The sequence below is a fragment of the Coffea arabica genome, chromosome 2c (genome assembly GCF_036785885.1).
Source record: "Coffea arabica cultivar ET-39 chromosome 2c, Coffea Arabica ET-39 HiFi, whole genome shotgun sequence".
NCBI classification, from domain to species: Eukaryota; Viridiplantae; Streptophyta; class Magnoliopsida; order Gentianales; family Rubiaceae; genus Coffea; species Coffea arabica.
In genome coordinates this window covers 75,052,701-75,189,197 of record NC_092312.1, presented here as the reverse complement: position 1 = coordinate 75,189,197, position 136,497 = coordinate 75,052,701, and the positions used below count along the sequence as shown (strand labels likewise).

At 36.1% G+C, this 136,497-nt stretch overlaps 17 protein-coding genes, 2 long non-coding RNA genes and 1 other non-coding gene across 41 annotated transcripts in view; 14 read left to right on the top strand and 6 right to left on the bottom strand.

Moving 5' to 3' along the window:
• Positions 1 to 3,429, bottom strand: part of LOC113733180 (pentatricopeptide repeat-containing protein At4g33990) — a 5,214-nt gene extending 1,785 nt beyond the window's left edge. For 4 of the 10 annotated variants that reach the window (XM_072076520.1, XM_072076521.1, XM_072076524.1 and 1 more), the window contains exon 1: positions 124 to 2,299. In XM_072076520.1, the coding sequence (XP_071932621.1) occupies positions 194 to 2,101 (1,908 nt within the window). In that variant the 5' untranslated portion in view covers positions 2,102 to 2,299 and the 3' untranslated portion in view covers positions 124 to 193. Of the gene's footprint in view, positions 1 to 123; positions 2,300 to 2,533; positions 2,696 to 3,374 lie in introns of those variants that run through there. The other 6 variants (XM_072076523.1, XM_072076526.1, XM_072076527.1 and 3 more) reach the window with 3 other exon arrangements.
• A 6,204-nt stretch (positions 3,430 to 9,633) lies between these two features.
• On the top strand, positions 9,634 to 11,256 carry LOC113733179 (gibberellin 20-oxidase-like protein). Its single transcript, XM_027259381.2, has 2 exons — positions 9,634 to 10,125; positions 10,272 to 11,256. The coding sequence occupies exons 1-2, from the start codon at positions 9,767 to 9,769 to the stop codon at positions 10,870 to 10,872; spliced, it is 960 nt and encodes a 319-aa protein (XP_027115182.2). The 5' UTR covers positions 9,634 to 9,766; the 3' UTR covers positions 10,873 to 11,256.
• Positions 11,257 to 15,659: 4,403 nt separating this feature from the next.
• LOC113733178 (beta-amylase 2, chloroplastic) lies at positions 15,660 to 20,162 on the top strand. The gene is made up of 9 exons (XM_027259380.2): positions 15,660 to 16,200; positions 16,469 to 16,546; positions 16,794 to 16,997; positions 17,203 to 17,397; positions 18,050 to 18,214; positions 18,381 to 18,641; positions 18,764 to 18,982; positions 19,432 to 19,651; positions 19,761 to 20,162. The coding sequence occupies exons 1-9, from the start codon at positions 15,892 to 15,894 to the stop codon at positions 19,778 to 19,780; spliced, it is 1,671 nt and encodes a 556-aa protein (XP_027115181.2). The 5' UTR covers positions 15,660 to 15,891; the 3' UTR covers positions 19,781 to 20,162.
• Positions 20,163 to 24,935: 4,773 nt separating this feature from the next.
• LOC113733176 (beta-amylase 7) lies at positions 24,936 to 32,096 on the top strand. Of its 3 annotated transcripts, none has more exons than XM_072076509.1 (10): positions 24,936 to 25,660; positions 26,149 to 26,436; positions 26,813 to 26,863; positions 27,096 to 27,299; positions 28,115 to 28,309; positions 28,841 to 29,005; positions 29,563 to 29,823; positions 30,563 to 30,781; positions 30,959 to 31,178; positions 31,894 to 32,096. In XM_072076509.1, exons 1-10 carry the CDS (start codon positions 25,226 to 25,228, stop codon positions 31,920 to 31,922), a joined length of 2,067 nt encoding a protein of 688 aa, XP_071932610.1. In that variant the 5' UTR covers positions 24,936 to 25,225; the 3' UTR covers positions 31,923 to 32,096. The 3 variants fall into 3 exon arrangements, with proteins under 3 accessions (XP_071932610.1, XP_027115178.2, XP_027115179.2); XM_027259377.2 differs by having other exon boundaries at positions 26,789 to 26,863; XM_027259378.2 differs by lacking the exon at positions 31,894 to 32,096 and having other exon boundaries at positions 26,789 to 26,863; positions 30,881 to 31,005.
• A 499-nt stretch (positions 32,097 to 32,595) lies between these two features.
• LOC113733177 (uncharacterized) lies at positions 32,596 to 38,570 on the bottom strand. 2 transcript variants are annotated; one of them, XM_072076511.1, is made up of 6 exons: positions 38,424 to 38,570; positions 36,427 to 37,166; positions 34,853 to 34,911; positions 34,265 to 34,393; positions 33,913 to 34,048; positions 32,596 to 33,171 (listed from the first exon to the last, which is right to left on the bottom strand). In XM_072076511.1, exons 2-6 carry the CDS (start codon positions 37,129 to 37,131, stop codon positions 32,869 to 32,871), a joined length of 1,332 nt encoding a protein of 443 aa, XP_071932612.1. In that variant the 5' UTR covers positions 37,132 to 37,166; positions 38,424 to 38,570; the 3' UTR covers positions 32,596 to 32,868. The 2 variants fall into 2 exon arrangements, with proteins under 2 accessions (XP_071932612.1, XP_071932611.1); XM_072076510.1 differs by lacking the exon at positions 38,424 to 38,570 and adding an exon at positions 37,961 to 38,342.
• A 1,644-nt stretch (positions 38,571 to 40,214) lies between these two features.
• On the top strand, positions 40,215 to 41,921 carry LOC140035447 (large ribosomal subunit protein eL36y-like). Its single transcript, XM_072076508.1, has 4 exons — positions 40,215 to 40,354; positions 40,975 to 41,079; positions 41,226 to 41,425; positions 41,716 to 41,921. The coding sequence occupies exons 2-4, from the start codon at positions 40,978 to 40,980 to the stop codon at positions 41,744 to 41,746; spliced, it is 333 nt and encodes a 110-aa protein (XP_071932609.1). The 5' UTR covers positions 40,215 to 40,354; positions 40,975 to 40,977; the 3' UTR covers positions 41,747 to 41,921.
• A 4,276-nt stretch (positions 41,922 to 46,197) lies between these two features.
• Positions 46,198 to 54,325, top strand: LOC113728017 (acyl-CoA hydrolase 2). 3 transcript variants are annotated; one of them, XM_072076506.1, is made up of 17 exons: positions 46,198 to 46,426; positions 46,538 to 46,630; positions 47,084 to 47,151; positions 47,231 to 47,312; positions 47,517 to 47,563; positions 47,691 to 47,816; positions 48,473 to 48,550; positions 49,282 to 49,369; positions 49,849 to 49,961; positions 51,008 to 51,070; positions 51,146 to 51,201; positions 51,550 to 51,654; positions 51,798 to 51,854; positions 52,072 to 52,173; positions 53,154 to 53,202; positions 53,322 to 53,390; positions 53,515 to 54,325. In XM_072076506.1, exons 1-17 carry the CDS (start codon positions 46,411 to 46,413, stop codon positions 53,593 to 53,595), a joined length of 1,293 nt encoding a protein of 430 aa, XP_071932607.1. In that variant the 5' UTR covers positions 46,198 to 46,410; the 3' UTR covers positions 53,596 to 54,325. The 3 variants fall into 3 exon arrangements, 2 of the variants coding, with proteins under 2 accessions (XP_071932607.1, XP_071932608.1); XR_011839675.1 differs by having other exon boundaries at positions 46,260 to 46,426; positions 52,072 to 52,224; positions 53,515 to 53,571; XM_072076507.1 differs by lacking the exon at positions 47,691 to 47,816 and having other exon boundaries at positions 46,228 to 46,426; positions 53,515 to 53,936.
• Positions 54,326 to 55,554: 1,229 nt separating this feature from the next.
• On the top strand, positions 55,555 to 58,535 carry LOC113728016 (F-box/kelch-repeat protein SKIP4). The gene is made up of 3 exons (XM_027252474.2): positions 55,555 to 55,777; positions 56,793 to 57,365; positions 57,781 to 58,535. The coding sequence occupies exons 2-3, from the start codon at positions 56,854 to 56,856 to the stop codon at positions 58,376 to 58,378; spliced, it is 1,110 nt and encodes a 369-aa protein (XP_027108275.2). The 5' UTR covers positions 55,555 to 55,777; positions 56,793 to 56,853; the 3' UTR covers positions 58,379 to 58,535.
• Positions 58,536 to 58,874: 339 nt separating this feature from the next.
• On the bottom strand, positions 58,875 to 61,407 carry LOC113728015 (uncharacterized). Its single transcript, XM_027252472.2, has 2 exons — positions 60,974 to 61,407; positions 58,875 to 59,483 (listed from the first exon to the last, which is right to left on the bottom strand). Exons 1-2 carry the CDS (start codon positions 61,263 to 61,265, stop codon positions 59,263 to 59,265), a joined length of 513 nt encoding a protein of 170 aa, XP_027108273.2. The 5' UTR covers positions 61,266 to 61,407; the 3' UTR covers positions 58,875 to 59,262.
• A 1,822-nt stretch (positions 61,408 to 63,229) lies between these two features.
• LOC113728014 (serine/threonine-protein kinase 12-like) lies at positions 63,230 to 69,901 on the top strand. 2 transcript variants are annotated; one of them, XM_027252470.2, is made up of 12 exons: positions 63,230 to 63,781; positions 64,593 to 64,832; positions 65,870 to 65,944; positions 66,807 to 66,887; positions 67,075 to 67,169; positions 67,746 to 67,866; positions 67,938 to 68,017; positions 68,443 to 68,505; positions 68,656 to 68,768; positions 68,851 to 68,936; positions 69,068 to 69,186; positions 69,506 to 69,901. In XM_027252470.2, exons 1-12 carry the CDS (start codon positions 63,761 to 63,763, stop codon positions 69,642 to 69,644), a joined length of 1,233 nt encoding a protein of 410 aa, XP_027108271.1. In that variant the 5' UTR covers positions 63,230 to 63,760; the 3' UTR covers positions 69,645 to 69,901. The 2 variants fall into 2 exon arrangements, with proteins under 2 accessions (XP_027108271.1, XP_071932606.1); XM_072076505.1 differs by having other exon boundaries at positions 67,045 to 67,169.
• Positions 69,902 to 70,847: 946 nt separating this feature from the next.
• Positions 70,848 to 70,921, top strand: TRNAV-CAC (transfer RNA valine (anticodon CAC)). The gene has a single exon. It is a non-coding gene; the product is annotated as a tRNA-Val (tRNA).
• A 908-nt stretch (positions 70,922 to 71,829) lies between these two features.
• LOC113728013 (riboflavin biosynthesis protein PYRD, chloroplastic-like) lies at positions 71,830 to 74,234 on the top strand. The gene is made up of 3 exons (XM_027252468.2): positions 71,830 to 72,582; positions 72,977 to 73,275; positions 73,369 to 74,234. The coding sequence occupies exons 1-3, from the start codon at positions 72,208 to 72,210 to the stop codon at positions 73,964 to 73,966; spliced, it is 1,272 nt and encodes a 423-aa protein (XP_027108269.2). The 5' UTR covers positions 71,830 to 72,207; the 3' UTR covers positions 73,967 to 74,234.
• Positions 74,235 to 75,672: 1,438 nt separating this feature from the next.
• LOC140035446 (voltage-dependent chloride channel 1, chloroplastic-like) lies at positions 75,673 to 79,277 on the bottom strand. 2 transcript variants are annotated; one of them, XM_072076503.1, is made up of 4 exons: positions 78,382 to 79,277; positions 77,400 to 77,567; positions 77,049 to 77,143; positions 75,673 to 76,207 (listed from the first exon to the last, which is right to left on the bottom strand). In XM_072076503.1, exons 1-4 carry the CDS (start codon positions 79,072 to 79,074, stop codon positions 76,090 to 76,092), a joined length of 1,074 nt encoding a protein of 357 aa, XP_071932604.1. In that variant the 5' UTR covers positions 79,075 to 79,277; the 3' UTR covers positions 75,673 to 76,089. The 2 variants fall into 2 exon arrangements, with proteins under 2 accessions (XP_071932604.1, XP_071932603.1); XM_072076502.1 differs by having other exon boundaries at positions 76,937 to 77,143; positions 78,382 to 79,273.
• Positions 79,278 to 80,109: 832 nt separating this feature from the next.
• On the bottom strand, positions 80,110 to 82,056 carry LOC113728060 (uncharacterized). The gene is made up of 2 exons (XM_027252540.2): positions 81,848 to 82,056; positions 80,110 to 80,486 (listed from the first exon to the last, which is right to left on the bottom strand). Exons 1-2 carry the CDS (start codon positions 81,959 to 81,961, stop codon positions 80,364 to 80,366), a joined length of 237 nt encoding a protein of 78 aa, XP_027108341.1. The 5' UTR covers positions 81,962 to 82,056; the 3' UTR covers positions 80,110 to 80,363.
• A 900-nt stretch (positions 82,057 to 82,956) lies between these two features.
• On the top strand, positions 82,957 to 87,168 carry LOC113728059 (uncharacterized). The gene is made up of 3 exons (XM_027252538.2): positions 82,957 to 83,335; positions 85,495 to 85,549; positions 86,481 to 87,168. Exons 1-3 carry the CDS (start codon positions 83,018 to 83,020, stop codon positions 86,813 to 86,815), a joined length of 708 nt encoding a protein of 235 aa, XP_027108339.2. The 5' UTR covers positions 82,957 to 83,017; the 3' UTR covers positions 86,816 to 87,168.
• Positions 87,169 to 88,065: 897 nt separating this feature from the next.
• Positions 88,066 to 96,134, bottom strand: LOC113728058 (protein pleiotropic regulatory locus 1). Its single transcript, XM_072076501.1, has 17 exons — positions 95,861 to 96,134; positions 95,702 to 95,722; positions 95,453 to 95,564; positions 94,609 to 94,690; positions 94,386 to 94,448; positions 93,590 to 93,674; positions 92,549 to 92,641; positions 91,988 to 92,051; positions 91,727 to 91,812; positions 91,545 to 91,646; positions 91,129 to 91,212; positions 90,006 to 90,066; positions 89,855 to 89,921; positions 89,678 to 89,755; positions 89,051 to 89,115; positions 88,584 to 88,661; positions 88,066 to 88,492 (listed from the first exon to the last, which is right to left on the bottom strand). The coding sequence occupies exons 1-17, from the start codon at positions 95,999 to 96,001 to the stop codon at positions 88,320 to 88,322; spliced, it is 1,455 nt and encodes a 484-aa protein (XP_071932602.1). The 5' UTR covers positions 96,002 to 96,134; the 3' UTR covers positions 88,066 to 88,319.
• A 766-nt stretch (positions 96,135 to 96,900) lies between these two features.
• On the top strand, positions 96,901 to 100,792 carry LOC113728056 (uncharacterized). 2 transcript variants are annotated; one of them, XR_011839674.1, is made up of 4 exons: positions 96,901 to 97,087; positions 97,211 to 97,272; positions 97,591 to 97,760; positions 100,503 to 100,792. It is a non-coding gene; the product is annotated as an uncharacterized lncRNA (long non-coding RNA). The 2 variants fall into 2 exon arrangements; XR_011839673.1 differs by lacking the exon at positions 100,503 to 100,792 and having other exon boundaries at positions 97,591 to 97,900.
• Positions 100,793 to 102,544: 1,752 nt separating this feature from the next.
• On the top strand, positions 102,545 to 109,069 carry LOC113728055 (AT-hook motif nuclear-localized protein 11). 4 transcript variants are annotated; one of them, XR_011839672.1, is made up of 6 exons: positions 102,545 to 104,454; positions 106,285 to 106,352; positions 106,550 to 106,681; positions 107,710 to 107,871; positions 108,265 to 108,621; positions 108,725 to 109,069. XR_011839672.1 is itself a non-coding variant. In XM_027252534.2 (6 exons), exons 2-6 carry the CDS (start codon positions 104,040 to 104,042, stop codon positions 108,481 to 108,483), a joined length of 996 nt encoding a protein of 331 aa, XP_027108335.1. In that variant the 5' UTR covers positions 102,545 to 102,954; positions 103,679 to 104,039; the 3' UTR covers positions 108,484 to 109,069. The 4 variants fall into 4 exon arrangements, 2 of the variants coding, with proteins under 2 accessions (XP_027108335.1, XP_027108334.1); XR_003457968.2 differs by having other exon boundaries at positions 108,706 to 109,069; XM_027252534.2 differs by having other exon boundaries at positions 102,545 to 102,954; positions 103,679 to 104,454; positions 108,265 to 109,069.
• A 1,363-nt stretch (positions 109,070 to 110,432) lies between these two features.
• Positions 110,433 to 112,960, top strand: LOC140035788 (kiwellin-1-like). Its single transcript, XM_072077183.1, has 3 exons — positions 110,433 to 110,556; positions 112,216 to 112,495; positions 112,747 to 112,960. Exons 1-3 carry the CDS (start codon positions 110,433 to 110,435, stop codon positions 112,958 to 112,960), a joined length of 618 nt encoding a protein of 205 aa, XP_071933284.1.
• Positions 112,961 to 116,837: 3,877 nt separating this feature from the next.
• Positions 116,838 to 133,466, top strand: LOC140035445 (uncharacterized). 2 transcript variants are annotated; one of them, XR_011839671.1, is made up of 4 exons: positions 116,838 to 117,082; positions 119,053 to 119,170; positions 125,083 to 125,138; positions 130,758 to 133,466. It is a non-coding gene; the product is annotated as an uncharacterized lncRNA (long non-coding RNA). The 2 variants fall into 2 exon arrangements; XR_011839670.1 differs by having other exon boundaries at positions 116,845 to 119,170.
• Positions 133,467 to 136,497: the final 3,031 nt, after the last annotated feature.

The following is a 136,497-nucleotide window of genomic DNA, read 5'->3' as shown; positions in this document are numbered from 1 at the left end:
CGAAATGAATAAACTAAGGGACATTCAAGATTAACTAAGGATAAGATAATTTGTTAAAGATTATTAATGCCAGTTACTAAGGATAAGACGATATGTTAAAAGTTTTTATTGCCAGCTAATAACCTATAATGTATATGTATCCTGTGCAATTCAGAGGTCTGGACTTGATCACCTCCATCAGTATGCATGTGCATTAAATCATACTATGACCGATCTCTTTCTTCAATCCCCTTGAATCCACCAATTCTCTCAACTTTGCTGCCTCTTTCCACCTGCCTTGTTCTGCATATAAGTTCGATAGAAATACATGATAACTGGCATTCTCCGGGTCCAAACTAAAAAGTTGCCTGGCTGCTATTTCTGATACTTCAGAAGATCCACAAGTTTCTCTACAGCCAGCAAGAATTGCTCCCCATATCCGTTTATCAGGATTGATGGGCATCTTCTTCACGAATTCAAAAGCTTCTTCAACGTTCCCTTGACGACTAAGCATATCCACCATGCAGGCATAATGTGCAAGTTTTGGAGTTATGCCAAATTTCTCTCCCATTGCATAAAACCAGCTCCAACCCTCATATTCAAGGCCACAATGGCTACAAGCAGCCAGAAGAGAAATGAAAACCACATCATTGGGTTTTACTCCACAATGCAACATGTTTGAAAAGCAATGAAGAGCCTCCTCTCCCAATCCATTAATCCCATATCCATTGATCATCGAGCTCCAACATACAAGATCTCTGCTATGATTTTCATCAAAAAGAGCCACTCCTTGCCTTGTTCTTCCAACCTTACAATACATGTTGATTAATGCAGATGTCACAAATGCATTCAAGATATATCCAGCCTTTAAGAGATATGCATGTATACTTTCTCCAATTTCCTGAGCTGTCGTGGAGGAGCAAGATTGCAGTAAACTAAGAAAAGTGACCTCATTAGGCTTCTCACCAGCTGATTGCATCTTTCTATACACTTTGAAAGCATCAAAAGGTTGTTCATTTTGGACATAAGCCGCGATCATCGCACTCCAAGCAATAAGATCTTTATTGTCTAGGTAATCAAACAAGGTCTTTGCTGACCCAATTTCCCCAAAGTTAGCATACATTTGAAGAATTGCAGTCATGAGCGATATATCTTCCACGTATCCCATCTTCAGAGCAAGTCCATGTAGTCCAAGTCCAACTTTAATCTCCTCCAACTGTGAAGATGCTACTATTATTACACGAACAGTATTGACATCAACTTCAACACAAGAAGATCGCATCTGCGAGAACAAAATCAAAGTCCTTGCTGGACTTTCATTCGTGATAGATCTGCATATCATACTCCTCCAAGAAACAACATCCTTTGTTTGCATGCTGCTGGAAACTTGCACTGAGTAACTCCAAAGTCTGCACTTTGCGTACATATCGACAAGTGAATTCTGCAGATTAATATGAGAATAGAAGTCTCTTTTAATAGAAAAACCATGAATTTCTTTCCCTAACCACAAAGTACCAAGATTAGCGCATGCGGGAAGCACAGTAACAATGCTCACACGGTTTGGTTGCACACCGCAACTTTGCATTTTTCTAAAAATATTCAAGGCCTCCACATACTCCTCATTCTTTACACACGCCGAAACCATTGCACTCCATAAAATTACATCTTTGTTTGGGGTCAGAGCAAACAGTATCCTAACAGCTCCAATATCCCAACCAGAAGAGTAAGCCCCGAGGAGTCCCGTTACTAAGGGTAGTTCTGAATCACATCCCAATTTTATGGCGAAACCATGAATCATACTAGCCATGTTTTTGGAACCCAATTGACCAATTGCTTGTATAACGCTCAAAACCGTGACAAAATTTGGTTTTTGATCCCTCATAAGCATTGTTTTGAAGAGCCCAATTGCTTGCTCTGGCTGGTTTTCCCTCTCCAAATGGGATATTTGCGCCGTCCACGACACCACATTTTCGTCTTCCACAGAAACATCTAATTCTTGAAGAGAAGAGTGGTTTTGCCATGACAAGTTGTGAAGTAAGGCGCGTGTTGAGGTTCGGAAAAGAGAAATCCTTTTGGGAATTTTCACGAACAGTTCACGTGCATTTCGGAGCGGAGAGCACATATGACACTTCCTTCGGCAACCTTCTCCAGACTAAGAAAGTATCACACGGAGGAGGTCTTTAAAGGTCTAAGCATCGAATTGCCCAGAGAGAGAGATTGCTGTCTGGTGAACGAGAGAGACGCCTGCACAGTGGCGGAGCTAGGAATTAACTTTGGGGGGGCGAGTCTATAGCAATGAAAGTAAAATATATGTACAGAAAAAAATAATTATGTGAACATATATACCACAAGATTAGAAACAACCTTATATAGAATGAAAATTACTTATACGCTTCACATATACAAAAATATTATCATATTTACAAATCTATTTGATTGTGTGGGACATATGAAATTGTGCACGATGAAATATCAAACTCTAATGATTCAAATCTACAAAATTTCTTTGTTTGATGCTTAGGAGAAGAATCACGAAGAGGACAAGGAATTTCACCACTTTCACTTGGTTCTAGACGTCTTTTCTTGAAAAAAGAATCAATTGTCCTGTTGGCCATTACCACTATATTTGCAACAAACAACAACCTGTAATCGAAATAAAATTGATTGAGAAATGCTGATTATGGCCTATAGAGATGTAATAAAAGCAGCAAGAACATTTGCAACCTAAGTAGACATAAGCGACATGCACAAAGTATTATTCAATAATAAAATGCAAATAAATGATAAAAGATCTCCATTAGAGCAGAACAAGTTCTCATTTCAAACATATCTTAAGGAAGTTTTCATAGCTTGTTATTAAATCGGCTGAACTTGAACAACTAACACCTACTTGAGCTCATCAACTACTGTTCTGTAATCCGAATAATAATCAATAACTATCCATGCCAGTAAAAGTTTCTATAGTCTAAACAAGCATTACTTTAAAGTATAAACGGAAACAAAGATAGACAATTCTAGAGGAACAAATATTCAGGAGGTCTTACTGCCTGCTGTCTAGAAAACCATGATAAATAAAGCAATGATAAAATATAATCAGTAAAATGACAAGCAGAAAACTAAAACTCAATGCGACAAGTTATTTGCCCAATAAAACTCAATGCTACAAGTACGAAAAATAATACAAGTCCCTCTCGAGCAATTCATCAAACAACTAGCGGGCGAACTTTTTACACCCACATTTCACTAAATAAATGCAATGTCAAACTAACCTGGTCAATTTAAGCAACCAATGTCTAATTCATTAACCTGCTCTGATGATACAATAATATGAAACAACCCCTTTACTTCCTGAAAAAAAAAAAGACAGGTTCAGCAAATGCTAAAAGAAAAATTACCTAGACGGCTAGACCATGCAAAATGCAATGGTACAATCCTTAGCCAGCGGGACAGGAGAAAGCTCTTCAAGGCTCAAGCCTTTGACGTTTCTATTTTCTACTTTGACGTTTCTACTTAGGAAGAAGAATTGTAGCAATCAATTGCCACGTTAACTAACTGACCATCTTTTCTTTGCACTTCATAGTTCATACGCTAAGTGTGACAGCCCCACCTCTCCCTAAGGCAAACCAGAAGGTTCGGCGGGCCGCCTGCCCAACTCTCGCCGGGACTCAATTGATCACTTCAAGCAACTACCGGAATAACCATAAGAATAACATAATAACGATCCAAAACCTAAACAAAACTTATCTACATTACTATCTCAAGAGGAAGTACAACCGTCGAATATACACAGGTTCCCAATTCACCATACAACCAACCCGCGCCAAGCACTAGGGTGAGAACCATTACAAAAATAAAAAACTAGACCAAGCTAGTATGCCAAGATCCCGTCCTTGCGCGTCTTCCCCTGCTAAGGAAAACAAAACTAAAGGGGTAAGCTATATGCTTAGTAAGTAAACAGGGGCAAAAGCGTAAATTTCACGTAACAACAGTGACATAATAAGAGTAAAGCAAAAGTAGAAAAATAACATCACATAATAAGGATATAGGTGCCTCCAAAGCCAATTCATATGCCATGCGTGATCTCCTGCCGACACTCCGTCGACCACACTTAATGGTCCGTAGAACTTCACTTGTACACCCACCGACACCTTATCACCCTCACTGGCCAGTCACCTCACAAACTTGCCCGGGCGAACGAAATCACAAACTTGAGCTTGAGTCACAAGCTCGGGTCACAAACTTGGTCCACATACTCGGTGAACCGAATTCACAAACTTGGTGACCTCCAACCAGGTTGGACTGACTTCGACCAAGCCCTAACCGGCTCGAATAGTCCATCTAGGTCAAGAGCTCGCCCCAAACTCACAAACTTCACAAAATTATTCAAAATCACCCCGAGCCACAAGCTCAAGGGTTTTAGTTCCAAAATGATTCACATACATATGTCATGTACAAATATGAGCGTAAATTCGGGTTTAGAGCGAGTGCGATAAAGTACACCCTCGCCTAAGTACCCTCTTCATACATGTCGAAACACATAAGCAACTAATACATAAAAGCGGCCTGAATACTTACACAACGAACAAAAGGGCAAAATACGAAATTCGTGCCGCGAGGAGTAGCTAGTAGGCCCCACCGGCTCCACCTAACTCACCAACGTCTGAAATAGAAGATTGTGTCACAATATATCACAAACAGCTACTAACATACTTAAAACAAGCAAAACGGCAAAATCGGCACACGCAAGTGCGGAAACGGTAAAATGGGGCACGCGCGCGCGCGGACGGCAAACGGGACGGCCAAATCTGCCACCTCAAACTGTTTTGGTCAAAAGTTAGGCTAGGAGTGTCGGATCAAGGTGGGTGAGACACCGTTTCGAAGCTAAGAGGAAGAGCTACAACTTTAATTTAGACATCTCAACCCAGATCTCAATCGGTATAGGTAAAAAATGCACGAAATAGTGCCAGCTGTTTCATTACGGGTTACCAAACAGGCCCTGTTTACAAGGCCGTAACTCACGGCTCAGAAATCGAAATCAATAAATTCCAGAGGCGTTAGAAAGCTGAGACATAAGGCTAAAACTTTGATGTTTTGGCCAAGACCTGAATCCACTCAAAACAGAACGAAAATCGAGTGCCAAAGTACCCGTCAGAACTGTCCAGATACAAGGCAGTTCTGATGATCGCTTTTATTTCGGTCATAACAGGAGCTACGGAACTTGGATTTTGACGTACTTTATACCATTTCGAAGCTGAGACCAAGATCTAAATTTCATATGAAGGGATCAGCACCCAGTTCGTACATGATCAACACGGAAAAACCCACGATCAGAAACTAAAATTCAAAACGTACACAAACTAATGTCTAAAACAGGCCTGAGGGTTTGGTCCATAACTCAGGATACTCTAATCCGTTTGACCTGAGATTTTACAGGTAGATTCAGGACTTAAGAGGCTACAATGTTGAAGAAGGCCACTCAACCCAATTTCGAGTGTAATTACGTCAAAAATGTAACATATTATACCAGAATCTCATAACAGGTTCACAAACCGTATTCTAGTGCAAACATCATAAAACAGCCTATATAAGTCCAAATCCAGAAATTCTAAAGCCACATGAAAGCTTAGAAACAGGGCTACATTTCATCAGAAGACCTCAATAACCAGTTCGGAAGCATTCCTAACCAAAATCACTAATTACAGGTGCAGTTCTTACATTCGGATAAAACCAGGACAGCAAGGGTAATTTCGACTTTTCTCACTCTACGCTACTCCGATTGACCTGAAATTTTGCAGGCACCTCTAAAATAACATTCCCTACTACTTTCATGTTTTAAGCCAAGGCCAATTCAGCCTCTATCTAGGACCAAAATTTTCGGACAGAATGAAGAACCAAGGAATCCTAATTTTCCAGATTTCTTCCAAAACAGAAATTACTTGCAATCTTCCACTTTTTCCACCCTCTAGAATCATTATATACCATTTCCAATCATCATATATAGCCACACCATCATGTTCATATTAAAACAGAAAAAATCTCCAAAAATAATAAAACCTCATCATTTCAACCACAAATCAAGAAATAACCCATAAATTTGCATCTCATACAACCACTAAGCATGATTTAAGCATCAAGTAAGGGAGGAGGGTGGTTCTTCATGACTTACCTTTAAAACAAGAGAGAGAGAGCTATAGATCCTCCTAGTTTTTCCAATCACTCCACCAATCAACTTACTAACACTAATTGAAGAGGTTTTATGGAGTAAGTTCAAGTTTCAATGGTTGGTTTTGATGATTTGGAGCAAAATGGAAGCAAAACTTGAAGAGTTTCTTCCTTTCTTTTTGAGAGAGAGAGCAGGCCAAGCTTGAAGAAAAATGGAAGATATTTGGTAAATTTTTGGTTTTATTTAGTAATTGGTAAAAGGTTGAATAGTGGTCTTATGTAAGAAACAATACTATGGTGACACTTGTCACCTCATTTAATGACTTGCCTAACTTTTTTCTCTCTCTTCCACCTATCCACTTGATACCTCTAAATATCTCATAACACCCGGTATATTAAACCCAGTATCCGAAACTTAACCTAATCGGCCGAATTTTACCGAACTTTCCGCACTAGTGGGTCCCACATCCGATATACGTTCTTAATTTCTCAAAAACTAACCGATACTAGAAAAATCATCTAAAAACTATTTTTACTCAATAAAAATTATCTGGGGGAATTTTCTAATAAAGAAAATGTAGAAAAAAAATGGGCGATTAAATAGAATAAACCCTAGAAAATTAAAAAAAATTCTTGGGTTCTCGCACTCATTCTTTCGGGGCGTCACACTAAGAAAATAATTCTCTGTTATTTGGACTTTCAAATATTATTATTTGGGCCCGTGGGGGGGCAAAGTGAATTTTTGATTAATTTTTGGGGGGGCAAAACATAATAATAAAAATTTTTTTACTTACAAATTTTTTTTTTAAACAATTGGAGGTGAGCGGTTGCCCCCCCGGCCCCCCCTTCCCTCCGCCCCAGAGCCTGCAGCCTCGCAGTCCTTTGAATTCAAGGTCATTAAAACCACCCAATCAGCAAAAATTTTATTTTTTAGATTCTTTTCCTTTTTTTTTTGCCTTTTTGGGGGCTTTTTTTCCCCTTTAATTGTAAGTATTAATTACATTTAGCCCTGAGATAGTTTTGGATTTGGACTAAAAACTACTACATGGCCCCCAAATTCTTTCCAACCTACAAAATAACCCCCTTAACAACCAACCTATCCACCAATTGCCAAGACTAGGCAAATAATAGTTTTTTTCATGGCCATGTTCGAAAAGCTATTTTTCTTAAAAATGTTTATATTTTTTATGAACATATTTTTTAATTATTTTTTACCCTATATGCATCAAATCGTTGCAGTATATTTTTTGTTAAAAATGATTCCTTTTCCTCTTGGAGAGTTGGAGATAGGGCTGCAAACGAGCCGAGTCGAGTCGAGTTTTGAGCTAATCGAGTCGAGTTTCGACTAAATTTTACCAAACTCGAGCTCGAGCTCGACGAGCCAGCAATTTTCGAGCTCGTGCTCGACTCGAATCAAGTCGAGCCGAGCTCGAGCTCGAAAAAAATAAAAAAATAATTATTTTATTTTTTAAAAAATAAATAAATAAATATTTTTTTCTTAATAAATAATAAAATATTAAGGATATATACGTAATTTTACTATGAAAATAAAAAATAAAAAATATATATATATAATATACATAATTTTATTATTAAATAAAAAAAAAAAAATATATATATATATATATATATATATATATATACTCAATCTCGCGAGCCGGCTCGCGAACTAACGAGGAGTTCGAGCTCGAGTTTGACTCGAGCCGGCTCGAGCTCGACTCGAGCTCGATTAATATCGAGTTCGACTCTAGCTTGACTCGCGAGCGGCTCGATTCGTTTGCAGCCCTAGTTGGAGATGATGTTACAGAAAGATATATAAAACCCTTTCAAGTTTTAATCTAACTACAGATTACAAACTACTACTTTATCAGCAAAAAAAAAAATTATATATATAACTATGCACACATCACTGAGGTGGATATGCCATGAGCCTATCTATCTAAGGTGGAAATATACAAGTACTCTAATAGTATAATTACTTAAATCTCCTTTGGAGAATATCATAACTTTAATGTAGTCTTTTCATTAGCTAGAATGTAAGAATAGTTGATGTTGAAACAAAAGAGAAACAAAGAAAGAGACTAACGTGTGTTGACACATGTTGAGAGGGGATATGCAATTGTCAGTTAGTGGAATGTCTTTTTATTGGTAAAAAAGTGGAGGCTGCAATGATCAAGAACATTTTAGTGTGCACCTAGCTAAGCAGTACGTTTTGGATTAAAAATTAGAAACTCATTTGTCAGGAGTAATTCTGTATAATTTGGTCCACCTATATCATTCTCCTTTTGTTCTTTCTTTTTTGAACTACAATTATGATATTCTTGACTTGAGAATTGACGGCAGAAATCTTGGCATCCGCTGTGTGAAAGGCGGCTGTCTCATTTTCCACAATAATGACTACAATTATCAACCCAGCATCGCAGTAATCAGCAATGGTTTTGAAGTTTTTACCTAATAAGATTGTCTGAGGAACTAACTTGTCATCGCTGTAAATAACTACACTTCCAAATTAAACAGGCTTTGATGAACTGCAACAAGATATGAACTCATTTGGTCTAGTTCCCTTTTGCACGAGGTGATGGTTCATCTTGGCGAGGGAGGTGCTAGCAAGGACTTCTATGGAGAATTGTACACAATCAATATTATCCCACTGGAACAAGTAAAAGGGCTGCAACCCCATGAGATTCTAGTCCAATGTGGTGAATGAATGGAAAAAACTAAATGTAACCTTCAACAATTTGATAGAAAATATAAAGGGTCCTTCCCAAAACCAAAACATTTGACTTCAGAATGGAAATTATATCGATCAAGGAGGCTAGTTTCTTTTTTTCTTTTTTTTCTTTTTTTTTTTGTAGGCATCAAGGAGGGTAATTTACTAATCAATCTAGGTGAAGTGTGAAAAGAGTCAAAAGCTATGCTCAACCTAATTTGACCGTCACCGATATTCTTGACTGAGTTATCGGCTGCCATACTAACTAATGCAGGTGTCTCGACATTAATTTGCACCAGCTTTTGCATTGATGCCAAATTATAGTAGTCAAAAACCAATTCCTGCAGTTCTTATAACACATTAGAAAACAGATCACTGTTAAGTCCCAACGACTCCTCCAGTCCTCCCCCGATCCTTTAACTCTTGAATCTTGGCACCCTATTTGGTTTTGAAGTGTTTGAGAGATGATCTTAACTTCGCTAGCAAATTCCATGATCTGAACAACCATGCGCGGGTGGAAATATTCAGTCAACGTTTTCTTGGCTGTAGATGCTCAACTGCACATACTTTCCGCTCTTTGTTATAGGGGAGCGCCTAGAATTGGCCCATGCTTGAGCTGATTATGTTAGCACTTAGCAATTCAAACATTTTAATATTGTTCCACATAGAGACAAATACAGTCCTCACTTAATTTCCAACTCTAATGCAATTGAGCTCCCAAAGTTGAATCATTATATTGATGTGTGCCTATGCATGCATGTGATGGTCTAGAGTATCAAAAATAGTTAACAATAATCAGGTTTTGAGGGCTTAAAGGCATATGTACTTAATACCCCTATAAACCTCTTTCCTTCTTATTAGCTTTATAGCCATCCTATCCAGACAAAACTAACCTACTCTACTTAGCTTTAGACAATGATTTCTGAATCCCAGACAAACATAAAACTACCTAGTTTGGATATCTCGAAGCCATTGGATTCATGCTCTCTGTCCTCTTTGACTGCAGCCTGCAGTGAATGGGGATTCTTCCAGATAACTAATCATGGGATCTCCAAGGAACTGTATGACAAGATTCTCTCTCTCTCCAAAGACCTCTTCAGCCTTCCTTCGGAGACCAAACTCAAGCTAGGCCCTTTTTCATCTTTGAAAACTTACACTCCTCATTTCATTGCATCTCCATTCTTTGAGAGCCTTAGAGTTTCTGGACCAGATTTTGCTGCATCTGCTCAGGATTCTGCAGAGGTCCTATCTGCACCAAACATCAGTGAGTTTAGGTAACATTTGTTTATTTGATGTTTCCAGTCCCTTCTTAGTTGTGTATTCTTAGAGGTCCCTTCTTTGTTGTGTATTCTTAGAGGTCCCTTCTTTGTTGTGTATTCTTAGAGGGCTTCTTGAAAATGCTCGTGTTTTTCATTTTCAGTGAGATATTGCACGAGTATGGAAGAAAAATGACAGAGATATCAAAAGAAGTTCTGAAGCTTGTCTTGATGAGCTTGGGAGCTGAATTTGAGATGAAGTACTATAATTCTGAGTTCAGCAACTGTCAGGGCTATTTGAGAATTAACAACTATGCCCCTCCAGAAAGTTTAGAAGAAGAAGAAGAAGCTGAAGGCCTAGGAATGCATACCGATATGAGCTGTATAACGATTGTGTATCAAGATGAAGTTGGAGGGCTCCAAGTTAAATCAAGGGAAGGAAAATGGATGGACATTGTCCCTTGTGAAGGGACACTAGTGGTCAATATTGGTGACGTCTTGCAAGCTTGGAGCAATGACAAGTTCAGGTCATCTGAGCACCGTGTTGTTCTTAGAAAGCTTGTGAATCGGTTCTCTCTAGCTTTCTTTTGGTGCTTTGAGGATGAAAAAATTATATTGGCACCTGATGAAGTGGTAGGCAGGGAAAATTCAAGGATTTACAAGCCCTTTGTTTGCTCAGATTACCTGAAATTCAGAGAGAACAATGAAAAGGGAAAGTTTGAGAAAGTTGGCTTCACTGTTAAAGATTTTGCAGGGATTGAGTAACAGAAGTGGAAACCTAAGTTACGTTTAGGTTGGAATATATGTTACATGACGAAGATATCATCAGTCATTTTTATGATGGCAATCTAGGAATTGGATTCTGAGAGTTCTTCTGCTATCATGCTGGTTTGTCTTATGATCACATGTTTGCATAATGCTCGTTTGTGTATAGTGAAAGAAGGGAAGGAGAATATAGTGAGGAATTAGGGGGGTGGGGTGTTTGAATTTGACCAGTTAGTAGTAATAACAGAAGGCGTGCACAGTTGGAACAAGAATTTCCAACTTGTACATGATGTAAATTGTAATCAGCTTTTCAAATGTTTGCCTAGCTGTTTATGTATGGAGAGCTAATTAATAATGGCTGGAAGCACATATCCAATTCTATAAGCTGCGGGATTCCTTTCTCATTTTGCTGCCAATGTTGTACTATAATTGGTGTACTTAATCAAGACTTAATTTGCCAAGAACACAATAAGGTCTACTGCAGACATTTATTTTCTTTGTATCCTACCTAGATTCTTCCTGTACTTGAGGGTTTTTACGAGTTAAAAAAAATCAGGACATATTGTCATGAATGTAGCAAAATTCATTACTATATTGTTCCAAGAATGGTACATTTTTCTTAGCTGAAATCAAAACCTAACAAGAAACTAGTCGCTTCTAACTTCTTTGAGCTTGTAAGTTCCCCTACCAATCACAAGGCAAAATGCTGGACATGAACTGCCTCAAGTCTTAGACCAATGATTCATGGATGTAGATAGATCGACAATACAGGCTAGTTGGATAGCCATGATTTATGCGGGGGCCGGCAGATAAAAGCTGGTGTTGCTTTTGTCGACACCCTTTTAACATATGCAAGAAGATCTAGTGAAAATATATATACTGCAATCATCTTTCTGTAAAGCCAACCGCAATGATAATGCTGCGAACTTTGATGCTGGACTGTGGAATAATTGGAAACTTAAAAAATCATACACATTAATCATGATTTACAACAGTCAACTGTTCAAAAAAGTCACTTTAATCAGAATGGCCCTATACCAGTGTGTAATAATGGTTGTCTCCACATGGTTTGCAATTTGCATTTGCAGGAATCATGCTCAAAACAGTCAAACAATCCAATGGCTCTTGTTGATTGATTGATGTTCTGATTCAGCCATTTACTAATTAATGCAGATAATACCTGTATTTAAATACATTATATGGCCAGAGGGTGGTGGTGTTTTGCGGCTCTTTCTTGGTGATTTTGGCCTTCGCGCGGCAGAACTTCTACCGAAACAAAGAAACTAGCCAGTTTCTGATCAAGATGAAACTATGAAAGAGTGAACAAAATTAAGTCAAAGTATGATAGAAGCAGAAGCATAATGTGCATTACTAGCAAATACCCATTAGTAGTCATTTTTTGCTACTTCTGTCTTTTTTTTTTTTTTTTTTTTTGTGCAACGATAACATTTGTATAACCTACTTTAGTCTAGTCTAAGGGGAGGAGAAGCCGACAAGATTTCCTGTCGGAAGAAATCACAATTAAATAACAAGATGAGAGGCAGGGAATGAACCAACAGCCCAAGAGACTATTGGCTTTTGCTACTTTTGTCTAACTATTTCAAATTATGACTTTAGCATGCATCAAGAAATCCTCTAAAAGTAGCAGATTATATATATATAATCTTCAACTTGACAAGTCAAGAAAATTGATTGTGGGTGTCATTCTCAGTGTCTCAAACAACTACTCCTCTAGGGGAAAGCGTGCTTGCTTTTCCATTGATATAGCACACGCTTTCATGCGCAGCCTTCGAGGTATGAGCTGAAGCGTGATCTTTGTTCGGTTACTCTTCGTTTCCGCCTTTATAAGGCATTTGAAGACGCAAGTCTTTGACTTGCTGCTCAAACCACGCCTTTAAACTGGTTTCATGGGCGTACTCTCAATAGGCAATTCATCTATAACACGAGGCACAATGCATTTCCTAGTCTCCAAGTTTCTTGGGGGTCCGGGAGCCAAGATTGAGAAGCAGAAGAAATGAAAATGGATCAAAACCCATGAAAAGATTATTCCAGGTGAAGTTGCATAATTTTTTTTTTTTTTATTATTCAGTTTCTCGTAGCTCCACAAATTCACACCAGTGATGTATTACTCTTGTCTTGTACTATATCCGTTTTTGGTTAGTAATATACTTGTATTTGAATATCTTTTTGATTATAGGCACTTCTTGATTTTTGAATTTTTGTGCTTATAAATAATTTTTTGAGAAGCTCTTTTTTTTTTTTGGGTATTTGGAAGGCTTGAATATGCTTTGAATCTTTGTCACTTTTTTTGTGTCAATATGTTTGTTTCTGTTTTTCAGAGTTAATAGTATTTGAAAATTTCCTTCTGATGATAAATATGAGATTTGGAACTGGAGTTAATTTGTATTAAAGCCAACTGGTGGCAAAGCACGCACATGATTAACACAATTAAGGATAGTGCTTAGGCTGAAATTAAGGCAATGAATCGAACCAAATATCTTGGTACTCAACTTGAGTTTTGACTTGAACTAAACTCGTTCAAATCTGTTTGTTTAGATATCAATCCAAACTCAAACATGATTTCAAGTTCGAAAATATTAAGTAACCAATCACAATCTTCACGATGTTCAAGAACATATAAGACAAATAAATTTCATAAAAATATACTTATAGTTTCTTTCCTTAACTTCACTTCTTTCCTTCCCTTATAAAATAGCAAGTAGGGATGGCAACGGGGCGGGGTTGGGGCGGGGGACCCTTCCCCCATCCCCCGCCCCGCTGCCTACAAACTCCCCCTGCCCCGCCCCATCCCTCGTCCCACGCTCCCCCGGCCCCGTCCCCGCCCAGCCCCGCTTCCCCCGCTGGTGCCACCGCGAAGGTAATAAAAATTTATTATATAATTTTATTATGGTTAAATTTTAGCAAATAATCAAGTACTAAAATATCAACACATCATCAAATTATTATTCATTGTAATTTTACAATTGAAACTTATAAAAACAATCAAATAAAAATTATTTGAATACAATCCAACATGATGAAATAAATATAACTAAAGTAGTCAAGTTTTCACTTTTGGCACAAATACAATCACTAATTCATTATTGTACTTGTGTTTTTTTTAAGAAAAAAAATGTTATTGTATTAAGTGTAATTAGGGATTTAGTATAAATGTATTAGTAAATTTAGTATAACCAATTAATAATTTGTATTAGTACACATATATAATTATTAGTATAATTAATAATATCAATTATATTATATATACTAATAGACATTATATAATACATATAACTAATAATATCATTATCATAAGTTTGTAACTAATTAAATTATATATTATATATATAATTATATACATATATATTTTATATATTTATTTTTTTAAAACGAGTGGTGGGGCGGGAGTACATTCCCCCGTCCCCCGCCCCGTTTCTAAGCGGGGGCAAAAAAATTCCCCCCACCCCCTCCCCATTAGCCCCCCGCGGGGCGGGTGACCGTCACCCGCCCCCATTGCCATCTCTAATAGCAAGTTGATTTTAATTTCATCCCTAATTCATCGCAAACGGATTTCTTAAATAAGCATAATTGATTTTAATCACGTCCCTAATCCATCGTAATTGATTTCTTAAATATCATAGAGCAAAAATTAAGTGAAAAAAGCAACAAATAAGAGTGAAAATCTCTATATTTTTTTTTTTTTTGGTAAATAAAGATGCATTAAAAATAAAATCAAGTCAACAGAGTGCAAATTAAGGTACAGTCATCCGTGGGGTGGAAACCCCCTTTAAGTCTTGCAAAAGTAAGGGAAGTACAAAATTAGGACATAATTCAAAAAAAGTGAAGTCTTGAGTGTTGCTTCTTCCCCAGTTGGCAAGGATGTCTGCACATTTGTTTGCTTCTCTATAATTATGGTGAAAACATACTTTCTGGAATGTAGTCAATAGCTCCCTGCAATCAAGAATAATAGGTGCAAGTTCATGAGAAATAAGATTATTTGACTTACACAAGGAGAATATAAAGGCAGAGTCCATCTCCACTTCGAGAGAGTGGATGTTGAGATTTTTTGCAAGTTGTAAGCCTTCTCTAAGAGCCCAACATTCAGCAGAAGGAACTGAACAGAAGCCTAAATTTCTTGCAAAGCCCGCAATCCATATCCCATTTGAGTCACGAATTATGCCGCCAGCTCCTGCCTGGTTTGTTGATATGAAATTTCAAGCCAACCCAAGTTTTGATTGGATGTGCTTGAACTCGATACTTTGATAAGCTAATCTAAATTTTTCGTGGACAAACATCTAAAATATCAAACTAATCTCAATCAATTTCTTTTAAAAAATTATCAAGCACGCGTCAAGTTCAAACACTCATTTTAATCTTCAAACCAATTATGAACAAACCTCTGTCCGGTTCGTTGAGACATGTTTTCAGCCCTAGCTGAAATTGAACTTGCATACTGTTAATTTGACCAAATGTATCACGTTAGAGCTTGAAATTTATGCTAACATCCAAACCCACAGAGAATGCTGACTTTGGCAGCTGTACCATGGCTTAGTTTTTAGGTAGTGTTTCAAGGTTAGGGGTATAAAAATCATGTTACTTTTTTTGGTTGGACTGCCGCCGCGCTAACAGATCAGCTGCAATAATTTTAATTGAGTTTTTTTTTTTTTTTTGGCAATTTGTATGCATTTATTTATTTTTTTTTTTTAAAATGTGTAATACTACTAATTGTGGGCTGGCAAAGAGTGTAATATTCTATTCTATCCTATCCCTTCTTCCACACGTGTGTTCTGTGTAGTGCACAGGAAATCAGCCCAGAAATTGAAAGTGACGCAGTAAACTAAATTTTACTACTGTACAATGTAACACCGGATCCCGTAACCCCACCTTCACTTTTCTTTCACGGATTTCTTGCCCCGCCATCCTCTCCCTTTCTTTCCCTCTTTGTTACTTCGTTTCCACCGGCATATTAAGATGCCAAGGCAAATCATAATAGAGAAACAGAGCTAGAACTTGGAAGAAATGCCTGAAATGGCATTGCAGCAAAGCTTCAACTTGATGATTAGGCCACCTTCTTCTTCTTCATCTTCAACTATGGCTTCGCAAGTGGTGGTGGGACGACGCCAGTCTCTTTTCTTGGCGTCTTCAAAGTTCGATTTCAGACTCCCCTACTCAGTGCGGAAATTAAAGTGCGTTTTCGCCAATTCTGCTACTCGGGCTCTGGTCCGAGACGCGGGAGAGAGCGTGGAGGATCATCATCCAATAGCCGGAGACAATGATTCAAGTTCGCCCGATGGTATATCTTCCACCAACATTAATGATTACAATCAGGTACGTAAGCCCTTCAAAGATTCTCGACTTTCTTGAAAAATGTGTTTGAACTATTTATAGAAATTAAATACGGGTGCATTGCGAAATTATTAGACTATAAGTCTAGAATTGTAGCTAATATTTATATGGATTGATGTACGAGATGTTGGCATGCAGCTTTACTAATCGGCTAGCTAGTAAGGAAAGATACCAATTCGTTGTATGATCATCCTTCACTGAAGGGGGAATTATGTTTTTTCAGCTGCTCAGACTTTTCTTATTCGCACAGGTGGTTGACGGAGAGCTAAGATTGCCAGAAAGAGATTTTACAGGCACAGCTTATGTCCCTATATATGTGATGCTACCAGTGAGTTACAACAGTTGATTTTTACACGTTCATTAACTCATACATCTCATGCAATGATAATACTTTTTCCCAGATATAGGTTAGACTGTCACCAAGTCTTCTGTGTTTCTTAGGTTCGATTTCCCTTTAGTAAACAAATATTAGTGAAATAGTTGTATTATCTCCATCTTACTTGATTCTCGACCACCAGTGTAACAGAGTTAGAGTACCGTTGCACTAATCACTAGCTTGCTTCTTTCGAAAACAGCTAGGCGTTATCAATATGGAGTGTGAGTTGGTTAATCCTGATGATCTGATAAACCACCTAAAGATCTTGAAGTCAATAAAAGTTGATGGAGTTATGGTTGACTGCTGGTGGGGAATAGTGGAGGCTCATGTTCCACAACAATACAATTGGAATGGTTACAAGAGGCTTTTTCAGATTGTGCGTGACCTTGATCTAAAATTACAGGTGAGAGGTGCAGAACTTCTTAGATTATTACAACAACTGTTTATTTTTTGATGGCGTCCTCCCTGAGTTACTTCTGCCTTTTTTTTAATTATTTTTTGGTTTGGGTGGGGGGGGGGGGGGGGGAGAGGGAGTGGGAGGGGGTGTTGAATTGGTTGTACTTCCTTTTAAAATCTTCAGATAAGTTTTAGTGAAAACAATTTTGCAGGTTGTTATGTCCTTCCATGAATGTGGTGGAAATGTAGGTGATGATGTTCATATACCACTTCCACAGTGGGTGACAGAAATTGGCTGTGGAAATCCAGACATATTTTTTACAGATAGAGATGGAAGACGAAACCATGAATGCCTTACTTGGGGAATTGACAAGGAACGGGTTTTAAGGGGCCGTACTGCTCTAGAGGTACTATAGGTTCTTATCTTGTAAAGTCTATTTTTATGTTATGAAGATTTGTATTCAGTCATCTGTGCATTTATTGTCTCCCTAATTGGAGCTTACCTGCTAGTGAGGAAGCCTGGCCGTTGCACAGAAATCAGTTGGTTTTCTCTGGACTTGGAAGCAGCATAGGACCTTATTTGGCCTCAAGTTTGATATGGATAAATGGAATGATGCTCTAGAAGTAAATGATCTCCAAATGAATGTAGGCCTGGCCATAAGCTAACACTGAAACCTGGAATTAGATCATTCTTGGAAACATGACTTGCAGGTGGCTGTGAATCGGGTGCAGCCTCTGGCACACTGTATTAAAGATGACTGCGATCCAACAGCAGTCAATTTTCTATAGTATCTTTGAGATATTAAGAAACTGATATGGCACATTATATTTATGTCACCCTCATTTTTTTTCTTTCTTTTTTTGGCTGCTGAGGCCAGTTGTTTCCAAACATGTGGATAGTATCAGTATCATGTAATCAACCTCTTCATTCCAGAATTATGCAATTCATATGAGTTTTCATTCGCATCATATGGACTTCATTCAGAACCATTTTTCTGTGCATCTGATGATGATTTTGTTGCTAAACCATTTTCATTTTTCCTTATCCAAACAATGTAGGTTTACTTTGATTACATGAGAAGCTTTCGTGTGGAGTTTGATGAGTTCTTCGAAGATGGAGCTATCTCTGACATAGAAATTGGACTAGGTCCATGTGGAGAGCTGCGCTATCCTTCTTATCCAGCAAAACATGGTTGGAAATACCCTGGAATTGGTGCATTTCAGGTACTTCTTATGCAATGACTCATGCACCATTTGTTAGGCCACCAACTTTTCTACGATATAGTTTTTTTTTTTTTTGCCCATTTTCTCCTTTATTACGTTATATTTCAGGTTTCTCTTGAGTCTGCTGCAACTATTGTAACTTATAAAACCTTTTCTGCTTCTCAAGTGCCATGACAAATACTTGATGAAGAGTCTGAAAAAGGCAGCAGAAGTGAGGGGACACACATTTTGGGGTAAAGGACCTGATAATGCAGGTTCTTACAATTCTAGGCCACATGAAACAAGATTCTTTTGTGATGGAGGTGATTATGATGGCTACTATGGAAGGTTCTTTCTAAATTGGTACTCTCAGATTCTAGTTGATCATGGTGATCGTGTTCTTTCTCTTGCAAACTTGGCCTTTGAAGGAACTGCGATTGCTGCAAAGGTTACCATCTACAAAAATGTCATGAACAGAGAAACATGACATTGTTCTCTGTTCAAAATGAATATTACCCTTTTAATCTTAGTTTAAAATCCAAGTCTTGATATATTTTGGTTCTTGAGCAGCTATCAGGTATCCACTGGTGGTATAAGACAGCCAGCCATGCTGCTGAGTTGACTGCTGGGTTTTATAATCCCTGCAATCGTGATGGCTATGCTCCAATTGCATCTATGTTAAAGAAGCATGATACCACTCTAAATTTCACATGTGTTGAGTTGCGTACATTGGACCAACATGAAGATTTTCCGGAGGCATTAGCAGATCCTGAGGGGTTAGTTTGGCAGGTAAGCATCTCAAAACTTAAGTGGTTCATTCCTGCTAACAACATTTTTCTCCTACGGAATGCTAGTACATTCCCCTTCAAGAGAAAGACATTCATTTTGGGAATGCAGTTTCAATGGCCTAATTAGCTTAATGGTGTGCATACAACTGGACATGAATTCCTCATGCATGGTTTTAAAAAATCTTCGATACATATCCTTATGGTATCATATTTGACAAAGAATATTAAAAACGAATTGTATGTGGTGGTTGAACATGATAAAGCACGATGTGATTGAAGTTTGCTCTCGATATATTACAATTTACGAGAAACAGAATCCAAAATTAGCTTAGGTACATAAAAGGCATCAACTATTTTCATCAGAAAAGAAGAGGAAAAGAAAGCCCATGCACTGATTACCTCTGCAGTTTAGCTTTAGCAATTTTTTGAAGTATTTAACTATCATTTTAGGTGCTAAATGCTGCATGGGATGTTAGCATAGCAGTAGCAAGTGAGAATGCACTACCTTGCTATGATAGGGAAGGATACAACAAGATACTAGAAAATGCCAAGCCTCTGAGTAATCCAGATGGGAGACATTTATCTGCCTTCACCTACCTGAGACTGAGCCCAGTTCTTATGGAGAAACATAACTTTGTGGAGTTTGAACGATTTGTAAAGAGAATGCATGGTAAATTTGTTCTCTGATTATCTTATCCATATTAAAAATTCCTTCCAGGCAGCAATTGAATGATATTGGATGAAGGTTTCAGTATTCGCTTCATTTGTATTATGTGCAGGAGAACCCGTATCTGATTGAACAGGCAGTCTGGGTGAAGTTCACTGAAATTCTTTAACAAATTGGCAGATTGTGGATGAATTAGGAAACGTGAGAGTACAAGTCTTTTATCTTCTTGTGACAGGAATTGACAATAACAGGCAGCTGCAACTTAAACAGTTAGAAGGCTAACTAATTCAACTTTGTTGGCATTGTACAATGGTATGTAGTGTTAGTCATATTGAGTGTTCCCCTATAAATAAAAGTGCCTCCATCTTTCAATTGTACATAAAGCAAAAGAACCTGATGAGCAATGGGGTTGTATTGGGATCACTGTCACTTCTTTGACAATGGTGGAGACTTTTGTCCTTCTCGTGGAAGGGGGTTTACAATTTTGTGTTGAAGGAAAGATTTCCATTTGCCACTTGCTTCATTCCAGAACCAAAGTCAGTTTGGCATGTGTAGCAGGCTAAAATGCCATTAGCATTGTAGGACAGGGCTCTTCTCTGTCCCCTAAAAATGATCCTTGCCCACCACTCCACCATAATGAATTTAGCTGCTTAAATGTCTATTTCTTTGATTTAAGCAATTAGCTGGTTAGGATTCTTTAACTATAAATCCCATCAGAAAATTTCTTCTTTTCTTCACTGCATACCAAATAAAATTGCACAAAAAAAGGAAAGGACAAATAGATTTAGACTTTTTCAGAAAATTACACACCAAAAATTTTTTTTTTTTTGTTTGGCCTCCATTGCACACCAAATCCACTGATAGCAGTTGGCTCACAGATGTGTTGCTGCTGTGGCCCTCCTTGCACGTGCATAACACCTGACTCGTGCCAAACCCTACCCTCACACGGTCACACATTTCTCTCTTGCTCTTTCCTCCATCACCGGAGCCTCGTCCGGAATTCTCCTGAACCTCAAGAATACCAACATTCTTCAAACTCTTTGGCCGATTTCACAGTTTTAAAGCATTCACAACAATGTATAATGGGGGGTATAATGCCCCCGTTACATGACTCCATTGGAGCCGTATCATGGAGATTACACGCACAATACTGATGGTGCGCGTCATCGAAGATGCTGTGGGACCCAAACGGCATGACAACACCAGCAGACGCCCAAATAGCCAAAATGAGACAGCATTTTACTTGGTCATTTTTTAAAACATTTTATAACAGTCATTTTTGGAGCCAGCTATTTTATAACGGCTATATTTTAGCAACAAATAATTTATTTTACTTCCTATAAATACACAAAGTAATTTTTTTATTTCACCTTACAATCTTCTACTCCATTATCTCTTCTACTCTCTTATTCATTATTTTCAATCTCTTTATATAATTTTATAAATTTCAGTATTTTATCATTATGGATGAGAATCTTAGTAGTTTTAGAAATATGTTATATAGTTCGAATATAGAAAATTCATCCGCTTCACAAAATCAAAACCACCAAAATTTTCAAAATTATCCAAATTTGCCAAATTATCCATTTCCAATTCCAAATTTACCCAATTCCAATCATCCATCAAATTTCCAACGATCCCTGTGACTCAAGGTTCAATCGAGAATTTTCACCATTATCTTCAAAGGAATGCAAAACTACGTGATCGGGAAGTACATCATCAACTTCAGTTGGATTTGGTCGAGCATAGTTGGGAACGATTCGGAGGCAATAATAATGAAAATTAGTATTCGTTATATTATTACTTGTATTTTATTTAATTTTAATAGTATGTCGTGGAGTTAAATTCAATAGATAGGGTATTATTAATTAATAATGGATTATTATGATATTTTCACGTTTGAGGTGTCACGTCAATAATTTATTTTTAAAAATAAGTGTTTTTAAAACAATAAATTTATTTATCTATGGGTTATGAGTTGTGCATTATTAAAATAAAAGAGAGGAGAGAGTATAATAAAAGAGGAGATAGTGAATTGCTGATGTGGGATAGTGAAATGCTGATATGGCATATGGATTATATCCTGAAGGGTATAATGCATTGGAGATGCTCTGAGAGCACCGACTCCTTTTTACTCTTGGGTTAGTTTGCAGCGATTGGCCCATTGGAATATTCCCTTGTCATGTTTCTGGATAGATCTGAGCTGGCTTGAATGAAGCTTTTCAGTAATAGTCCGTAGCAAGTTATTCTAAAGTAAAGCTGCTATTTTTCGAGATTTATTGGTTAAAAATTCTAGGAAATGCTGGATAGGTGAGTGATGCCGTAGTCAGTTGATTTATATTATTGTTTAATTTGTTATTATCGAGATTTAAGGCCGAAAAACCTTGGAAATGCTTGAACTTGCTGATGGTCTAGCATAATTGAACTTAAGTTTGAATAAAGAAAGAATAGACGAACAAGAGCAGAATAAAGCAACAGTTTTTATTAAGCTATAGGCTGAGATGTTCTCATATTCAAAAGTTAATTTGCATGGGAGTTCTGTGTTTACGGGAAATTTTAAATGAAATGAATGAATAATTATGCTTTTCTTTGGATACGTGAATGATTAATTGTGTTCCAGCGCATACAGTTTAGTGAAATGAGTTAAAGAGAAAAGAGAGAGGGTGGGGGGGGGGGGGGGGGGGGGGGGGGGGGGGGTTCTGAAGGTTTTTAAAATTTTACTTAATACCTTTAAAGTTTTTAAAATATCACTTACCTCCCCTATTTTCAAATTTTTGTAACAGTCCAATTCAAATTATATGATTAAAATACTCATTTTAGGAAAGAGAGATAATTTCTTTCCAATAATGCCCTTTCATTGCCTTCAGTTTTGCTTCAGTTTTTTCTTTTGTTTTTCTGCTCCAGATAGTTCAGAAGAAAAGAAAAAAAAAAAAAAAAGAACAAGGAAAAAAAGAAAAGAAAAGAAAATGTAAAATTATCACATTACCCTTGATGTATTATTATCACGCTCGCTTGTCAAGCGTGTGTAATTCACTTTCCGTCAATTTGGATGATTTCCATCCATTTTCCAAAGAAGTCCAAAGCACAAGGAATTTATATGGGGGTTTTTAAACAATGAGGAGGCTTTATAATAATAACCCAAACCACAAGGGGGTTTAATGTATTATATCCTTTTTTTAAATTGTGAGTATAATAATCATATGTTTAAAATAAGGACAAAAAGTATGAAGATGTTCTTTTTTCAAAAGGACCACCATATAATAATTGCAACCATAAACAATATGCTTTTTTAAAGTACAAATAAATAATAAAATTTTATTTAACCTGTTTTCAAATTACAAAGTAATTTTTTTCGTTCAAAGTTTGTCTATTTGGTACTCTAAGGTCACATAGTAAGAAACAAACTCGATATTATTGTTATTATTTTTTTTTGACAAAAATGTAGATTTCTTTGACAAAAGTGTTGCAATTTAGGAGGCTAGTTATAATTCAAAAAACTTTAGTATTTGTCCAACATTTATTTAACTATATGTTTATCACATGCTCTTAGATTATCAAATGAGAAAAATCTTTCTTTTTATGAAAAATATTTTGATTGAATTTAATAAATTTTATGAACTATGTAGAATCTTTAATTTTTATTTATTTGAATAGATGGCTTGAAAATTTAGAAAAGGGAAAAAAATTAAATTACATTTAGAACTTATTTAAGATGTTTAGAAGATGAAAAAAAAAGTCATTTTTCACATCTTTACAATATTTCAAATAGTTTTTACAACTTTTGTTAATTATTTATGATTTATCAATCTAAAATTTTGCCACCAAATTATAGATGTGATTTGTTAAAACATTTCTCAACTATAAACTTATAGAGTTTTTACTAAAATACACATTCATCAAGTTTTTAAATATGAAAGTATTTTAAATTGATTTATCATTACAACTAAGAAATCGCAAAAAAAGGGCAACTTTGGAATGAAATAACTTTCTCTCTCCTAAACATAATAGTATTTTAAAGATATAATTTGAAATGGGTTGAGAATGTTACAAAAATTTGAAAATAAAGAGGGTAAGTGATTTTTTTTAAAACTTTAACGGCGCTAAGTGAAACTATAAAATATCTCAGGGGGGATTTCTAAAATTATCCCTAAAAAAAATAAACAGAATTCTTAGTTCATTGGAAATACTTACTACTTGATAAAGCTACAATTTGCTTTGTTAAGTTAGCATTCTGAGAGTGTCTTCCTTTGTTTGACAGGGAGTAAACTGTGTGGTTTTCTTTCAAATGCAAACGCAAATAGGATAGGCTCTCAAGTTTCAAGTGGTAATAATTGAATCCACAATGATAATAATTGCCATTTGTCAGAAAGAAGGGAAATGGTGGGTAGTGACGTAATTTCCAAGTACTGGAAAAATTGTAGGCAGAGCCTTGATCATGTATCTTATCCGTTATTTTTACTTTCCTTTAATCTTTAGTTGACTTGATCGCGTCTGTGGGACTCTCATCTCTTCGGAAATGGGGCAGGGACGGTCAAGTTTGTAGTTTGGAGGGTTGAAGGGTGGCTACGAGGCGGATTGGGGCGGGGGGTCACGTTCTGTTGTCAAATAATTCCTCCTGTCCCTCGCCACATACCTCACCTCCTGCCTCACACCTCTCATCCTTTCTTTTTTTTTTTTTTTTTTTATGAAATAAATTAATTTATCATATTTAACAATCCGTTTATTCATAGAATAATTTGTTTAAATAGAATGCTATTTAAAATATTATTATAAAATTTTTTATAATATGATGTATGTAAGATAAAAAAATAGTTAAAAATATAAAAAGGTGGATTGAAAAATATGTTTATGATATAAGCGAACTATTATTTAAAAAATTTTGATATCCATATCATTTATTTTTATTTTAAAATATTCGATAAAGACGTGCTCAAGTACTTAATTTAGACCATTCGACGAATTGCAAATGCTAATAATTAAAGAAGATTAGTAATCTGTCAATACCATGAAAATGACATTAAAATATTTGATTGAGATGTAATAATAGGACCAAATCACAATTGTATGTTCATTTATAATAATACAATTATAAACGACATTAAATAAGATTAACAAGCTGTCAAGTTAAAAACAAAACGCAAGTCATTAGATTATTAATTATTAATCATTACAGATACACAATTATATTATTAAATATAAAGAAATAGATTATAATTAAATTATTATATTATATATATTTATAAATTTAAATATATATACTTTTTTTTTTCTATGCCGGGACGTGGCGGAATATGGGGCGGGTCTATGCTGGTCCGTTTTTGCCCCGTTTTAAGGCCGGGGGAAAATTTTCTCCCCCAGCCCCCGCCCATTTCTACCCCTGCGGGCACCCCACACACCACCCCACACCGCCCCCTTCCCTCCCGGGTTGCCGCCCTTAGGAGTGTTTAGGGTGTCTTCCCACTAAGAGAAGTTTGTAGTAGTCTTTATATGGCATTCGAATTGAGAATACTGATTCTGTTCGACACCTCGAGCTGTTAGAAGGGAAAGTTGCTAGATAGAAGAGGAGAGTGGAATACAATGGCAGCAGAGATGCAAAGATTCGTGACAAGTGAAGATGATGACGAGGAAATGGGGATGGATGTAAAAGAAGAAGATGATGAGGATGATGATGACGGAGAGAAGAATATCGAGAGCCCGGCAATGTTAGGTGTTGATGGGGGACTTGCAGCATCAAGTAGTAACAATAGGTTTGTACATCATCAGCAATATCAAGAGCAGCCAACTCCTCAGGGAGGGTCACGGAGGTGTAGGCCTCAAGAAGAAAAGGAGAGAACTAAGTTACGAGAGCGTCAACGAAGGGCTATTACTGCAAAGATCTTAGCAGGGCTTCGAAGGCATGGGAACTATAACCTTAGAGTCAGAGCTGATATAAATGATGTTATTGCTGCTTTGGCAAGGGAAGCGGGGTGGGTGGTTCTTCCAGATGGAACCACCTTCCCTTCCAGATCACAGGTATTTATTAATAGAAGATATGTGATGCCAACAAGTATCAGAACATTTTGTGGTGCTACAATTTTTGCCTTGCATTACCTAGATCACTTAATTCAAGAATAAAAACAGCATGATAGGGTTCTGAGCTACATTAACCCCTTTTCTGGTTATGGAATACTTCTCCATGGTTTAAGCTAATTCAACAGATTATTGTAAGTACCAGTCCGTCCGTCAAGGATATAATGGCTGGAGAAACATTAATTTAATCTCAACTTTGTGTATAATAATGCATGATTTATTATTGCTTTGTACTAAACAGACTATCTCAGGGAATTTCTGTATGACATATATGCAAGTCACTTGATGTGCCTTGGGTTTGCCTTCAAAAGCAACAATGAATGTTGGCTGTCATCTGCATGACATAATTACCTACTGTGGATCCATCAGCTTTTGGTTTCCTGTGAATCTTAAGAAAACCCATGCAGGGTTGTAATCTTCAATATCTGCAGGGTGCAAGACCTGTTGGTGGCACATGTTCCACCGTGGTGACTTCATCGTCTTCACACATCCCAACACAACAAACTCCACCTATTTCCTTGAGAGGCATCTCTTCACCTTACCAGAACACCGTTGAGTATAATGCATGTCAAATGAAGAGTGTTTTTGTGCCCACATCATCTCCCTATGATGAATCCTCAAGCATCCGGACTAACTCTTCACCACTGCTGGGAGATGGAGGAGATGTACATAATGATCCTCTTCTTGGAGGTTCCATAGATTCTCTTGACAACAAGCAGGTAATGAATGGATTTAGTAGAGCTTTTTGGTTATGGTTGCGGCTTGTTTAATCCTTGCCTTTTGTATCAGGGCAGTGTCTTACAAATATTTACGAGGCTTTCAACATCTTGTTTGTTCTGTTGTCCTTCATTTGTGGTCCATCAATTTTAATAGAAATAATAAATGAGGTTTAATGGATATAGTAGGTGATAAGAGGAGAGTTATTGTCAATATAGAGCCATATATGGCTTTGGTGCCATATGTGAGGATTGCATATGGAATTTTGGCCTTCATCTTCGACAGGATCAATTAATCTGTTGCTCGACATATGTTGATACTTCTTGATGACATGTTTCTCTAATTCTTGGTTAGGTTGACATCTCAACAAAATTGCAGGAGCGTGATTTTGCTGGCACTCCTTATGTTCCTGTTTATGTTATGCTACCTGTAAGTTTTCCAGAATTTTCTTTTTTGCTTTGTCTGTTTTTCCTCCTATTGTCTTTGCTTATAAGAGGATGCATCTTATTAGTTACTGCCCTGCAAAATCTTCATATCCTGCACTAGAGGCTCCTGCCACCGGGTCCTAGAAAGGCTAGCTTATGTAGCCTTAGCTCAGAGATGCCTTTTTCCAGTGGCAATAACATTTTGCGTCTTGTGTTTCTGCATATTTTGTTGACAGTTGGGAATTATCAATATGAAGTGTGAACTCGTTGACTCAGATGGTATTATAAAACAACTCAGAGTCTTGAAATCAATAAATGTTGATGGAGTCATGGTTGATTGCTGGTGGGGAATAGTGGAAGCACATGTTCCTCAGGAGTATAACTGGAATGGATATAAGCGGCTGTTTCAAATTGTGCGTGAGATTAAGCTTAAGTTGCAGGTAGATTTGCTTATAATCTTCTTTATAGTTTTCATTTTTTTTCATTTTTATTATATTTTTCGCTTTCTGTTATTTTTGAGGGGTTGGGTAGCTTAGATAAGCAATTCTAATAGGTTATAGCATCCCGCTGTTTCGATGATTACTTCCATACTTAACTGCTCTATTGATCCATCATCTGTTTATCATATGTAAGATTCTCCTAGTTTAACTGGTCTGGACTTTATTAGTTATGAAATTCTAAGTAAATAAAGGGATTGGATCAGTACAGTGGTCAGTGTCTGTACATTGTGTAATTTTTTCCTCCTATTGTATCTGTACAGTGGTTAGTATCTGCCCGCCAGGGGAGGGGGGGCGGGGTAAGGTATTCTCTCTCCTATTGTATCAGTACAGTGGTCAGTATCTGCCAGGGAGGGGGGATGAAAAAAAACTCTCTTGGGGAAACCATGGATCTTTGACTTTCTTGAAGGTATGATGTTTCAAAGTGCAACATTATCTAGTTGAGGAGGTCAAATTATGTGTGAACTGTAGATTAACTCGTGGAAGAATGTTCTTTCCTGGTTCAAGATTGTTTAGACTTGGAAAGAATAGCAAGTTTAATGTGAACCTTCATACTTGATCATGAAAGATAAATGTTTTGAGTTTGATATATCAGTATTTCTTAGAGGAATGGTTGTATAACGAACTGATGGTTAGAATAATCAGGCAAATGCATCTTTAGGTTTGTGTCTTCAGTGCAAAGAAACTGCTTTATGGTGTTTTTGCATGTTGTTAAAATTCCTCTGTAAATTGCTGAATGCTATTCAATTTGGAATCAGGTTGTAATGTCTTTCCATGAATGTGGTGGTAACATTGGGGATGATGTTTGCATTCCACTGCCTAACTGGGTAGCTGAAATTGGTAGAAGCAATCCTGATATATATTTCACTGACAGAGCAGGAAGGCGGAATCCAGAATGTCTGTCATGGGGGATTGACAAGGAAAGGGTATTAAGAGGTCGGACTGCTGTTGAGGTATCTTAATAAACAATGCTCAACTGACGTAGAATTTCTTTACCTGTGCCCATATAGTATGTTTATGATCATTAGCCTGTTTAACTTCATTCATCTGCATACTGAAACATCACAAGACTGAAGCTCTATAGGAATCCATTTGTACCTCATTCTTTTACAGAATGTTCCTTCAGCCTTGACTTTGTTGGAGTTCTTTTCAGATAAGTGGTAAGTGTTCTGATTGGTATCTTTTGAGCAATCACTAATCTTGTCTGTGCCTCGATAATAGGTGCCTAGGTGCTATGAGAAATTACTATGGGGATATTTTCTGCCCATGCATTTCATTTTATGCGTTTTTCATGTATAATTTGGACCAAAATTGTACATTTTGCATACATCCTGGCAGATGTGTTTAAGCGAGCCTTGTTGTAGTCTTTTCTCTTTTGGTGGTGTTCCTTATTGCTTAATGTACATGTAGGCGTGCAGTCATCTTTGAAGATATAGTTTTCCAAATAAAGGCTTGATCAATTCCATACTCTGAAACTGATGCAGGTTTACTTTGACTACATGAGGAGCTTCCGAGCTGAATTTGATGAATTTTTTGAAGATGGCATGATCTCCATGATTGAAGTTGGACTAGGCCCTTGTGGGGAGCTAAGATATCCATCTTATCCTGTAAAGCATGGTTGGAGATATCCTGGCGTTGGTGAATTTCAGGTATTAAATTATCGTGACACATTGTGAAGAGAAGGGGGTTTTAAAGAGAGGAGATTATTATCAGGAGTCTTGCAGTTTTAGTCATTTCTTTTTGGGTTCATGATGGCACAAGGAGGGTTTTAGCAACATCCTTCTTGCGTTACTTTAAAGGGTAGATTTGAGGAAGTAGAAAAAGGAAAACCCAACAGTGATGAAAATTGCTTTCTATTTCTGTAGTGTGATTGCAACTTGGACACCTCTGCTATTCTCCTTCCTTGTCCATTTCTTATTTATTGAATCTCTTTTATGTTTCATTGAACAAGTGCTCTACCTGTTGAAATTGTCTCTGTTGTTGGCCAATTTTCTTGATCTGAGATGAGGTTTCTTTTCCATGCAAATGAAAATATGAGCATCTATCTAAACTAAGTAATGAAGCACATGGTCCCATTTGAATAGCTGGCATGTGGTGTGGCTTCCTATTTACTTGAAACTTTTTTATCAAGAATGTCATTGTGTATGTTTTATTTGTGACAGTGTCCTCATTTCAATTATCAATGTCATCCGTTTTATCTTGTCAGTGTTATGACCAGTATATGTTGAATAGCCTGAGGAAGGCAGCTGAAAACAGGGGGCATTCCTTCTGGGCACGAGGACCAGATAATGCAGGTTCTTACAATTCCTGCCCGCATGAAACAGGATTTTTTTGTGATGGAGGAGACTATGATGGTTATTATGGGAGGTTTTTCCTGAATTGGTATTCTCAAGTTTTGATTGAACATGGTGATCGAGTGCTTTCCCTTGCCAATTTAGTTTTTGAGGGTACTTGCATTGCTGTAAAGGTAGTCATCTTTCTTTGTCAAGTATAGGATACCATTCAATCATCTATGAGTTAACTTTTGAGGGTCTTGCAACTGTGCTGATGCATTAACATTAGAAATTTTCCTCTGGCACTGACAAATGCAATTGTGGTGCATCTGTCCTAGTTCAGTAATGTATCTCATAGCGATTTGCAGGAAGGCTTTGCGTTGCACTCATTATCAATAGATATAGAGATAGTGGCTGCAATTATTCAGTGTAGTCCTGTATGATCTGAATTTAAGATATTTAACTAACCATCAAGATGAAAACCAAGGAGGTTGAGACAAACAGACAGTTGGCTGCTCTTAAACAATGAAAATGATGCTTCTTCTGCTTTCACCTCTTTGCTTTACATGACCTGGGCAAGCTAGCAAGGGATTGACGTGCATGACATCAGATTTTTGCTTCATTTCAAAGATCTCTCCTCGTGCACACTTATGCTAACAATGGAAATTGTTCTCTGGAATGAACAACGCTTCTACTTGCACCCAATAAGGATAGTGCATGACATTGTTCATTTTTCTCATGTTCAATTGCAATTTTTTATGTGTCCATTTGCTAGCTGCATGGTTAAATTTTGGGTGCTTTCTATGTATCAAATGTGAAGAAAATGGATATAGTTTGCTAACAAGAATTCACATTTCAGCATCAGCAGAAATTGATCTGAACTTCTTTGCTTTTTTTATTTTTTATTTTTTTTTATTTCTTATTGTCGAGCAGCTATCAGGTACTCCTTGGTGGTACAAGACTGCAAGCCATGCCACTGAGTTAACTTCTGGATTTTATAACTCATGTAATCGTGATGGTTATGCTGCAATTGTGGCAATGTTGAAGAAGCATGGTGTCATTCTGAACTTTACATGTGCTGGAATGAGCATGTTAAACCAGAATGTTGACTTCTCAGAGGCTCTGGCTGACCCTGAGGGATTAACTTGGCAGGTAAGCATCACTGCGATGCCTTCTACTTCCAATACAAGAATTTAATTATTCCTCCAGCAATAGAATATTTTTTATCACAAAAACTTTTCTCTTATATAGGAAATTTGATGCACCAACTCTCCGGAAGGAACCTGTTATTGTTCAATGAATTTTGCCTTTTAATATGCTGTATTCCAGGTGCTGAATACCGCTTGGGATGTCTGTGTACCTGTTGCTAGTGAAAATGCACTTCCATGCCATGACAGGGAAGGCTACAACTATTTATCAGAGAAAGCCAAGCCAACGAACGATCCTGATGGGAGACATCTTTTTTCTTTTACCTACCTTAGGCTTAGACCTCTTTTAATGGAAAGACACAATTTCTTGGAGTTTGAACGGTTTGTCAAGAGAATGCATGGTATGACATTGGATGTTTTCATTTTCCAATAGCTCATTGGTACTTGTCTCTTTTGGCATGCAGATAGGGCATGAGTTTGAGCTTCTCAGCTCAGAATGCATGAGAATATTTTTAGATAATTTCAATAAGCATAAACTACCTGGCCTTTCACAAATGCTGTCTTAGCTGTTAGGTTATGCAATACTACTTGGAAAGGATTAGGTTTCAGAAGGCATGCCAAATGCTAAGATATGGCTGTATAAATGTCTTATCTCATAGTTGAGTTACTAAGAGGTTGCTTATTGACTGTTGCTTGACCTTCTTGCTGTGGATTTATGGTGACATAGCGAGGTCTCTTCAGCTTCGTAGAGTAGTTCAAGAAAGATAAAAAGTTTTGTATTGGACCGAAAAAAGTCAGGATGTTGCTGATGTATTCATCCTATTTACTTCTTCCAAAAGTAAAATTAGGCCTCCAATTTATTCATTTTACATTTCCTTAAATAGCCTTCTTGGCCTTTATGTTGTTTTATAGCTTGTGGTCACATGCTGGATGATTTCTAGTTTAGATGTACTCATCTTTTCTACAATATTTGTGACTTAGAGATGGTATGAAAATGTCCTCCCTGGAGCAACTGATTTGCTCGTGACTTGGGGAATCTGTTACGAGTTTGGATCTAAGATGTAGAAATAGTACATATGCAACATTACTAATGCTGATCTTATATATGTGCTGCAGGGGAAGCCGTTCTCGATATACTGGCATAGCTTCCAACGCTTTTCCCTCTTACTGAAGAAGGCTGATGAGTGCACAACTCTTGGTATATAGTGTCGCGCTACATTTTTGTAAATGCAATTGTATGATATCATCAAAGCATTATGTATTTAGCTGCATTCTTTTAGTTTTAACTAATTTATGATAGACCCTGCAATCTTATTTGAGTTTTGGTATATACATTCATGAAATTCAGTAGTTGGGAGTAAAACAGTAATTGCCGAAACATATTTGTATGCGTGCGAATTGGATATGATGAAAATGATACTGTAATTTTCTAGTACCGTCTAGTAGTGCAGTTCCAATTAAAGGCGTAATTGGCCCTTTCCTTTGTTCTTGTGGCAATGGTATACTGATGAACTTTTTAGGCGAATAGTTTATTCTTTACTCGAGAAACTCATCTAAGACTCCAGAATGATTGGCCATCTTGCAAGTTTGGAAAATTGATATTATTTATGTTGGGGCGTCCAGTTGAGGACGAGATGATTCTTATCATCCATTTGCTAAACTCTTACCATTCAAACACCCGTAGATCTTCAAACTATTTGCCCTTTATATCTTTGCCCTGTGAGTAAGAAAAGAGTCAGGATGCTAAAGTACCTGGCCCCTAGCTTTGATGCTGGAAATGTTACTAAATTAATGAGTTTGACATGGAGAGGTTTCTGATTTATCTGTCTTAGTAGTCGCAGACTAAACGGATCTTTATTAAAATAGGCTGCATGTCAGCAGAGAAAGAACAGAGAAGAGTTCTGGCAGCCTTCTCACAAAATCCATAAGCCAGAAAATTTTCTGAGTCTCTAAATGTGCCAAGAGTCGAGCCGGTACTACGCAGGCATTCTACTGAACTGAGTGGCTGAGGCATCAAAGGTTCCCATTAACAGGGAACATCAATAGAATGAAAGAATGAACATTATCATATCACTATACAGGCATCCATGTCTATGAATTTCTGAGTACTGCTCTCGCAGACCCATCCATTTCAAAGAGACGCCCTGCTAGTTCATCCCAGCTTTTTCTCTTGTCAAAGGATTCAAAAGAGACTCCAGTTCTGTGAGAATTCTCACCTTCCTCTATCTCATGAAATGTCCCATATGAGGGTGAATACGCTTGGGGAACATCTAGTGCAACAGCTCTCTGCAGTGCTGCTCGGTGCTCCTCCCTGTGTTCCTTGGCAATAGATGCCTGCCTTTCCATCCTCTGCTCTGCTGGGATATCCATGATATGCTCCTTTTCAAGCAGTGCCTGCAGTGACACAGACAGATGTATATACAAACTTCACTTCAACGTCCATTTTCATTCACAGAAAATCCACATATACTTCTGTGACAATGAAATTGCAAAGATGGCATTGCATTTTATCTACTGACTTTGGGATTACATGGATAATAATGCCAAACCCTTTTGGATTCAAAAGTGTTTTTAGCATAAACATTGATAGAAACTTCTCCTACAGGAAGTTTTGTACTGTTATATCTGAAATCCATGCATACCACTGAAAGATAGTTTATTTCCTGAAAAGTAAAATATACGTAAAAGCAGATAATGGCTCTTTGGGAACTGGTCAAAGGTTTGTTAATTTCTTATCACAAACCACATATGTATCTCTATGATTTTCAATCTTCCAGTTCACTCAACTTGTAATAATTTTTTCAAGAACAAATAGTTAGCATGCAGTTGAGATTAGAAAGAGTGAGGCTTTATTCCTATTGGAGTGGATGCCTGCCCCACACCAAATGACAGTAATAATGAAGATTTAAAATAAAAAAGGGGGGGGGGGCACTTCTAGTTCTCAAAATCCATATCCAACGATTTTAAGAAAATTTTGAAATGTCACAAATGGCCCAAAAATTTGAATACTTGAGCAGCTCTGCAGTAATTTTCTTTGCCAGGACAAATTGATTCACAAGTATTTCACAAAGATGCTTCAGACCTGAATGGTTATCCTCTATCCCAATCATAAAGCTCAAGATTCTGAGAACTTACATCAAGTGCTCTTCGAGATTCTTGCAAAATCCAAATAATACCATGATCTGACGTCATGTTACGAGAAAAAACTATGCGTTCAAACCGCCCATCCACCGGAACCGCTGTCCTCACAGTTGGCGAAATTTTTCCTAAGCTGCAGCAAATCAAAGATTCAATACAAAGTTAATTGATCTCCTATGATGCAAGTGTCCAAGCATTTTAATAGTGATTGAGATTTAGCCCTCAATGCTCCTTGCCCTTCAACCCCCAGCAGCCTTCCCCTCCTCTAAAACTTTGTTCTGAGGAGTTCGACTTTATCATTCATGCCCAGGAGTAACTCAAAGCTGGAAACATATACTTGACAACATACCTGAAGGGCTTCCTTACGATGATGTGGTACAGACGACCTGGAGCATACAGGCGCCTTGGATCTTGAAGCATTTTCTCCTCCAGTGTACATGTATCTTTCAAGCACATTATACACAGCAAGCATGGGAAACTATCAAGAGAGTGGAAATCAAAATGGCAAGTCAATAATCAAGTAAACAGTAGGTTATATGCCAACTCAATTGGTTACTGAATCCATATGCATGTAGTCATGTATAAAAGCTCAATGACTGAACCAGTATCAGAATTCTCCAGTCAAGGAGTCAAAACAATAGGCATATCACCCATGTATAAGACATCAGAAGGAAAATCAAAAGTCCATAGTGTTGCATGTCCATATAAACGCACAACCAAAGAGTGTAAACTTTCCAGCTGTGAATTTGGCTATAAAAATCATTTCTTAGCAGCGCAGAAACATGAAGTGCTGAACTATTAAGATGACACAAAACCACTTCAAGCAAAAAGTAGTTGGCTTGTTTAAAATACTTCGCAATTTAGTATGAGATGGCACTGATATCTAAAATATTGGAAAGATAAATACTGAAAGAAGACAAGACCTACAATCTTTTACCAGAAAATTGACTTGAATACATCTTCAAGTGCTACGGTTGTCCGAGGTAAGAAATCGTCCTAGTTTATTAATAAAATAACTATCAGAACATTGAGTTATGAGATAATAGAGATGTTAGAAGGAGAAGGAAAAAGTAAAACACACAACATAAGAAGAAACTTAAAAGGTATACACTCGTTAATCACAGCATGCCCTTTTTATTGTTAATGCTCTAAAAGGAGAAGCATTGTATAGCAGAATTGAAAAAAAAATTCTTGCATTTAATAAACCAGTAATCCGACCTCATGCAAAGGTTTTGTCATATAAAGAAAGCACATTCTGTTTTAACCAGCACATAATCAGTTCTCTGTGGTTGAGACTACCAAGATGTAAAAAAAAACTGCAACTCATATTATCCATCAGGTTCCAAAGTAAATTCCTATTAAAACGCTTGCAGTGTGTAACATGGCCTTCCATGTTCACAGTTGTGATCTTCAGAAACTGTCATGATTTCTTAGAGCATTTCAAGATTTTTGCATAACAGGGCATGCCTTTCAAGACCTACCAAGGTAAACAATAGGCAAAATGCATGATATGTGACACAAGATAAATATGATAGGACATGAGAATGCCCTCTCTCTGTATGCATGATTTTTTAAAATAAATAAGGATTTAGGAACAGTATATTAGCACAGAATTGGCAATTCAAAAAATGGATAGCAGGAAGAATGCTTAAACTTGCAGATCCTTTCTCCTATTCAGCTTGAAATTATGTTATGGAACATAATTTTCCACAGAGAATCATGTATAGTGACCATATCCTACCTCAGAAAGACAACTAATTCAGTTTCAGTTCGTCTGGGGCATTAATCAGGTTTACTTTCTGTAGACCATTACCAAGTCTTTAAACTATACTAGAGACTAAACCTTGTAATTTGCCTGCTGATGACTTTTTAAGTCTTTCACAAAATACTTAGACCCATTTACATAATTATTGAAGAAACAAAGTGAGCCTTGAGGATCGGTGCAGTGGCTTTATAATGATTTAAACCCCAACAGGTTGATATACTGAACTAATCTCTCTACCAACAAGTCATGCTGCTTACATCTAGCCCTTCCATGCCTAAAATGGCTCGGACCTACTACCCATTTGCTTGTGCAGTTTTACTACCCATTTGTCAGAGAATCAAACTAGTCATAAGAGAATGCTGAATAAAGGTCATATACCCTACTTCAAGATGTTATACAAACTTCCATCCCGAGGCATCAACAATCATAAACTTCCAAGTAGAAAGAGTTGAACAAGGAAGAGAATTTAACAGTGCGGAGCTCAAGTCAACATAAACAGTAACATAAGCCTAACCCTTTCCCTCCTCTCTTTTTTTTTAATACCCAAGTACAAGGCTGAAGGGTATTAGTTGCAATGGACAATATAAGCGTATTTCTGAACCTCCTTATTTAAAGATGTAGTACTTTCTTGAAAAAGTTAAATGCTTTACACCATTAGAAAAATTTGAACCTCCTTACTAGAGGATGCTCAACGCTACCTTACTAGGCTAAGCAACCAGAAGTAACGGGGCGAAGACCAGTATTACCTGCAGCACAATTGAATTGATGACGTCTGCATATCTGACAGCCAAATTTAGTGATATGCATCTCGCAGGGGCAATTGCATAACATCTAACCCGTTTCCTTTCAATGTTCCCCAGCTTCTCCAGGTTTTTAATAGCTAATATGGTCAACATTGTGACTACTCCTGCCCCCAACGAATGCCCTCCAAATGTCAACCTGTAATCTGGATACCTCTCTAATAGTTCTCTCAGAATCTCAGAATCACCTTCGAAAACCCACTGAGCAGCCTTAAGTAGCCCATTGTGAACATATCCACCGTCAAATTTTGTTTGCCCGAGTTTGTTATCAAAAAGGACCAGAAAATCACTTTCCTTAGCCAAAGTAAGTCCCCTGATAGCCACCACTATTTCTGCATTGTAATGGTCAAGGTAGATCATATAAGGAGTTACTCTCCCTCCAGTATCTATATGAGTTTTCTTCAAAATTATCCAGTCGGGATTGACTCCATACCCTCCAGGAGGAGCCCAGTTGGGGTTTCTAATATCTTCCTCATATACAGATAATATATATCGACAAAGCCTAGGTACAGGCTCAAATTCACTAGCAGCAGCAAGGCCCCAATTCTCACTTTCCCTCCCTGCAGTATAGAGGAACTTCTTCCACACCCAACGAGCACAGGCTAAACAATACACGCACTCTAGAATTGGAATGCAACATGCAACAGACATCTGTGGCTACCAATCAATCATGTTAAATTGGGTATCTAGAATCACAATAGAAAGGAGGGTTGTTCAGGTCGATGCGAAAAACTCAACCCAACATCAGAGAAATTGTAAAAATCATTAGCTGTCTATCAGTCTAAGTAGGACAAAAAGGCGTGGCAAAATATTATAACAAATAAATAAACCGAAACAAAATTCAACAGCAAGAAGCTGGAGCAAGCAGATAAAATCACTAAATTACCAGAAGAGAGGAACACAAATATTTGAATTTTAACCAAACACACTTCAATAATTCAATTGCAATTTTCCAGCTTTTTGATTTGTCAGCATGTATGATGAACTACTAGTCCTAATCAAGTAAGCTGGTCTGAACCGGCAAACAATGAATTATATACAAAACAAAAACAAAAAACAAAAGAGTGGTTGTAAAACGAGTAAAAAGGTAAAACAAGGAAAGGCCGAGGGAGGGCTAATAGGGACGATTGGATAAAGGGTCTTTTCTCTGTGATAGATTCGTGCAGAGCCTGCGGACAGTTGTATTCATCAAAGGAAAAAGACGCACATTGGAAAATTTACAACATGGAACAGGGAAAGAAAGGAGAAAGACAACTGCTGTTTATTCGAAGGATTGAACATAAAACAAGAGAGATACATTTCTAATTGGAACTTTGGTATGAAGCACGTGCTGGCACTAGTCAATCAAATATGACGACCCTTCAAGAAAGAATCTACCTGCTATTATGCCTTTAGATTCTCACCATCTTATTACTTTGTCATCAAGACTTTTTTTTTCTTTTGGGGGTTAAGATGTCATCAAGACTATATATATATATACCTGACACCGTTGATAGACCAACACTACTCCATATTAAAAGAGAGCGGATTTGAAAAAGGTGCGAGGAGGAACCGAACCATCATTGATCATTGACAACAACGATCTCTTGATCTATATCCGAACAGAGTTTTAAAACTCTCTTGGTTGGTGACGATCAATTAATCTAAAAATAATTGATTGTTATCTAGATTCAAGATTATATAGATTCTCTAATTCAAGAAGAAGTTCTTTGTGGCTGTGGACCTTGGCATTCTAATAATATAATCTATCATCCAATTACAAGCAGATTTATATTTGTGTTACAGAAAGTTAAACAAATCAAAATTTTTAATCTTTATAGCTTAGTGGTATTTAGAGACCCAAGTGCCTATTTCTGATAAACCCCAATAAGAAGATCATTAAGTTGAGGAGATTAAGTAGATACTTAAATCCTGGTAAAATACAATATTGGACGAGAACTTACACTTCATAAGTTAACCTCCAACAATTTTTCCTTCACTTTTTCTTTTATCACAATGGCAGTGAAATCTCTGCCCCAAAGCAAAAAAGCAAAGAAAATGTTGTTGCATTTGATGACCATGGAGTCTAGAAAATTGTCTTGGCTCGTGATATAAATTTCTCTAGAAATAATTATTGTTTTTGGGCAAGCGGGAAGGTGTCTGGAATTGTTGTTTTGCTTTCTCTAATGTTCTTACGTGCCCCACTTATCACCAACCAAAAAGGACAAAGCCACTCCTGTCCGTGGATCGTGGAGACTTGGACCAGTCCGGCCATCGCTGCCGAACAACATATGAGACAGGTTGGTGCAAAGCGGGCCCTGACAATGAATTTAATTTCTACTATTGGATTAATTCAAATGAAGCTTGGCAATCATGCAGCAGCAAGTGGGTAAAATTGTGAAAAGCCTTCAACTATGAGGACAAAGTTGGCTGTCCACTGCGTGATTTTGCAAAGCGGAGATGAGTCCCTGGCCAGAGGAGGATCGTTACCACATATGGTTTGCAATATCGGCCGGTTCGTATCGGAATCGGCCTGAGTCTTAATCGGAACGGAGGAAATAAGTACAATATCGATTCTCAAATCACAGATATTACTATATTCCGACTCGTTCTGACTCGGCCGATATTAGCCGATTCAAATTCGTGATGCACGGTATCAGCCGATATATTCAAATCAACTCGGAGTCAATTCAGAGATTTTTTCATATTGTGTCTTTTTTGGTATTTTCTAATTTTAATAATTTTTTTAGATTCTTTAAAAATTTTTATGTGCTATAATATGCGTATCATCCGATATTTAACTGATATACCGCGACAGATTTGGAACAACCGAAACCGCAATGCGACCACGAACCATGTTACCACGTCTTGTCCTAGATCACGTGCTCTCATTCTTGACATGAAAATTGGAGCAGCTAAAAAGTCTAGAACAAGTGCTTTGTCAAAATTGGATCGATCGGTTCAACCGATTGAGTCCTATGCTGTGAATGGTGCTTGGCTTAACTAAAACATAACACATTCTTTGAAACAACATATGTACTAAGAGCCCAACTAATGTATTTCAATGCATCTCCACCTCTCTCTCTCTCTCTCTCTCTCTCTCTCTCTCATATATATATTAAAAAGATCTCTAGCAGGGGATTGAGTTTTGAAAAGTGGGAAGAGAGAAGAGAAATTTGATCTCAAGATTTTTTAGTCAGGGGCCTCGACCATATTAATATATCGCTGATAAAAAATTAGGCATTTAGATGGGTTAAGTTTGAGTTAGATTTCCCTACAACTAATGTCAAGTTCTTAAATAGATTTTAGAAGGTATTTACAACAAAATTCAATTCATATTAAAACCAGCTGAATCCCTTTTTTCGATTACGTTCGAATTTTGCTGGACCATTCGAGACTTGGAACAAGAGTCACTCTCAAGATTTATGAGTATTAGACATATCATATATACAATTAAATTTTGTTTTATTTAGGACATTATATTTCGCAAACTGTATGAGCTTTATCTGCAGTTCTCGAGAATTACAGTATACTGCATCTCAATCATGATCTTGAAATAATGCTTACAAACACTATAGAAGTGAGAGGCTAACTGGAATAAGGGTCAAGGAATACGACAAAAGTTTGAAAAAGAAAAAAAATTAGGGATGCAATTATAATTTACAAAACTTTAGGGGAAGTCTCGTATATGACTTAATCCTCAAGGGAGGCTAGTCTAATTTATCCCTTTTAGGGAGCAGGGACTGGCCTCTCACTTTCAGTTTACATGCTCTTGCGCTGTTAAACCCTAACCCCAAACCGCCAGCCAGCAGTGCCGCATCGGCTCAGATCTCCGACTTGCATATTATCGCCACCACCGTCTGCAGCCTTGATACGGCCTCCTTCGGCTTCGTTGGTACATCATCTTGATTCTTTCTTCTTTTACCTAGCAAGCTAATAAGATTTTGCGACTAATTTCATATACTAACGTCGTTGCAAATTTCTATAAGCTGCTTGTAGGGTTTTTATCTACTGAGAACTCAGGTCCTAGTTTTGACACTAGATAAAAAATGTTCAATTCTTGTTCTTCAAGTTTTTTCTATCCGTTGATTCTTCTGCTTCAGTGAGCAAAATTCCAGCTTTTTATCCCCCTTGTTCAATTATTTTCTCTGGGGGGGGGTTTGAGATTAATCTTTTTGTGTCTTTTACTTTTCAATATCGAATGCATTTCAATCAAACGTAGAGCAATGTCAGTCATGCATTTGATGATGCATTGTCTGTCCAGTTTTGCTCTTTTCTTACTCTCCTGAACAGCATAGGTCTATATATGCATTTTGGTGAGTATTTTTAATTCCTTAAGTTCTAATTATTGCTTGAACTCAAATTTCATTTGCAGTTGAACTGATTGGTACTTTGTAGTTCTTACAAAGCTTGGTATTGAGTTTGAATTAGGATGACTGTCATTTTTGTATGGTTCTTACCAACTGCTTTATCATTCAATCGGAAGTAGGTAAAACTTGGATCTATGTGTTTCAGGGGATGGCTCCAAAGCAACCTAATACTGGCTTGTTTGTTGGCCTCAATAGAGGCCATGTTGTGACCAAGAAAGAGTTGGCACCACGCCCTTCTGATAGGAAAGGGGTAATTCATTTCTCACGGATTTTTGTTTCAACTACTTGCAAAATCATACCATGTATTCTCTTTTTTTAGGATTTACTTTATCTTGAACTACATTACTGAATTATTTGTTCTGTTTATCATATTTCTATCATGTTGTTTTTTATTAGAAAACCAGCAAAAGGGTGCATTTTGTGAGAAGCCTTATTAGGGAAGTTGCTGGCTTGGCTCCCTATGAGAAGCGAATTACTGAACTTCTTAAAGTTGGAAAAGACAAACGTGCACTTAAAGTTGCTAAGAGAAAGTTGGGAACTCACAAGAGGGCAAAGAAGAAGCGTGAAGAGATGTCCAATGTTGTTCGCAAGATGAGGTAAATGAGCTATTTGTATCATTTAGACTTGTTACAGAAGAATTTAATGCATAAAGTGTGAATAAGTAGTTTTCCATTCTGCATTTTAATCGCATCTATTAGTATTCCGTTGGCTCATACTGATTGATTCATTGAATCGTTTTCCTTGGAGATGATCTGCTCTTTTCAGCCATTCCCTGCCCTTGATACTTGCATTTTCCTCATCCTTACAGTTTATCTTCTATTTTATTTTCTTACCACATGATGTGATTCATGCGGGTACTTATATTCATTTTAATTCTAATTCCCAGGGCTGCTGGTGGTGGTGAAAAGAAGAAGTGAGCTGCAGACAGCCCTTGGATTTCTTCATAGAGTTCTCTTTTTGAATGAGATTAATAGCTTAGATTATATTATTTTATCTTACTATCTGGTTAATCTGACGGCTGCCTTTTGTCTTTTGGTTTTGTTTACTTGACAATTTACATTATATTTTAATTTAGAAAAACTTTTATTGCTACGTGTACTGGATTTTACTTCTTCTTTTTTCTCCGTAAGTTTTACATTTTTGCTTGTTCAAGTGTATGAAATATTACTTTCATCGTGTTTTTGTATGGTTGGGAGAGTGAACATTGTTATGTTTGTTATTCTGAAATCAAATATACATGGCTTCCAACTTGATATTAGTTGAACAGGAGTTCTATTCCAACCAACCACCTGATATGATTGTCAGGTAGCAGACATTTGTTAGGTGTGATGCCTTACTTTCAGTGAATTCCCTTTGAATCATACTAGGAGAGGCAATGTATCCTGTGGAACTTGGGGCTGATCCCTTACTCTGAGTGCATTCCCTTTACATTTTAATAGGAAAGGATTAAACACTTTGAATTCCGTTTTGCATCTCTACTGAAATCCTGGAGCCGTACTTGATCGAGCTTAGAGAAGAACTCATTAACAACTTCTCGGCTAGCTTAGGCCTGGTGATTTAATAGAGTTGCAATCAACAGATTTAGATTATTGGCTGAGGTGGTCAAGTTGATGACATAATGTGGCTGTTTTGCTTTTCGGCCTGTTTTACTTATACATGTGATCTGTGACGTGAAATTGTGTTGTTCTTGGTGATTTAAACGTCTTAAGCATCGCACGGCAAGTTGACTTTTGGTAACAGTTCTTGTTTCTGAGAAATTCGGAAGCTCATGGTATACTAATTGGTGCTTGAGATGCTTTCGTAGTATGAGCACTGTTGTTTATGGTAGTTGCTCAAATTTTACAATTAGGAGCCTGTTGGTTTTGGTTGGATTACCTGTAGTTTAAGGAGTTATTGACTCTGGAATTCTAGTACGTGCCATATTACGGGTGCCTAAAATGGGAAATGATGTTTTTGGTCCCTCACATATGATTTTATATTGTTTTACATCCTTTACATATGCAATAATGATTTTTCGTCTCTCACAAATGAAAAACGTACATTTTTAATCCCTCTAAACAATTTTATTCATGTTTTTTCTAATAAAAAATCACATAAAACTCATGCTTCATAAACTTTGGGAGCAAAATCAGAAGATAGCAGGAAAAAAGGAAAAATCGCTCATAGTTCTTTCTTCTTCATCCTCCTTTGTTTGCCAAGTATGTGGCCAAGAATGTGGTAGTTGCCATGGTTGCCTCCCGCCCCGTGCTAGTAGTGTTGCTAGGCTTAAAAATGAACTAAATTATTTAATACTCGAATAGAGTTTGATTTGGTAAGAATTCGTTCAAATTTGTCTCCTCAACTAGTCAAAGTTAAATTTGAACAGCATTTTATACGTGTTTTATATTCAATAATATTTAAATTCGATAAAAAAATTCATTTAAATTCAATTCGGCATATAAATAAGTCAAACTTGAATAAAATTTTAAGTTTATTAAAATAATCAAACAAGTTTGAACGTCAAGGCGTTCGACTTAATTAACTTCGTTTACCCCCCTAAGTGTCGTCGTCAGCCGCTATCACTTTCAGTTACAAAAATTTGGCTAATTGCTTAGAATATATGCCAAAAAAAAAAAACATCGCACAAATATATTTCTGACACACTTAATTTCTAATTCTATACCGGCCGCCGCGGAATGAATTTTGCAGAAACTCTGCAAACATGTCAGTGGGTCAGCGGCCCACAAATTTTTTTTTTAAATGAGCCTGTCCCAGCCGTGCTGACTGGGCACGGCTGGGGCAGGCAGTAAAAAAAAAAAAAGCCTAGGGGCCCGTGTTAGTTGCAAACTTGCAATACATTGCGTTGTTGTGCATTAGCTGCTGTAACTACTAGTGCGCCTAGTAGGTGAGGTTACAGGAGCAAGAAAGACTTTGCATTATTCTTTTACTGGTGATTCATTCCTACACATTTATATGTCTTCCCTTAATTAGCTTGCAATTTTTTCAGGGATCTGTTTGGATTCAGCATTTTTCGAAAAATAATTTATTCATTTACAATGTTACGGTAATATACAAAAAAAACTCCAAAAATACAATATCTAAATAATATATCAAAAATAACTCTAAATATACAAAATATATATTAATGTATATATTTATATATAAATATTATATATAAAAAATATTTGGAGTATTTTTTGGAGTTTATATAAATATAAAAAATATTTTATATAGGAGTATTTTTGGAGTTTATATAAATATAAAATCCAAAGAATATATCAAAAATAACTCCAAATATACAAAATATATATTAATGTATATATTTATATATTTGGAGTTATTTTTGATATATTATTTGGATATTGTATTTTTTGAGTTTTTTTTGTATATTACCGTAGCATTGTAAATGAATAAATTATTTTTCGAAAAATGCTGAATCCAAACAGATCCCTGAAAAAATTGCAAGTTAATTAAGGGAAGACATATAAATGTGTAGGAATGAATCACCACCAGTAAAAGAATAATGCAAAGTCTTTCTTGCTCCTGTAACTCCACCTACTAGGCACAACAACGCAATGTATTGCAAGTTTGCAACTAACACGGGCCCCTAGGCTTCTTTTTTTTTACTGTCTGCCCCAGCCGTGCCCAGTCAGCACGGCTGGGACAGGCTCATTTAAAAAAAAAATTTGTGGGCCGCTGACCCACTGACATGTTTGCAGAGTTTCTGCAAAATTCATTCCGCGGCGGCCGGTATAGAATTAGAAATTAAGTGTGTCAGAAATATATTTGTGCGATGTTTTTTTTTTTGGCATATATTCTAAGCAATAAGCCCAAAAATTTGCCTCAAGTTGACTTCGCACTCAATTTTTTTACGTAGAATTTGATTTTAATATTAATTTTTACAAAAAAAAAATGATTGGTAGAATTTGTCACATTTAATGTTAAAAAAAGCATGCCAATATTTCTTTTCTATTAGCTATATGATTTTGGAGAAAATACGAAACTAATATCGAAATCAAATTCTACTTGTCAGTGTTTCTCCTTGTTTTAATTCGCATTCGTTAATTTTTGCAAAAACAAAAAAAACTTATATGGAAATCAAATTCCACTTGAAATTGTAATTTTTCAGTTGAAGCCTTACAGCCGATGACCACTTCTCCTCATTAAAAAAAAATGAAGAAGAAGAAAATGCTGTAAACACGAAGAGTTAAAGAAATAATCTATATATAAGTTGGGACTACGGCTGCAAACGAGTCGAGCCGAGTCGAACTTTGAGCTAATCGAGTCGAGTCTCGACTAAATTTTACCAAACTCGAGCTCGAGCTCGACTAGAATCAAGTCGAGCCGAGCTCGAAAAAAAATAAAAAATAATTATTTTATTTTTAAAAAAATAAATAAAATAATATTTTTTTCTTAATAAATAATAAAATATTAAGAATATATACGTAATTTTACTATGAAAATAAAAAATATAAAAAATATATATAATATACGTAATTTTATTATTAAATAAAAAATATATATATATATATATACTCAAGCTCGCGAGCTAACGAGCTTAATATTCTTGACTCGAGTCGAGCTTGACTCGAGCGGCTCGATTCGTTTGCAACCCTAGTTGAGACAATGCTTCTTTTTTTTAATAGCCACATAAATATTTATAATGAAGTTATTAAAAAGAAAAAGAAAGTTAAGCGTAATTTAACTTGAATTTGGTCGGGAAATAGGAAGCTTGGAACTTAGCTCCATTTTATCCAAAGAAAGCACTCACTGGTTTAAATCACTTGGGATTCTCGATGACATGTTTTTCTATGCCAATCCAATACCACCTATAGTATTGTGCCAAGTGTTCTGTTATTATTTACACTTTAATTTTCTAATAATTCAACTTGATTTGGTTTAACATAAGTGTAAATAATAACAGGACAGTTGGCACAATACTATAGATGTCATTGGATTGACATAGAAAAATATGTCACCGAGGATTCCAAGTGAGTTTAAACTCAACTTCATTTGTGTTTAGCTCTATTAGATCTTGGAAACAGCTACTTATGCAATGATCAAAAGGAATAAAAACGTTTGTTTCTCCTTTTTAACAATACCAGAAGATTTACAGGCATGTATAGCTGCTCTTTTTCCGTTCCATTATTTTCGATGAAACGAAGATAAACTTGTCCTTGAATATTCAAAATCAGCAAAAGTTACTTTTTAAATGATTCATCAAAAGTTACTGTTTAGATAATTATAAATTTTAGTATTTTATCATAAAAAAAATGTTTTAATTAAAATATAAAAGTAACATCACAAAAATTAATTATCCAAAATAAATCTATAATTAGTTAAAATAATCAACGAGTATTTACATATGCCGAGAAAAAACCGCACGTTTATATTGAATGAATAGTTGGCACAGTTCGGCACAACGAATAAATGTCATAGGTCAATTTCATGGCTGCCCTCGTTAACTGTTTTCCTATAAAGTTCCATATTCGCGCGCCAATCCAATTTCGTCAGTCTTCAATCCTCTCAGCTTCTGTGTAAATATCAGATTCTATTTGCTTTTCGCAATTGGGTTTGACCGGAATTCTGGTGTCATTCAAGAATGGACAATGAATCAGGTCAGCAAAAATCTCAACTTTATCAATCTTAAAGTGTTGAATTCGTGGTTTAAATTGAAATTCTTCTTGTGGGTTTGGTTGATTTGTTTTGAAAAATGATTACTTGTACAGTGATCGAGTTCTTGGGCTGCGTGCCTTTGCTACAGAGGCTTCCCAGCTCTTCTCTCAAGAAGATTGCCCATGTTGTTACCGTCAAACACTATGGTGATTTCCTCTATCTTTTGCATGAGTAAACTATTTACAGTCAACCCCTTTTTTCTGTTAGCTTACGGTGAATTAGTTTGTCTGCAATGTGGTTATATGCATATAATTTTGGACAAAAGCATTGGTATTAATATGGTTGCTCCTAACACAAAGTTTTAAACAAGCATCTTGGTATTGTTGCTTTATTCAATCACTTACCGAGACTTGGTGGGAGAGGAGGGTGGTTGCTTCTGGAAGGAGGGTGAGGCTTCTGCAATCAGTTAAGGTGGAGCCTAGGGGAACTTGAGTACTGACAAAATGGTACATAACTTTCGTATTTTGAGAATTTTCCAAGGAGGATCCGACAAAGTGGTTTTGTGCATTTTACTTTTCCCAAATGAGTAAGATTTTTCGTGCATATTTCTTTTTTAATCTTTTTGGATATTGAAAATTTTTGTGTTTTTAAATTTTAAGATCGTGGAGATTATGTTGTCCGCGAAGGAGAACCTGGGGATGGAGTTTATTTCATATGGGATGGAGAGGTAATTATAACTATCATTTCATGGAAATTTTTTAGCTGATGACACAATGTTAATCATATATATCGTTACCTTATTGCAGGCTGAAGTCTCTGGCTCGGTTCATACTGAAGATGAAAATCGTCCTGACTTTCAGTTGAAACGTTATGACTTTTTTGGTCATGGTGAGGAGCTGGTTTCCCTGTTGAGGCATTTCAACAAATCCGAGTTTTATTTTGTTTGGTTACATCATAATTTCTGATAAAGCTTATTGTCATTCATGTTTTATTATGAAGTTTTTGTTTTTAGATGTCTTTATTGACATGCCCAAGCTTCAAATATAGGCCGTGTGCTAGAGATCATGTGACAATGCTAAGGTATTGTTTCAGGTACTGTATTATCTGATCAACATGCAGAAGTGATTGCCTTGTCAAAGGTAGTTCCTTTTCTACCAGACTTTGTGCCTTTATCCCTTTCTTTGGCACTGACATAAATCTTTTCAGTTGTTTGCCTCCAAAAAGCTTCTACATTCATGAGTTAATGCTGCTGTCTTTTCATGGCAGCTTACCTGCTTGGTGCTTCCTCACGAGCATGGTAATCTGCTGCAGACTAAATCAATCTGGAGTGCAGATAAAGCAATAGAAAATTGTCCACTTGTGGAGCATGTATTACATTTGGATCCCATTGAAGTATGTTCTTTCAGCAGCTTATATGGTGCTGAATTTTATCAGTTCTAGAAAAGCATATAATCATCAGGGGAAAATTTGCCAAAAATATGCAAATGATAGTATTTAAGCCAAAAATTGTGTAAAAGAGTGTTCGCCCGCTGATATATCAGATTTTGAGCATAAGCAAGTAGTTTTAATATCTGAGCATTGTCTTTCTGGACTATTAATTCATGGAACATGTAAAACCAATTCATGCACCTGACTGTTTAAACATTTCAGAGAGGATAAAATTTGATACTTTGAGACTGTTATTTGATTCACGTGGAGAGGACTTGATCCATTAACTTTGAAATCGTTTCAACTACTATCACATAATTGGAGTAGCCTTTCATCTTCAATGGGCATATTTATTGCACATACAGAGAAAAGTTCAGAGGAGGTAGACACTTTGTTTGAACATAGAAATAATTACTTTGAACATCTAATTTGTATTGGTATATGACATGGATTTATTTAAGAAAGGAAACCATATTATAGACATGAAGCATGGATAGCTTGTCACATTGTAATCATATAATGGCTTTACAATTTCATGCTACGTGGTTCACAGAACCTGGTTTAGAAGAACTATGTGTTGAAAGAATTTAACCCTCAAGTTTTTGGGTGTCTATCTGAAGGTGAACATCTTTCGAGGGATCACCTTACCTGATGCTCCAAAATTTGGGAAAGTATTTGGAGGCCAGTTTATTGGACAGGTACAAGTCATTTACTTTTTCATTCATGGGTTCTATTGACTGCTGTCTCCAAGAAAAAGGTTATAAATTATGTGAAACATGTTGCCGAATGGTTCTTGATAATGTATATGCAGTTTTGGAACTTTAAAGTGGTGATGCTGGCCTATTTAAGGAATGTATAAAATGTATAAAATTATTCCCCTTAGTCCTGGTTTTGTTGGCTGTATTTCGCTTTAAATGGTCCGAAAAAATTTCTTCTGGCATTAATGCAAGATTATCAATTATCATATTCTAGAAAATGCCTTCATGAAAAGTTCATTAGTCTCAAGGACTATAAAAACAATATTTAGGGCCTCTTTTCAGTTGATTATGGTCTGTTAGAGATGTTCTCATTTGCTTTTGACTTTTCCTTTGAATTTTTGAGCTGCAAAAAGATAATAACAAGAAGTTGTCCTTGGGGTGCTTTTAATGACTGATTTTTGTCTTTTCTTTCCACCTTAGATATCAGTTAAAGCACCACTTCGCAATATATGTTGTCTCCCAATTGATGCCCTCGATTTCTGAAACTTGGTATCTGTAGCATTCCTGCTTTGTGCAATTATGAGTCAGAATTAGATCTGTATCTAATTTTTTAGCTTCCGACATGCCTATTCTTGGGGGACAAACATGAGCAGTGGTTCTCACAGCTTTAAACCAGGGGATTCTTTACTTCTTTTAAGTGACTTGGATTCATGTATTGGATAAACATTCAGGCACTTGCTGCAGCAACAAAAACAGTGGACTGTCTCAAGGTTGTTCATAGTGTGCATGCTTACTTCCTTCTTATCGGAGATTTGGATAGTAAGCCTCCTATTTATGAAAGCATTCTCCTTTTTTAATGCTTGTCTTGACCTTCATTTGCATCTTTTAAGAAGGTTGATTCCAGCTCAGTGCTTAGCAGCATAAAGTAACATCTCTATCCAGATCCTCTACATGTAATATACCATATAGATGGTAAATCTATTCTTTTCAGAAAGAAACTGTAAGTCTATGCAAATTATATGCTATGAAGTCATACAAATTGAAATACTGTTTTTTCAGGTTTCTTTTTTCTTTTGTTTACCACCCCCTCAAAAGATCATGTTTAAAGGCTGCTTAGCTTTGGGGTGATTATTTATTTTGCCCAACATGTAATCAAACATCAAAACAAATATCTGATGGACAATGAGTCGATCACCTAGACAGGCAAACATAGTCCTTTCGTATGCTTTGACATTATTTTCTTCACACTAAACTGTTGAATCAACAATAATGTAAGAGCAATCTGATTGCATTTCCAGTCCCAATTATATATCATGTTCACCGTGTACGTGATGGGAAGAGCTTTGCTACTCGAAGGGTAGATGCAATTCAACATGGAAACGTGGTGTTTATATTGGTTGCTTCATTTCAGGTGAGGGCATCAATGCTGTTCTGATGAATCAACAATGTGCAAAACACATGATAGATTATTTATTACGTGATACTTAGGGCTGCATGTGTGAATGCATGTAGATTCCATCTGCTATCTTGATAGTTATAAATCTGGGTCCTGAAAAATTCAATTTAGATATCTCTTAAGAGAAGTTCTTTTGATATCTTTTTAGACCATATTGTTTGATTTCCTGAAAATAACCAGGAATGGATTATTTTGTTTTTAATTTTAATCTTGTTGTCGTTTGGGGGCAGAGTCCATTTCATCATCAATCACTCTTTATGAGTCCTCTATCATTACACAGAGTTCTAGCTGCCTGAACAATCTATCTGGCTGTATAGAGAATCAAGTAAAGGTTACATACTGGATTATTAATATACTATCACTGAGCATCGGAAGCCAAAAAAAAAAGAAAAAGAAAAAAATTGCAGATGCTGGATATTTTCTCTGATCCATATTGTATCAAGTAATAGCTATTTCTATATCCACTTTTGTGAGTCAAAAGAAAAATGTTATCCACTTGGTGTTGGATGTAATGTGGGACTTGTTTATCAACTTCTTTATTTAGTTTTGCTGATTCCTTTATCTGTATGCTGAAGTGATTATGTGTGTTTTTTTACTTCTTGGGACATCAGATCACTTGTTTTAGCATTAGTGGATTTCCAAGCTTAGAAACATCTTCATGGATTATATAGCACTAAATGTTGTTTTATAGATTTTCTTGGAGTTGGCAGGTAATTGCTACAGGCATAAAATATTGGATGAACTTTTTTTGCTGAACTTGTAAGAATATCTGTTTTCAATGGAATGCTTATTGTGATAATACTGGTATCTTATTTGTAAAAGAAAATGGGGAAATAGTATGAGTCTAATTTTGGCTTCCAGGGTTCTAACCTATTACTCAAAAATAATTATGCACAATGTTTATGTTTGAACTAGTTAAATTCTTTGCACGTATCATCTTCTTCTTCTTCTTTTCTTTCAAGTGAACGTATGAATGCTGTACTATCTCAAACATTGTACAGAAAGAACAAGAAGGCTTTGACCACCAGGAAGCAGAAATGCCTTCTGTTCCCGATCCAGATGTGGTAAGCTAAGATACACTTATATTTTTCAGTTTCTTTAATATTTCCCTTTTGGTGTGTAACTCCAACTTGATGCAGCTTTTATCAATGGAAGAGTTACGAGACAGGCGTCTAACTGATCCCCGCCTTGCAAGGTCAGATTTATCTCTTCAATTACACTTCCCAAAGATAGTGGTTTCTAAATGTACCTGGTGATAAAACTCTGGGTAGTTTTAAAGTTGCTTCAGTTTTACATAAGAAGATTACAGGCATCTATCACTGAGTTGAGGACTTATATTTCTCAGCTGGTCTCCAGTTGTGGGAATTGTGTGAGTTGGTATCTTCAAAGAATTGTGTGATGACTATTACTGTTTGTCATTTTATCAGAATAATTTTTTTCTCTGAATATCACATACAAGTCACTATAATGATATTGCATATAAAAACTGCTTGCTGCATGGTTAATAATCAAATTCAGAAGACCATAATATACATAGTTGCAGGACTTACCGGAACAAGGTTGCGACATCGACGTTTACACCTTGGCCAATAGAGATTCGGTTTTGCGAGCCAAACACTAACACCAACCAAGACAGGTCTCCTCCAAGGTTAATCCCAAGTTCCTTCTTTTTCTGTTTTTAATATCTAAACAAGTGATGAGAAAAACAGAAAGCAGAGAATCAAGTTATGATGGAAATACTTGGACATTCCATACGAGGTTGTTTTGATCCTTTTTAACTGTGTACTGCAGTTTGAAGTACTGGTTTAGAGCAAGAGGAAGACTTTCGGATGACCAGGGTCTGCATCGGTAAGAAAATTCTTCGTAGCACTTCATTTTTCATTTGGGACAAAGCACAAAACTCCCACCAACATTAGATTTTGGGAACAGGTTAAGTTTGATTACTAAAAATGTTTTTCAGATAGCGTCTGTTTAGTGTTTCCAAATTTAGTTTCTAGAGAATGATTCTCAGTTTCACTCGAATGAGATGTTTCTTATGTTATCCTGTGGTTTGTTTGGAGTACAGATGTGTAGCTGCCTATGCATCGGATCTTATATTTCTCAATGTGAGTCTAAATCCTCATCGTGAAAGGGGTTTGAAGACAACAGCTATTAGTCTGGACCATTCGTGAGTATCCATGTCCTTTTACAGTATGACTGCTATTAGTCTGGACCATTCGTGAGTATCCATGTCCTTTTACAGTATGACTGCTTTTAGAAATGCAAATATACTTTACTCTCAGCTTTATTTAAATATAAGGCTAGCCTTGTCTGACCAGCTTAGTATCATAAATGTCAAGTTGTTTTTAGTTTCAGAAACTGTTCCTAGAAGAAGGATTAAACACTGTTTTAGTTTGTCTGGAGAAGAACAGATAATGCTAGGTCAGGTTTGGATGTTTAAGTAAATTAAAGTGATCCATTTCCTAATTCTCTGTAGGGGATTTATTTAGGAATCTTACTGTTCCAAGGATGATTAAATTTAATATCTTGGAGAACAAAAAAAAGGTCTATTCAATCTTTTGAAAATTAATTTGCCATATTGGTGTATTGTCCTAATTCTAGCATGCCCTCCTTGGTGAAAAGATTCCTACAACTCCACTGCCGCATTGCCCTATAGGAATTAAAAAAGCTAAATAATTGCCTTCTGAGGTACCCAGCAGAAAGGATTTTACTAACATGGTACTAGTTTAGTTCCATTTTGTTTGCTTTAGAAAGAGAAAGAGCTGGTCTTGATGACCTCGGTCTTCTTGGCCTATCTTTGGTACAAGACAATATTAATATTGCAGTTATAGAACAGAGATTTTTTGTTCTTGCCCTGTAACATGAAAAAGTTACCTAGGTGCCATGATTCCTGGTTGAGTTAATTCTCTATTGAACTTGTAAGAATGTTTCTGAATGGTGCTTTATGGGAAAATATCAACTTTTAGACAAGGTTAACAGAGGAATCATTTTGGTGGACAAGAAAATGTTGTGAAAGTTCTTGAAATTTTGTTATTAAAAAGATGGCTAATCACACATATGCACAGAAAAAAAATGTCTCTTTTTGTTTGCTGTGGAAGAAATTTTGAGTACTCATATAATGTCTTCGCATTCTGCTTTATTTTCCAGGATGTGGTTTCACAGACCTTTTAGAGCTGATGATTGGTTATTGTTTGTTGTAAGTATCAGAAAATGTCAATACAATTTGGTCCCTCTATGCCTGAACATTTACGGTTTAGTTACTTTTTTGTCTTGCTTCCTAGATCATAGGTCTTGTATTTCATTTATTCTGTGCAGATCCAAAGCCCTAACGCTTATAATGCACGTGGCTTTGTTTCCGGCCAGATGTTTACCAGAGATGGAAAGGTAAATCACTTGGCGTTCATACCATAGTTCTCCCTTTCGTTTTATCGTTTCAGAACTATTATTTGGAATTACTCCCCATCTTTTTCCTTAGTTGCATGCTATTCTCTAACTCGTAATCTACCAGTTGGCTGTATCCTTGACACAAGAGGGGTTATTAAGGGGGGCCGCCAAAACTCCAAAATCTGCTATCAAGTCGAAGCTTTAATGCAGTCCCACATCTCCAGACGTCGTACTTGTTTTTATGTTATGCATGTCAACTCTCAACATTTCAAGGGACATAACAGCGGAGCTGCAGGAAAATGTCAAATAAGGACTGGATATTTGAAGTACCAGACGTTGAAACACCTAGTCGATCCTCTCACTCTTTCGCCTCGTGGCTCTGTACTGGTGTCTTTTATTACTTGTGAATTTACAGAATAAACTTATTAATAATAACTGGTTGTTCGTTCAGTAAAAAAAAGTCTTCAAGAACCATGCGAGGTTCTGTATTTTACAATAAAAAGTGGCGTGCTAGAGTTCAGGCTCTGGAGACTGTTTGTTTCATAATTGAAGTACTAGTGTATGTGGTAGTCCCGAAGGAAGATTTATCTGCAAAGCAAGCAGATTTTAAAGCTTCCCTCAAGAAGCAGGAGCTTAACAGGCAAAGCTTTTTTGTAGTTCCTGGTTTTGCAGAAGGTACCATTTGTATCTTTAGAGGTTCCCATTGCTTGATGGGTTGGTGAGGGGCCTTGAATTTGAGCATACCTCTTCGTAGTCGTGTTCTACTTCTGCACAGAGCAGCTCTGAGTAGGCTGATGGAGGGAGCTCATTTTGTAAGCTGCATTTTATTGGCAATGGAGGCTCTGTCTGTATTTTCCAAGTAGCACATTTTGCCGCAGTTCTAATCATGATGCTTGAAATTTTTGTTCTTCTTATTAAGTAGTACTATTCAATTACACCTGAACCTCTCTATCATTTTTCTATCTCCTTTGGGCTTTCGGCCATCAATAAGGTCTTAAAATTCAACATGACAGGCTACACGATAATTATGAGCGTTGATTTTTCTTAAATGCAATGCAATATGGGGCTGACAAGCAAAAAATTAGTGTGTCATTTGCAGGCTCCACCTGGACTAGGTAAGGTTTTTGCCTCTCTTTGACCTGGGCAAATTCGTTTTTTCCTTTGCTTGGAGCCTAGGCTGGCTTTTGCGTGGGAGTTCAGATTCTTAGCCAAAGGCTCTTGAGTTCTTCTTGTTCTAAGTTACTTCAAAATTTGGTCGAACGCCATTAGTGAAACATGTTTAGGCTCTTGGCTGCTGCATGGATTGCTATTTTTTAATTACAAAAGTTTTTCATTTTTCGTAAATATTTTCTTTATATATATATTTTTCAATCACGTTTTAACCTCACACAAATCACATTCTAAAGAAAATGTGACACTATTATTATTATTTTTTTTTTTCAAAAGACACTCCAGAAAGAACAATTCAAACAAAATTTTCTGATAAAGAACTAGTAAAGACTTCTATTTTGTGCTACAAGTAAGAGTCCATATGGTTGACATGACATATATATAACTCAATATCTATCAATCAAAGCCTCTTCTCACCAGTCTTAATCCTTATCTTTTCTTTTTTCACTTGTAACCAATTATAAAAAAATAAAAAAAAAACTTCTTTCCAAATTTCGTTTTCTTTTTTGTTTTTGAACTACCTAAATAATAGAACTTATTGTGGCCATTAGCCATTTCAAAATAAGAATTAGTAAACGATAAAATCAAAAGAACGGTTTCAATTCAAAATTATAATTCCCATTTTTTACGAGGCATTGCTCTTTGGTTGGTTTAGATTTTACAAAACTTGATTGTAAAAGCTAATTTGCTAGGGTCGGGTTGGGGCGTCGGGCTTGAGTCGCAGGGGATTAGTCGGACCCCGTAAGGATTGACCCGGACACCCCTGCGTCGAAAAAAAAAAAGATTGTAAAAGCTAATTATGGAGAATAGTCAGAATCAGCAAAAGCTATTTTTTGAGATTTTAATTTTTCGATCATTATAAAATCTATGATCAAAATAATCGAATAGAGAACGTTAAAAAATTAATTACGTAAAATTAGAATTTATGATCAGTTAAAATAATTAAATAACGAAAACGTGTCCTAAAAGTCGCTAAATGTCTTCAACATGTTTAAAGCAATAACTTTGCATCAGACTAATAATAGGATGTTTTCTTGCTTGCATTGGCCATTGTAGATTATAGAAAACACAAGGAAAGCTAATCTCAAACGAATATTCGAACAATCAATCATTCCAATCTTCGCCAATTACCTAATTTAGTTTTGCTCTCAATTCGTTATTTAATCCCACTGCCCTCTCTGCTAAAAGTTTTCTTTACTGCCCAACTTCTCCCGAAGGTCAGCTCCTATCTATGTTACCCTTTTTTTTTTTTTGGGGTTTCTTTTATTATGTGGGGTGGACTTTGATTGCTAGAACAATTTATCTAGAATGCATGTTTTGAATCTATTTTGTTTCCTACAGTTTATGTGATTTGTATGTTTGGATCTCAAAAAGGTTGCTTGGTTTTGAATTCTTGTAACCTGTGATGTTAGGAATCGGGAATTGTTTTTTCAATTGTTGAAGTTATGAGACGAGAAAAGTTTGTAACTTTTCCAAATTATTTCTTTATTCCGTTGTCGTTGGATAAATTTGTGCAAGATGCCAGTTCAAGGTTGGTGATTTTTACTTTTGTTTGGTGGCCTGTCTTCTTTCTGCCGTGTATCGTGGCTTTTTTTTCTGGAGTAATTGATTGCTAGGTGGTCCATATGCTAAGCTTTATCTGCATGAATTTGGTTTCTAGAATTGGAAGCAGAGAAAGTATCTGATTGAATCTCAATTGGGTGGTTGTTTTCTTCCTGTTTTCTTTTCCAATTTTTGAACCTTTTGATGTTCAGTGAGTATGTATTTATAAGCTTTGGATCCTACATGCAGAATAAAGCATTGTATTTAATTGGTATAATGGGCCTAGGTAACTTTTATACTTCTAAGTGATCTATTTGCTGATTGATGATAATGTGGGCTGGGGATAATGACTTCTTTTTGGTTTTCAGAAGGTTAATATCTGATAAGGCAAATTTCCTTCCTGGAGCAAAGAAAGGAAACTACTCTATGAAAAGCAACCTGCCCAAGGGGCTAACTAATCTAGTCTACCTGTCCTGGGAAATTTTTGAAGTTGCGAGTCTGTCGTTTAGTTATGATTTAGATAATACTCCACATGATTTATTGTGTTTCCTTTCCTTATGGTCGTGTTATCATGGTTCACTGTGTCGATCTTTTAAAGGATAGATCTGTGGTTTAAATTAGCCTTGTATATGTTGTCTGCATGCATTAACTAATTATGCACTTAATGGAATGCCTGCGATTCCTTGGCAGGGGTTGCTTTTGTGTCATTGTACCAGGATGTGTCCTAGGTCGAGTTGAACGTTTTAGTTCTATGGAATCAGATTCAGATAGTAGCACTTCAACTGAAATTAGTGATGGTTGGTATGATGGTGTCAGGCAATACGATCCAGTGCAGTCATCACTGATACCTGGGCTTCCTGATGATATTACCTTTTTCTGCTTGGCAAGGGTTCCTAGGAAGTATCATGCAGTCCTGAAATGTGTTTCAAAGCGATGGAGAGATTTAGTTTCTAGTGAAGAGTGGTATTTATACCGGAAAAAGCATCACCTGGAGGAGACATGGATTTATGCTTTGTGCAAAGATGAGTTAGACCACCTTGGCTGTTATGTTTTAGACCCCAATCGGTTACTAAGTGGGTGGAAGCGCATCCAAGGCCTTCCTGGTTGTTGTAAAAGGAGAAGAGGCATGGGCTTCGAAGTGTTGGGAAAGAGAGTTTACCTCATTGGTGGCTGCGGTTATATTGAAGATGCTACCAATGAAGCCTATTGCTATGATGCTGGTACGAACTGTTGGAGTGAAGCTGCTCGCTTGCCAGTTGCAAGGTATTGATATAGGCATGTAATCTTGCTAATTATGCCACTTTTTATGATGATTGGTGATATCAAGTTAATTAACAAATAACTTTTCCTTGCCGAGTAAAGTTTTAGTATTTCTAGATATTTTTTCCCCCTTCCTTTGGACTCATTAGTTGACAAAATCTCTATATGATTTTGCTTTAGTTTTCTTCTTTCTGCTTGTGGAGCCAACTTTTGATCGATTAAAATGCTTGTTAACTCTTCTGAGTGCTCTGTCTATATGAACCAGTTTATGTCTTTTTCTCTTGCCTTTTGTTTGCCGGAAGTTGTGAAATGTTGAAATATGGAAGTTCCATGACATGTTCCATGGTGGTTGTAGTTTGATTGCAACCTGTTATGATGAGATACTGATCTAGGCATTAATCTGTTGGGTGATTTTCAGGTGCTATTTTGCCTGCCAAGCTGTGGATAACAAAATCTTTGCCATTGGTGGTTCAGATCCTGGATCAAGCAATCTGCAGTCCTTGGATGCTTATGATCCTCAGACAAATTGTTGGAATTCGCATGTGGACCCTAATGTTCTTGATGATATTGAAGATTCAGTAGTCTTGGATGGGAAAATCTATGTTCGTTGTGGTTCGTCTGCTGTATCTTCGCATGTATATGCTCTTGCTTATGAACCATCAAGTGGTACATGGGAACAGGCTGCTCCAGATATGGTCATGGGCTGGCGGGGTCCTGCTATCGTTGTGAATGGGACTCTTTATGTCTTGAACCAGACTTCAGGAACCCAGTTGATAATGTGGCAGAAGGATACCAGACAATGGATCTCTGTCAGGAGATTTTCATCTAAATGGACGAGGCCACCGTGCCGGCTCGTAGCAATTGGGGAGGACATATTAATTATTGGCAAGGGGCTTAGCACCATGGTGTTTTCTACTAAAAATGCTGGAAAAATGGATGGAATAATGTTGAGCTCGTCGTTTCGAGGGTTAAATTCTGACTTAGAAGTGATAAATTGTAGATCTATTGCAGTCTAGAACTCAAAGAAACTGACTTCCAGCATATGCGGATAGTTAACATCTCTTTTCTTCCCATATTTTATGGTGCTTTCCCTTTCTTTAAGTTCTATGCATCTCCTTCAAAAAAAAATATACATCCAGGTGGGACTTTCCTTTAAGGAATTATTTTTGCAAACTTTAGGGAATTGTTTGATCTTTCTACTGCTTTGGGTATGAAGTCACTGTTCTATCTACTGCTTTATTTTTAGAGTAATAACACTCAAGACGGTTTCAATTTTGGTAGTACTGTCTAAATATGATCCTTTCCTGCAGAAAATTTTGCCAATTTAACCGCAAGTAGTAACATCCTGTCATTATTTTATGAAACAGCCATGCCAAAAATGAAACTGCAGAATTATGCTCATTTTCCACGCAATCAGTGCAAAAATTACTTATGTGCACCCGAAACAAGAGTTGAAATGCAAAGCTTACAATCCTACAGTAACAATAAACATGAAAATAGAGCAGCAGAAGGTTAGAGTTCTCAAAATATTTGCAGGACCGACTGTGCAAGCATGAACTATCTTTTCTTTTGTACAACAATAATCTTTTGGACCACTTACTCTGAAAATATTTCTGCAGTGTATATAGCACAAACTAACCAAGGGATTGGCAATCTCCATACACGGACCTCTGGATCTCCATTATCATCTGCTGAACCTAGATCATGTTACATATTCAATCAATTCTATATAATTACAACAGGACAATCATTACTAAACCTAATGTCTCGAGGTTAACAAGTCTCTCTTCTTTGCTGGTGACTAGCTGTTGAACTCAGCAAGAAGTTGTCAAAGCAGAAAACACAAATCCTCTTCAAACAGAGACTATAACCAAAATGACAAATTGCAAAAAGAAGTTGATCAGCTGCTCCTTTTCCTTTTGAAGGCAGGATGGATGATAATTCCATTACACGAGTCCAGGTTATCAATTCTTGCCATACAATCCTTCATCCTCTTCAAGACAACCGGCATCATAGAAGCATTATTTGAAATCTTCTGTTTGAGAAGCCTTATCTTCTCGGTTTCCTGACTCTCTCCTGTTAACAAGGCCTCATTACCCGACCCAATAGGTCTGACCACATCTACACAAAAGAAGAGGGGTGAGATGCACAACTACATAGAGCAAAGGAGACTTCAGTTCTGAGGAAGTCACAGAAAACTTGTATCAATGTGGAGGATCTCAATGACATCAAATGCCTTTGAAGAGAAAATGATCTAGGAAAATTATTGTGTATACAGATGCAAACCCACCAAAAAAGCGAATTTAGGTTATTGCAAAGCTCAATGGGTATACTGCGAAAAAGTCAACCTTAACCAAGTCGTTTTTCAAACTTAAACCATATATATATTTTTTAAAGTAATTTGTTTCTCTACATGTGCTGATTGTACGAATATATATGAAAAGTTCTGAATCAAAAGAATGCAAGGAAATTTAAAAAAAAAAAGGCAAATAAAAAGAAGAGGAACACCTCCATCTAAAGGGGGGGTGAGACAAAAGACGGAATGTATAGGAAAAGAATGTAATATTCAGTGGGTCTCTAATTTGAACTCTTCATTAATTTAATCATCAACTTAGGGCAGTCCTGGTTGGTAACAAAGTTACTGATTCTAATTTAGATCCAATGAACACCAAGCCAATAGCCTTGCATATATACTCGCTTTGATCCATCAAAAGAATATTTGTATGTTCAACAAGTTAAACAAGGGTTCAAGAAAACTAGAAGCTAAATCGAGACCAGAAAATGAATACAGAAGATAATCAAGAGAAATTCATCCACATTGAACATACAAGTTTGTAATGTCCATAATCTCACACTTAACCAGTACTTTTTCTTCAGAGAACGATATTCCACGTCTCAACTAGAAATCAATCCATGCCAAAAGTCCATCCGCTAAGAAGGGCAAAAGGTGAAAGAAGCTGCAAATGACTACAACTTTCAAATTTCATCAACAAACACTTTCATTTCCAATTTCCTCAACGGATTAGTTAAGGATAAAAAACTAACAAATGGAGAAGATTTTGGCATTCCAAGATTCCTTTAAAAAACTCCACCTTCAAGGTTTCTGACACGTGCAGTACAGAGACATTTCAATTTCTTCCTCACAATAAAATCAAGAACTAACCAATTCTTCCCAAAATATTCTCCATCAATAATCATTTCAATGGCTAAAACTGTGTAACCCTGTAATTACCTACAAACTATACCATTTGAAGTCAGTGGCACAAAAAGGAATTCTTATTTAAAAACTCATCTTTAATAGAACAGACGCATAACAGAGAGTGGCAGAGCCAGACATCAACTAAACTACCAATATACGCCACTTCCAACAGGCTAATCATTAGAAACAAAGAAGACCCCAAACAGCAATCGAAAGAAAAAAAAATCCCAAAATGAAAAGAAGCATCTTGAACCCTTTTCATCAGCATCGTCAGCTAACAACTGCAAACACAAAAATCACCTACTCCAAAAAAATTGACTATGAGCAAAAAGGGAAAAGAATCAAAATTACAATTCTTTGGGTTATGTAAGAAACAACAACTGAGGGTAACGAAAGAGCCGCGAAAATGTACCGGGGTTAGGGTCATGAGCGGGTCCGGGTTGAGATTCGGGTCCGGAGTCGAAATGGGTCGGGAGAACAGGCCTCTGAGCAGCGAGAATTGAGGAAAGCGCGGACTTGAGCTGGCCCGGGAGTGTGGTTCTGTAGTTGAGTATTTTCTGGGCCATTTCGTTTACTTCTGCTTCTAGCTTTTCCAATTCGTCTTCTTGTTCGCCTTCACCTTCACCTTCACCTTCCCCTTCCTCTTGGTGCAATCCGACGTCATTGTGCTGTAGGGCTTCTTGGGTTTGTCCCTGGCTCGCCATTTCTTCCTGTGTGCGAGAGAGGAGGGAGAGGAGCTGCGAAGTGGGAAGGATAGAGCGTGAAATTTTGAAACTTTGAAGTGAATTGTGGACCGGTGGTCTAATTGCGCAATTTTGAATAAGTAATGGCAAGCGACTGCATGGAACTGGAATTGCTCTTTTGGCCAAAAAAATTAATAAAGAACAATTTGAAGTAATTATAATTTTGGATTTGATCAAGGGTTTAGAAGCAAAAAGAAAAGGCGCTAACAGATGAAGGTATCGAATTTGACACGCTCGGCTTGATTGACATTTCTGAGTCCTAAATAGTAAATACTCCACTGCTATTTTGGTGATCGCATCCCCTACGTCCATAATAAATGCATGGGATCCAATTCTATGTGTACACCAAGTCCCGTTTGATAAATCAATTCAATATTTAAATTTAATAGAATCAGGTTTTAATATATTCGGAACGTGTTTGATAATCAAAAATTAAATGTTTGAATTGATTAAGTGACACTAATTATGGCTTGTTTGGATAGCCATTTTTCACCGAAAAATAGCCTTGTTTTCCGTGAACACATTTCCCTATCACCTTTTTACCTCACATACATCAAATCGCTACAGTAATTTTTCAACGAAAAATTCATGAAAAATACAATCCAAACACACACTAAATTTTCTAGATAAAACTTGTTCCGAAAAATAAGTAATAAATTATTCACTTATCAGTGAATGTGATATAAACTTAAATGCGTTTGATTTAACATTTAACAATTCAATAATTTAATAGATTCAGATTTCAGCTTTCAAACTTCAATCTTATCAAATCCACCCTAAAAGCAAATTTGTGAGTCAATCCATCTCCATATACAATTTTTAAAACATTTATTAAAGAATATTTATGTTTTAATGAACAGTGAAATTAGTACTATATAGTAACATTAAGCTTTAGGCGCACAACATTATTGTGTAGCCACCCCAATTTGATGGGGTACTAAAATTTTGTGCAGGTGGTCTTCATGTTGTGGTTTGTTTGGATAGGGTATTATTTGAAATATTATTTGGAATAATTACTGTAGCACTTTTTGTGATGTGATGTATGTGAGATAAAAAGGTGGGTTGGAAAATGTGTTTATGATGCAAGCGAAATATGATTTGGGATAAGTTTTGTATCCAAACAATATTGTCGGTTTTTTTTTTTTTGTTATTGTGTTTGGATATAATTACTGTTATGATGGGATGTGTGTGCTGTAATGTATGTTAAATAAAAAATATTATTGAAAGAATAAATAATTGATTGAAAATTATAATTATGACGTAAATAAAATACTATTTGAAACTGATATTTCCAAACATCTTGTCAATTATACTATACTTCAACACTTGTGTATATATTTAACTGAGAGTGTGAATCTCTTCCTCTTTTTTTGCTTCCATTGCTCAACTTGTCCTAGCTAACTTGCATATATCTTTGTGTGATAAAAAAGATAATTATATTATTGAATTTGTTGGATATCATCCAATGCGAATTGCTTAATAAAGTCAAAGGTGCATAAAAATTTGACAAAAATAAAATGACATCTTAGAAGTGTCTGTGTGAATTACAATATCAAATGTTTACATCTTTTCCCCATGGCTAAAATAAAATAGGCCAAAACTTTCTCCTCAAACTCTAGAAAAAGAAAATTACAAGAGTTGTATATATTTTATAAATCAACTATTCCCTTAGTTCCATTGTTAATGATGTGTTTTTATTTTATTGATGTTTCGAAACAAGAATCACCACTCCAAATTTAACATGTGCTTTCTAATTTTGCCATTTGAAAAAGTAACATTTTAAAATTTCAATGCACATTTATCAAGCAAATATTTTAAATTTAAAAGATATATATGTAAATTCAGTAATATCAACTTACATAATTATTTATTTCTAAAAAATGACTCTAATATTGGAATAGCTGAGGGTCAGAATCTAGAAAAATTTTTTTTTTTTGAACGAAGGAAAGAATCTAGGACTTCACATCTCGGATTAGAGAGAATCTAGGACTTTTTGCCTTTTTCTGAAAGAAAGAAAGAATATAGGACTTCGCATCTCGGATTAGCCACATATTTCAGGACTTTTACCGAAAAGCCTAAGCATAGGAGCTTAGTCTATACGATAATATCCGTCTCCACTGTCCAGTTAGCATTGCTTAAATCGAAACTGCCCCCCAATTGAAAGACAAAATGCATGCAAAAGAAAGCACCAATAAGGTTGGACGAAAAGTTTCAAGACCATGCTTCTTTGATACCTCCGAACTCGATGGCTGTGTTAACCCTTTTAAATCTTTTTCTATGGGAGCCTCCGGAACAGAGCCTTTACTGTCATTTCAACATCATCAGCTAAGTTTATTATGAGCTGAACTAATACTAGTGTACTTCCACTTCTCTTTAAATATATCTCTCCGTTTATATCAGTTAACATTGTACTGGGATCGATCGTTCCTTTTTGTCTGAAAATCACACACTTTTTTATGGAATATCACAAGTCTCAGGTACTGAATCTCACGGTAATATTCCGGTTTATTCTTTTGTTTATTACTACTACTTGGAAGCGTACAACTGGGCACATAAATGTTAATTCATGTTAATTCTGTTTCCTTTGTAGTTTTCGTTTTGTTATACTCCTAAGATTTTTTGCAGCTTTGGCTTTTTATGGGGTGCACGCAACAGGTCTTTCTATTCTTGAAATTGGTTTGGATGCCTGATATACTGTAAACTTACGCAGAAGAGGTGATGGGCAATGGCACTAGCAAGTTTATGTTTCTTGTTCAGAAATCAGAACCTTTGCCATTTCCCTGAGTAGGTGTTGGGACGAATTTAGATAGATTCTGAAAATCTTCTGTTAAGGCTAGTAATTTATGTTTGATTAACCAGCCAAAACATCATCGCTCAGAGTGAGGTGGGGTGAAATCTTGAACCTATTCTGTTCATTGCCATACAATAAAGGGAACACTTAAAGAGATAAAATAGAAAAGGACTTGGATTCTCATGAGATCAGGTCGTTAGAGAGATCCTTTGTACATGGCATTTCAAGATTTGTAACGGAGATTGAGTTATTGTTGCCCTTCCCCATACGTCAGCTAGGAAGGAATATCTGGAAATAGTGCATCTTATCCATGTTGAATCCTTTGGGAACTTCTCTGTGAATTCAGTATGCAGAAAGCATTCTTGTATCAAAATAACAGGATATCCACAACATTTAGCATATTTCAGTTGCGAAGGCCATGCTTCTCAATGAAAAACTCCAGTAATTTCACTTCTGATATATGGTAATGCTTAAACTTTATTGCCTCATCTTTCCAGCTGCTGAAGCAAACTAGGAGAATTGATTCAGAAAGTCCATATCGCCTTCTTCACTGCTCATCGAAGGGTGACAAAAAGGGTGTGGTTCAGGAGCTGGAGAAAGGAGTGGAACCCACTCTGGCAGACTACGATAAGAGAACTGCACTTCATTTAGCGTCTTGTGAAGGTTACATTGAGGTGGTTGTCTTACTTCTTGAAAGAGGAGCAGATGTGAACTCCACTGATAGATGGGGTCGTACTGTAAGTTCATGCTCTCGCTCTGCATGGGTGACAAATAGCATAGTTTATTTCAGTGATTAGCTGCTGGCTTATATTCTCTTTTTGGTTGTGTGTATGTGTGCAAAGGTTGTACTCTTACTATTAAGTGGTTCATTGCTGTTGCGGATTTTACAACAGAATTTCAATTTCTTCACTTCTTGTATAACATCCATCTTCCTCATTTCATCCTTTTCCTTTGCTGTGCCTTTCCCTAGCTAACGAAAGAGCAGTGACAATACGTTATCTGTGTGTTTTGATGTTGTTCGCCACATGACTTTAATTCTAAAGGAATTTGTCTACCATTATGAGTAAAAATTCATGTTTTAGTTATGTGCTATATTAAGTTGTCACTCATGAATGACTTAGAAGTTTGTTATCTTAAACAAAGCATATATTATTACTCGTAAAGATTTACTAGCTGTTCTACCATTGTAAAAAAATTTGTTGACAATAAAAGTTCATGGTTCGGCATATTACATTCTGCTGTAAAAGTACAACAGCTAGCCTGTAGTTCCACAGTAAGAAGAATACTTGTCTCTAAGACAGATTTCCTTTGTCATTCATGATTTTTTTTTTCAGCAGAAGACATTCTTGGTTTCTTCCTTTTTCCAGCAATACTGGACTTCCAGAAGAAATATATATATATATATATATATATATGTATATATAGCAACTTGGATCTAGCAGTATCCAGCTTCTGCCTTGTATTCTTGCTGTCTGCTATATCATAATATCCACTTTTCAACTGGTGATCCCAGATCAACTTGTTTTATCATCCATAATGAATTTAGTTATCTTCTTCCACTATAGAAGTATCCTTGATCCCAAATTCAGCACAATTGCTAATACCAGATTCAGAGGGAATGTTAAGCCAGTGCCACTGGTTCATGCTGTCATTCACTGTTTGATTTTCTATTCTTAACAAACTGATGCAGATAGAAAATTCTATTTCTTCAAAAGTTTATGTATTTCAACAATATAATTAATTGACATGGTGCCTGTGATGAAATCATTTGCAGCCACTGTCAGATGCTCGCAGCTTTGGCCATGCAGACATTTGTAAGATACTGGAGAAACATGGTGGAATTGATCCGGTAATGTAGCCTCAACATACTTCTCTTGTGAAGTAAGTTTTAATGAGGGGAAACAATAGAATTGCCCAAAAAAAAAAGGTTTAAAGTGTGTGTCAATAGATTTACCTTCATTGCATCAAGATGAGCATCTCCCGTTAGCCTGTAGTGCTGTTTTGCTTCTTTGATGTGACAAATAGTTCCAAATTGATCAGCGGACCTGTTATGCATCAAGAGAAAAAAAAATTGAATGAAAGATTTAGCAAAACTTTTCTTTCTACTCCCTTCTCTTCCTAATTTCTACCTTCTTCTGAAATCTGAAGGGCTTGCTTTTAAGTTGTTTAGAAATCTGAGCATACTGGTGCTTTTTCCTACGGTAATGAGTCCTCTGACGTGATTTTCATGATTTATCTATTCTTCTAGTCAAAGTAAGTATGGTGCCTTTTTTTAACTCAAAAAAGTTCTCGTCCTCCTTGTGCAGCTGAATTGAGAAAACTTATCTAAATAGGAGAAAAGGCTGGCAAAAGTAAAATTTGGTGAGCAGAAACATGCAAATATAACTTTAAGTTTTCATGATACACGCACTGTTTTAGTTTGGTGGCAAAACTGGAAAATAAGTGCAATGATCAAGTTCCATTAGAACAAATACAAAGTGGAAAATCTCAAAAACATTATGAGTTAGTGAGGAAGCTAGCCTCTAACAGTACTGCCAGTCCTTTCGAAGTTTCAGTTGCTAGGAGTACTGATAATACTGTATATTGGTTGTAAACCTAATACCATTAGATTGTCTATTGCCTTATTGCCTATAACATAGCTAAATGACATTGAAGTTTTGTACTTCATGTTTCAGATATCTTAGTATTGAAATCTGTAAAACTTTGGACAGGTTGCTCTTGACTCTCAGATGCGAGGTTATGAAATTGAGTACACTGAGGTTGACATGACTGAAGCACCTCTCCTTGGAGAAGTAATTTCTTTCAGCTATATTGTCTTTTCCTTTTTCTTATTGCCGTGATCTCAATTATTTGCTAGAGAAATCTAAAGCCACTGTGGCATATGTCTTATTTTCCGCTTTCAAAAGAAGTCTCAAAAATTTTATTTGAGGATACATATACTGTCTTCAGTGTTACAAAATAATTAAAAGGAAAAAGCAGGGTGCATATGGTGAAGTCTATTTGGTGAAATGGCGTGGTACAGAAGTTGCAGCAAAAACAATTCGCTCATCTATTGCTTCAAATGAGACGGTCAAGTAAGTTCCAATTTTTCTTTCTTTAACTAATGTGTTCTCCCTATGTCCAGCTGACGTTCTTAATTTTCCTGCATCCTTAGAGCTTTTGATGCCTGTCCAACTTTATCTGCTTTTGGGGTCTGATTATCTTGGTCAATGAGAAAATTTTGATATTTACGAGTTGCAAACTACTGTAAATCATTTTTTTGGCCCTATGCTGTTTAGGTATCAGGGATAAAAAAATCAAACAAATATTGTGTTACTCATAAACATGGTTAAAAGTAATTCTTCTTGCAATTTCGGTTAGTATATCCACAAGAGAAGTTTTCATTACATGCATTCATCTTCATTTGGTAAATGAAAAGAGTATAATCTCTTAAGGTAACATTCAATGCAAACTTTTATCCTTCTCTTTTGCATGTTGGAATCGTAAGGAGGCAAAATTGGAAAGATAAACTGAGCTTGCTTCACGCAGCTTGACACCTAACGGTTGGAGCCTTGACAACCATCATGATTAGCAAAGATTCCCGCTCTGTGCTGCCCTTGAAATTTTTACCAATCATCTTTTTCGATTTGATATTTTTCTGTTGTTTACAGGAAAACCTTTCTCAAGGAACTTGCGTTATGGCAAAAGCTGCGCCACCCAAATATAGTGCAGTTCCTTGGCGTTGTAAAACATTCTGATCGTTTAACCTTCCTCACAGAGTATCTCCAAAATGTAAAATATTTTCCTACTATTCTGCATGTCGCTGAATATTAGGGCCTTGACATTTCACTTGTTCAATACAGGGAAGTTTGTACGATATCCTAAGAAAGAAAGGAAGACTTGATCCACCAACAGCAGTTGCTTATGCTTTAGACATTGCAAGGTAAATGATGCTATGTTTTCAAATTTGCTCCTGAGCCATTGGTCACAGCTGCAGCTTATAGTGCTTCTTTGTTCTGCAGCAATACTTTTATTTTTAATGGGCATGCCTCACATTGCAATTCATATTAGGCTTTGCATTTCCTTCAATATTTTCCATCCATTATTCTAGTTTATGAAGGAGTACTGCATGTTTAATATAAATGGAAGAATCTGGAGGTAAACTGGATGCTAGTTTTCCTAAGGATTTGAGAGAAGGTAATTTTAATGAGAGTCCCATAAGAATTAAACTTGATCAAAAAATGATGTGATGGGAAAAAGTTAATGAGCATTTTTTATTCCACATCATCCTACAGTTGTGTAATACAGCCCTTGTGGAAAAATCTTAGTGAATCAGTTATCCAATGTGCTGACATTTTGTGTTTGCAGAGGCATGAATTATCTTCATCAGCATAAACCCCATCCTATAATCCATAGAGATTTGACCCCAAGGTATTGGCAGTTAACTTATAGTTATGTATCTGTCATATCTGTGAAATGCATGACGTTATGTACGGTTGGTTTATGATGCAAGTTTCTTGGTGCTGTTTTACTTGCATAAGGTTTTGGACCATAATTGTATCTACCGTGTTCACGATGCAGAAATATACTACAAAATGAAGCAAGACATCTCAAAGTCACAGACTTTGGACTAAGCAAAATTGTGCAGGAAAAAAATGCTCTTGGTTACAAAATGACCGGGGAAACTGGATCATGTACGCTCTGCCCCCCGACTAGTATTTACAAAATTTTCATGATTTTTATGTCTGCTTGAGAAGCTATTAAAAGATTTCTCAGATCGTTATATGGCTCCAGAGGTGTACCGCCGAGAAACATATGGGATAAGCGTGGATGTCTTTTCTTTTGCTCTGGTTGTTCATGAGGTAAAATACATGAACTGGTTGTAATAACAGGAAAGAATTCCTAGTTAGACTGCTGCTAGCCCAGACTATCTCTATTGAACCTATCAATTGTGTCGTGGTGCTTCTAAATCTCATACATCATTTTACTGCAGATGTTCCAAGGCGGACCATCTAGTCGAGAGGAGGCTCCAGAGGAAGTGGCAGACAAGCGGGCATATGAAGATTTGCGTCCACCTCTCTCTTCATTTGTATACCCTGAACCAATCCGCAGGTAAGCAAAAGAATTTTTCTGCCTTAACAGATCTTATCCCTACTTCATTTGCCAATAGGAAAGTTGCTCAAACTACAGATTTATGCTAATTCAAGTCATACAGTGCTTCTCAACTCTGTTGTCACAAAACGCCCTGTCAATTACCATAACAGATGCAAATGCTTAACTGCATTTTCATGCTCATTTCTTATGGCTGTTGCATAGTCAGCCTTAGTTGCAAATGACAATGACCACCATATGAAGACCACGGTATGTTCTGCAGTTTGGATACGCTACAATGTGATGCTAGGTTGATATGGAATGGCAAATTCTGGTGCAGGCTTTTACGAGATTGCTGGCATAAGAATCCAGATTGCAGACCGACATTTGAAGAGATCATTTTGCAGCTGGAGATCATCCAAGAGAATATGCAAGGCGGGAAACCCTTGGGAAGCTGCTACAAATGTGTCATTTTATGACACTGGAGCCTAGCAGTGTGCATTGTTAAATCTGAGCTCTGCCTTCCATGCTGTATTGATGCATTTACTTTGTGCATTGATGCACTCCACACCTGTAAAAAATATGCGAAAAACCATAGCATCTACCACGTTGTTGGTGGGAAATGTGAACTCACTGGTAATCATCGTTATTATTGTGACTGCTTGGCATTGTGTTACATGTTACACCTGGAATCAAGGTCTGCTTGGCATTATAAAGGTTCTATTTTTATGCTTTACGTGGGGGGTGTGAATCGGAATCGAAATCGATAATTCGAAACTTCAAAATCGGAATTTTGATATCAGAATTTTCGATCGAATTCAATTCGAAAATTGGCAAATTTTGATTTCACCGAATTTAGGAATATAAAAATTATTATTATTATTATATAAATGTTATATTACATGTATATAATATATATATATATATATATATATATGAAAAATGAATTTGAAATCGAAATAGGAATTACGAATCACCAAATTCATGAATATAAAAATTATTATTATAATATAAATGTTATATTACATATATATATATATATATTATATATATGTATGTATGAAAAATGAATTTGAAATCAAAATAGAAATTCCGAATTCCGATTTGAAAAATCCCATTACCAAATTCGAACCAAAATCGCATAATTCGAAATCGAAAAACTCGATTTCAGTTCCGAATTCTGAATTTTCGATTTCGAAAATTCAATTCATCGGTCGGTAAATCGAAATTTTTTTGATTTTGCACACCCCTAGCTTTTATGTGTGCTTGTATAATTGTATGTGCAATCTCTTTGTAACAGTTTGAATTTCACATGGCGATTATTCGTGTTGGTCTACTTACTTAATGTTTAAAATCTAACATACGAGTCTAAGTAGACTGTTTTATTACTAGTACTATGTCCAAACTGACAATAATAATATTTCTTTCATATACATTTTGTTTAAAGTTGAATGCTAATATTGCTTAATTAGTTAATATTCTATCAATGAAGTTGTTAATGGAAGATCTTGAACTGCAATGCAACCCATGTAATGTGACACGTTTACATTAAATGAAAGGTGAGAGGATGTTGTTAGCTATTAATAGGGCTGCAAGACAAGTGCTAATCCTAAACGATGCAAGAATGGAATTCTGATAAGTAGTTGCTAAGTATATGATAAAATTTAGTTGAGAGCAAGCCAGTCTGGGTGGTGTAGTCGGTTATCACGCTAGTCTCACACACTAGAGGTCCCCGGTTCGAACCCGGGCTCAGACATGTTTTTGCCTCACTTTCCATTTAAAGGTGTGCTCTTAAGAAAGCCATACTCAGCACCTTCAACAATTGTTAAAGGCACACACTCCGGAGACACCAAACTCTGTTCACGATCACGACTTCAAGTGTCATTTAAGGCCTACTCCTAAAACACCACACCCTGTCCTCCACCACGCCTTCAATTCTCCAATTACTCTTTCAACTTCTTCACTTCAATCATTTTCATCCCTTAACTCGTTTTTGAGCCAATACATTCATTCCCTCAACTAAAATTCTCCAGCCAGTTAGGTCCTTTTGCAGTGGTGCCACTACAATTTGCGGCTACATGAGGGTATTTTTGGAACTTCATGCAAGACGTTGCATTAAAACCCTAAACAAGATGAAGAAAAGAGCTGTTTGCGGGATAAAAATTTGGGCTGTTTTGGAACAATTCCTACCTTTCCGTTGGTTTTCTTGCTCTCAAATGCTGCCCAAATTTTATTGCGTAAGCAATTTTTCCTTTTTTTAGATTTTAATATAATGCCTTACCTGAAGTTACAAATATACCCCTCCTGTGGCTGGTGACTTCTCTGTTCAAGGCAAAAAGTTTTAGCGGACCACTATAAAAGGATCTAAAACGGGTTCGGCCTTGCTTGACAAGTAAGTTTTTTTGCTAAGTTTGTCTGTTACAAGTTTTTTAACAACTTTAATTACAGTAACTTCAAAAATTTTTTTAAAATTTTTAAACTATACACTTCAAAATATTCAAAAATTTATACACTTAAAAAAATTTTTTTACAACTTATACGATAAATTATAGTAAAATTTTAGTCAAACACCAAAAAAAACTCGTTTACCAAATAGGCCGGGGTTGTGGAGGTTGAGGGACTGATTTGATTCAAAAACGAGTTAAGCGACAAAAATAGTTTTGAAAAAAAAGGGTTGAGGGATGAAATTGGCAATTCAACCAGGGAGGAATACCAGTTCTGCTCTTCCTCTGTCCTTCCTATCTTCAAAACCTGTCATCCCCAACACTTCTCAGTCCTGGACAGTGTGTTGGCAGCTTTTGTTTATGCAATAGTCGTTGCTTTTCTAACACATCCCACTTCAGGAAAATCTGCGAGGTTTCTTGATACCGTTTCTTTTTAACAAAATTGGCACTCCCTTTAACCCAGTCATTCATTTATGTGCCACAAATTCAGAGCTCGTGCTCTCTGTTCAGACAGTCTCGGTCTTGCAGCTTTATGAGTATTCGCTTTGTGCGTTTGTATAATCCTTGATTGTCGTAATCGATTCTGTCAGCAACACAAATGTATGTGCAAACACTCCCAATTTCAAACATAAATCTCTCGCCTGGTACTCATCTTTTGACCCATTGCACTCAAACAATTCAAATTAGAAAAGTGTATTTTGAGTCGAAATTGAAGACTGGGTTCTGCCATTCGGTCAAAAGGGTCTGTGGATCACAAATTGGTTCGGGTAAAGGTGGAGTCTTGGTTGGTGTGAGGTGTGAAGGATCACATCAGGGTGAGAATGACGGACTTTACATAAGGAGATGTGTAGAGCTGGCTAGGAAAGCAATTGGGCACACCAGCCCCAACCCTATGGTTGGTTGCGTCATTGTGAAGGGTGGCAAGATTGTTGGTGAAGGGTTTCATCCTAAAGCTGGCCAGCCTCATGCTGAGGTGACTTGCATCTTCTTTTCTTCTCCTTTACTTCGCATACAATTTGATATCGACTTTATTAGCCCCTAGAGCCTAGAAATTGCCTTTTTCTTTTGTATAACCTGAAAATAAAGGCTAACTTTGTGGCTTTCGGGAAGTGCAGCTGTAAACTATGTGTAGTGATGTCTTTTACACTGAAAGAAATAAATAAAAAAAACTTATCTCAAGAAAATAATGCGCAAAGCTAAGATCAAAGGAAATAATACTTATCATGTAGCAGCTGTGGAGTTGCTTATAAATTGATGGATAGAAGACTGTGGATCAATCATACATCGCTTTGATTTGTAAAAGATTTAAAACTGCAATGTGCAGAAATTTCATTCTACATACTTAATATGGTGGTAAAACATTGTAGGTTTTTGCCCTTAGAGATGCTGGTGATTTGGCCGAGAATGCAACAGCATACGTAAGCCTGGAACCTTGTAACCATTATGGGAGAACTCCCCCATGTACTGAAGCCTTCATCAAGGCCAAAGTGGAAAAGGTAGTAGTTGGAATGGTGGACCCAAACCCCATTGTGGCTTCAAAAGGTATTGATAGGCTTCGAGATGCAGGAATTGAAGTGATCGTTGGTGTTGAGGAGGAGTTGTGCAAGAAGCTAATTGAAGCTTGGATCCACCAAATGCTAACAGGGAAGCCCTTTCTTACATTGAGGTACAAGTGCAACTTGCATTACTACTTGCATTACTATTTGCATTTGTGTCAACTTCATTTCTTGCTCTTATGGAACTGTGTTGAAAACTGAAGGTACTCCATGTCAGTTGATGGCCATGTTCTAAATCAGCTGGGCAACACAGTCCTTGAGCCTGGTGGATATTACTCAAAATTGTTACAAGAGTATGATGCAATCGTATTTTCTTCAACATTGTTGTTGGAGAATTCATCTTTTCCTGCATCTAGAGAACCTGGGGCCAATCAACCTCTTCAAATTGTATTAGCAATGGATCCAGATTTGCCAGTAGAAATTCCTGCGCTAACCAGTAAATCAACTGCTAAAGTCATAATTTTTACAGAAAAAGAGACCTCTTTGGAGCAAGTAGCAACTCTAAAAGGTGTGGAAACAGTTGTCTGTGAAAGGATAAATCTGGTCTCAGTCCTTGAATATTGCAAGCGGCAAGGATTATGTAGCGTCCTGCTGGATTTGAGGGGGAATATTGCTGATTTTGAACAAATCTTGAGAGAGGGCGTTGAACTAGGTTTGTTTCAGAAATATGTGGTGGAAGTCCAACCGGTCTGGGTTGGGAGCAATGAGAAGTCACTAAATGTCCCAGAGAAACTAATGGTGAAGAGTTTGACATCCAAGGTCATGGGTGAGACTGTGCTGCTAGAGGGATACTTTGAGTGATATTTAGGATTCTTAGCCATGAGCTCAGCTCAGGAGACTTATCTTTGTACTCCTCATGTTCAAAGCGGCCTCCGTCTATGAGATAGAATGCGGAAAATCCATGATCATGAGCTTGATTTCCACTATAGAAGATTGTAGGTATGCGATTATTCTTTAACCATCCTTTTGTTACTCAGTGCCTTTTCTTGGAATTTCAACAGACAGTTCCAGAAAGCTTTGGCCACAGCTAACTACAATTCTCAATACTGATGTGCTTATTCACTGTCAATGAGCTATTTTTCGTCCCGAGAAATAACTGTCTTCCAGCCTCTAACTTGGTACTTTTGAGTTAGGTTAGCCTTTGAAACTATGCCCCCTTTTCTTTAAGTAGGATGGATTGATGATATTTATCAGTTCTGATGAACAATTTGAAGGTTTTTTTTTTGGGTGCTTATAACAATGTTAAATTGCACTTATCATTTTGCTTCCTTTTTATTTTCTTGTTGCCATACTGTCGTGGCTTCGTGGTTTGGCATATTTTGCTTACAGTGACTTTACTCGAGAAGAGTGTAATGCACATGCCAGTCAGCATTCTACTTTCTCCTCTTTTATTACACTTTCACTCACAATGAATTACACTTTACAAGATGATGTAATAGCATGGATCCATAATTAATTTTTTAATTAATAGTTGGCCCCACCAATTACTCATCTTTTGCACCAATTACTCCTCTTTTAATTTTTTAATAATGGATATGATGCGTGTAATGGGTATTACACACCCATTACATGGTGGCCCGTCACACGATATATGCAACTCCGTCGGAGTTGCCCTTATCGCGATGGGCTAGCTTTATCTTCTCCTTGCAAGGCAACTATTGATCTGCCAATATCAACTATTGATCGATTTCCCCTCCTTTCCAGAAAAGCTTTCTTCCAGGTAGAGTGCGAGAAGTTTAGTAACTTGGCAACTTGGCTTTTGCTTTCTCTACAACGGAAATGGAGAGCAAGTTTCAGCATCAATCTTTGTCTTTTTACCACCACTTGTGAGAAGTGAATTCAACAATCACCCCAAGTTTTTTCACTCATCCATTTATAAAGAGGAAAAGGACATACAAAGTCTTGCGCATCTCTATTCTCTCGTGCAAGTTTGGAATCGATTCCCAAAGCCACAACTAGTGCATTGTTCCTAGCACCCCACCCTCCTCCCCCCCAATGTTTTTAAACCTGGACCAAGGAGTGAATTGAAAAAGCTTTCGATTCAAGGTGCGACCGATTAAACCCTAGTGTAAAGGTTTAATCTTTTTTTTTATTTGGGCATTAAATTTTGAATAAAACTGAAATAATTATTTTAGGAAAAAATTAATGAAAACCGGTTAAACCTCCTAATTTTTATTGATTTTTATCGGTTCAACCAATTATTAACAAAACACGATCAATTCAATTGATTCTTTCATTAATCATCGAACCAATCCAGTGACATAATCTGCTTATGATTTGATCGATCGAACCGACGGATCCGATCCGATTTTTGGATCGTTCAACCCAAAAAAAAAAGCCTGCAACTCCTTCCCCCCCCCCCCCCCGGCCAAAACAAACAAAAAAACCCTGCTTTCCCCTTTTTAATTTGGTGTGTATATTTATGAACTGCCAAGGAAAACGAAGAATTCCCATCATTCCATAGATGATGCTCGCTGAGCAGGGAAGTTACGATTGAAGCTTGAAGCTGGAAAAGGGCTAAATTCTTTACGTATATACAAGAGCACGTACCAAGACTAAATATTAACACTTCAGGGAATTTACAAACAGAGGATAAACGTATGTGAATTATTGAAATTTCACATTTTCACATCTGATTCTAGTAACTAAAGATGCATAACATTTCAGTGCAGTCAAGCTGACGGACAGACTACAGTCGATCATGCCCGAATAGCCTTTCCATTTTTTCCCATTTCCTTCCTGAAGCTTGCAGCTTCACAGCAAAAAGTTGGAGGTGGAAATCCCGAATAACCGATGGCTTCAAACTGTACAGGTATCTTCACCTTGATATTTCTCAGAAGCCTTTCAATTTGTATCTTCTGTATTTCTCAGTGATGGCCAACCATTGGGAGCATTCTTGTTATAGTGACTCTGTCGTTTTGCATTTACCTGTGCTTGAATAATTTTCTCATTATCCATTGCTTCTTGAATGCTGGAATGGACCAGCTTACATAACTCGTCAAGTGCAAGCATTGAAAAGGGCTCCTCAATAAGAACGCCGACCTGCAAGATCCATCTTCAACTGTCATGCTTTCTTCTCGACAAATATGGATGTTATTCATACTGTAAGTATTTATCCAGAAGCTTCAACAAGCAGCTATCTTGGATTTTTAACATGACTCTGAAATATCCTGGATGTAGATTAACTAGTTGATGCAAAAAACTGCAAAATGTACTTCTAGTTTCTTTCTTTACTAGTGGCAAAGTGGGGAAGATGAAGAAATTTGGTAACCATAATTTGCTCAAAATCCATTTTTGGTACTTATGATTCACTTAGGAACAGCTGAACAGGACATCCCGGGAATTGGATATTCAATAAGTTTCCAGGTGGGTTATTTACTAAAATATAGATATTTTCATTGGAAATCTAAAAAATATTGTTGATTTTATTCATATTCCCAAAAGGGAAGTCAATTCCATAAGAATCGACTTCAAAATCGCTTTCTCAGGAGTCCATTTCCTAGTGTCAATATGAACGGGACAGATAAGAGAGAAAGGAAAGGATAGGGTGGAGACTACAAAAAATTACCCTAAATAGGCTTATTAAGTTTGATGTGCACAATGCGCAACTCAGCAGATACACTACGCTACCTGGATCACATGCAAGAAAGGTTTTTCAAGCACTCCATACGAAATTATTTCTACCATATAGTTCAAGCCTGCTGTGTCTTTACTACACTAACTTAAGCTCTATCAAGAACAGAAAAGCAGAGTATAGGAAGTCAAACAGACCTCTTCAATGCAGAACAATGAAGCAGCACTAATAAAAGTAGCTGGTACCACAATCCAGTTGCAATCATCCCAAAGAATAATTGGAAGAGTAAGATGCCAAAGGAACAAGAACCTTGATGTCAACCGGGTATATGAAAGAGGAATAGGTATACCCATCAGCTCTTCACAAACACCAATGCCTTCATGGAAACAAGAGATTTTTGACTCCTGCAACATAGACCATATATTAAACTATTTCCTGCAATTTTGTACACATGATCCTGCATGCATCATTAACAATCTACTGTGACCAGCTCAAATCTCTTCCAAAGGTACTAACAATAAATGATCATTCTAGTCTTTCTGCAATCCCAGATGGCAGCGATGCATTTTTCAGCATATACATTTTCCAGGAGAACTTTCCTGCTTTATATATCAGCACAGAGATCTAGTGAATACATCCAAGTGTCCAAGTGGAATTTACCAGTATATTACGTTTTGCCTCCTCCATACTTAGCAACTGAATAGACTGAGAGATGAACTCAATGATGCATCGAGGGCGATCCTTTGACCGAAGAATTACTGCTAAATCACCATCATCAAGCACATCTTGAAGGTCTTGTGCAACATTTGACCCATGAATTAAGTGGCACTGCATTAGGAGAAATACTATTAGAAGTCATCAAGCATATACTGAGTCTTCTAATTACACAATTAACACTGTGGTCCTGACATAAAGTATGGTCCATGATACATACCAAAAAATCCATTTTTGCTTAAAACTTGCATTTGGTCTTTACTGAACCAACAAATTCATTAGATTATGGCTTCTTTCATCCTGCCAGATATTTCTGCATTAAGTCTAGGGATACCCCGTGTTTTACACAATGCAACTAAAGCAAATCAAGATTCCTTGGATTCTGTTACAAAGGAGATGACATATGGGAACTGAATCTTTTCTTGCCAAATTAATGACATTTAAATAGAAAATCTGTTCGAGGTCAGTTGAGCTTAGAAAAACCCAAGAAGTGGCCGTCAACACAAAGTTTAGATGTTTGATGAAACAAGATGATCTCCAAAATAAGGAAAAATCAACTTCGATACCTCATTCATGACATCTGATATTCAATAGTTTCAGATGAGACTTCATAAGATATGAAATGGTATTGAACCAGGCACTTTTTCCTCATAAAACGTCTATTTACCAGCTCCGACACTAGTCCCAAATGATAAAATTCAAGATGGATTTCGTCTCTCTTGTCATTTCCACCTTAAAATACAAACAAAAAGCTCTCACATGTACCAAATTTGAAGCTGTTATCATCATTTATTAAGTCTTGGAAAAGAAATGAAAGCCACTCTTCTAGCCAGTGGATGTCTTTGTGAAGCTCCACGATGCGACGAAAGGAAAGAATAGCTATTGATACAAAATTAAAAGAGTACAGCAGATAAGAGAGCAAGTTTACCTTAAGGACAACTGGAAACGCCATGATGTACTGCAAGAGTGCATTTTTAAGCGATGCATCAGTTGTGCAACCCACATTCGCAATCACTTGCCTTGCAAAGTCACTAGTACCAGCAATCACTTTAGTCCACGCCTTCCTACCTTCTTCAAACCTCGCATATGATGCCTCAGTCCTAAAAACCAGTAAAAGGGCCAAAGCTGGGGCCGTCAACTGGTAAGGCAATGAAGAAGCATGCAAAAGAGGAAAAATTTCAGGTAACCAATGCAAAGATACTGCCGAATTATAACTGGCTATGATGACTGCCGCTGTGGTAAAAGCCAGCACTGGCGGAACCAAAGATAAAATCACCCTTGAATTCAGACTAGACATCAAATGCCTTACATGCCTTAAAGAGCTTCTATGCTCTACCCATTTTTCATGGTTATACAAGGCCCTCTTCCGTCGCATACCCCTTTCTTTTATACCGTCAGCCCAATCTGGTATTGCTCGAAGAATCGAGATAATGTTTAATGTTTCATTTGAAGAAGGCTGTGGAGATTGTGAGGGTTGTCCTGCACAGATAACCCTTAGAGTTAGCCTGCTGTGTTTGAAGTGAATAGATTGCTGGTGTACTTTGAGGAGTATTCTGAGACCAAAGACGGAAGAAGATGAGACATGGACTGGGGGATGGACGAAGCTTGTTGGCTTTCTCATTTGTGAAATTCAAGGTTTGGAGAGAGAGGGAGGATCGTTGAGGAAAGGGACGGAACATCTTGCAGCTTCAGAATGAAGTGAAGGTCCAAGTGACAAGGGAGCAGGAGTGGATCGATGGGTTGTTGGAGACCCCGTTGAATCTGTGAAGGAGGATTTTACACATGTTTTCAAAATGAAAAAATATGCACAAGATACACGTTAGTATCACAAGAAGGTGAGTCAAGGTTCATTTGGCCACTTATGATAGCCCATGATGTATCATATAGTGTCATATATAGTAGAAAGCAACCGTTTTGGAAGGTTGGTGGCCAAGATTTGGTCCCAAAAAAAAAAAGTAAAGTTTAGATTTCATCTTGTACGTCATTTTTCACATTATATACGAGATTCGTAAAATTTTATTATATATTTACACGTTATGTAAAATGAATTATATCATATGCAAATTAAGTTACATCTTGTACAAAATGCACAAGACCAATCCAGATGATTTCTCTAGTGACTGTTCCTGCCCTTGTCCATCATATATGGAGTGTTCGTGTGATTCCATCAATCCAGTTGGTTACAATTTGATGTTTCATGGCCGAAAACTTCGGTTGTATTTGGATTGTATTTTTCATGATTTTTCATGAAAAAAATACTGTAGCGATTTGATATATATGAGGAAAAAAGATAATAGAAAAATGTGATCACGGAAAACAACGTAATTTTCTGACGAAAAACTGCAATCCAAACAGGTTGACTCGGTCACTTTAGCAAGAAGAAGATTGACAGGCAACGGGGTTCTCTCAGTTCACTTGCCCAAGTGAAAAGCTCAGGTCAGGTATCAGTCCAACCTCCGACAACTGCTGTATAAGTCGCTAAAAGAATGCGCCGGTGGGAACAAAGAAAGGTTTGATCGGGAAATCAGCAATTTTCGTCTCTATTCTCTACATCAAAGGATCAAAGGAATCAGAATGGTTCAGCCTGATAATTCCTGCTCTGAGAAGGGGCGTACAGCTTTATTTTCCAATGCTTTATGAAGCAAGAGAGACCATATTGGCAAATATTTCAAACTCAAACGCATTTACTCTTTTTATGTCTCTGTGCTTCCAATTGCGTTTCAGCACTTATGCTACACACACTATCTCTATTACATGTACATGATTGAAAATAGTCAGGTCTACAGCTTGATAAGCCAGCAAAGTGAAGAAGGCTTGCTTATCTCTGCTCAACTTTCATTTTTTTTTAGTGCTATCTGCCATAGAAATCTTCAAAAACATAGGCTGGATTTTGATTTGATACATAACAAACTAGGGATGTTTCTCTCCAGCATTCGAGGCCAATTTCTTGGTTTCATTTTCTTGAATTCCCTTGCTTGGTCCAAAGATGAACTCCTTCACAGAACGCTCTGCTGACAATATTGCATTCTTGATCTGTCATCCAGGGGCAGAATTAGTATTGGAATGATACCATTTAACTAATGTAAACAATGTACAATCGACTGCGAAATCAACATTTCTTTCATACTTTCTACCAGTTTCCTTTTACTTTTGTGATAAAGATTCAATTCGTCATAAGTAATCAAATGGTTCTCATATAATAACAACTCATATTTGAACAAATTAACCAAATAATTTTTTTTTAAAAAATGCAGTCCAAGAATCTGCTTACAAAATCCACAGCATATGAGAAGATTCCAACCACAAAAAGGAGAGGGAAGCATGATTTCATGTATGTTAGCAAATTCTTGAAAAGCAAGATCTTATGAGATTTGCAATTGCGAATATCCGGCAACTACAGCTCCACAATGCGCTCATAATACCGTAGGAGACTGGAAGCGTATTTGTGATTTCAAGAAGCTCCATGCACAAGGACGAAGACACAGACAATCACGCACAGAGACACAGGGTAGAGATAACTATTATCACTTGTAAACACAAATTGGATGACCATATGGCAACAACAGGTATGGATCACGGCAAAAAATAAAAAAATTTTCACCATTATGAACTCCACATAACTTCAATGAAAAAATTGAGAATGGTCAAGAGCAAATACATTAATCAGTTCACCCATCCAATATCTTTGGCAGGAAGCAATACCAACCACCTATTTATGGGCTATCACAATGGCCAAAGTACTGAATTTCACCCCCACAAAAAAAAAAAAAAAAAAAAAAAATCTGGGCAGCTCAAAATGTGCAAGAACTGCTTCCTAGCTCACTTGAATCCATTGGAACTGCTACATACACCTAATTAACATTGGCAAAAGCCACAAGACCACAATCCACAGAATTTTTGTCAAACAGAGCATAGGATAGCATGAAATATGTTTTGATTCGAAAGATTAAAAATAAAAGCCAACTTCAAGCAAGAAGAAAACCAGCATATATAGCAACGAAAACACGTGCATTAAGCACGACTAAGTCATGAAAATCAAAGGCAATCCAATCCAATCCCCAGAAAATTCGTCCTAATTGTTAAAAAGTCATCAATCCCAGTTTTTCATGATCCCCAATCAAAACTTCAACTCATAGTCCAACAATCCTGTATAATTGAAAAACAAACGAATGCCCATTAACGCCCCTCGATCACCACTTACATGTTAATAACACTGACTCAGATTTTCATGTGCCTATTCATGTAATATAGACCTAGGCAAAACCTAATGCATAAACCCCAAAACCCAAAAGACCAAAACTTTACAAGTAAATAAATAAAGAAGACATCTAGCATGTCAAAATGAAAAAATTTTAAAGAATCCTAATAGTAATAAGTTCTGGGAAAGGACGTACTGGGTCGAGAACATTAGGTTCAGGGCCATAATCAGCAGTGAGAAGGAAATAAGATGCAGTTACAGAGGCCACCATGGCTGTCCTTCTGACAAGCTTGTCACTGTTCGGGTTCATCTTCTAGTAGGAAGCAATCCTATTCCTACACAAGAGTTTCTTCTTGGGATTTTTCTTGCTTTTGCTGTGATATTAGTACTAAGAAGTCATTCGACGAAATGATGGGGAATTATCCGGACCTTCTACTTTAAACTTAATTGCAGTCTACTCCTTTAATCGTTTTGTAGTTTACAAATTTGCCACCTGAACTTTCAAAGCAGGAGTATTGCTCAGTTAGCATTTCACATCAACAGAGGAATTCTCGTACCTGCACAAAATCTAGAGTCTTGAAAAGGATTATTTTTCACCTACATAAATTTCTTTTTTTTTTATGAGGCAAACTTCAATTGACTTCTTTTTTTTTTTTTTTTTTGCTTTTTTGTGCTTTTTTCTTATTATTAAACAAAAAAAAAGTTTCGATGAAATTAAGTTATTAAAACTATTTGTTGATGTAAACATGCAAGTTTATAAGAGCTTAGATCGTTTTAATATTATTAATTATTTTTTTAAAAACTGGATTTAGACTCTTTGGATTTGAATTGAATATAATAATAATACATTTTAAACTTACCAATCATAAGTTATATAAGCAAAAGCTAATGGAAATGAAGGTTTTGGATGTGCAAAGATCATTTATTTTCTTTTTGGTACTAGAAAACTAATGCATGATCATCTCATTTGGGTTGTTATATCTAGTTTTTAACAACTGCGCTTACATACAAAAAAAAAAAAAAGGGTGATGATTAATCATGAAAACAGTCAATAAAATAGAAAGAGAATTATAAAAATTCAAAACTAATTAATATATTAACAAAGTTTGTGTTAAAATGTTACATCTAATAGTACAAAGCATATCCTATATAAGCAAAGGAGGAAGAATCTCTCTTAACCCTTCATGGCAATGTTTTCTATATGTGTTTCATGTATTTTACAATTTTTATAAATTGTGTGTAAAGTTGGTTATGACATATAAGATGGGCTGGAGGGACTACTTAATGTGAAGTGACGGTAACAAAAGAAACTAGAAATTTAGGGGCAAAAACGAAGTATGAGCCAAAGATAAGATCGGAGGCTCTTATGCATGATAGAGCTAGCAGGAGTAAACAAGGAGAAATTAGCCGGCGAAGAAAAGAACCAATTTTAACCGGTGAAATTCAGAAATCAGCAAAACTTCAAGAGGCAACAGTAGTAGTCATGGAAACTGCCCAAACTGCACCAAATCATCAGAACCTCCCTCCACAGCAGCCACCAGTGGCTCCTCCAACTGCTTCTCCTCCCTCAGATATTAGTACCAGAAAGAGGCCTCTTGATGACGACATTCTCGCCCGCTTGGTGGACTCCCCTTACTACAAAATGCGGGTCATTGTCAGAGACCTTCGTCCTCATTTTATTGAGGTACTAACTTGACCCAGCAAATTTCTTCAACAAAGATTTGTACTTTATGCAAAGTTCAATCCAATTATGAACTTTTCTTGTAATAAGTTTCTCTGGGTTCGATTGATTTATGCTCTTTACGGAGATTTTATTTTCTCGTGACTTGATTAATCCTTCACAATTTTTTACTTTTAAATTTGGTTATACCTCTGAGTCTGGGGTTTCTTTTTTTGTTTCATCATGGTTGGTTTACTTTGATTGCTTAGCTAATCTGATATGAGTAGTTCTTGATGATGTTAACAGCGATGCCTTTTTGTTTTAAGTAGAGAATGTTATTGTTCAATGAGCTTTATGAGAATTTCCTAGGAAGCCTTGCTGTTTGGGGGGTTTATTTCTGTCTCTCCATTTATTACTTTTCGTCCTGAAATTTGTATTTTTCCCCCTTTTTTTGGGCATACTAGTTTGCAAAAATCTTAATGGGCAGAGGACATAGAAATGGCAAAGACAATGATGCAAAGATATTATGCTTAGGAAAAGTAGGATGTGACAATGTTCTTGACAGGGTGCATTGGATAGTTTGGCTTTCAGTATGTTAATTTTGTATACATACTTTAAAGTTTATTATATCACATTGGCATAAATGCAAGTTTATTCGTTTACTGCAGTATCTTTTGTGAAGTAATTATGCATCCAGTTGATCTTTTATTGATCACAACTTAGTTGATTAAGTGAATGCATAGCTTATGCAATTATTGGATCTAATTGTGTTAGTAAACTTGGCATTTTAAGTAATTTTTTTATTAATATTGTTGGGTCTTCTTTTAGACGCAATACCATTTACTACTTGTTATGATATGAATGTGTCAACACTCCTAAGTTTTCAACACGTGCTTGAAATGGTTGGCATATGGACTAGGAGGTTGTCTATGTGTATATGTAAAATTGAATTTCATCTTTACTTTCGTTCAGCATGGCCGAGGAATCTTGAACTGATGGTGGGCTATTTTGGTTTTCCTTTTCTGGTTCTTGATATTTATTTTTATTTTTTTTTTGTGGGTACAGGGAGTAGGGTGGGTGGTAGGGAAGGGAGCGAAGGGGTGGCATCTGAGAGTCATACATCATAGTGCACTTTCATAAATTGTGATGAAGTCCTTTGAACTAAATACTTCAACAGCACCATACATTAAGAATTGTATTTTCTCATTATTTCCCGTTCAACTGGCAATATGTGACACTCACTTCAACAAGTATGACCGATCTATGTTAAGACATAGGTAGTCTACTCTGTCAGGCAATGGAATTCTTCTTTTCTTTTTGTTGAGAAGTGCAAGTTGCTCATTTCGATGTCAGGTCTGAACAATCTTGAAGCTGTCATTTTCTTCCAATTTCAATTGAGGAAGAATTTGACTGGAGATTACACAAAATCTGAATCACTACAGATGCTTATCCCCTTGATCTGTTCTCCAAAATTTAACATCTGATGTGGGAGTAAGAAGTCATTTTCTTTAGGTTTGAACCAAATCTTTTGTAGAACAATTTTGGCAAAACTGGTTATGAGTTATGACAAGAATAGACCGGCACACATGTTACTTTGACATTGACCATAATAATAACATCTCAAAATTCACTTGCTCGGTAATTTTTTGAGCCTTGGAATTGCATATGACATGAGGAGGCGAGATAAACAAATGTCTTCTAACTTGGTATATTGTGAATAATTTAGATGATTGAATTGGCCCATGACCTATTCTAGTTTGACCAGTTTCTCCTTATCTTGGGAAAAGACGAGGGTGCATCATTTCTTCTCCTGGATTGCTAGATATGTTTTTATAACTGTTGTCTAAGTAAAGACACAGATGGAAATTTCTTGGCTTTTATACAGTATGCACAACATCTACCTTCATGCATAATCTAATATTTTCTTATTCTTGTGGTTAGACATCTAGTCATTCAATACTTCTGATGTTTGTTAAAGTGATGATATTGGAGAGAAATAGCTGGGGTTTCATGAATTTGAGTAACCCGTCTATTACGTGAGGACTCACGCATCATGTTTGGACTTGAATGTCAATGCGTCGAACCTTTGAAGGACTCGGATTTACATTTTTTCCATTGGACATTCATATAAAAGAATATATGGTAATAAATTTATTCTGAATGGTTGTTTTAACCTCTTGAAGGTTCTCAAAACTCCTGACTTCCAGAACTGCAAGGCAGCTGAAGAAATTCGTGAAAGTAAGTTTTGTGGAAAGTGTTTGGTCTATTTTGTAGTTGAGGATACAGTTAGTTGCTTATCTATGTGTTTTCTGGACTAAATTGGGTATAATTTTGTTCCTATGCTCCAGTTTCTGTTCTATAATGATTATGACCATGCAAATGTTGTTTTTTTTAAGGTCCTGACTCGATTTTGTTTATATTCACTGCAAGAGTTTTTAATTATTTTATAGGCATTTGTAATGTTGAAAACTCAGGCTTTTGGGTTGCTTCTGTATGTGGGTTTGACCATCTCCTTGTGAAACTTATGACTACTTTGTTGCTTGCTTGCTTGTGCAGGAGCAACACTTGAAATTGCAGTTGTTTGAAGTTTCCACTTATCTTTCTTCTTACAATTGTGTTCATGGACTATCTGACGATGATTTCATTACCTTAACTAAATTCATTGTGCAGGAGTAATATTTAACCTAACCTTGAGCTTTAAAAGATAAAAACCAATATCTTTATTTAGGGCACTTGTCATTTTTTTCAGTTTGGTCTGTTCATTTAGGATGAAACTTGTTTTTTGTTTCTCCTCTGGAAAACTGTTTTAAGAAGTTTATCTGGGATGCTTCTGTATGGTAGCATTTGGTTGCTAATCAAATAGTTTAGGTCTTGAGTACCTTTCAATTTTAAACATTTTCGTTGATAAACCTTTTACAGCTTTAAGAAATAAGAAGTTTGAGCAAATGAGAATAGGCAATGTTCTGGTATCGTTAACTATATGGTACTTATTCTGAACGTGGTTTAAAGTTAGTGACACTTAAGGAACTTCTGGCCTAGTAGGAATCCAAGTTTTGACATGTATTATTTACTATCTTAGCAAAGAGAATTTTATATCTCTGTTGTCCGTCCTTGTACTGGTACATATGCTTCCTGAATGGACTGATGTGTAACGTGTAATAATTTACAGAGATGAAGATTGTGGTAGATCTTTACAGAGAGATGATCAGAGATCCTCCAGCGAGCCAGCCTCCAACAGCTGATGTCCAACATGGACAAGACCATCAGCGTGATGTGAAACTACCAGAGAGGCCTCCTGGTGACAGGGCATCTACTAGGCAAGCTGAAAATAAAACTGTTTCCTCTGGGGGCACCTCCCAAAAGCAGCAACCTGAAGCTGGCCGACCAGAAGGGACGTATATTGTTGGAGGTTCGGCATTTGGTTGGAATTTTGTTACATATCCTGGAACTAAATCCGTCTATTATGGCCGGACCAAGGAATCATTTCGATCTGCTAAAGTGTAGTCGCAAGTGGAATGATGTCTCTCCTGAGCTCCTTGCTCCTTGATGCCCAGACCTCGGCCAGGCTATCAAGAAACAGATATAGTCATATAGGTAATTGTTTAAATTCCAAAGTGGGATGTCCCTCTTGAGTTCCTTGTCCCCTCACTTGATCCCCAGACCTCAGCTGGATTATCCGAAAAAAAAGATATAGTCGTAAAGGTAATTTTTTCTGATATTATGTCCAAGGTGCTGAGATCGTTCACGCCTTTACGGATATGCCTTGCAGCCTTCCTCTGCGACATATTTTCCTCTCCTGTCTGAATAGTGGTTGGTTTCTTTGAGTACGGAAATAGATTTCTCATATCTCTCTCTCACACCTTCTCTAAAGTAATATGAAGATGCCATAGACTCGCAATTCCAGTGAAGCAGCGTCAGATTATAGTTTACTTTCTTGGGGTTTTGCCTGATCAAAATTCCTAAGTTGGTTCCAAAGTTCAATTATAATCTTAGAAGTCCAGTCTTCAAGCGGAAGTACCACGTTGGTTCCGTCTAAGATACCCATGCAGGTTTCACTTGCCATTTTCGCAACGTATCCAATCAAGGACTTAAGTCTACAGTCGCATTTGGGAAGGGAAGGATGACAGCAGATGTTTATTATGGGCATTCCCCAACTTGTAAGAGGTAGCGTTGAACAGTTTAGTACAGAATTCACCTCCTTATACAAGAAGACCCACAGGCGCTCCTTATGGACAACTCGATTGGTCACAACACGCCTTCTTAGACGCTCCTCATGAACAACTCGATTGGTCACAACGCGCCTTCTTAGGAGCTGTTGTCCAATCCCATCAGGGTTCGAGTCTCATGGTTATCGTGTTCGAAGGAATGGGACCTCTCCTCCCCAGCCAGTGGGAGATTAGTCAGGCCCGATTTACCCAATAATCCGGATACTCCTCCATCAGGCCAAAAATAAAAAAAACAATAAGACCCACGGGCGAGAGGGTTAGGCATCCCTCCCCGAACAATGGAAACCTCAGGTTCCAAATGACAGCACCCGCCATAACTGTTGAGCATTTCTAGGTATCAAATGTTAGAATGAAAAATGATACAATCACAAATAGGGGCCAGATTAGGGCAACTAAAAAGGTAGAGAAATCTAATAATTTGCAATAACTGTTTAGCTAAAATTTGCAAATTCTGTTTGTTGATTTACACCATCTACCCAACTTTATCTTTCAAATGAGCCAAGGACTAACCTATTCTGCTCGTCAAAATAAAATAAAATAATGTACAGCACATAGATATCAAAATCTAGGTACATGCTTCGGCAGCCAACTCGGGGAGGCATTTTTAGCCGCCTCAAGGCAGATGTTTCCCATGCTAAGCTACATCTCTGGCCACTCCATTGCGTGTCCAAATGTAAAGCATCTTTAACTAAAAGGGCAACCAACAGCTGCATGCACAAGGGACGATTTTGTTACCAAATATTTTCATGGCATATACAACTGAAACAAGATACAAGGTTCCACTAAAAGCGGCGAATATCTTTAGGTGGCTTGAAATGAAGGGGAAAGGTTTCAGGGGTGGCAGTTTCATCCTCTTTCCACATCTTAATGGTCTTATCTGCTTCGCAAGTAATAAGCCTCGAACCAGTCATGTCATAGGTCAGAGCATAAATGCCAGCCTCACTCTCCAGTGATCCTGAGACAAATAGATGCCAAAACTTCACCATTCATCTTCTCAAGAAATCAAAATAGAGCAGTAAGCAAACAAAAATTTGCTAGATAAGTACCAGGCTGAACAATAGTTTGAGCTTGCTGGAAATTGTGACCACTTCTCCAGTCCCAGAACCACAAACTTCCATTATCACCTGTAGTAAATGAAAGAAATCATGAGCATGATGAACATCCTTCCATGAAAGAAACCACAAACTTCCACAATATCATTTGCTCTTTAATTCCACGTAATATGTAAGGGATTGCACATGAAGCTTGAGCACAGATTCATGTTCTATTTCCAACTCCAGAAGAACATCAAATCATATTCCTCCTTTGTTTTTTTTTCTTTCTCTAACTCAACAAGGAATTGTTAATTATAAGTGGTGCACATGAAATTAGCTTTATTCCAACAACATTATACCACTTCTGCAGCCAATATACAAAAAATATATTTGAAAAATCACTAGTAAGATCATCAAAAACTCTGATCATGGGTGAATGGATTGGATAGAAAAATTGTTTAATTACAGATAATCTTCACCTGCTGTAGCCAATATACCCTCTTCATTTACTGCCATAGCATTGATGATGGTTTTCTGCTGAGAGCTGCACAACAAGAACCCAATATCTCAATCATTTAAGCATTAAACTATGCAAGAGTTATCAATAACTTCTGCACTGGTCCATAAAATAACAACTAGAGTCCTAACACTTCATACAGGTAGGAATGCTGGCCAACCTTTGATGCTTAGTCAACCAGGCAAAACCTGCAAAACTACCTTCACTAAATCTGAATTTCATTAAGATCTGTATGCTGGTTCCATTTCCAGTCCAATCAACTCGAACAGCAGAATGGCATATTTGCACTTTCATTATGTCTAATTTTGCATCAGGAACTTTATTTATTTATTTATTTATTTTGAAAGAATCCACAATATTTTCAAGCTGATGCTGATAGAGTAATTATGAATATTATGAATATTTGCAGTATATGTAAAGGAAATAAACACCTCAAAAGCAACTTGAATTTTATTAATATAGCTCAAAAGGGTAACGGACCACTATAGAAACTATATTAAATCAAGGTGATTACTCCTAATGTTACTGCAGGGAAAAATTCACAAGAACAGAGTAAATGCAAGGTACACTAGCTTCCAACAAAACTTACAGCATATTATGAACAAATTCTCCTCTAGGAAGGTTGAATTTCTTTATATTGTCAGCAGATGCAGATGCAAAAGATTCCCTGTAACATGAAAGATTAATTTATGTAAGAAATGAAGCACATGCAATGCGGACAATCATTCCATCATACCCAATACAGGTAAAAGGAATGGATACTTACTCCTTTGGATGAAGAGCCATTGCACGAACAGATTTCTTATGGTGTGTGAGAGTTGCCATTGTCTTGCCTACCAAACACGAGTGATTAGCAACCGTAGGAAAGTACTGGATATTTACAAAATGATGGAACATATAATTCCAAAAAGGATTACCATTCCTAAGGTCCCAAAATTTTATGGTAGAGTCATGAGAACCAGTAACAACCTGTGGATCCTGAAAATAGGTGTCTGATGGTGAGATTAGACAGCATAAGATTATCACCACAGTTAAGGTAAAGCAACATAATCTGCATCAAGTTTAAGCAAAAAAAAAAATGTTGGAGTTAACAATTTTAATAGGCAATAAGGCACAGTATTGAGTCCAGTTGATCACTTGGATTGTACAATACAAGTTCTTTGTGAGTGAATTTGTCAATTCTAAGTTTTTCCAATCTCTTAAGCAACAAAGTTGTTACCCCATATTAACTATATAGCATCAATTCCTCCATTTCCTAGCAAAAGCTAACATTCATGTCAATCTCTTACATTCACCTCTAATTTCTTTAACTAGGAAAGTTTGTAATGTTGTACCAATGAAGTGTGTCATCCTTTCACATCAACCAGCAAGAGAATGCAACTGCTTCTCAAATTCTCAGTACATACCAAAATGCATCTTATTCTTATTATGCACATGTGAATCCATTGCAGTTGCAGAGGTCTATGGATGCATTAAGCAATATATCTTATGAACTGAACAAAAAAACTTCCTTTTGATTACTAATAAGTACCCATACTACAAGATTACAGTCAGACTAGGCGCCACTCAGGCAAATAAAAATCTACTCAAAGAAAGTTATAAGTTATCTGGAGGAAAACCCACCACTACCAATGCTGTTGATACTGTGGCTTGGCTCAATAGAGCAGCCAACACGTACTGCTGATATGGTATGAGAATAACAAAAAGGTGCCACAAAGAATACTTATACCACACGTATATATATTAACAGATATAAATCCTAGCAAGATATCAAATGTCCTGGTTTTGGTCAACATAAAGATTCCAACAAAATTTTTAGATTCTCCCAAATATTTTGTATTCTCCATTCTCAACCTCCTGACTAATGTCTATCAACATAGTTCTTATTGCAGAGAGCCAAATCCTCAAAAGTGCCTATGTAGAATTTCTTTTGGAGCTATATCACAGTCACTTTAACCAACCATTTAGATACCATAAAAAGATCTTTTCTGAAAAGCATGCATCCAGAATTAAGTTTCAGAATAAATTAGAATTGCTTACTGTGGATCGAGTAAAAACTGAGCACACAGTATTATCATGTCCGGAAAGTGCATAAATGTGCGCCTTAGTGCGAACATCCCAAACCTGAAAATATTGTTGAATCAACAATACAAAATGATTAAATTTGCATAACATCCAGCCAAAAGAAAATCCACATGCACTTTTACGAAGCAGTCTTAACTCTTAACAGCTGCAAAAAATTTAAAATGTCATGTCTAGAGGCCTAGGGGGGTTAAGTCAGGTGCGGGCTTCATTCACATTGACAATCTAAAAACGAATATGATTAAAAAAAACTTTAAAAGAATATACCATAAAGTACAATTTCCAGATTAATAATTGACCAATGTCATTATCAGGACCACTAAGCAATCTGCATATAACTTGTTAAACTAGGAATCTCTAAACGGACTTCATACCCGACACACAGAGTCACGACCTCCTGTCATAAAGATGTCAAGTGTTGGATGAAGAGCCAAGCAATAAACTCCACTTAGATGACCATGATAAGATCGAATAACCTGGAAAGCCCAAAAAGAATTATTAGAGCATGCTTAACAAGTTCTCCACGCTAGATAGTGTTATTTACTCCCTTACGAACCTTGTTTTGTTCAAGGTCCCAGCATTTTACTTGTTTGTCATCCCCAGCAGAGAACATGTACGTGTGCCTGTTACTAATAGCAAGGCCTGCAAGGAAAAATTAAATATCATATTTCTGCACTCTGCAACTAACCATCAACTTTATTTCCAATTTTGTGGTCCGAAAATTCCTGTCTTTGTACAGTATGTTACAAGTTAGTAAACAATAATTTTCAGCAGGAACGTAACTGCCTGAAAGCAACATATCTGCTAAGAAACAAACCTCTTATTTGTTCAATGTGACCTGTTAGTGTGAGCTTCAGCCTTCCACTCGCTAAATCCCATATCTTACAAAATAAAAATAACAAAGAAAAGGAAGCAAGCCTCAGCAATAGATGCACAAGCATATTTAATATCAAAGAAAAAGTTGATATCTTCAATTGTTATTATTTTCTTTAAGAACAAAGGTGTTATGTTAAAATATTAAACATCTTGAAGCAACATTGTCAAAAGTTAAGACAACTTTTGTTTCCTCAATTAGAGTGGCTTGGAAATTTTACAAATTAAGTTCATCACAAAGAATTCAGCAGTTCAATACATTCTTGAAATTGAAACAGCGAAATGTTTGGTACAAAAGCTACAAACTTCAAAGACATATGTTAAACAAACATCAGTTGTTTAAGTTACCAGAGCCCAGATACCCAGGAACTGTGAAACATTATTTAAATAAACGGCGACCTGTGATAACAACCTTGAATTTTTGCTATAGAAATCTTATCTCTCTTCCTTACACTGACTAACAAATTTCCTTCAAAAGACAAACTTCTCAAGATGAATTCATAACCTTGATTGTCCGATCTGCAGATCCCGTACAAAACCAAGTATTACTTGGATCAACTGCAATGGATCGTACCCATCCCAAATGACCACTGATGACCTGCAAACTCAGCATGTCAGAGCAATAGTTGATACAATCACTTTGCTGCAGCATCAGTAATAATTCAAGCTGTAAGACATATCTCAGAAACAAAATGAAAAATCAAGTCCCCAGACCTCAATATGTATCCTTGTTTTCTTTACTATCAGACCAAGCAAGGGAAGGTATCCACATGCTTTATTTTTGTAAATGGATTGCTTCCTATTCTCCAGACACAAAAACATCATATGCCCGCACCAGAGTAGAATTAGCAAATCATCTAGACAAGTACACTAATGGTCTTTGTTCTGTTAAAGGAGATAACTAAGTTCAAAGTCATATGAATATATCATGGGTAGCTAAATTGCAGATCCTGTTTTCTCTGGTAATGAAACTTGGTTGATATCTCATTCATTTAAAAAATTGTTGCTAATCTGGCCTTCAGTCAACTGATAGAATAAAACTTAAATTGGGAACACGAGGTTGATTTTCGTCTGTGAAAGATTAAAAGACAAAAGGCTCAAAGGGTAGACAAATCTCCATTACGTCACAACAAAATTCTTCTATAACCATCTTTACTGGTACCACAAGGCACCATATACCAGTAACTGAAATGCTACATACCATAAACTAAACAAAATTACTCTATGCACAATCTTTCTCCACAACTGAAATACAAATAAACCAGGCAAAATGACAGAAAAAGGCAAGAGAGGGCCCTTAGAGAGACATGATGCTTGAATGTTGATCTCCCACTTAAAAGTGAAGCTCATAACATGATTAATTATCAACAACACCTAAACAGATGCCAGTCAACAAGACTTATACTGCCCATTCAAGGATAACCAGGACAAGGAAAACAGATGGTGGCTGGAGTCAAAGAGACTAGCTATTCCATAAAGGAATCAACAGCAAAACCAATACAGCTATCCACACAGTGCACCAAACAGAAGAGTATAACTAACTTACCCTGTAATTCTTCCATGGGGAATGCCAAATAGGACGCGGCCACTTGCTTGGAATCCTTTCCATAATGGCAGCAGTAGAAAGATTCCTGGAAATTCAGACAGGGAATAAGTTTAACAACATGCATATTTGCACGATCTTCATCAGTTTCAAAGTGCCAAGTATGATAAGATAAACCATGGTCTTGCATTCAGCCGACATTGGTGTTACCTACCACTAATGCATATATCAATATACAAATATATCGGTCATCTTAATTACCCCCATCCTAGTGATGTATGTTATCACCATCCTAAGGAACCAAAAGCTGGACTAATCAACATCTTTGCTTCCCTTCAAAACCAAGTGAGCACGATTTGCTTCAGCAATGACTCGTAAAAGCTATTCCAAACAGTGTACTTCATTGTTCTCATTACAAATTATGTTTCCTCTTTTTATTTTTCTTTCCTATTCAAGGAAGATGAAGATAAAGTGAACATGTAGATTTTAACACATTCTGGAAGAGAAATGTCAACACTCTGTCATCAAGAAATATTTTTTTAATCCAAAAAGGCACATTGCAACACATAATTGTTGTAAATTCACAAGACTAACGTTTGAAATATTTCCCCAGGCCCAAAACCATAAGCCAAAATGAAAACAAGTCATTTGTTCATCTAAATAGCATGGCACTGTGTCCTAGCATTTTGTGTCCTAGCAATTAGTACTAATACCAGTGAATCCAAATTTTAAAAAAAAAAAAAAAAAAAAAAACTTAATGTGCTTACAACAATTACTAACCATAGGAGAAGATCCAAACCTTTCAGATGAAACATGAGAAGCAACAAGTGCAGAACTTTTTCCTGAGAAGGCAACTTCAGTTCTGCAAGCAAAAGGATTGTGAAGTGATTGTATGTTGGCCTAAGTTTTGCTATCATATATTGGAACCTCCAACATTGAAAAGTAAGTCAAAATAAGAGGCAAAGCATGAGCTAGCATTTTTTAAATCAGAGAATCAAGCAGACATGGGAAAGTATACACACCCGCCCTTTGGTTGCACAGAAGGACCAATAACTAGCTCATTTTGGCCTCCACCCTTTGGTTGATCTCTTATGCTTTCTGGACCTTCCAAGAGAAAGCCAAGTTCAAGTCAGTGAAATTTAAAGGACAAATATCCTCCCCCAACCCAAAAACAAGAATGCAGGAAAGAAGTTTTGTCTACCCAGGAAAGGAACACAAGAAAAGCAGAGCAAAAAGGAGAAGCTGTTCTGGTTGCAGTGAGTATTCTAATTTATTGTAGTCACGCACATTTAGAGAAGTAGTCAAATAAGTTAATGAGGAAAATTCAAGGCCTAAACCAAACTAGATCTGAACCAATCTGGGAGTCATTGTATACTTTTATCCTTTTTTCTTTGGATTGTTACCTAAGATGAGACACTTTCAAGAACATCTATTTAATTGGATACAAAATATAGATTCTTGTAAGTATTTGCATGCATTGCATGGTTTTGTTTTGGTTTGAGATATTTATGACCATGAGATATTGACAAGTCCAGAACATGATTATTATAACCTGAGCTACTTTCTAACAGGACCACCCATTAGCAAGACAAACAACCACTATCAAATAAAAATCCATTCTTGACTCCCTTTTTTGCACCCAAAATAGTAGGTTAACCCTAATCAAGACATTCTGGAAAAAAGATCTAGAAGGTCTTTCAATACAGGTCTAATTGAAAGATTAACTTTCCCCATAGCTGCACCAAAAATAAGAAAAGCATCTAAATACTTAATAATCTATGCCAAGCATATGCAAAAATCTAACACTTTAATACTTATGCTAAACAGGACTGCAGATGGCTCTTCCAACAAAAGAATTCTCAATACCTGGCAGAGCAAGGGCATTGGACGGAGCAGAAGGTTGATCTTGGGCAGCTGATTTGGCATTAGGCTGAGACTGAGCACTGATTTCTTCGACACCCGCGTACTCAACATTTAGCTTAAACGTCACAAACAATCAACTATCAAACCACACATATCAATCTTGACCTTAAAATTCCTCTAATTCACCCAACCCACATCACATTGTAGCGTGAAACTCACAAAAATTCAACGAATAAATACAAAATCACTCACCTTGTGACTAACTCGAATCTTCTTGCTGAAATTGAAAAAAAAAAAACACAATTAAGCATCAATACTTTATACAGTTAAATATGAAACAATTAAAGATTTTGCAAAATTTCCCTAAACTTGAAAACCAACAAATAAACAGATTAGGGGCGGTTAAGAAACTTGCCTCTCGGGATCGGGAGGAGGGAAGTGGCCGTGAAGAGGGGAGAAAAGATCAAGAGCTCGTTTTACGGACTTGAAGGTTAGCTTCTTTAAAGATTGTGGTTCAACTGGAAGCTCCGAGTCCATTGTCGAACCCGGCATCTTCACTTTTTCACTTCTCGCTAGTTGCTCCCGGTGCGGCGGGGCGAGGTGGCAACGGATGAGGTTGCGCACCGCCGGAGAGGTCCTGCTATTTGGTTTGGGTGACAACCGGGATTTGACGAAAAGAAGAAGACTACTTTAAAGAAGTTAAAACCCATAGCCGAGAATTTTTTTTTTTTTTTTTTATTTAAAAAAGGGCTTCACGAAAGCGTGTTCTGGAATTCCACGATTTCATTAGAACTGTCTAATTCAAGAGGGGAAACTTCTTGTTTGTTTGTTTGTTTTGTATTTCTTTTTAGAGGAAAAAAATTAGACAAATTTCCAAATATTCTTTTATTGTGTATTTTATCACATTTTAAAATTAAAGCGTTATTTTTGTTAAACCACTTTCAAAAACTCCTAAAAGTTAACCTTCAAACATAAGTAATAACCCAATAGCTTTTATAATATTTCTAGTTCATTAGCACTCTTCATCAAAATTGTCTTAAGCTGTAAGATCTAATACTTATTTTTCTCTTTGATTCAAAATTATCTAATCCTTTTTGTTGTAAAGAACGAAATTTTTTTTTTTCCTTTTCTAGGTTTAGATTCTTTTTATTTATATTTAAATTCTCTTTTTTTTCTTCCTCTTTTTTTTTCCTTGTATTAAAAAAAGTTTTACACTATAGGTACAAGCAGAAGGTTTAAATTCATACTATATATTTTTAGGTTAAAAATATGAATGCAAATTTGAGGCATTCATAAAATATGTAAGCATTGGTGATTTATGTTTTCTAACTTCTAATTTGGTAAGACGCAAATCATTGGGGTACAAGTAACATTACAAATATATTTGAGGGTTGTATTTGTAATTAGCCTCTTCAAGAAGCTCATTATTATTACTTATATTAAATAACAGTTAGTGACTTTCGAACAAAGAAAGAAACGAGATTGAGTGTCTGGGTTTAGGGTTTAGGCCTCTCAGCAGTCACCGCCACCGCCAGATAAAATTGATTAGCTGTTTGTTTTTGCATAGTACATTAATAATAATGTCGAAGAAGAACAATTTAGCTCTTAGAAGAAGGCAGCACGAATTCGACCTCCAAAGTCAGATTCTTCATCTATTTTTCTTCACGATTATTAAATTTAAGTATTGTCTCTTTGTATTGTTTTGTTCTGAAATTTTATTTTCATCTACAAGCTTCTGATTGTAATTCTTCTGGAAAAAAGGAGAAAAAGCGGAGAAAGAAAAGAAGGTGAAGAAGCTCCAAGCCAAGAAAAACAAGATGAAAGTAATTATCATTTTCTTTTGTATAATCCCGCCTTTGTTTTTCAAATTGTTGATTATTTCTATTCATTATTTCTTTAAGTCCAAATGATTATCACAAGCCCATTACAGCTAGCCATTTAGAATTGTGCGCTTCCAGCAATTGTTTGACTGCTTTGTTTGAATGAGCTTAGGAAGTTAGTAAATTGACAAATAATCATGCATGTTGGATTAAAAAGGATCTGGATTATCGAAGTTAAAGGGCTAACGTGAGCAGTGGTGACTGTTGATTATAGCGTCTTCTGAGGCCTGGAAGATTGACGTTCGTTGATTATGTGGTTAGGTGGATGGTAGCAACAAAAAGAAGGCAGGCAGTGGATTTCAAGTTGGCAAAAAGAAGGTGAAAACAAAATTGACACCATTGGCAAAAGCTAAAGCCGCTCAAGCAATGGAGGTGGATAAATGAGTTGTTTAGTGGAATATTCCAGAGTGTATCAGTTACCAATGAGCTGGGTACTATGTCTCAACTCTTTATTATTATTATTTTTTTTTGGGTTTGATTTCCCTAGTTGTAACCCAGCCTGAGGGACCTTGATGATTTTGTTCTGTGATTAAGTTTCGCTATACAAAATTCCTTTCCTTTGTTAAGTTCAGTTACATAGCTATTTTCATTGTATGCTCATTATGTGTGTCTTATGCGGATGTGTTTCTATGTACATGTTTACATGTCTCTTAGCTTTTAATTGTACAATCAGTTTATGAAAGATGCTCGCTCAATTTTGCTGTTTGTCATGGATTATACAAAGCTCAGACTCTGTTGGTTGATGAAATGGTGATGGAAAGTTGGTGTGATGAATGACCGAATACTTGTTTCTGAGAAGTCAACAGTCGGAAAAAGTTCTGGTCTTTTAGAATCTTTTAATAGTTATATATCCAACTTATACCTCTGATGCCAATGTTGGAGTATGCTTTATCTGGCCAGATGGTTGGTTAAGTTTGTTGTAGATAAATTCGTGCTCAATCTGCCTCATCGTTGGATTCTCTAGCCGAGATTTGATGTGAGAGATTCATAACTTTCCTAATTACAGGTATAAAAGCTCTGCTGAAGTAGATCTTTACTCTTGATCTGGTACCATGAGTCTCTGCATGCTATGTGTAAGCAGGTGATGCAGTAAATTGTTTGAATTGAACTTACTTTTAGGATGTTTGGAGTGAATGAGAGATGGTTACGTCTGGGGCAAGTTTGAATGAGAACTCGAAATAGCAAAGAAATTGATCTGATTGTACCCTTCTCTGAGCTCATGCCTGGTGTTTGGTGATTCTAGTGGAGGTAATGTTGTCATGCCATACGAACTAGAACTTAGGACTGTTGAATTTTGGAGATTCTGAATTAGCTAGTATAACTACATTGATATGGTACGAGGGCTTCTTTCTTTCATGATTGTAAACATATTTCCTAAACACATGATCAGATTCAGATTGAGTTAGAATGATCTGTTCTATGGTGGAGATCTAAAGATTTCTTTTCCTGTTTCAAGATTCTGCATTTGCTAATTCATCAAAGATTAGCATGTATATTAAAGTTGGCAATCTGATTGATCTGTCTATTATTAATATGGTGGATACAAGGATTAGCAGCAGGTGTAAAAATGCTTGTTCAGCTTCTTCTTCCCTTTTTTTTTTTTCCCCTTTTGCAGTAGGCGTGATAGCAGGTCTTCCAGGTTCTCATGTTGTAATTAGATATGACCTGAATTCTGCTTCTTGCATGTCTGTTTGGCTTGTGCATTCTAAAGAATCTGGCATAATCAGGATTAAACAGGTTCGCAGGATTGGGGTCAACTGGCAGAAGAGGGGTTTTTTTTTTTTTTTTTTTTTTTGGTTGTGTCCGCCGGGGGGGGGGGGGAGCCTGACAAATTGGGGGGGGGGGGCATGGAGATGGTAGAACTTGTACTAGGTCTGGCTATTCGCTTGCAGTGGAGAGTCTTTGCAAGATCTTGCCAGCAAGTGGTGTGGACCCCCGTTCCACAATTTACGCTTCCTGTGGTTGATTCCTCATAGATCTTTTGCCAATCACAAATCACTTCTTCATGGGTTATAGCATGAGGAAGTTATTTAGAACTAGTCTTCATAATTGGAGGAGTGTGTTAAAACAAGTCTATATCTAACATGGATGATGATAAATTGTGTTTGTGGTACCAAAAAGAAGTTGGAAAGATGATAATGATGCAGGCTTATTGATTTTGTCAAATTAAGGACTCTACCCTACATACAGCTGATGACATGGTTGATTTTATCTATAGAAGAAAAGAAAATATCATCCCATGAAAGTGAAGGGGGTAGAGTATCGTCCTGTAGTTCTAATATCCAATAGAGAATATTGTAGTAATTGGGCGGATTTCCAGTCAGTCAGCACCGAAGAGGAAAGAGACATTTCTTGACTGATTGATGCTGCAATTTCGTTTTTTGTTCTCCAACAACATTTACTCAAGCGTGTGGAGCTCACGAAAATTATCACGCCAAACAGTGGCCCCAACCAGTGATGCTGATTAATGGCATTTCCCGTCAATCTGTTCATGTATAATTTTGTGCCCTGCATTGTTTTACCTTTTTCGTTAGTTTTGCTTGGTTCGAGTGCCTGTTTGGATTGCTGTTTTCTGGAGTTTTTGTTGAGAATGTACAGTGGTAATTTGATGTATATGAGATACACGAGTAATCGGAAAACATATTCATGCAATTTTTTTTTTTGTTTTTTGTTTTTGGTGGGGGGGGGGGGGGGTAGAGAAGTATGGCAATTAAAAAATTGGTATCCTCCTCTCCCAACCGGAATCTATTGAAAGTTCGAATCTGAACTCCCCTGCGTTCTTCCGACCATGATAACCTCAAATCTTGTGGAAAGGAACTGTTTAAAGTTCTCTGGAAGTCCAAAATTGTTAAACGTTGAATGGTGTTCAACATGGAAAACAAGTCCAAAATTTTTGGATTTCAGGGCATATGATATATGCTATACTTTCTGGCAAAATTTTTTAAAAAAAATATATATATACGTCTATATATATATATATATATATATTGATAATTGGATTTGTATTCCAAAATTGGCGGAAAGGGTTTCTTTGAAAGGGACTTTGAAGTCGCTTTCTTTCGAAATTAGGCAGGTCTCTGGAAGATGGGTTTCCTGTTTCAGTTTTGCTTGCAAGACTGGCGCCATCAGCTCATAAATAATAGTAATAATAATACCTCGTTCTCCTCTTGCAGTCCGGATGAGCACCGCATGGGGTTTCGGGAGAAAGATGGCGGGCCAGAGTGGAGGAGCTTTTCCGAAGGAAGAATGCAGTAACTGCGGGGAATTTTGTTAAACTTGACTTTGTTTACTCGTGTGAAAATTCATACTTTTTACTTTACAATACCTATAATAACTTGATAATAAATAGATGGTAGTAATTGTGTGTGTTTAATCTAACTGTTTGTGTGTTGGTGATCCTTGACTCGAGGAAAAAGAAATAGATGGTGGTAAATTCAATGAAAAATAGAATTCACGTGATCAACGGTCAATGGTAGTGCAATTAGCATTTCTCATTGAATAGTGTGTATTTAATTAACTTGTAGCTAGTTTGTGAGTTGAGGATGGAAAAGAAAAGAAGAGAAAGGTTAAGTTACGAGAGAAAAGAAAAAAAAGAGATTTTAATGTTGTTTGGGAGTTGTGAAAAGAAATGGAATGATTTTGGATATAAATGTCAATAAAATTTTATCCAATACCTTTGTGAGGATAAAATGTGCAATTTGAAAAAATTTTGTAAGCTTCCATCAGTTTTCCTTCGCTTTCCGCCCGTTTTGGTCAGAAAAAATTTTGCACTGTAGCAGCACTTGGCTTCCCTTCATTTCTTTTCTATTCCGTCTCACTTAACTGTCCCGTACGGAGGAAAGTCCACCTTTCCCTTCTTTTCTTTTCTATTCCTTTGAAATCTGAACTCCCAAACTAGAGGTAGGAAAAAAATGCAATAGTTATGTAAAATATCCGACTGTGATGTGTATACTCTTTTGTCTAAATCAAAATTTACTTTTTTTTTTCTCTCCTTCGATTTCTCATCTTTTTCCTTTTTTTTTGTGTTTTATTAATCAAAAAATTATTGGATTTTGAGTTTAGGACTGTCAATGGGAATTGGCGATTCTGAGTTGGGTCGATTCGACGACATGAAATAATCGAAGTTAAGTTCAACGTTTTACATGCGATTTGAATTATTTTTGGATTGAGTTTGTGTTTTATAAGACTCAATTCAATTAAAATCTGGCTCCAGATAATTATATGTATAAATATATGGTAGTGTATATAATCCATGACTATACATTATAATGTACAAAATTAATAAAGCTCAATTACAAATTATCCCTTGTAATTACAGTTCATCCACAAATTACCTCCTGTATTCTTAAATTCTATAAAGTGCCCCCCTTCATAGTTAAAGCCATCTGTATATGCATACTAAAAAGGCAATAATGCCTTCACTATTAGGATACTATCTAATAACCCTTTTTTTTTTTAATTTCCTCTTATCCATTTCTTTATTATGTTTACATCTCTTCCCCTTGTCATTTATTCCTAATTCTGATAGCAATAAAGAATTTCCATTTATGATTAAATACACAGAGTAACTTTCCTACTAGTTATCACAAGAAGTTAAACAGAATATATTAATAAAATTAGGTATTTTCTATTGATATTAATAATTACTGGTCATGCATTAACGGTTTAACTACTAGTATTATCGTGCATCAATTTTTAATAAAAAATAGAAATTATGTAAAATATTTTTTTTACCATATCTCCAGCTAAGAGAGATCTCTGTGTTTCACGATAACAAAGACATGCAACTGAAGAACGGCATTGGATAGAGTTTGAAAGAATGATATATTTATATATACATATAATTGAAATGTTTTTACTAAATATGTAATATCTAATTTTGATAATTAATGAGAAACCGTTAGTAAAATTGGAAAGTGCTAAACTATCTTTAATAAATGTGCAATAGGATAACTAAACTTTTTAAATAAAAATTAACAGTAAATGTTTAATAATATCTTTCAAAATAAAAAAAAATGAAACTACTTAGTAATATGTAAATATCTAATAAAGTATATAGTATACGTGATTATGCATTAATTATAGGGTGGGTCAAGCCAAATTAGGCGAGTCAATTACAAGTTCAGAAAATACTACTACTACGGAAACTACTGGCTAGTAGTAGTACTATTATTCTCTATTCTTTTGAAGTGTTTAGACTAGTATATCCCCTATTTGTGCATGAGTCGCCTGCCCTGTACATCGTTCAATTTCATTGTCAACGCAATAAACATCAATAGATTATCTGCTCGGAAATCATTCCCTCTTTTTATATTTGGGCGTCTTTAGTTTTGTTTGATTCTGGCCCTCGCAGCAGTTTCTGTTCAATTTGCAATTTGCAAGGTGCACTGTAGTAAGCACAGTGAAGCAGAACTCATCAATCGTGACGCAAGGTACACATGGTACACAGTGACACGACTCAGGGAGGGAAGAGATATATACTCAGCACCGTAGATATAAACACACTTTTGCCTGCAAACACAGCGAAAGCTCTCTGCCCCATTGCTTTTCTCACTTCACTTCATGCAAAGACATTTCAGATAAAGACTTGTGTACTTCTACTTCTATGCAACTAGATTTACAACAGTAAGTCCATTACACCGGGCTGCATCCGTCCATTGCTTCTGTTAAGTCTTAACCTTAATGTTTTTATTTGTAATTATTGCAAGAACCCTTTTCTCATCAGTCCCTTTTCATCTTAGCCTCGAAAATCAACTGAAAATTTTCAACCAGAGCTGCTATCTTTGACTTGCTCATTCTCTTTTCTTGAAACTGAGCTCACATGATTGACTGGAGATTTTTATTTTTTTTTTCTTGTTTTATATGCAATGCCGTTGGTTTTCGTTGTTTATTGGTTTTGCTTTGAAGGGCTACTTTGTGTTTTAAGGCTCCGTTAAATATGGGTTGGTAGGGAGTGGAGTTAGTGGACCAGACCAGTAACTAGTTCAGTCTTTATCCATTTTCTTTTGTCTTTGAACCGAAGCCTCTCCTTGTCTATCTTGGTTTGGTGAGCTGTAAAATATCCTCAGTTATTGCCCTTCGTTATTTCTAAAGAACTAGAATTGCATCTTGAATTTTGAACTTGACTTATTCTTCTTCAATTCTGTGTCCTTTTTAGTCAATCAATTGATTTTTGTTCATTATGTTCATTCTTGTATCCGGCAAGAAAGAATACTGAATTCTCTCTTCCTTTTGCTTTCGAAGTCCTTTCTACTTGAGGCTATATGTTATTATGTCGGATTTGTATTCGAGTTTGTCTCTTGACACGATTGTAATTGATTTGGAATGTTAAATGCTTTGTCTGAATTAGGCAATTTGTCGATATAATGGGGCTCCCGGCCTCCCACTTGTGTTGTGATTCTCTAATGCTGCATTTTGGTGATCATATGTGCCTGAAAATGTGAGTTTCAAAGAGCAGAATGATGTTCAACATTTTGCGCTGTTTCTTGATTCCATTACTAAAACCTCCTCCGTTTTCTCTTTGAGTACCGGTGGAAGAGTTTTGATTCAAGAGCATTACATAGGCAGAGTGATCAAGCATAGGCTTTTTAAAAACAAGATACTTAGTAGAGGAGAAGAAGTTTCAAGTTCTTTTGAAAAACTAGGTTGACTCCGTGAATTGGATATTTGAGTGTTTGATTGGAAGTAGAAGCGAACAACAGGAAGTCCCCATGGATAGAAGGGATGCAATGACGTTTTCTGGGTCGACTCCATATTATATGCAGAGAGGTGTGACTGCTTCTGGCAGTGGATTACAGGGATCACCAACTATATATCCATTAACAGGGGCGAGTGCATCATTTCAACCAAATACTGGAGGAAGTTCAATTGGATCAACATTACCTGTTGATCCTTCTTCAACAATGTCAGGTCGGGGAGTCAGTGTAGGGGCACCTTCTGCTGTGCCACAGGGTGAGCCTGTACGTAGAAAAAGGGGAAGGCCTCGGAAGTATGGACCCGATGGTAAGGTTTCGTTGGCATTGAATCCGACTTCATCAACTCCTCCACCAACTACAACACCTACTCAAAAGAGGGGTCGAGGAAGACCTCCAGGGAGTGGTCGGAAACAGCAACTAGCTTCTATTGGTAATAATTTTTGGGTTTTCAGCTTCACTGCATTAGAACTACTGATATGGTATCTTCTGCATTGCCTGGCAATCTAACTATGAACGCTGGCTCCCAAATTTCTGCTTTAATACAATGTCAGGATGTGTCATTGGCCAGTTTGGGTGATATTCAATTTTTTGGTACCTGATAACTAGTATTTGGAGATGTAACGCGAGAATAGAAGTCGAGGTTTACAAATGAGACCAGGATATGGCATACTGGACTTATTTGAACAGGTGTCCAGTGAACACAAATCATGGAAAAGATGTGGAAATAATATAAGCTATCATATTTGCCATGGACCTATAACAAATAATTTCCAAAAAATGTCCTTCATTTACAGTGAAAATAGATAATCTTTCTTATGTTGCCAAGAACTTGTTTTTAAGGCAGTTATCCATTCATTATTGTATTACCAGGGGAATTTCAGAAACTCTCAGTCATGAGGATGTAAACTTTTGATGGTTCCAACATAAATTTTGCAAAGTATTTGGTTGGCATTGACTATTAGTGATTTACCTGTTTCCAGTTAGAGACTTTGATTATTTAAGGAACTGGAAGATGTGATTGTAAATAGAGATCATGATCATATAGCCGTGAAACTCTATGTATTTTTTTAAAATGGGTTGATGACTTATGGTTAATATACAATTTAGCACACACTCTCTCCACATCTGGGCAACATTAGGGATTGTACTTGTTGTGTCTTTTCAGTTGTTCAGAGGCATCAAACATTTGATGCTCAGGGAGCTTGATTTTAGTGCCCAGAATTTCCCAGTGAATGGTATTTGAAGGATATGGAGTTTTGTTTCTTTTATTGATACCAGAGAATCTGAATCTTGCAGCATGAACAAGAGCATTTTGGTGTTTTGAGCAAGATCAACAGCCGTAAATGATAATACATGCTTATCCTTCTGATTGCTTTTGAGATACTTGTGCAAGAAAATGAGCTGATAGTTCAGTAAATCCAGATCCCCCAAAACAATATCATTTAAATTTTAGTTGCTTAAACAATATGCTACCTGTGCTTGCTGCTGCTCTTACCTATATTACACATCATATGAGCAGAATTCCTGAAACCCAGACAAAATATTAAATCCTAGTTTTAGAAGGCTAAATTTCGATAAACAGTGATTGACCGTTATCATGGTCACATGAAGATTTAGTTGGCTGAAGACATTATTTGCTTATGAATTTAGTCCTATTGGATTGGGTACAAAATCCTGGACAAGAATAACTTGGTGAAGAATATTTTAGGAAACGGAAACCTTACAGACCTTTATGGATACCCTAGCTTGTAACTCAGCTTCTTTCCCCCAAAAACTATTGCTAATTGTGTCTCCTTCTTTCTATTGTTTATCATGCTTTTTGTCAGCATGGTATTGATTTCTCAAGTGGCAGCGTTAGTTTTGCTGTTCATCACCTCCAATAGCATATTCTAAGGCTTTTGGATTAGGCTAACTTACAACACATGTATCTGGAGACGAATACCTTCACATATTTCTGATATGCTGAACTGTGTTTAAGTTTGCATTTGTTTATCTAACTATATCTCCTAACGTTTAATTTGTTCTCAGATTTTATTTGATAGTATTGATGCTCTTTATTGCCCAATCAACGTGGAAGCAATATTATTCCTCTTCGTTTAGATAGTATTTTCCTGAACTGACAAGTCTATGTGAAGTTGGATACTTTGAAATCTGTAGAAGCCAAAGCATTCTCTCTCCGTTAGACTATGGTGTTCCATTTCCTTTCCCTCATTAATTTTTCAATTCAACTAATGTTGTGATTTACAACTGCTTTTGCTAGGTGGATGGCTGTCGAGTTCAGCTGGGTTTGGTTTTACTCCACATGTCATTACCATTTCTGTAGGAGAAGTATGCACCACTCCATATACTTCTTAGTCTTGGCATCATAGAATGAGATTTGGTGTATACTAGATGTATTAACTTCGTTGATCTTCATGTTCAATTTGGCTTCTATTTTAAAATGATGAAGCGCAGTTTGATTTTCTTGGAAGATATACTAAAACACATCTTTCTGTGTCTTGAAATGTTTCATGGGATTCATGCAGGACATCACTACAAAGATAATGTCATTTTCACAGCAAGGACCACGGGCTATATGCATCTTATCAGCAAATGGTGCTATTTCCACGGTGACTCTTCGACAGCCGTCATCTTCTGGTGGCACAGTGACATATGAGGTTTGAGCTCCAAATCCTGATATTCTGTCTTATTGTCTAAGAGGACATAGTCATGCAAACAACAGACAAGCTTCTTGAATTTTAAGCACGTTTATGTGCTTCCAGATGAGGTACAGACATAGAGCTAGTAAATCGCATATAATTCAGATTAGTCACCCAGAAGTGGGTAACATCCTTCACATATGAAGTTATGCTCTGAAAATCGATCTTTTGTATCTAAGAGATCCCGAACTGAATTATCCAAATTAATCCTTCTTTTGTCCTTCACATTCCCCAGCGCATTAAGCATCCTTGCACCCAGTTGAATCTATAAAATCTGTATTGGGCATGCATATTTAATTATCATGCATTCACCTTGTGTGTGCTTGTGTGCAAAGGACTCGTTCTAACTAAATAAGTTGCTAAACTTATAACAGATTAGGTAGTAATTGATTTGGCATCTGAGCATAAAAATTCCTCAGTCTAGGAACAGTTTTTGTTGTCAACCATTATAATATTCCATGGGCATTGGTTTAAGGAGAAGTGTCCAGCCTCCTCATGACCATGCCATGTAAATCTACCTGCTCTCGCATCCAGCATCTTAAACTTTAAGGTGAGATGGCGATTCAGTAAAAGCACACCAACAAAATTTGTGTGTGTCTGTATTCTTATGTAAGCTTATGTGAGCAATTAGTTGTTTCTGCTTATGGTGTTCAAGCTTAATGACAATCAGAAAACGTATTTATATATTAATGATCATGGCGCCTTCATGGTCTCTCAAACCGTCAAGGTGATTCCTTCATCTTCCCTGATGTGAGCTCAAAGCTTTGTGGTTAGAGTTCCTATTGTCGACAACATTATATGTAAAAGTCTTAATGTCGCCATCATTTAATTTCTGATACACTCTCTAAAGTGCCTTTACCTCTGTAAGCAGTGGTTATCCAACAATGATTTTGTTTCATATTCTTCCACTATATTTTTCCAACAAATTTTGTACATTCCTTTCTCTATGGAACATCTAAGTTTTTTTTTTGCCCTCTCATTTGTAGGGAAGATTTGAAATATTGTGCCTTTCAGGCTCATACCTTCTTTCTGCTAATAGTGGTTCCCATAGTCGTACTGGTGGTTTGAGTGTCTCTCTTGCTAGTCCCGATGGTCGAGTCATTGGTGGTGGAGTTGGGGGAGTCCTCATTGCAGCCAGCCCAGTTCAGGTAATTAATCAAATCCTGTAGCACTTTTTAACATCTTCTTCGACATTCTAATACTCTTGCATTTGTATTATGATACGCATCAGAGGAATCCAGAGGCTTGTTAGCTTCTATTTGCATCTATCATTGCACAAGTGAATAGTTATATAGAATGTTGTAATATTCTGGACTCCCAACTTCTTGTGAACTGCTTGTGCATACTCTTTTCTGTCATTTGCTGATTTCAAGAACTTTATTAAAGCTTCATGTTAGCTGAACGCGCTGTAATTTTGTGATCAGGTAACAATAGGAGTATACCGAGCATATATCAAGATTGTAGTTCTTTATTATGGCACAAATTATGGTCTCCATCGAATTCTATATTCTAAGGTTCTGTGGGTTCTCTCCGTATTGCAGGTAATAGTCGGGAGCTTCGTCTGTGGCAGTTCAAAGACAAAGGAGAAGGATGGCCAAAGTCTAGGAAGTGCAGGAGATCTAGACCAACAGACAGTTGATAATTCTGTAACCATTACAAGCTTTCCACCAAGCCAGAATCTGACTTCAACATCTTCAATGGGCACATGGCCTGGTTCTGTGCAAATGGCTCATGGTGACATTGATTTGATGCATGGATGAAAGTTTCCGGACTGGTAGGTAGGCGAGCAATGTATATATTGAATCAAAGCGAACATGGAGTGAACATGGAGCTAATTTCTTCAGTCGTACGAGATGAGAGAAGCTTCCTCCTTAAATCTCGTACAATGCCAATCATAGGTGGTTGTAGTATTTTTGCAGTTTTAAGTGAAAAATCTTGTATTACACTACTCATTTAAAAGTGCTGACTTTAACAACTATCAGAAAACTTGTTCTTTTGAAGAAGAAGAAGCTGGATTCAACTGTATTGCGGATAGTTTTGTTGACATACGAGTATAGAAGCTGAAAGAGAAGGATCAATTTTTTTTTGGCTCTGTGACCATTGTGGGATGCATATCTACCCAAGAAAGGGAATTCCAGTGAACCCTTGACCAGGGTTGCAATATGTAACTTGTGATCTTTTAGTGAAAGTTTTATTGAACGAGCATAAACCTTCAAACTAGTTACAGATGAGTCTCATCTTAGGGTGTATTTGATAAAACTGAAGTCTGAGACCAAATCCATTAAGTTGTAATGGATTTGTTAAGAATTAAATCTAATATATTTGAGTGCATATCACGTTCAGTGATGAGTGAATAGCATATCACTTAATTTTGGGAGCAAGTTTTGTCTAGAAAATTCAGTGCCACTTAATTAATTCAGATGTTCAATTTTTTGTTATCAAAGGGTCTGAATATGTTAAGATTTGAATTCATTAAAATTTATGTTAAGATTTGAATTCATTAAAATTTAAGTACTGAATTGGGTAATCAAATAGAGTCTTAGTTTTAATGTTCCAAAATCTATCATTATTCAATCTTTTTATACCTATATTTTAAGTATTTTTACCCTTGACCTGATTTTTAAAGACTTCAACAAATCTTTAAAATTTCAGGTCCTCGATTAAAAGTGTCACGTTTGAGAAATTCCATACATGTCACAATATATTGGGCAAAAAGTTTTATACATGAGTGTAACTTTCTTTGTTAATTGTATTCTAGCTCATCATTCAAATCCACCAAAACATGTACTAATAGGGAGTGTAACAGATTCCATTCCAGGTCAACATCTCACGGTATCTAATTACAAGTCACCATACCCCTATATATACTTTTTTCACCAGGTTTAGTCGCTTCACATCAAAGTATGCCTCACAATGAGGAAAATGAAAGAAAGAAAAATGAGGAAACAATTTGGATCAAGCATCGATCCCTTCCACTTGTCTGGTTATATTCTTTCATCTTCTTCTTCTCGCATTCCTTTCAAGCAGTACCGAAGCTCAGTCCTGCGAACCCAGTAGAAAATTGCTGGGCCAAAACCCTCCACCAGGCCAATGCAACACGGATAGATAACAACTCCGAATGCTGCACACAAGGTCAAATGTTCGCCATATTCGACTGTTCACCTAGAGTTTCACGGCGTACGTACGAAGGCAATATTGACTCTAAATGGTTTTGGAAATGGTGGTGACGGCGGAGGGGCATTGAAATGTGATGGCAAGTTGCGTTCATACAGCACTCACTCCGGTATTGGCACTGTCGACTCGTTGGTTCGACATCCACAGAGCATGATGCTTGAAGAATATCACCATATTTTACATTCTACATTTGTGTTTCTGTTTATCATCTAACACGAGTAGTGATAGATACCAATACCAAGAAATAATCAAGTTTATCTGTGACTAATTACTGCTCCATCAATATAATCTTCCATGCAGTTTTTCTTATCGATGTTTTTTCCCCTAACGTTGCATGTGCCTTTCTGTCTAGTATCCAGTGAAATTTTACGAAATTATTCCATGTGGTCCTAAGCTATCAACAGATGCTATTTTATGAGCCATCCAAATTTGTTTAGAAGAATCACATCGAGTTTAGCATCAAATTTGTTGAGACACCTCTCTCCCCATGGTTTAACCACCCCGACGAAAGCGCCACGATGAGCATTTCATCAGTATGGAACTTGCCATCGCAGCTAGATGGTCCGTAGGTGTTGGCTCCAATATATCACCCTCAAAACTGGTCAAATTAAGTCAGAACCGCCTTGCTGTTTTTAGATACCGGAGGCCAGGCAGCACTGGTAATTAAGTGGGATAAATCTTTCCTTCACTGCAGAAAATCAGTGTAGTATTCTTGTTTGCATAGCCCAGTTGGTGACTTTGTGCCTTTAACTTTACCATTTGGCTTGCAGGCTTGGAGTTTACCATCTGAGGAATGAGTAAAAAGAAAAAGAAATATTATGAGAAGGCATGATACTGAGCTAAAATTCCTCATCATCTGATCTATTAATTCCAGCTAGAAGATCTAATTCCAGGCTTGGAGTTTTAAGGGTGACCTATGCTACCATATGTAGTCAGGCTAGGGATCTTCTATAGCAATTTTTAGTTTACTAGTATTTTGTTTCATACTGATCTTGCTAACGTATTCACTGTTTGTAAAAGCAATCTTTTTTTATTTCTCTTTGTTAAGCAGATCTATGCATTCATCATCAAAAAATGTCGAGCAATCGGATGTAAATCTGGACGGACAGGTTAAGATAGGGCCAATCTTGTCTTGGTACATCTATTTGGTATATTTCTTACAAGTTCTGGTTCTCATGTAAATTGTTATTCTCACGTATTGGATTAATTTACACGATTATTGGGTTAATATGTTGTACCATATACATTTTACCCCCCCCCCCCTCCTATGGTTTAGCAATTTTCTACGTAGTTTTAAAAATTATACATAATCCCAACATATATAGTTTGGACTAAAATGTAAAAGTAACAGAAATGATCCTTTGTAATGAAATTCACAAAAATATCGATATTACCTTTATTTAGAAATTAAAATGACTTCAATGACTAAAATATGTAAACCTAACATGCATGACAATTTAACCCGTTGTAGTTTTGTATTTTACAACATAACTCTCTTATGATTTAGTGTTTTATCACACAACTCTCGTATGATTTTCAAAATATATACATAACCCTCCATGATTAAAAAATAATTTCTAACTTTATATAAGGGTACTTTTGACATTTTAGTTAACACTATTATCGGATGCAAATTCTATCATTTTGATACTTTAGTCTAAATCATAAAAGAGTTGTATAAGCTTTTGAAACTATAGAAAAGTTATATAAAAAGGCGTTAAACCACAAGAGGTAAAATATAATTTATCCAAAAATTTAAGCACATAACAAAGTGATATGAATGTAAATCAAATTTAATAAAAACTACATCAATCTATAAAGATATATATATATATATATATATATATATCTTTATACCCTTTTTCATTAACTTTATCAAATTTTCCCATAGTGAGAAAAGGGGTGCTTAATTCTTCCTTGTTTATATGATTGGATCCAATTGAATGCCCCCAAATTTCTCTTCAATATTTTCCAACCCTGTACAGCTAAATTGGCAATGTCATGGAAATTGAAACAGTTATTCAATTTGATCAAATTTTTGGTGACCGGAGCATTCTTCGACTCGAGCCACTTAGCATATGAGCCAACACACCAAATCAGGGATACACCGCGGTCCTCATAATGCACCCAGGTTAGAAAAAAAAAAGTTAAACAATTTAACCATTCACTATAAATTAAGGCTCACAAACCCATTGCTACTACACAAGAACTTGAAAGAAAATAAGTCTAAAATGAGACGCAACGAGTAGGAACAAGTATCCCTGCTCTAGCATTCTGTCATTGTATTCTTTTTGCAATCTTTTCGAGTACTATCGAAGCTCATTCATCTTGCAAGCCCAGCGGAAAAATACGGTGCAAAAAACCTCCAGCAGGGCATTGCAACATAGAAAATGACGCGGATTGTGGCAGACAAGGCCAGACTTACACAACGTACAAATGTTCACCCGGAGTTTCAAAACGTACAAAGGCAGCCATGACAATCAACAGTTTCCAGAAAGGCGGCGATGGCGGAGGCACGTCGAAGTGCGATATCGAGTACCATTCGGACGACACTCCGGTGGTGGCGCTGTCGAGTGGATGGTTCAACCAGCGGAGTAGGTGCTTGAACAACATCACCATCTACTGGAGTGGGAGAAGGGTTGATGCAGCACAGAGACAATACTACTATTATACTAAAGTGCTCGCCACCGGTGACTGGCAGGACAAAGGCTGTTTTGACCCCGAGCAGCTTTCACTTTTCAGAAGCACGGTGATGGCCGGCCATCAGAGTGCGATGACAAATGTCACTCTGATGACTTGCCGGTGGTGGCACTATCAACGGGTTGGTTCAAGTTCAAGCATCAAAAGAGATGCATCAAGAATACTACCATTTATGGTAATGGAAGGAGTGTACAGGCCATGGCGGTTGATGAATGTGAGCCTACAATGGGTTGGGATAAAGACCACGATTTCCAGCCTCGATGTGATGACAACATTATTGATGCTTCTAGAGCAGTTTGGGAGGCTCGGAGAATGCCAAAAAGTAAACGGGGAACTGTGGACGTAGACTGGTCTGATTCTTGATTCATTTGTGTAATGCGGACCGATCTGGAATATAAGCCAATCTCTGGCTTGCAATTGCTAGCTGGTTTCTCTTTGCTTAGACGACTTATTCAGGGGAAATGAGTCCCTACCAACTATGATTCTGTACGTGAATAATTTCTGGAGATTTTAGTTCCCAAGTAACACAGATATGAATAAAGGATCTGATTTGGCCTTTCTTGATCTCTTCCCTGCGCTGAATCACAAAGATTATTCATCAGTCATGCACACTCTTACCATTTGTTTTATCATATAGTGTAACAAATGAAAATTATATGAATAAAATGACAGTGGGAGTATGATTAACAAAAAGAGATCTGCAGATAACATTTCCCTGTTCTAAATTGTGACTTTAAATAATTATGGCATTGGCAAATTTGACTAGGCCAAGGCTAAAGCTAATTACATTTCTGCCTGTGCCAATGTATCAAACTTCCTTGTCAAATATGTCGGACTCAAAATGAAATGACACCTTTTCGCCGTAGGTGTAGGGCTTATTTTCGGTTGATTATTTTTATTGATTATAAATTTTGATTTTGAATAATTAATTTATGTGATATTTTTTATTGCTTTTGTATTCTGATCATAGATTTTTTTTAGTAATCAAAAGGCTAAAATTTATAATCACCCAATGATTAATTTTTGTTGATTCTGATTATTTTGTGATCAATTTTTATAATTAGATTTTGTAAAATCTAAAACTACAAAAGTAATATTATGCCTACTTACACACACACACACACACACACATATATATATATATATATGCTATTCTAGGCTAGGCCATGTTTGCTCACAAAATTGATAAATATGAACTCTAAGATAATGGACAAATGTATCACATGTGTGTGGGTTGCTTGAGGGACTTTAATTTCTTGATTGTATTAGAGAAATTACAATATTAATGTAAGGGTATTTTAAGAAAATAGTATGTTAGATTTATTCTTCTAATAAAGTTTACTAATTTTTATTTTTCTTAAATTGTGTGAAAAAAATCAAGACTATCATAATGAGATGGATGGAGCAGTAAATTCTTTAATGTATTCATTTATAATATCTTGGTACCGGTTGCATTATAGAAATTAGAAACAGAAACAGAGTTGGCATTAATTCCAGGAGAAACTGTATTAAACTTATAATATCAAATTTGTTTGGATTGTAAATTATTTGAGATATTTTTACTTAACACCTTTTGTGATATGATGTATGTGAGATAAAAAAGGTAATTGGGAAGATAAAAAGCTGTATTGAAAATTATAATGGTGATGTAAGCAAATATATTTGGGGAAATAATCCACTATCCAAACAAACTTTCCTGCGGGACAAATTGGATGTTTATGACTTTCATGGGTATTGTTTGCTGGTTAATTTCCTACACTTCAATTCTGTTCGCTAAAAAGGCAGAAAGAAACATAACCATGAAAATGATACTAACCTCATTGAAGATGATGGATTAGTAATGTAATTTTCTTGGTTAAGAAAACCAGAAAGGAAAAAGAAAAACAAGAGAGAGAAGGGAGGATGTATGGTTTTTTTTTTTTTAATTTAAAGCAAGCACAAGAAGGAAACTTGGTGCAGAAGTTGCTTTGACAACACCAAAGGCCACATGGCAATTAGTCACAAAGATCCGACATTCACCCCATATTCAACTAAAACCCAAGATTGTGCAGCTCACATCACGTCCTCCAAAATCGGAGATCCGATCTCCACCAATACTCGCATCACAGGGTCACAAAGTTAACACTCTGCACAGGAATGTCCACGTGTCTGCTCTAAAATAGTCACCCGCTTTATAGCGCGAAACGCCTCTCACCAATGCTCCCATTCCAAAAGTAATTAATTATGGCGAAAAAGAGTGTCAGCTGGAGCTGCTCGTGCCAGTGGTACCAGTACTCTCCAGCCTCCATAACAGCGGCACCCCTCCATTCTCCAGTTCTGCCTCCTGGTTCATCAGTCATCACCTCAGAGACCTTTTCGTCTCTTTCTTCAGTTTGATTATTTTACATTTTCCTTTTTCTTTTTCCTGTGAAATTTCAAAGGATAATCTGCTATTCTAATTTCGCGATTTCTCCAGGTTGGGACTCTGAATTTGATCATTTTTTTGAAGTGTATATGATGTATGATGTTTTTTTTTCTTTCTTTGCCCTGTTTGTTGACATTTTTTCGTATTTTTTTGGGTTTGCTTTCTCTTCTAGCTTTCATTCTTCTCTGTTTGTAATCATCCTTTTTTTTTGTCCAGTAATATAACGCTTGTTTATATATTTTTCTTTCTTTGCCCTGTTTGTTGACATTTCTTCGTATTTTTTTGGGTTTGCTCTCTCTTCTAGCTTTCATTCTTCTCTGTTTGTAATCATCCTTTTTTTTTGGGTCCAGTAATATGACGCTTGTTTATATATTTTTCTTTCTTTGTCCTGTTTGTTGACATTTCTTCGTATTTTTTTGGGTTTGCTCTCTCTTCTAGCTTTCATTCTTCTCTGTTTGTAATCATCCTTTTTTTTTTTTGTCTAGTAATATAACGCTTGTTTATATATTTTTCTTTCTTTGCCCTGTTTGTTGACATTTCTTCGTATTTTTTTTGGGTTTGCTCTCTCTTCTAACTTTCATTCTTCTCTGTTGGTAATCATCTTTTTTTTTTTGTATTCTGATCATAGATTTTTTTAGTAATCAAAAGGCTAAAATTTATAATCACCCAATGATTAATTTTTGTTGATTCTGATTATTTTGTGATGAATTTTTATAATTAGATTGTGTAAAATCTAAAACAACAAAAAATAAGGCTGTAATATTATGCCTACTTATATATATATATATATGCTATTCTAGGCTAGGCCATGTTGGCTAAGGCTACCATTATTGATTGTGCCAAAGTATCAAAGTTTGCTATCCATTATATCAAACTCCAAATTCTGTTGTATGTAGGTTACAAATTTTTCTTTCCAAAAATATCCCTTGTCAACACGTACCTTGAATGATGAGTGTGGTAATTGTTATAGTAATGCATGATACAATTCTCGATTCTAATGCCAGACAAAGGCAAGTACTGTAGTTTCGATTTTCTAATGGAAGACAATACCGAGTACTGGTAGTTTCTTTCGGTTTCTAATAAAATGGAAGATGCAACATTTTGCTTCTTGTATTATGTACATTAGGAAAAGTGTTTTCCACGTTTTTTTTTCTAATACCACAATAGATTCTAACTAATACTAACGTTTTATGATGTAAAGGGTACAATTCCTCTTAAGATGTACAGATTCATTTGTTTATTAAAAAGAGCAATGAACATGTAAATCAATCAACAACAAAGGAAAAACGTAACATGCTCTAATTTTTAAATAAGACATAAAAATTTTCAAACTCTCGCAACCCTTAATTTTAAAAGAGAATTACATCGTTTTAACTATGAATCTCCCTATAACCATTCTAGATCTACTGACTTAACTACCACTCATGGAACAAAAAACTATCAGTTTTTTAAAATACTACAACACTTTAATTATTTAAATTACTATTTTTCAATAAAAATAATACTAATTATTTTTAATATCTTTTTATTAGTAGCACACATATTGGGTGAGCCTTAACCACTATGTATCTAAGTCACATCTACCGAGTTTTTATTCTTGTATTATGTTAAGAAATATTAAAAAAATTAAAAAATAGATTGATCACTTCTTTGTATTTTGTCGCTTTTTTTTTTGGGTTAACATATTCTGTTTCTTTTTTAAGAATATAAAATCTGAGGCCCATAATGAGTGCTCAAGCCCGGTTAGACAAATGAAATCTGAAACGAAACCCGTCTGTCATATATGCCAATTACACAAGCAACCCAACCTACGTTACCAATTTATGGTAACTAATCCATCCGTTGGTATTCGGACCACACGAGCGAGCGAAAAATAGCCGTTTGGCGGTAGCCAGCAGCCTATATATAGGGCTCGCGCTTGTCTTCTCACTTCGCTTGTCTTCTCACTTTCCAAAAGTTCAAAACAGAGAGAGAGGGCAGAGAAATCAGAAAATTGGGGGACGAATTTGATTTTTGTTTAGAGAATTGCTTTCTTTTCTAGCGATGAAGAAAGATTTTTGAGGAGAAACGATTTCAGATGAGTATTGTTTCTTTACCGTTTCTTTGTTTTTCCCCCCTTCTTGGGGATGAGATTCTTCAGGTTCCGTGCTTTCTTGTTGCATATAACTGATTTATCTTCTTCAAGTTCCCTGTTTTCTTGTTGCATATAACCGATTTATCTGTTATTTGCTTTCAATTATGACTTAAAGCCAAATTATGTGTGAATTTGTCCCTGTGCATGGGTTTGCATATAGTGGTTGAAGACCTAGATTGATGGATTCTTGCTTCCAATTGAGTCCCGATGGTGTGGATTGTTGTTTCCTTTAATTTTTTTAGGCTGGTTTTTACATGTTAGAAACTGAATGTCTTAAGAATTTTTCTGTCTGCCTCTCTATTTTGTTGTATTTTAAGGGAGATCTAGACATTCTTTGTTTTATGTTGAAACACTTTGAAAATCAAAAAATAAGGACAAAAAGGAATCGAATACCAGTTATTTTTATAGAAGTTAAATGGCGTAAAATTGATTACCAGTTATTTGCACATGTTTATATCATGCTTGAAACCTACTCTGATAAAGAAAAAATATGAAAAGAAGCCAGTGAATGATTGACTAGATATTTTGGCCTCAGATAATATAGGTGATTGAATCACAAACTCCTGGTAATTTGAATACTATTCCATCTGTCCTTTATGGCTTATTTTATCTGCTCGTATGCCTATTCATTAGATGGGTTATGGGTACTTTTTTTTGTAAGCTGCAAAGGGATAGAAGGTATATGTTTAAACCACATGGAGTTTTTGAGTCATGCAACTAGATTATCCAGGGCAAAAAATATTAGTCAATACTTCTTGCTTCCAATTGAGTTCCGATGGTGTAGATTGTCGTTTCCTTTAATTTTTTTAGGCTGGTTTTTACATGTTAGAAACTGAAGGTCTTAAGAATTTTTCTGTCTGCCTCTCTATTTTGTTGTATTTTAAGGGAGATCTAGACATTCTTTGTTTTATGTTGAAGCACTTTGAAAATAAAAAAATAAGGACAAAAAGGAATGGAATACCAGTTATTTTTATAGAAGTTAAATAGCATAAAATTGATTACCAGTTATTTGCACATGTTTATATCATGCTTGAAACCTACTCTGATAAAGAAAAAAAAATGAAAAGAAGCCAGTAGATGATTGACTAGATATTTTGGCCTTAGATAATATAGGTGATTGAATCACAAACTCCTGGTAGTTTGAACACTATTCCATCTGTCCTTTATGGCTTATTTTATCTGCTCATATGCCTATTCATTCGATGGGTTATGAGTACTTTTTTTGTAAGCCGCAAAGGGATAGAAGGTACATGTCTAAACCACATGGAGTTTTTGAGTCATGCAACTAGATTATCCAGGGCAAAAGTATTAGTGAATTGCTTACTTTTAGCACTTTGATTTAGTTTACTTTAGATTTTCTGTCGTGCGGTCTGTTTACACTGTTGAATTATACAATTTATCTTTTCTTGCTTGTTTTTGCACCAGCTGTCCTTAGTTATGCTAGAAATACTTATTGAAAGACATCTAGCTTAGTTTCAGTTATGCTGCTCAGGCATGTTCTGTAGTAATTTGTCTATTGAATGATGGTATTCACTTAGATGGAAATTCTCAAAAAAAAAAAGAGAAAAGAAAATGGACTTGTCTCAGTTAATAAAGACTTAGAATTGATTGCCGATAGTTTCTTTAGTTGTTGAATGGCAATAAATTGTTGCTTTCCCTCATTTGGGCTTTGATTTTTCATTCGTAAGAATATGCATGACCCACTTTTGGTTTCTTTGTATACCATTAGCCTTCAGTTTGAGGTACAGGTACTCTTTTGTAAGTTACAAGAGTCAGAAAATATATTGCTTAACTGTAAGAGGTCGAGTTGTCTCCTATGGCAAAAATAACTTACCAGACTGCAACTTTCTTGTCCAATTCCCGTACTTCACTTTCATTTCATCTTCATATTTGTTTTTCCCATTGTTGGTTTTGCAGTATACTATTTGCCAGTCAACAGTGTCTCTACTTGTTTTTGTCTTCCCTCCTTTATCAATGAGGAACTCCCGAATGAAAGTCCTGCCTATCTTAAGCGAATGGTTTCTTTTCCCTCCAGGTTTGTTTTTAGATGTTTATATAAATTCTAGCCTTATTGCTGAGTTCTCCATTTTCTCCCAAATTTTCCTTTCATGAGGTTTATTTGGATAAACTTGTTTCTTGATTTTCTGTTTTTGAATTCTTGCTTTCTTGATTGTTATACTTTGGTTTCTTTTCATATGCTAGCAATTTGATCTTTGATACTTTACAGGGGAAGTATCTGGGTACGCATTGTTGTTAAAAAGTCTATTCTCATTCTATGATTCTTTATGCATGATCTTCGTCTACTTCAAGTTCAAGGTAGGAGTAGCGCTTCATGTGTTTTTCTTTTTTTCTCCAGCTTTTCCTTGTCTTATTCGACTGTCAGTGATGAACACCTCACATGTTAGAAATTGAAATAGAAAGATATACTCCTTGAAGTACATGATTTTAGAACTCTTCTTATAGGGTTAGGTTTTTTTCCCCTGTTTAAATGGATATCCACTAAACATTCTGATTATGCTGAAATGATTGTAAAAGATGAAAAAGAAATTTCTTGATCCCCTTTAAATGGTTGTAGTTGATTTATTAATATTCCTCTACGGGTTAAATAGCATGAAACAGTTATTACTGGTAACAGCATCCTTCTAAACTTACTAGCACGATTATCTATTCTCTCCAGTAGGTGTCCTTGATACTTATAATCCCTTAAGAAGTTACATTAAAAAGATAATTTGGGGGACAACTAGTATCATAATATAATTTGATGCTTCAAAATATTTTTACATTTCTCTATGGAATTCATGTAGACTATTGGACATTGTCGTACTTTCTTTCATATAGCTTCTAAAGTCATTTCTCTAGGAAGAAATTTCAGCTTCCTGTCACCCTGGAGGGATGTACCTTTCTATCCATCATTTCCTGTCTTTTGGTCTAATTTTCCTTTTCACCCTTCTTCAATTTTTAATGGAATTATTACTCTGCTTGTGCTCTTGTCTTTGGGCTACATGTCTTAGGCAAAGCCCTCAGTTTAGGTGCTATTCCATTTTCCCTTTTATAGCGTATCTTATCTTCTTGTAATTTATCCACTTCATGGGGTATGAGTAATTGCCAAAGATGGAATGGGGTAGAATAGCATTTCACAAGCACTTTTGTACCCCTTAAGAGATTTCATATCCATGTCAATATGCCAAGAATTCACAAAGTGGTATACAAAAACTATTTGTTGACCTATGATGTCCTTCCAATAGTCTAAACACATAAATTTGTTAGATCAAAAATTTGGTTCTAATGAAAGCCCTTTAGTTATTACCATCCATGGCACCATCTTCAGTGCTAGAGCAGCCAATTGTGCATGTCCATCGTTTTTTTTTCTGGGATTTAAAATCCTGCAATTTTTTTGGACCCTTATTGCTGCAGGCATTTCCCACTTAGTTCCAGTAAGTTCATTAGTCTATATCAACTCTCTACAACTATCTCATAGTTAGATTTCAAATTTTCTAGTGTGATTTTCTATTCTTTCCACTGGGTTTCATTCTCATATGGTACTGGCATAATTCAAAAATATATGGGGAGCACGTTGACTGATTGTGCAGTTTATTTCATACTTTAGTTTGAAAATGATTAATTCAATAGAAATATTAGTCAAAGTGCTTAAAGTAGGCTACAAGTCATTATTTACTAAATTTTTTTGGCTCCAAATAGTGTAATTGCATGACTGAAGACCTCTTATGGTTTAAACGACGTGCCGTTGGCCCTATATGGCTTATTTTATCTACTCATAAACCTATGAATTAGAAAGGGAATGGGTTCTTTTTTTGTAAGCCAAAAAAGGATAGATGGTACCATATGGAGTTTTAGTCATACAAGTACACTATTTGTGGCCAAAATTCTTAAGTGAATGATTTACTTGTTGCCTACATTAAAGACTTTGACTAATACGTCTAGTGATTTTAGACATTTGAGACTAAAGAGTGAAAAAAACTGCACAATCAGTCGTTGAGCTCAGTTATATTTTTTTATCTATACCACTTATCATTAGAGATTGAAACCCAACAGAGATAATCCTAAATCATATTAGAAAATTTTGATTCTAATATAGAAATGGTTGTAGATTGTTAATAGAGACTAATGAACTTAATGGAAAGCATTGGGTGATGCTTAGGGTAGTGAGGGACAAAGAAATGCTGGATTTTAATATCCAGAAAAGAGAATATGCGTATGCAATTAACTCCTAGCATTCCTGTGGATGCCATGGAATCTATTTGGGTAAAAAATCTGGAATGTTGTGCATGACTTTAATGAGTAGTGCTTTTGGAGAAAAGATAAAAAGGTTAATTAGAAACTGAAACTTAGGTTCTGGAAATCCCAAGAATTACAAAAAAGCATATTGCACCAAGGTTTATAGGTTGGTTTTTACCATTCTATGAGGTTAATGGCAAAAAGTAACAAGAACATACTAGGTTTAGTGTAGAATTCATATATTTGTGCCGAGTTTAGTTCCATTGCTGGCAAATATAGGACTCTTTCTAATGTCATACTTTAGAGTTTACGTATTCAGATGGTGTCACAATGAACTATGTATTATGTCTGATTAGATTCTGAGATTTTGTGGGATTCTATCTGATGTAGTTGAGTGACTGGAAATTTATCTGTCTGTTTGTTTTTGAATATTGACAATAGATTTTTTGGTAGATAAGTTGTGCTCTAGTGAAATAATTGGGAAAGGAAAAAATGTTAATAAAATTTGAAACTGAGGTTCTGGAAATCTTGATTCAAAAAAGCATATTTTAGAATGGTTCGTTTGGAGGTTGTTTTTGACCAATCTACAAGGTTTAAGGCAAAGGGTGACCAATCTGGCAAGTTTAGTAAGTATCTTGTGGAACTGTGCAGAGTTTTATCCCTTTGAAAGTTAAAGTTTGATTCTTGTAGTAAGGATGTTGCCTTGTAGGGTTTGATTCCGAGGTGCCTTCTTCGGAAAATGGTTCTAACAAGATTCGCATCTCGAAGGAATCCTCCGTCCACGAGAACGAGCTTGATGTCCCAGAATGAACAAGAATCCCCTTCCCGGAGACGCCTAAAATTACAAAGGGTAGCGCCCAATTGACATAAGCACCTAAATGAGCCACTGAGAAGATGCGTAGATAATAGATATATATATATTATTAGCAAAATAAAGAGTCAAAATAGTTGTATAATCCACCCCTTCTTTTGGTTTGATATAAAAAATACGAAACAGCAAACCGAAACAAAAAAGCAAAATTCCGAAAAAGAAAAGATTTATACCTCTGGTCATTATAGCGGTTCCTTATGATCCTAGAACAAAATTGAGTAAAAAAAATATTGGATAGGAACACACTCGTTTTAAAAAGAATAAAAAGAAAATGAATGATGATGGATCCTACTCTCATATTGAGATATATCTTTCTCAGGCAACTCCTCTGTTTCCATCTTGATTTCCGAACTTCAAAATCTTTTATGCTTGGCCATACCAACACGGGAAACCTAGCTTTTTTCCCTTTGAAGTGCATTTATCAAATCAGCTTGGTGAAAGGCCCACTACTTCTTCATTCATGGCCTATTTTTGGAACGGAATAGCATATCACAAACACTTTTGTACCCCTGCAAAGATTTCATATCCATATCAGTAGGCCAAGAATTCACAAAGTGGTATATGAAAATTGTTAGTGACTTATGCAGTCCTTCCAATAGTCTAAACTCATAAATCTGAACTCTTTTGATCCAAACAACATCAACTTCATATTTGCATTCTTGATTCTTAGATTGAAAATCTGGTTCTAATGAAAGCACTTTATGTATTACTATCCGTGCCACCATCTTCAGCACTGGAAGAGCCAATTGTTCTTGCCTATTTCCTTTTTTCTGGGAACTAAAATTCTGCAATTTTTTTGGCCCTTACTACTGTCTACATTACTGACTTAATTTGAAAAAGTTCATTAGTCTATGTCAACTGTCTACAAACACCTCTCAAATGGATTTCAACTTTTCCAGCGTGATTTTCTATTCAACCCAAGTTACCAATTTATGATGACTAATTCATCCAAACCAACCTTTTTGAGTGCACCGTTGGTATTCGGACCACATTAGTGAGCGAAAATTAGCCATTTACCAGCACCCAGTAGCCTCTACATAAAGCTCGCAGTTGTATTCTCCATTTCCAAAAATTCAAAGAAGTGAGAGAGGGGGGAGAGAGAGGGCAGAAAGGCTTGTGCGAAGAGAATTGCTTACTTAAAGCCAAATTAAGTGAAGCTTAATTTCTGCAAGCACCTCAAGATATTTAGCTTCCAGAGTTGTTTCTAGATGCTGTGCTTTCTGATCTCCCAATTTGTTTCCTCTTCTATGCTTTCTCTTCTTCTTTCATCGCTCCTTTCCTGCACTGTATTTGCATTGCCTGTCCTCACTGTGTAAACTCTAGACTTTGAAAAGCTCCATAAGAACCTATCTTGTCTTTTGAACAAACTGAGTGGCATGCTGGCTATTTGCTCTCTGCCCTCTTGATTGGAGATTTCCTGCAGGATGTCTATATTCCATCTTCCATCTTTTATTAGCTGATTCACAGTTTGCAACTGGTAGTTTAGAGGGCATCTTGTGGTTACTTTGCCTGTTTTTTATCCCATTACCCATCTGTCCTTCCATATGTTCACATGGCTTCCTTCTCCTACTCTTTTCCTAAGGCCTCTTTGTAACAATCTCCATGCACTATGTATGCTTTTCCATGTCCATGAAGCTTATTGAGGAGGATTGGTTTCAAGAGCATTAGGGTCCTTTAGGTACTTTGCTCTGATCATTTTACTCATTAGCAGATTTGGGTAAGAGATGATTTGCCAAAGTTGCTTAGCGAGTAAAGCTTCATTAAAAGCTTCTATGTCTCTGAAACCCAGTCTCCCATTCCCTTTGACTTCAGATAATTTCCTCCAACTTATCCAGTGCATTTTCCTGTCCTGCTGATTACTTCTTCACCAGAAATTCCCTATACACTTGCATATATCCTTGCGTAGTCCTTTAGGCAGTTTAAAATAGGCCATAACATAATTTGGCATTGCCAAAATGACTGACTTTATCAGGACTTCCTTCCCAGCTAAGCTCAGCATTTTGTTTCTCCATCCTTTCAGTTTGTTTGTCACTCAGCTCTTGATGTAACCAAATACTTGGTTCTTTGATCATCCTATTGCCATTGGTAGTCCCAAGTACCTGCCATTTACTATTTCCTTCATGCTTCCAAGCTCCTCACATATTGCTTTCCTGACATGTATTGGGGTATTCCTACTGAAATATACAGCTGATTTTTCAAAATTTACCAGATATCCTGATGTATTTGAGTATTTCTTAAGGCATGCCAGCTCGTATGCCTATTCATTTGATGGGTTATGGGTCATTTTTTTGTAAGTCGCAAAGGGATAGAAGGCATGTGTTTAAACCACTTGGAGTTTTTGAGTCATGCAACTAGATTATCCAGGGCAAAAAATATTAGTGAATACATATTGCTTACTTTTAAAAGATTGATTAGTTTACTTTAGATTTTCTGTCACGCGGTCTATTTATGCTATTGGATTATACATTTTGTCTTTTCTTGCTTGTTTTTGCATCACCTGTCCTTGGTTATGCTGGAAATTCTTATTGAAAGACATGTTGCTTGGTTTCAGTTATGCCCATGCATCTTCTGTATTACTTTACCTATTGAATGATGCTATTCCTTTCTGTTATATCTTGGATGATACCTAACTGATGTTAATGCTTAGATGGAAATTCTCAAAAACAAAGCAGGGACTTGTCTCGGTGGCTAAAGACTTAGAATTAATTGATGATAATTTCTTTAGTTGTTAAATGGAAATAAATTGTTGCTTCCCTCACTTAGGCTTTGATTTTTTTACTTGGGACAATGCACATGACCCGCTTTTGGTTTCTTTGTATACCATTTGCCTTCATTTTCAGGTGCAAATACTCTTTCAATGGGTTGCAAACTGTAAAAAGTGAAGTTGTCTCCTAAGGTAAAAATAACTTATCACAAACTGCAACTCTCTTTTCCAGTTCCCGTACTTCAATGGGGAACTCTAGAGTGAATGAGGAACTCTAGAATGAAAGTCCTACTGCCTATCTTAAATGACTGGCCTCTCTTTTCTCTCCAAGTTTGCTTTTAGATGTTTATATAGATTCTAGCCTTATTGCTGAGTTCTCCATTTTCTCCCAATTTTTCCTTTCTTGAGGTTTCTTTGGATAAACTTGTTTCTTGACTTTCTGTTTTTGAATTCTTGCTTTCTTGATTATTGTACTTTGGGTTTTTTTCATTTGCTAATAACTGATCTTTGATACTTTAAATGGGAATTCATCTGGGGGTGCTCTGTTGTTAAAAAGTCCACTTTCATTCTCTTGTTCTACGTGCATGATTTTCGTCTACTTCAAGGTAGGAGTAGGGTTTCTTGTGGTTTGTCAAGATGGTGACACGAGTAACTATGTACTGTATCTTTTTGGATTCTATCTGATTTAGATGAATTACTTGGGATTTTTCTGTGTTTGTACACATTTCAAGCATTGATTTTATGGTAAATAAGTATTATTGTGGTGAAGTAAATGGAGATTACAAAAATAGGTTTAAGAATCTAAAACATGGTATTGAGATAAGTAGTATTTAGATTTGTCTAGAGCTTGCCCTTTGTAGGCATACACAGGACTCTTATGTAAAGATTTTGCACTTTAGGTATCTATTGAATATTCAAATGGTGACAGGAAGAACAATGTATATTTGCATCTTGTTAGATTCTAATAGGTTGTCAAATATCTGGAGTATCGCCAATGAACTTTATGATGGATTACTAGTGTTCTGGTAAAATAAATGGAGAAAAGAAGATAGTTTATTTAGAACAGAAACTTAGGTTTGAGAAATTCCAAATATTACAAGAAAGAATATTTCAGTAAGGCAATTTGGTGGTGGTTTTTCACCACAGAGTAACCAGAACGTACCAAGTTTAGAGTTTGCTGGTGCTGTGTGGAGTTTGGTTCCTTTGCAAGCATTTAGAGACTCATATACAACTACATTTCACTTCAGGATTTAGATTGATTGTCCATATGGTAACATGAGGAAAAAGGAAAAAGGTTTGTCCATTTTGGGATTTTTCTAATTTAGATTTGTGGCTTGAAATTTGTTTGTCGATTGTTAAATATCTGGTGTATTGCCGATGAAAAATTCATGATCAATTAGTAGTGTTCTGGTTAAATTGAAAAGAAACTTAGCTTCGACAAATCCCAAGATTTACAAGCATATTGCAGCTAGGTTCATTTGGTTTTTTTTTTTTTTGCCATTCTACAAGGCTCAAAGCAAAGGGTAACCAAAACATACCAAGTTTAGTTAGTAGTTTGCTGGTGTTCTGAAGAGTTTGGTTCCTTTGTAGGCAATTAGAGCACTTATATACAAGGTGGTGACACAAGGAACTTTGGGATTTAAATGGAATGTCTAGATGGTGACACGAGGAACTAAGTATTGCATCTTTTTTGGATTCTATCTAATCTAGGTGAGTCACTTGAGATTTTATCTATGGGCTTGTTAAAATCTGGAGTATTACCAGTTATTTTGTGGTAGGCAAGATGCATTGTGGTGAAATAAATGTAGAAAAGAAAAATTGTCTTTAGAATCTGAAAGTAAGCTTCTAGAAATACCAGATTTACAAGAAAACTCATTGTAGCAAGGTCCATTGGAGAGGTTGTTTTTGACCATTCTACAAGTTTTAAGCTAGAATAACCAGAACATATTAGGCTTAGTAAGAAGTTACGTGAATTGTCAAAGTTTTGTTCTTTGCAGGCAATTATTGGACTCTTACTTAATGACATTGCACTTGTGGTATTCAAATGGGTGACAGGTGGAAAATGTATATGCGCATTTGATTTGAGATTTTGTTGCATTATAAATTTATAATTAGTTTAGGTTGGTTGCTTGGAATCTATTTTTGTTAAAAATCTGGAATGTTGCCAATGACTTTAGTGGTAGACAAGTAGTGTCTCAGAGAAACGAAAAAGGTCAATTAGAAACTGAAACGTAATGATATTGCACTTTTGTTGCATTTGATTTTGAGATCTTGTTGGATTATAATTAATCTAGGTTAGTTGCTTGGAATCTATTTGAGTTTGTTAAAAATTTGGAATGTTGCCAATGATTTTAACGGTAGATAAGTAGTGTTTTGGAGAAAAGAAAAAGGTCAATTAGAAACTGAAACTTAGGTTCTTCAAATCACAAGAATTACTAGAAAGCATATTATGCCAAGGTTCATTTGGATGTTGTTTTGTCCAGAGTTAAGCAAATTGTGCAGAGTGAGGACTCTGTAATGAGGATGCAATTTAACTTTTGATTTGAGTGTTCAAATCGGTGACAGGTGGAACAGAAAGTGTATGCACATCTTATTGAATTCTGAGACTTTGTTTGGATTCTAATTAATCTAGGTGTGTTACTTGGAATCTATTTGGATTTGTAAAAGATCTGGAATGTTGGTAGATAAGTGATGTTTTTGGAGAAAAGAGAAAATGTCAATTAGAAACTGAAACTTAGGTTCTAGATATCCCTGGAATTACAAGAAAGTATATTGCACCAAGGTTTATAGTATGGCAATGAGTGACGTGAACATAAAAGTTTAGTATGAAATTAGTAGATTTGTGCAGAGTTTAGTTGCTTTGCAGCCAAATATAGGACTTAGTTACGTCGCACTTCAGCTTTTATGTTGTATATTCGGATGGTGACACCATGAACCATGTATTACAGCTTTTTGGCTTCTGAGATTTTGTTGGATTCTATCTTAATATAGGTGAGTTACTTGGAATTTATGGTTCGGTTTGTTATGGTTTTTGAATATTGGTGGTAGATAAGCTGTGCTCTGGTGAAATAAACAGGAAAAACAAAAAAAATGTTAATAAAATTTGAATTCAGGTTCTAGAAATCCTAAAGAATTACAAAAAAGCATATTGCACAACAGTTCATTTGGAGGCTGTTTTTGACCGGTCTATAAGGTTTAAGGCAAAGAATAGCCAGAATATACCAAGCCTAGTAAGTGGTAAGTGGAATTGTACAAGGTTTTTTGCCTTTGCTGGCAAAAATTTGACTCTTGTAGTATGTATTTTGCATCTTGTTGGATTCTCATATTGTGTTAAGGATTTGAAATTAATCCAGGTGAGTTACCTGGAGTGAGTTACCAGGATTTGAAATTAATCTGGGCTTGAGACAAATTGGAAGACAGTCAACAAATCTTATGTTGAATAAGTGGTATTCTGGTCAAATAAATTGGAGATATAAAAGGTGTGGTTAGAAATAGAGGTGTAATTGAGTCGAGTCGAGTCGAGTCGAATTCAAATAGTGTATTACTTGAACTCGACTCGAATTAAAAAACTTGGACTTGAGCTCGAGTTTGAGCTTGTGAAAGTTAAGCTCGAACTAGAACTCGATTTTAGTTTGCATTACCCGAGTTCGAGTGTATGCTTATCAAATCCAATCAAAGCCTAATCGAACTTAAAAAATATAAATTTATATTTTATATAATTTTAAACAAGAGACAAAATAGACATTTCATACTAATAAATAAAAAATTAAAAATGACATATATATGTTAAGGTCGATTAAGCTCGAGTTTTGACTGAGCAAACTTGCAAGCTACTCGATTAAACTCGACTTGTTTGCACCCTTAGTTAGAAAGTATAGCTTAGATTAAAGAATTACAAGAAAGTATGTTGCGCCATGGTTCATTTGGAGGTTCTCTTGTTACCTTTTCTTTAACAAAGCATGTTGCGTCATGGTTCATAGGAAAAGATTTGCTTTATTTACACAGAGAGGAAGAAAAGTCTGTGTTGGGGTGTGAGGGGTAGAAAGCAAGAGAGTGAGATAGAGTGGAAAAACCAGAAAATTGAAGGACCAAGGGATTCTTCCATGAATACTTATTACAATCTTGATGGTTTTTCGAGGAGAAAAATTTTAGATGAGTATTATTTATGTACTTTTTCTTTTTTGTAGGCATGAGATTCTTCAATTTTTGAGCTTTGTTGCTATTAGAGTTGCAAATGAGTCGATTTGAGTTGCATTTTGGCCTAATCGAGTTAAGTATTGATTTAGTTTTATCAAATTTGAACTCGATCTCGAGTTCGAACTAGAAAAAATAAAAAATAATTATTTTATTTTTTAAAAAAATAAATAAAATGATATTTTTTCTTAATCAATAATAAATTATTAAGGATATATATATATATCCTTATACTATATAAGAATGAGTTTAGGGCAAAGATTTCAACCGCAAGGGTGGGGTTATTTTGGGAATCCTTAATATTATGCATTAGCTTAAAAGCTTTATATACAACTTAACGAAACTTGTATTTGGATATGTTTACTGAAATGACCCCATTTTAATACATTTAAAGTTCTCATTGATGATCCATCTGGATATTGATGGAATGTGTTATGAGTGTGCAACTATTATTGTATGTTGTACAACCTACATATGCTTGTGTGTTGGTGTAATTACCGGAATATCCCTTAGTTACTAATAATTCCCCATTTTAATACATTTAAAGTTGTCATTGATGAGCCACCTAGGTATTGATAGAATGTATTATGAGTGTGCAACCGTTTTTTGCATTTTGTACAACCCATGTATGCTTGTGTGCTGATGTAATTACCGGAATATCCCTTAGCTACTAATTTCCTTATACTATATAAGAATGAGTTTTAGTCAAAGAGGGTTTTGAATTTCAACCGTATGGGCAGGGGCATTTTGAAAATATGAAATAATATGTAGTTTTTTTAAAGCTTTTGGTACAACTCATAGCAGCATGTGTTTTGGTATGTTTACAGAGATATCCTCATATTTGTACATTTAAAGTTTATATGGTAGGTACAACACAAAATACAAGTTATGGTGAATTCTTTTGTCATACATTTCCAAAAATGGGGTTGTATCTTTTTATGGGTATTTTGGAAATGTATGATTATTTTGGTTGTCTTTTTAGTTGTGGGTATAAGTGATAATAGCTTTTGTGTGGTTGTAATTACTTAAACGTTCTTAGTCTCTAATTAAATTGGGGAGAATGTGGTTTAGTAGGTAATTAGTGAAAGAAATTAATGAGGGTGGGGTATTTTAGGAATGTGAGTTTGTTGTACTGGTCTTTTTAATGAGTTGCAAATTAAAGGTTGGAGAACATTGATTTGATGTAACTGATTAGACTTCTAGACTTCTCGGCTAGCTAAATTCCATTCACTGCAAAGGTTTACTACAAATGATTTATTAGACACAATTATTAGGGATAATTGCACGAAGTTGGCTAGATAGGTGTTACTATTCAAATTCTGCTGATTCAACTTCATGTATTTTGGTTTAAGGTCTAAGTTAAAAGATTGTCTTTTTAGCTATCTTTACCACTTCCAACCATTCTAGAACCAAGATGGTTAAGACAAAATTAATGCTAATTATTAAAAAATTTATAGCATCAAGTGTTGGCCATCAGTTCACCCCATTTTCTTAGTTTTTGGGTTTACTCAACAAAGGTATCTGGAACCATCTTTCATCCATTTGAAGACAAATCATAACAATCAATTGACTTAGCTTTTTGAATTTTTTTTTTTGATTTACTTGTATTTGTGATAGGAACATGATTCATTGGAAGTGTGTTACATCTCCTAATCAAAATCTCCAAACCAAGGTATGTTGAAGCTGTATTTTTTACATTGAAATTTGTCATAATTTGCAAATAACCTGTGATACATGTATAACTGCTTTTTGTGCACATGTTAATATATTTAATTAGGTAATACTAATGCATTAACAATGTCAGCCTCATGTGTGTGAGGAAAAGTTTTGCAGGGAACATTTGGAATAAGGTAACCAAAAGTTTATCCTTTCTGTTGAATCTTTTAAATTCTTTTGATATACATGTCATTAGTTCTGGAAATGATTTTGGTGTTAGTACGTATTTAGTGATATTGATTTGGTTTGGTGATAAAGTTCATTCATTTATGTATTTGGTTATATATATGATTGTCTGATTTCTAGGAATATTTGATTACTTTTGTACTGCTGATTTGCTATGGTGATAAAGTTGATTCATTTATGCGATCATGTGATAATTGATTTTGGTAGTTTGATCTCCTACTATAAAACTTATAGTTTGTCTTAATCTTATGTTTGATAATATGTTAATTTTCTCTTATATTCTGCTAAACTTATAGTAATTGAGTAGTCTATAGTGGTTGAATAGAATTCGTTAAAGCTTTCATTCCTAACTTCCTTAACAAAACATTAGAATTCAACCTAAATTTAGATACATACTTTATCAGTATTGCACCACAAATTATGCCACATAAATAGTTCCAAAATTTGATTGAAGTTTGAGTTGTTTTATCACCAATTGATTGAAACTATAGCAAATTTAGTACTACCAAAAAATTATATGGACAAACATATTTTTATCATTTGAAGATCCTTGTAAATACTTGATTACAATTTTAACAAAAACAAAGCTCCCAAAGTAGTTTAAAAAGGATCTTAATTTATACAAGTTAATAACTTCAATTTCTAAGAATTTGTAAAATCTTTGCCTACTTAATTTATTAGCTATTGCACCAAATGAAATGATTGTTAGATGTTATCATATAGTAGCATTTGACAAAATTGACCAAAACTCATTCTTATATAATATAAGGACATCTAGATATTTTTGGAATGAGGGATTATTTTGCAATCGTTAGTGCATTGGGTACAACTTATATGAGCATATGTGTTGGTGTAATTATTGAAATGGTGTCATAGTGCAATTAAAATAAAGAGATGTTGCAGCTATTCATTCAACTGTCTGAAACAACTCATAATAATACCAATGCATGAGTTCTCATGTCTGAATCCCCTAACTTTGAAATAGCTTCCACACTAGCAATATTTCACTATTTACATCTCAATTAAACAGCCAAAAACATAGGTATGTTGATGATTTAATGTCTAAGTATCGGTTATGGTTATTCCGATGTCTTCTTTATTCACATTCTTCCGTTTTTCCCTTTTCGGCTTTCAGGATTAGGTTTAATGCCCTCTAAACTACTCCATTATCCATGCATTTCCTTCAACTTATATTAAGTAGGATTCGACTAATATGCATTAGGGTAAAGTACATAAAACCCCCATGTGGTTAAGGAAATTGACACGAAACCTCCTCATTGTTTAGAAACTCCCACTTAACCCCCCCTGTGCTTTAGACTTGTTTGGATTTTACCTGCTAACCGGCTGGAGAGCTAGCGAGTAATATTTACGCGACTCAATGATAACTTGTGTCTAGCAGAAACTCATTTCATTCCAATTTTGTCCTCCATATCTCTTCCAAGCTTGCACCCACCATAGTTGTAGATCTGCAAATGAAAAATTTCGACAGAGAGATGCAAAACGAAGACCCAAAAAAGTAAAGAGCTCAGCGCAACTTTGGATGGATCAAGAAAAGCTTTGAAAGGGCTAAATCAGCTATCATTTCAAGGAAGAACCCAAAAATGTCAAACTCCCAAAATTTTGGCGGTCGAATTCTTCTGGGCCTTCAGTGGTTGTGGATAATTTGAGGGCGTATTTGCAGATTTATTGACGTGGCTTCAACATTGGGGCTTGATTATGATATATCTGATCATGCTTTTCAGCTTTTTAGGAATTGTTCTTCTACTGCTTGCTTCAGAAATCGAAGCGGTGAAGCTCTTGCTACTACTGCGCTTGTTCAAGCCATCAGAGAAGCTCAAGAACCTAGAACCCTTTAGGTGCGTTGTTGCAGGGCATTGTCCTATTTACTTTTACTGCGGCACTCAGCATACTGAGACCCAAACCGTGCAGCGACTCCAGCTTATGCGAAGGTCCATCCGAATTCCAGTATGCAATCTTGATTTTGGCTATGGGACTGGGATCAATAGGGGCTGCAGGCACTCGTTTCACCATGGGAACAATGGGTGCCAATCAATTGGACAATCCAAAGCATCAAGAAAATTTCTTTAATTGGTTTCTTTTCACTTGGAGCACTGCTTCAATTATAGCTGCAACTGCAATTGTCCATGTCCAAGATGATGTGAGTTGGGCATAGGGGTTTGGCATATGTGTCGCAGCTAATGTACTTGGGTTAATCGTTTTCTTGGCTGGAAGGCGCTTTTATCGTAATGTCAAGCCACAGGGGAGTCCATTTAAAAGTCTGGCTTGTGTAATTATTGCAGCAATGCAGTTACCTTCTTCTTCGTTATAGGGTTAGGGTTTCTCTCTCAGTTTCTTTCATCCGCTCCACATCGACTCATTGCATCTGTAACTTTTCACATATTATATATGAGGGTATTTTTGGTATTTCATATTATTACCGGCTCCCCAGCCGGTTGGCAGGTAAAATCCAAACAAGTCCAAAGCACATGGGGGTTAAGTGGGAGTTTCTAAACAATGAGGAGGTTTCGTGTCAATTTCCTTAACCACAGGGGGGTTTTATGTACTTTACCCTATGCATTATTATCTATAACAATTTTGTTAATATTACTTAATATGCGTTGTTATTATACTCTTATCTTCAATCACTTGCTCACCTGGCAAAAATATTGATGATATGTACTGATAGGTACTTGATAAAAAATAACTTGGTCAATATGGAAATAATATTCACTTCAACCATTAAAAAATTCTCTTTAGTTACAGGCATCAAACACCCGTGCGATGCGCGGGTACTTCCCCCTAGTATATATATATATATATATAAGTTTACTTGAACTCGCAAGTCAACTCGTGAACTAATGAGTTTAATATTTTTGAATTAGAATTCAAGCTCGAATTCAATTTGACCAGCTCGAGCTCAATTCGAGTTCAATAACTTTGACTCGAGCGGTTCGTGAGTGGTTCGGTTTGTTTACAATCCTAATTGCTATATTTGTAATGATTAATCCATTTTATGCTTCCAATTTTGACCTACTATCAATTATCCGTGAATTTGTAAATTTAAATGGGCATGTCTGTATTTATTGATGCATGCTTCCAATTTGGTCCTAATTTAGTAGGGTACTATGTTTTAGATTGTTTGAGTCATTATTTAGTGTAATTTTCTTGTTCTGCAGTATATTGAAAAGAAAAAAAAAGAAATGAAAAGAAATTGAACACCATCCATTTGTACACTTGTAAATGGGGAAAAAGTTGATTACCATTTATTCTAGGGTTAATTGCACTTTATCCCCTTTAACTATGGGCCATTTTTCAATTTACCCCTCAACGTTTGTTTTTTCACAATTTATTAGGGGTGGGCACGGGTCGGGTACCCGCCCCTAACAAGATTTGGCTAACTCGACGCTAAAATATCGGATCAGCCATTTTGCGACCCTAACCCGCTCCTAATGTTTTCGAGTACCTGAAAAAAATGGGCCGGTCATAGGGTACCCGTCCCTAAAAAAAATTTTTATTTTACAATAAAAAAATATTTTTCACTTAATATCAATATGTTTTCTAATAAAAAAAAGTATGCTTTCCAATTAACATTGGTAGAGATATTATAATCAAAATTCATGCATCATCATTCTCACACATTTCATGCAATAATCAAATCGATTTCATAAATTTAGTATATATTAGAATTATAATATCTAATAGATAAAACGAAATTTTATGATAATTTTGAGTACATCACTATTCTCACGCATTTTATCCTTCTACAACATATCAAACATAATGATAATAAGTATATGGCAACTTTTCCAACTTTTCCAAGTATAAGAAACATAAGGACAAAACGAAGTTTTATGATAATTTTGAGTACATCATCATTCTCACGCATTTTATTCTTTTACAACATAACAAACACAAGGATAATAAGTATATGGCAACTTTTCCAACTTCCTTAAGGATATTATGGTATAAGATTGCATTCAAAATAAGTCGATTGTGGAATCAAATCCGGAAAAGAATTGAATAGAGCTAATAATTTTTGAAGAAAGTATAACCAAAATAATCTTGAAAAATTTTCTCCAATTTTCTTACATCTTTGGAATAGACCTTGTTGTATTAAAGGTGATGAAAAAGAAAAATAAATTTCCTGCACTAAAATAAAAGAGACAAATTTAAGAGACACAATTGCTATAAAATAAATAAATAAATAAATAAACAAATGTTTTAATTATCTAGCTTAGAGAAAATTGGAGCTCCAAACACAAATTTTTGATTGAATTGATGAAAAATTTGCAGAAAAGATCGATGGAAATAGAATAAAAATGAAAAAGGATGAAAGGGATGAACAATTTTTATGATAGAGTTTCACAAAATTTTCTTTGTTTTATTCATTTGGTTCAGGTTTTATCAAGAATATTCACTTTTTTTTAGACAAGATGAGGAAAGGCGGATCATATGAGATTAAAATATGAGGTTGTGAACCATTTTACTTACACTTATGATTAAAAATTATAAAATTATATAATGAACCCTTATTTTTTAAATATTTATATAATATACCCTGCGGGTCGGGTACCCGCGGGTTTTATTTTGCTGATCCGTATCCATATCCGTTTTTACGAGTACCCAACCCGCATCTGTCTTGCTAAGAAAAATCAGATCGGATATCCTATTTTTTGGATCGGATCGGATCGGGTTAGTTGGGTTTCAGATTGGATTGGATTTTTTGTCCACCCTTACAATTTACCCTATCCGTCAGTTCAGCTAAACAATTGCACCGTTAAAAACTTCAAGATGCTGAAATTGTCATTGGAAGAGAGCCATTTGTTTTGGCCGACTAAAATGTCCCTCAATGAGTTATAAAAAGAGGTGTCTAATGTTTTTTAGCCTATTTTTTTTCTTTTTCATGCTTCCATTTAGTAGCAACCCATTTTTCTCTTTCATTTCAACAGATCCAACGGCTCCTAAAATTTTTCTTTGTCAACAAAAAGTATCATAAAAATGTTACAAAGTGTTTCAAATAACATTGAAAGATCACCCCAAAAAATGCGTGGATGTGGCAAAGAGACACCATTGTACACCTCTTGGACACTTGAAAATCTGGGAAGAAGATTTTGTTGCTGCTCAAATTATAATGTAAGAATTTTTCATTAATAATCTGTTATTATTGTTTTTAATTTTGCTTTATACATGAATAAGTCAAAAAGAGTTTTAGACAGCTATATTCTTGTTTTATTTAGAATCGGCATGTATATGGGTACTTTTCATGGGTAGATAGAGGAGAGAAAAAAGATGGAGGGAAAAGTTGATAAAGGAGAAAGAAAAGATGACCGACAATGACAAAAGGTAATTCGAATTTCTTTTTTTTTTTCTTTGTCCCATGTGCCAGATGGAGGGAAATTTCCGTCATCCATTATTCCAGGGTAATTTTCCTAGAGATATGGGTATTTTGGGTTGT

What these genes read in the sequence shown, in the direction of transcription:
- LOC113728015 (XM_027252472.2), bottom strand. Translation starts at nt 61,265, where the DNA reads ATGGCGAGCCAGGGACAAACCCAAGAAGCCCTACAGCACAATGACGTC. An exon ending in CGCTCATGACCCTAACCCCG is followed by an intron (nt 59,484 to 60,973) that starts GTACATTTTCGC and finishes TCTTTTGTGTAG; the next exon opens with ATGTGGTCAGACCTATTGGG.
- LOC113728055 (XM_027252534.2), top strand. Translation starts at nt 104,040, where the DNA reads ATGGATAGAAGGGATGCAATGACGTTTTCTGGGTCGACTCCATATTAT. An exon ending in ACAGCAACTAGCTTCTATTG is followed by an intron (nt 104,455 to 106,284) that starts GTAATAATTTTT and finishes TGCTTTTGCTAG; the next exon opens with GTGGATGGCTGTCGAGTTCA. An exon ending in GTGGCACAGTGACATATGAG is followed by an intron (nt 106,682 to 107,709) that starts GTTTGAGCTCCA and finishes TCTCATTTGTAG; the next exon opens with GGAAGATTTGAAATATTGTG.
- LOC113733178 (XM_027259380.2), top strand. Translation starts at nt 15,892, where the DNA reads ATGCCTGAAATGGCATTGCAGCAAAGCTTCAACTTGATGATTAGGCCA. An exon ending in GGGGCCGTACTGCTCTAGAG is followed by an intron (nt 17,398 to 18,049) that starts GTACTATAGGTT and finishes CAAACAATGTAG; the next exon opens with GTTTACTTTGATTACATGAG. An exon ending in CTGGAATTGGTGCATTTCAG is followed by an intron (nt 18,215 to 18,380) that starts GTACTTCTTATG and finishes CTGCTTCTCAAG; the next exon opens with TGCCATGACAAATACTTGAT.
- LOC113728014 (XM_072076505.1), top strand. Translation starts at nt 63,761, where the DNA reads ATGGAATATCACAAGTCTCAG. An exon ending in GCTTCAAATGAGACGGTCAA is followed by an intron (nt 67,170 to 67,745) that starts GTAAGTTCCAAT and finishes TGTTGTTTACAG; the next exon opens with GAAAACCTTTCTCAAGGAAC. An exon ending in TTGCTCTGGTTGTTCATGAG is followed by an intron (nt 68,937 to 69,067) that starts GTAAAATACATG and finishes ATTTTACTGCAG; the next exon opens with ATGTTCCAAGGCGGACCATC.
- LOC113728059 (XM_027252538.2), top strand. Translation starts at nt 83,018, where the DNA reads ATGCATGATAGAGCTAGCAGGAGTAAACAAGGAGAAATTAGCCGGCGA. An exon ending in TTCGTCCTCATTTTATTGAG is followed by an intron (nt 83,336 to 85,494) that starts GTACTAACTTGA and finishes AACCTCTTGAAG; the next exon opens with GTTCTCAAAACTCCTGACTT. An exon ending in AGCTGAAGAAATTCGTGAAA is followed by an intron (nt 85,550 to 86,480) that starts GTAAGTTTTGTG and finishes AATAATTTACAG; the next exon opens with AGATGAAGATTGTGGTAGAT.
- LOC140035788 (XM_072077183.1), top strand. Translation starts at nt 110,433, where the DNA reads ATGGAACTTGCCATCGCAGCTAGATGGTCCGTAGGTGTTGGCTCCAAT. An exon ending in CCGGAGGCCAGGCAGCACTG is followed by an intron (nt 110,557 to 112,215) that starts GTAATTAAGTGG and finishes GTACTATCGAAG; the next exon opens with CTCATTCATCTTGCAAGCCC. An exon ending in TGGTTCAACCAGCGGAGTAG is followed by an intron (nt 112,496 to 112,746) that starts GTGCTTGAACAA and finishes GCATCAAAAGAG; the next exon opens with ATGCATCAAGAATACTACCA.
- LOC113728017 (XM_072076506.1), top strand. An exon ending in GCTATTAGTCTGGACCATTC is followed by an intron (nt 52,174 to 53,153) that starts GTGAGTATCCAT and finishes TTTATTTTCCAG; the next exon opens with GATGTGGTTTCACAGACCTT. An exon ending in TGTTTACCAGAGATGGAAAG is followed by an intron (nt 53,391 to 53,514) that starts GTAAATCACTTG and finishes GTAATCTACCAG; the next exon opens with TTGGCTGTATCCTTGACACA.
- LOC140035446 (XM_072076502.1), bottom strand. Translation starts at nt 79,074, where the DNA reads ATGAGAAAGCCAACAAGCTTCGTCCATCCCCCAGTCCATGTCTCATCT. An exon ending in CGTTTCCAGTTGTCCTTAAG is followed by an intron (nt 77,568 to 78,381) that starts GTAAACTTGCTC and finishes CTCCTAATGCAG; the next exon opens with TGCCACTTAATTCATGGGTC. An exon ending in AGGCAAAACGTAATATACTG is followed by an intron (nt 77,144 to 77,399) that starts GTAAATTCCACT and finishes TCTATGTTGCAG; the next exon opens with GAGTCAAAAATCTCTTGTTT.
- LOC113728058 (XM_072076501.1), bottom strand. Translation starts at nt 96,001, where the DNA reads ATGCCGGGTTCGACAATGGACTCGGAGCTTCCAGTTGAACCACAATCT. An exon ending in TCTGTGCAACCAAAGGGCGG is followed by an intron (nt 94,449 to 94,608) that starts GTGTGTATACTT and finishes TTTTGCTTGCAG; the next exon opens with AACTGAAGTTGCCTTCTCAG. An exon ending in ATTTTGGGACCTTAGGAATG is followed by an intron (nt 89,922 to 90,005) that starts GTAATCCTTTTT and finishes CGTGTTTGGTAG; the next exon opens with GCAAGACAATGGCAACTCTC.
- LOC113728060 (XM_027252540.2), bottom strand. Translation starts at nt 81,961, where the DNA reads ATGAACCCGAACAGTGACAAGCTTGTCAGAAGGACAGCCATGGTGGCC. An exon ending in AACCTAATGTTCTCGACCCA is followed by an intron (nt 80,487 to 81,847) that starts GTACGTCCTTTC and finishes CCTGGATGACAG; the next exon opens with ATCAAGAATGCAATATTGTC.
- LOC113733179 (XM_027259381.2), top strand. Translation starts at nt 9,767, where the DNA reads ATGATTTCTGAATCCCAGACAAACATAAAACTACCTAGTTTGGATATC. An exon ending in CCAAACATCAGTGAGTTTAG is followed by an intron (nt 10,126 to 10,271) that starts GTAACATTTGTT and finishes TTTCATTTTCAG; the next exon opens with TGAGATATTGCACGAGTATG.
- LOC140035447 (XM_072076508.1), top strand. Translation starts at nt 40,978, where the DNA reads ATGGCTCCAAAGCAACCTAATACTGGCTTGTTTGTTGGCCTCAATAGA. An exon ending in GCCCTTCTGATAGGAAAGGG is followed by an intron (nt 41,080 to 41,225) that starts GTAATTCATTTC and finishes GTTTTTTATTAG; the next exon opens with AAAACCAGCAAAAGGGTGCA. An exon ending in AATGTTGTTCGCAAGATGAG is followed by an intron (nt 41,426 to 41,715) that starts GTAAATGAGCTA and finishes TCTAATTCCCAG; the next exon opens with GGCTGCTGGTGGTGGTGAAA.
- LOC113733176 (XM_027259377.2), top strand. Translation starts at nt 25,226, where the DNA reads ATGGCAGCAGAGATGCAAAGATTCGTGACAAGTGAAGATGATGACGAG. An exon ending in CTGTTTATGTTATGCTACCT is followed by an intron (nt 26,864 to 27,095) that starts GTAAGTTTTCCA and finishes TTTTGTTGACAG; the next exon opens with TTGGGAATTATCAATATGAA. An exon ending in AGATTAAGCTTAAGTTGCAG is followed by an intron (nt 27,300 to 28,114) that starts GTAGATTTGCTT and finishes ATTTGGAATCAG; the next exon opens with GTTGTAATGTCTTTCCATGA.
- LOC113733177 (XM_072076511.1), bottom strand. Translation starts at nt 37,131, where the DNA reads ATGTCTGTTGCATGTTGCATTCCAATTCTAGAGTGCGTGTATTGTTTA. An exon ending in TCAATTCAATTGTGCTGCAG is followed by an intron (nt 34,912 to 36,426) that starts GTAATACTGGTC and finishes TTAATAAACTAG; the next exon opens with GACGATTTCTTACCTCGGAC. An exon ending in ATCGTAAGGAAGCCCTTCAG is followed by an intron (nt 34,049 to 34,264) that starts GTATGTTGTCAA and finishes GATTTGCTGCAG; the next exon opens with CTTAGGAAAAATTTCGCCAA.
- LOC113728013 (XM_027252468.2), top strand. Translation starts at nt 72,208, where the DNA reads ATGTATGTGCAAACACTCCCAATTTCAAACATAAATCTCTCGCCTGGT. An exon ending in CTGGCCAGCCTCATGCTGAG is followed by an intron (nt 72,583 to 72,976) that starts GTGACTTGCATC and finishes AAAACATTGTAG; the next exon opens with GTTTTTGCCCTTAGAGATGC. An exon ending in AAGCCCTTTCTTACATTGAG is followed by an intron (nt 73,276 to 73,368) that starts GTACAAGTGCAA and finishes TGAAAACTGAAG; the next exon opens with GTACTCCATGTCAGTTGATG.
- LOC113728016 (XM_027252474.2), top strand. Translation starts at nt 56,854, where the DNA reads ATGGAATCAGATTCAGATAGTAGCACTTCAACTGAAATTAGTGATGGT. An exon ending in GCTCGCTTGCCAGTTGCAAG is followed by an intron (nt 57,366 to 57,780) that starts GTATTGATATAG and finishes GGTGATTTTCAG; the next exon opens with GTGCTATTTTGCCTGCCAAG.